The sequence below is a fragment of the Hyalella azteca genome, unplaced genomic scaffold (genome assembly GCF_000764305.2).
Source record: "Hyalella azteca isolate HAZT.00-mixed unplaced genomic scaffold, Hazt_2.0.2 contig3725, whole genome shotgun sequence".
NCBI lineage: Eukaryota > Metazoa > Arthropoda > Malacostraca > Amphipoda > Hyalellidae > Hyalella > Hyalella azteca.
The window spans coordinates 81,756-225,934 of NW_025933965.1; the positions used below are offsets into that span (position 1 = coordinate 81,756).

General features: G+C 38.2%; 9 protein-coding genes across 12 annotated transcripts in view; 4 read left to right on the forward strand and 5 right to left on the reverse strand.

Annotated features, from left to right (window-relative positions):
- The window catches only part of LOC108677685 (signal transducing adapter molecule 1), a 16,713-nt gene extending 16,196 nt beyond the window's left edge, over positions 1 to 517 (forward strand). Inside the window, exon 12 of the mRNA XM_018165945.2 lies at positions 1 to 517. This exon is cut by the window's left edge and continues 1,894 nt beyond it. The gene's annotated coding sequence lies outside the window, so the exon portion shown is untranslated.
- A 514-nt stretch (positions 518 to 1,031) lies between these two features.
- Positions 1,032 to 5,596, reverse strand: LOC108677686 (phosphate carrier protein, mitochondrial). Its single transcript, XM_018165946.2, has 6 exons — positions 5,514 to 5,596; positions 4,422 to 4,570; positions 3,284 to 3,444; positions 2,676 to 2,912; positions 1,985 to 2,351; positions 1,032 to 1,755 (listed from the first exon to the last, which is right to left on the reverse strand). The coding sequence occupies exons 2-6, from the start codon at positions 4,558 to 4,560 to the stop codon at positions 1,592 to 1,594; spliced, it is 1,068 nt and encodes a 355-aa protein (XP_018021435.1). The 5' UTR covers positions 4,561 to 4,570; positions 5,514 to 5,596; the 3' UTR covers positions 1,032 to 1,591.
- A 2,039-nt stretch (positions 5,597 to 7,635) lies between these two features.
- Positions 7,636 to 16,311, forward strand: LOC108677691 (translocating chain-associated membrane protein 1). 2 transcript variants are annotated; one of them, XM_018165953.2, is made up of 9 exons: positions 7,636 to 7,861; positions 9,441 to 9,626; positions 10,193 to 10,308; positions 10,610 to 10,751; positions 11,057 to 11,136; positions 11,940 to 12,049; positions 13,516 to 13,660; positions 14,935 to 15,083; positions 15,562 to 16,311. In XM_018165953.2, exons 1-9 carry the CDS (start codon positions 7,736 to 7,738, stop codon positions 15,636 to 15,638), a joined length of 1,131 nt encoding a protein of 376 aa, XP_018021442.1. In that variant the 5' UTR covers positions 7,636 to 7,735; the 3' UTR covers positions 15,639 to 16,311. The 2 variants fall into 2 exon arrangements, with proteins under 2 accessions (XP_018021442.1, XP_018021443.1); XM_018165954.2 differs by having other exon boundaries at positions 15,565 to 16,311.
- On the reverse strand, positions 16,302 to 22,329 carry LOC108677692 (pseudouridine-5'-phosphatase). 3 transcript variants are annotated; one of them, XM_018165956.2, is made up of 5 exons: positions 22,051 to 22,329; positions 19,594 to 19,812; positions 18,325 to 18,427; positions 17,431 to 17,560; positions 16,302 to 17,043 (listed from the first exon to the last, which is right to left on the reverse strand). In XM_018165956.2, the coding sequence occupies exons 1-5, from the start codon at positions 22,106 to 22,108 to the stop codon at positions 16,864 to 16,866; spliced, it is 690 nt and encodes a 229-aa protein (XP_018021445.1). In that variant the 5' UTR covers positions 22,109 to 22,329; the 3' UTR covers positions 16,302 to 16,863. The 3 variants fall into 3 exon arrangements, with proteins under 3 accessions (XP_018021445.1, XP_018021444.1, XP_018021446.1); XM_018165955.2 differs by lacking the exon at positions 19,594 to 19,812 and adding an exon at positions 21,192 to 21,410 and having other exon boundaries at positions 22,051 to 22,324; XM_018165957.2 differs by lacking the exon at positions 19,594 to 19,812 and having other exon boundaries at positions 22,051 to 22,326.
- Positions 22,330 to 23,445: 1,116 nt separating this feature from the next.
- Positions 23,446 to 25,767, reverse strand: LOC108677690 (39S ribosomal protein L43, mitochondrial-like). The gene is made up of 4 exons (XM_018165952.2): positions 25,552 to 25,767; positions 24,936 to 25,042; positions 24,345 to 24,547; positions 23,446 to 24,129 (listed from the first exon to the last, which is right to left on the reverse strand). The coding sequence occupies exons 1-4, from the start codon at positions 25,692 to 25,694 to the stop codon at positions 24,040 to 24,042; spliced, it is 543 nt and encodes a 180-aa protein (XP_018021441.1). The 5' UTR covers positions 25,695 to 25,767; the 3' UTR covers positions 23,446 to 24,039.
- Positions 25,768 to 26,496: 729 nt separating this feature from the next.
- LOC108677688 (anaphase-promoting complex subunit 1-like) lies at positions 26,497 to 56,981 on the reverse strand. The gene is made up of 19 exons (XM_018165948.2): positions 56,976 to 56,981; positions 56,400 to 56,487; positions 55,265 to 55,435; positions 54,848 to 54,942; positions 54,444 to 54,582; positions 53,143 to 53,288; positions 51,685 to 52,205; positions 47,784 to 51,251; positions 47,284 to 47,460; positions 46,834 to 46,993; positions 45,979 to 46,076; positions 45,406 to 45,537; positions 44,555 to 44,768; positions 29,975 to 30,083; positions 29,436 to 29,560; positions 28,740 to 28,975; positions 27,758 to 28,254; positions 27,416 to 27,535; positions 26,497 to 27,085 (listed from the first exon to the last, which is right to left on the reverse strand). The coding sequence occupies exons 1-19, from the start codon at positions 56,979 to 56,981 to the stop codon at positions 26,976 to 26,978; spliced, it is 6,612 nt and encodes a 2,203-aa protein (XP_018021437.2). The 3' UTR covers positions 26,497 to 26,975.
- LOC108677689 (leucine-rich repeats and immunoglobulin-like domains protein 2) lies at positions 39,363 to 42,979 on the forward strand. The gene is made up of 4 exons (XM_018165951.2): positions 39,363 to 40,647; positions 40,890 to 41,051; positions 41,651 to 41,791; positions 42,709 to 42,979. The coding sequence occupies exons 1-4, from the start codon at positions 39,864 to 39,866 to the stop codon at positions 42,849 to 42,851; spliced, it is 1,230 nt and encodes a 409-aa protein (XP_018021440.1). The 5' UTR covers positions 39,363 to 39,863; the 3' UTR covers positions 42,852 to 42,979.
- An 8,267-nt stretch (positions 56,982 to 65,248) lies between the features above and the next one.
- LOC108677698 (zinc finger protein 431) lies at positions 65,249 to 73,404 on the reverse strand. The gene is made up of 4 exons (XM_018165964.2): positions 73,251 to 73,404; positions 68,318 to 68,422; positions 67,801 to 67,953; positions 65,249 to 67,436 (listed from the first exon to the last, which is right to left on the reverse strand). The coding sequence occupies exons 2-4, from the start codon at positions 68,405 to 68,407 to the stop codon at positions 65,541 to 65,543; spliced, it is 2,139 nt and encodes a 712-aa protein (XP_018021453.1). The 5' UTR covers positions 68,408 to 68,422; positions 73,251 to 73,404; the 3' UTR covers positions 65,249 to 65,540.
- A 5,760-nt stretch (positions 73,405 to 79,164) lies between these two features.
- On the forward strand, positions 79,165 to 95,088 carry LOC108677696. The gene is made up of 2 exons (XM_018165961.2): positions 79,165 to 79,472; positions 87,350 to 95,088. Exon 2 carries the CDS (start codon positions 87,365 to 87,367, stop codon positions 92,387 to 92,389), a length of 5,025 nt encoding a protein of 1,674 aa, XP_018021450.1. The 5' UTR covers positions 79,165 to 79,472; positions 87,350 to 87,364; the 3' UTR covers positions 92,390 to 95,088.
- Positions 95,089 to 144,179: the final 49,091 nt, after the last annotated feature.

Genomic DNA, 144,179 nt, shown 5'->3' on the forward strand with positions numbered 1-144,179 from the left:
TGCTCACTGATTCTGGAAATAGGAAATGTATATAATTGCTATTCATCTTCTGTGTCTGTCACCTAACTGGTGTCTAGGAAGCAATATTTTTCTCGGAAATCTCCATTTGAATTTTGGATGCTCTTGTTTCCTGGTTAATTCTAAACTTTTTTTTTTAAACCTTGTGAATGGTAAAAATCAATGGTGGGTCTGGTCTCCTTTTTTGTGAATCTATAATAAATATTATATTCCCTAATAATTTTATGTAATCTATAATAGTACTTTATCTGTAATATAAGCCTACTGCTGTAAGTAGTTAATGTATAATAACAGCCTGCTAGCTGCTCATTGTTTGTACCTAATGAGCTCACCTAGACTGAATGTCCTGCACCTTCGCACTTAGAGTGTGAGGCCCCCGAATGTTATTATTACATAACCTTTACAATGAATAGTGAAAGGTTGATGTATGCTGGTCTGTAATCATTTCTGTAGCTCGTAAGATGTACTTATACTCGCTTAACTTTTTTGGATTTCGAGACGGTGGCTTTCATTTTTCTCCCTCTCGGGCACGAAATTTATAGAATCTCGAAAGAAAATTTAACATTTCGCTTGGAATAAAGGTACATTACCATGGTGATAACTGATCACCACGATGCAGTTTCATGGTTGAGTAGTGATCAGCTTGCACGGCCTACAGGAGTTCTGTGTTAAACGAATCTTTAAACCAAGCTTTCGATGCTCATTCATTACCATAACTTGCTGAATTTGAACAACCGATTAAAAAAATATTCATTTGCATGCACGTAACATCTCGTTACTCGTTCAGAATGGGCTGCGTTATTACAGGGTCGAAATTATCTACTAGATTCATATCCTTGCTTCATGGCGACGTTGCTTGTGTAAACCAGCTCGAGTTTCACGATTGCTTTTTGAATCAAGAATACTCTAATGTAATTTTCATTGATCCTATTACTGAGGTTAGTGATAATACTGAATTAGTTCAGTATTTCAAGCGAGTTTGAGTGAAGTCTGAAGGATATGGAACGTTGTTATAATAATTGATTTTTTATTCGATAGGTAGTATCCATAAATTCTGTTTCATGAGCGAAACTCTGAAATTTACACAGGGCGATTGTTGTTTATGTACAAAATGAAGGCATTGCATTGGGATACTAAAAAATTACTGATAAAAAATAATTTGTAAACATGAAAATGGTCGCTGCAAGAACCGGTTGAGGGTAAGTCATAGTAAATACGATAATGAACTGAATTCTCAGTATTAATGGTTTCCAGCGAAATATCATCTGAAACTATACTTTAGCCGGAAGGAAAATTAAAGTTATTTTTCTTGCATGAAGTATTGTTGTGAATGCAGAACTTAAACATGCGACCAATCTGTAGTAATTTGCGTGAGCGGAATATACCCTGAAAGTAGGTTTCTCGAGGGTAAATTTTCAGCAGGGTTGTAAGACGTTCCCACTTGTAAGAAAAAAATGTTTCACGGATAAAAGAAAAGAAAGCGATATTAATTAATCGGAAATTATCTCATTTGGACTACCCGCCGCTAATAAGCTGGACAGTCCGAAACCAGTCAGCCTGCTGCTGAAAATACTTAAGCCTGCTTAGCTTCAAGTTTTAACCTAAGTGACTCCGGCATCACGGGTGGCGGGGGTCGAGGCAGGTGAAGAGCCACTTTGACGGCGTCATAGATGAACCATTGTGCTGCCGTCAGCGTACCGATCATGATGATACGCGCGAACAGTCCCTTCCACAGTCCTGGTAATGTCAGAAATTTAATTAATGTGTTCCAGTCGTATTTAATAAACTAAATTCATCTTACCTTAGAGCTGGAAGAGATGAGTGATGAAAGAATTGTCGATATGAATTTCTGCAACAATGGAGAGCTAAATTTTATAAAATTCCTAAAGTTGGACCAGACAACGATCAAGAAATAGAGAAGTATGAATTGTCTATACTATAGCATGATATGCGCTCCCATGCTTACCCATGAATCCAAGCTGCTTGGCAACACCCACAGCAGAAGATCCCTTAGCCTGGTTCAGTTTCGAGACGATGGTATCGGCAGGATGCGACACGATGGCACAGAAGACACCGGCGATGTAACCTGCAGCAAAGGTCACGACCAACTGCTCGCCCTTGGTGCAGTCGTCTCTTGGCTTAGGCACCACGTAGCGGTAAAGGAGCTCGACGGTCTTCTCGAAGCAGGCAAACTTCATCATCGTGTAGGGGATCTGCCGGCACCACAAAGGCACAAGGCCTTTGTAGAAGCCCCACAGACCCTCCTCCCTGTAGATGATGGGAGCCCCAGCGCGGAGAGTGCTCACGAAGCCAGGCTTAGTTTGGATGCGCACCTGTAATGTACAATGCATGAAAAATCTGATTAAAAAACAAGCCAATAAATAGCTTGCTTTGAAATCGTTCAATTGCAAATCTGATCTGCTTTGTAAATCATTAGGGCTTGTCCGTTGAGGATCAAATGTGCAGGAGCTCATCATAAGTAATATGCAACAACTGTAAAAATTATGTTACAGATTTAGTTCAGGAACGAACTTTCGAAATTGCGTCGTGAAGCTCAACTGTCAGCTTGAAGAACTTAACTAATGAGAATAGAGGAATTAAGCTCACGCTAACTTCTTACGGTTTTCATATATTGTAGTCCCTGAAATTAATCTCACCTTAACAGCCTCCATGGGTGACAAGGCAATATCAGCAAAGAACTCGGCTGAAGCGGACGCAGCCAGGTAAAGGGAAGTTCTGTAGATGTAAGCATTCTCTTCACCAAGAATGTTGGCGTACATGTTCTTGAAGACTTCATAGAAGCCAAACTTGCAGACGCCTTGCATGGAGTAGCCAATCAGAGTGGGCGCCCATCCTTTGGCCAAGCCTCGGGCGCCGTCTTCGGCGATTGTCACCTTAAAACATTTCTATGATTAGCCTCCATGAACTATAGTTAATCAAGTTTTACACCATGATCTCTATTGTACTCTGATATATCGTTATAACTAAAATGACTAATAACTCAACGTTATATTATTCAACTGATTTTTGTTAAAGGGACATTCTGTGGAACAATCTCTCGTTATTATGAATATGTCACATGAACCTACGGTTCAAGTGAATCAACATGATCAAAAAATCTCATTGACTTGATTCCTGCTTGAAGCTGAATAAATATTGTAGGAGCTGGCAAGTAACATGCAAATAAATCAAGGTCATTGCACAAAAATGCACGAAAGGAGTATAAAATTAGCTACTTTATTTTATCAAGTAAGCAATGCCGTACCTTGAAGCCATTGAAGATGCCTTTGTACTTGGCAGGATCGACCTGAATGCGGCACTTAACAAGATCCAAGGGTACAATGCCGGTGTGAGTGACACCGCAACTCAGGAGACCTCCAAAGCCACACAAAACGAAATATTTGGTTGAACCAAACTCAACCTCATCTGTTGAGGAAAACTGTACATCAAACATTGCATAAATATTGACTATGAGATAAACCGTACATTATACCCTGCATAATTCGGTGCCCTGTGTTCTGTGTGTTGCTCCCTGATTCAGTTTGTTCATTTGACGAATCAAATTCTGGTTCAAATTTTTTTCTTAACTCAGACTGAATCTCAAAATGGGTTTGTGATAAAAAGAATACAAATTCTGCTGAGTAAGCGAGTGTATATTATAAATATGAGAAGTCTCTTCATATATACATTATTAAATGGACAATCACAAATTTGAGAATTTGGGGAGTGGGGGGTGGGGGTTTACTTTGTAAACTATTTGTTTACCAAGTAAAATATCTCAATAAAATCATTGCAATATAATTTTCAAGTCTCAACAATAAGCTTTAATAAATATAAAAGAATGTCAGTAAATGCAAGCACTGCAAATTTGCTAAAGAACTTGAATGATTACCAAATGAGCAAATGCAAATATATATATATAGCGTAACTATCTTGACTGAAATTGTATCTAATATGATGTTAATCAAGTTCATCATTGGTACATGTGAGAACAAATAATAAAAATTTGGGATGGATGGCAGGACGAGGCACGTGAATTTTAAGGATAATAATTATGCTTGGAAATTGACCAATGAATTTTCAGAATATAACAAAATTCATTACTATTTGGCCAAGTTATCAGGTAAAGATGCAGTTTTCAAAGGCACTAGTTTACGTGAGGCCGAAAGTCATTGGGAAATTGTTTAATTAGTTAAAACGTTAAAGTTGAAAGGATGGGCGTTAAAACTATGTTCAATAGTATGACTGAGCACTGGCCACTGAGTGAGATATTATTGACCAGTGACAACCAGAGAATAATTATACTCATTAAATGATGAAATTTATCAAATTTATACAAAAAATTCAGCCAGACATTGCACAATTACAAATTTTGATTTCAACCAAGACTCTGAACACAAAACCTGGAGTTGCAGCAGCTGCAATGTTGCGTCCACTGACAAGTTGTCTGCTACTTTTGGCTTCATTTTCTGCCTTGAGTGTAGTGCACACAGCTCCACCAAAAGGAGACTTCTTGGATGTGTCCCAAAATCCACTAAACATTTTAATTTGTCTGAAAAGTATGAGGAAGTAAATAAAAAGTAACAGATTCAAGAATTCCGTGACCATTAGGAAATTTATTTGTATGACAGTGGCCTAAAATGCTAGATATTATAGCTGAAAAAATTGTAACAAATATTATGTCCTCATACTTATATAACCTAAATAAACAATAAACAGTCTCTGTCTCACTATCAAATTACCTTTGTCCAGAACCATGAAAAGTTTAAACACATTCCTCATTTGACAATTGACAGTTGACAGGATTCCTAATATCACTTCTCCAAAATTTCAAACAAAAGTGATGTAACATTATACTTTAAATGATTTAGAATAGGGCTATAATGATCAGGAATGATTGATGAGTCATGAGCCCTCGACAGCTCAACTTCTCAAGCATTGAGCAAATTATCAGAACTTAGATTAAAAGAAAAATTCTTCACTAAAATTTCCATGAGTACTAGAGTAGAGATCATATGATAATCATCATCATTAACTCAATGAAGTTGAAGTGAGTGGCGGCAAATAAATGAACTCTTCTATAGCTGTATGGCACTCAAGAGTCAAGACGACCACGGTCATTACCTACTGTCCTGAACTTTAAAAACTTTTAGAGATGAAACTTAATTTAGGTAAAAGCCAATTTTAAAGAAGTAGGTATCAAGTGCAGAAAATTAAATTCAGTACTTTTCTTCAACATTCATCATATTCACCTAGATGGTTAGGAGTTAGGTAGGACAGTCCAACAGTATTTCATAACTCATAAGTAAATGAGAATTGCCTGTGATTAGGTACATTCATTAACACTGCTCCGCACGATCATTGAACTATCGATTTCCATGTATATTTCCGATAAAATAGGCATCAAGATGGACATAAAATATTTCATTAAACACAAAATTTACTTCAAATAGGGGGAAATGAAAGTATTTAAGTATATTCATCTAATAACTCACAATATGGCGCAGGCCAACCGGCTAAAGAGACAGCACTCGAAGGTCTGCTATTACCAAGTTTCGTAAGGCGCTCTTGAAAGTACCCTAAATTGAACAGAACGATCATACATGTCTCATATCTACTGATGTATCCAGAATATTCCCTACTTTTATCTTCTCATGATTTTGATGAAAAATCTATTCCAATTGAATTGAATAAAATTTTGTGGACTTATATCATCTAAATAATTTCCTTCATAAAAATTATACAGCTTTTTATTCGCTAGCAGTCTGATCATATTAGACTTATTCAACATTCAAATAGATACATGCTTATTTCAACAAAATTGTTTAAACTTGAAACAATATTTAGAAAGTAATTAATATTATCACCAAGTCAACAATTACCGGAATAATCTTCCAGTTAATATTTTAGATTGTTGAGTTAAAAATACGTTATTTCCTTAAAAATGGAAGCCGTGATGAGTAAACGAACTTGGCATTAGAGATGAAATAATAAAAAAAAATCAGATCCACAACACATGACTGACATGATATCAGGCTATCTGATACCAAATTTTATCTAATCAGCGTTCGTCACACAATAAATGCGAGCAATCAAATGTTATTTCATGCATTACTCAAATTATTATATGCTATATTTCTACAGTTTATATCAAATTATTTTATTTTTTATTTAAAAACAAATGCGATAATATTAATATATTTTAATAATACTAATGATCGCTCACACGTGGCGGATAAGTGATCGCTTGCCCGTGGCGAATAATTAATCGTATGTGATGGCGAATAATTAATCGTGTGCATGTAGCGAATAAGTGATCGGTTGCATGTGACGAACAAAATGATCGATCGCATGTGGCGAATATGTGATCATTTTCTTGTGACGAAAAAATTTTCTGTATACGATTGATATAGCCTGCATGTGACTGATTGTTTGCATCTGGTGAATGTCGTGTATGTGAGACTCCGCTAATTTTGTTTATGGAGACCCAATCTAAATGCTGTGGGCGACGTCTGAGTTGCCCATCATTTGGTGCGGAATTAAGATTCGGAGTCACCATCAAAATGAGGGCACCATCACATGAGGGCAAAGAGTGCTCCTTTCTTAACATGAATTTAGAACACATTTTAAAAATCAGTATAGCACATCCAATCGTTTTAATCAACGTGGAAACTATTTAGCCCTCTTTTCGATCAACATTTAGGTAAAGCATTTGGATGAAAATGTATTCTATGTTTTATCTATCCGAAAATCAGTCTACGGCCTTCTACAAAAAAAAAAAATCCGAGCTGAGAATTAGACTTTCCTCAGTCGGACTCACAGAGCATTAATTATTGTTCCTCACACCTCTACCTGCTCACTTCTTTCGCCTCTCCAGCTTTTGCAGCCATTGATGTGTAAAATTCACTCAGTTTGAGGAGCGAGAGTCCTGGCAACGTGAGTAGGCAGACCAGACTTAACTAAAAAATTCCTAATTTAGAGGTGGCTATGGTCCTCCGGGTAGTTTAAGCAGTGCGATACTAGTAGGGTCTGTCTTGGTCTTTCGTTTCGAGGCTTGTTTATGACTACAGGCTAACGTAAGAGGTAAATATGTCAGTTAATTCACGATATAATTTCATAATATACAGAATTATATGTTGATCCGTATTTGATACACTTCATATAGAAAATAAAGATTTTTTGTTGCGAATAGTGCAACCATGTATATTGAGAATTCATATTTATTTATTGTCTGCCGACCCAATTTTTATAGTCTGCGGCCAGCAACAGCTACACTTCTTTCTTTTTCCATAACCTTCGCTTCCTCTTTCTTCTCAATTTTGAGCCTAATATATTAAATTGAAAATTGATTTGACGAATTGAATTGTATGTAAATTGAATAAAAGGAAGCATCGTCGCAAACTATCTTTAAGAAATAGCGATAACCGACACAATTGCGGACCCCACTGATAAGGTTATTGTTCGATATACTAACGACTTTTTTTAAAGGAGACAGATTCAATTTCTCAATTTATTAGTATGGAATCCCTTAGTAATCATAAATTTATATTTTACCATAAAATATAAATTTCATCTTGACATGAAGACTTCGGAACACGTCATTGAAACGCTACTCCACAGCGGCACTTGAGTCACTTCAATTGAGCCGTGAAAGTGAGTAGGTTGACGATTCACTGCTTGTATCGCTTCCCTGGTGGTCGGTTACTGTTTTGTCGCGATGGTTATTAAGCCTCCAAGAAAGAATAAAAATCCTCCGTTCTTGAGTAATGAGTTCATCATACAGAACCATGGCGATATCGTTTCGTGCGTGGCCATGGTCTTTGTGTTGGGCTTGATGTTTCAAGTGAGTGCCCTTACACATACGGTCAAGGCGTTCAATTCATAACTGTAAATTGAAATGGTTAAATAGTGTTAGTAAGTTAGGTATAGCTAGTCTTAAATTGGTGATATTTCAAATTAAGATTGGAAAAATCATACATTTTACTGAAATATTGTCACTACAAAGAAACATAGGTATTTGGGTAGATTTTGTAGGTAGCCTAAATTTTGAGGCGTTCAAATTAGCTAGGCTAGGTACCTAGTACCTGTAACTTGTAAGGCTCAGAGGCTGTAGGGCTGTAGCTAGGTTAGCTATAAATTTCATTAGGAAACTGGTATTTGGAACAATTTATTTTATGAATAAAACTGGATAATGACTTTATATTATAATCCAATCTGGAATATCTGAGTGAATTTTCCAAGAAATTGCAGGTACACTACAGACTAAAATTTGATAGCTAGGCAATTTTTTAGGCATTACACAAGTACTAACTCGGCCCTGGTATTACCTACTTCAGATTAGGTGCATAAAAAAGGGTGTTTTTTTAATTAGAGTAAACGCGGTACATTCCGACATTGTAGGTAATTCCGTCACCTCTCCAGATTTTGAAACATATCTGTCTCTGAGATACCTTTTGTATGTACTAAGGTCATTTCCAAACTTCAATTTTAACCATTGTAAATAACTCTTCAATTACTTGATAATGAGTATTGCAAATGCACCTTAGAAACATAGTAAATTCTAATGAAATATCAGGAATTTAAAAGCAAAGAAAACAGCTAGAATATTAAGCATTTCTTAAGAATGAAAACGTTTCGGAGTCCAGCTCCATCGTCAGTTCAAAAGTTCAAAACCTATAAGAAAATAAGACCTATATTATATAACCTATATTATAGGTTTTGAACTTTTGAACTGACAATGGAGCTGGACTCCGAAACGTTTTCATTCTTAAGAAATGGTCAATATTCTGGCTGTTTTCTTTGCTTTTAAATTCCTGGTAAACTTGCGACTTAAGCAATCTAGTAATTTTTGGGCTAATGAAATATCTAGCGGAAACCTTATATTTGAACTTTATGATCTCACAAAAGGCCTGATTTGCCAATTAGAGAAAAGCTGTAAGAAAATCATCAATAAGATATAATCTCTGGTCTTTCTAAGGAATATGTATTAAATTACAACTTCTGCCTAACTACACAAACTCATACAGATTTATACACATTTTGAAATGCCAGTTATGCTTAAAATTTCCTTATAATTTAACTTCTCTACATAATTGCTTTCTTTATTTGTAACATGATAATCTGTTTCATGGTATAGGATTATGGTGTTTTGAACAAGTTCATATCACGTAAGGATGGTGCCGTAGTTGTCTTTCATGTGGGTTTTGGGTCCTCTGCAAGCCTAGTTAGTCATGTGGATAGGGCTGTGGTAGTCATGCCAATATACATGCATTTTCATTTTTTTCATTGTTGATATTACTGCATCTTCTTGTGAAGTTAAATAATTTTCCATTTACGGTTCAATTCAACAGCTTACTAGATTGATATAGTTTTCAATGAAGCTTCATAATCGATACAGCTTTAATACTTTGGTTTATTCACAGGCAACGTCTCCAATTGCTTCAGTCTTCATTATACTACAGCATGCCATCACTACTGCAGAAAGTGATCAGAAGAAGGCTGACTATGTGGTGCAGTACACAAATGGTGCCCTAGATTGGGCTGCCATTTTTTTCTACAGTCTTATTGCCATTGTTGTACACGTCATCCTTCAGGAATATGCCCTGGATGTGAGTTAGGTCATCTGTGTGTTATTTGCTACTCATCAATGTGCATTACAAACTTTGGTTTGGAGAAGTTTTCCTTAAGGCATTAATAAATTATTACATTCAGGGTTCTTACTATATTTGGTTATTGAATTAACTCAATTAAAAAAAAATAAAGTAGAATTCTATTAGGTAATCAAATTGACTCATTTACATGTAGTACATTTGTATGTGTCCTACTGCTAATATTTGCAGGATTAATCCCTGCAAAGAGTGTTTATCCCCTATTTGTTCATCCCCTTCAGACGATCCTTTTATCAGTTGCTAATACAAGTGTACTTGGCACAAATTAGCAAAGGGTTTTGTGATAGTCTTAATTTTTATGGTGCTTATTGAATTGTTATTATTTTCCGGATTTTGATTTCTTACAAATTATCCACCTATTTTTGTTTCATTTTTTTTTTCAAACTGCAATAAGTCAATTTTGGAAGCCTTGCTTTACCTCACCCAAATCTGAAATATTCTTTTGTTATCATTGAGCAAACAAATTGTGACCTTTCTTCAAATAATTCCTATTGTTGCCATTTCAGAAAGCCAACCGTAAGCTGCATCTGAGCAAAACGCGTAACAGCAAATTCAATGAATATGGGCAACTGCTCCTGTTTGCACTGTTCTCTGTTGCTTGGGGCCTGCACATTTTGTTCAGGTATGTTTATGTGACACAATATGTGTGTGTAGAAATATTTAAAGGACATTTTGGGCAGTTGTAGGAAAATTTTATTCCAAATTTTCTGTAGTATTGGACATTAGCATTTAACAAGGAAGCTTTTCCCCTTAAAAATTTAATTTAATCTGATTCATAAACATTTCATCAGTGTTACAAACCTTGAGTATCAAAATATTTCTAATTTCTTAGTATATCATTTGTGTTTAAAGTAAATTTTGCCAGTATACTAACGACCTCCAAGCATGTTTATTCAATGCATACCTTGTCTCATGACTTGCAGGGATGATAGCTTCACTGGACTTAGTTCTCTGTGGGCCAACTATCCAGAAGACCATACCAAGCTCTCCTTCAGACTCAAGTTCTATTTCATCATCCAGATAGCTTATTGGCTCCATACTTTCCCTGAACTCTACTTCCAGAAGGTTGGTCATGAAAATAAATACAACATTAAAGTTCTGTTGGTATCATTGCTGTCTGCAAGTTCAGTAGAAGTTTTTACTTCTATACATTGCACAATGTATTATTTTGTATACCAAACTACTTTTTGTGTTCTTTTAACATTATTTGTGGAACTCCTCATTTTGAAATGTGTGTCACAATTTCAAGCTTTAATAAATTTTTATTGCTTTCTTTGTGTATTCTCACTTCTCAAGCTCAGAAATAAATGATAGTGAACTTTATTATTACCTAAAATATTAATTGCCATGGTTTGACAATGGATGCACAGGTCAAGCGGGAGGAGATGCCTGCACGCATTACATACGCTTGCATCCATCTTGTCTACATCACTGCTGCCTATCTGCTCAGGTAAGTTCCTTGAATTTTACAGTTACACTTTATTATTATTTTTTTCTTATTTCTTGTGGTATTTATTTCAACGAGCTTGTTCTCTATACTTCCTTAATACTTTACTGGATATATACCGTACTTCTGGCAAGATATTAAGATATTACAACCAGCTGATAAAATGTGTTGAAATTTGTGTTGATATAGTATATTTCTCTTGAACTCAAACTATTGTAACATTTAAATCAAATATTATTAATTCTCTTATAAGCTCTGCAAAATATTTTGAATAAGTTTGTTTTTGAAATATTCCTGGTAAATTTTATGTTAGCTGTAAAACCTCTCCCGTGTGAGTAAAGTAAGACCCGCAAGTTCTGGTGCAAAGGAATTAAATTAGTTTACCAGTATCAGTAAACTAATTTGTTTAAGTATGCAAAGAAAAAGCTTCTTCAAAAATATTTTTCTTAAGATGTACAATCATCGTAAAGAATTATCCTCTTTTTAGCGCATTTTCTTATAGAAAAAATGCACTATTATGCTTGCCATGTCCGTCTGTCTGTCTGACCGACCATGACTTCACGTTTTCGTCGACAAGAAAATGTGCTTGCTGTCACTCACTGCAGTTAGTACTGAGTTATATTTTTTCCCTTACTGCTGCTCTTGATTTTCAACGTATGACTCGATAGGAGATGCAGTTCTTTTAAGAGTTTCCTCACAGTGCTGTGCTACTCGTATTCATTTGATGTGCTGCTTGTGTTCATTTGATGTGCTACTCATATTCATTTGATGTGCTACTTGTATTCATTTGAGGACTCACTTTTCAGCTTGACCCGCCTTGGCTTGGTGCTGCTGGTGCTGCATTACCTGAGCGAGGGCACCCTGCATGCCAGTCGCCTGCTGCACTTTGCTGAACTCACCAAGCAGTCGCAACAAGGTTGCTTTTCAAGCTTGTCATTATTCCTAATATTATAATATTATTGATCTTTATAATTTTTTTCTACAAAGTGATTATCATGACGTCTTGTACAACAGAAATTTGAGGGCACATTACACATTTAGGTAGCAAAGAATAAATTTTGAAGTGAGCAAAGAAAAAGCTTCTTCCTTGCTTTGGCAATGTACTAATGTACGGTACATTATGTACAAGTGCTATGTAGGTATGTTTATAATCATCCATGCTCTTATGCTATCATACGATAATAACTCCGGAAGGATATGCCATGTCTTTTCGGTTTTATTTGTTTACAGTACGTATTAGTTTATAATATAATATGTTACGTATTAAAATAATATCGGTACTAAACATATACACTACTAAAGTAATGATGGTTTATTTAACAATGTACTTGTTATGTTACCATACGTTATGGTACTGCTATGAAACACTTCAGCCGCACAGCGAACATATACTTTGAGACGAGTGAAGGAGCTCTATTTCCAGAGGCTACATTAACATAGTGTACTTTACAAAACTTTTATAAGAGAAGCGATTTAGCGTTATAGATAGGATTGTGTCAACTGTACGCTAGAATATCTCCTTATGGTCATGCTATTGAGCTTCTCCGTATTACAACAATATTCAAGGGTGTGTGTTACTTTACAAATATTCATTTTTAAAATGCCTGTAGGGATCTAGATAAGCGTTTTTACTCACTATTGCAACAGCCACTGAAAAGATTTCTTGAATATTTTCTCTCGGTGATTTCAATGCAAGCCATATTGACATTGGTCCCGTTACATCTTGATCTTAGCTGCAATATTGAGAGGACGTTGCAGCAAATACGGTATTTTTAATGCATAATTTCGTGTATTTTGCACCGCATCAATGTTTCTTGTGTAGCAGCACTTGGTTGGCACCAGCAGTAAAATGTTCAGTGTGCACTCGTTAGTCTAGTTATATTCATGCGAGTGTTAATTATAATATATTGACGGATTGGTCGTCTACTGATGAATTTTACACACGTCTTTCGTATCTGACGCACGTGTATCGTATCTCACGCACCTACGTCGTATCTCACGCAAGAGTGTATAATTCTATTAACTATTTACTAATATATATTCAATGCTGGATTTTGTCTTTTCCTAAGAGAAATTCTGACCATGTATTTTGTAAACGCCGGTTCATTTAATTGATTGTGAATTGAGCTATAAGTAGTATAACTTATTTCATGTGTAATTTCAGTTACGCTCATTATTATTATCATCGTGTGTCCAGCATTAGGGATTGTAATCTCTTCTTGCAACGTTTATTTTCATTATTTTATATCACCGGTCATTGCCTTTCGAATAAAGTTGTGTACCTGCGACAAGTACGGTAATTCGCGCGCATTGTTTTGCGAAACTTTCTGTTCTCTGCGTGTTTGAAGTAAATGAAAAAAAACTTTAAATGTATTTCTTCAGGTTTCAAGACTTACAACATCATGTTCGTGGGTCTTCGTCTCGTTTCTCTCATCATCGCCATCATCACACTCGTGTTTGGCTTCGGCTCCCTGCCAGCCCAGGGCATCGACATCGCCACTGGCAATTTCAACTCCGCAATTGTCAGGTGGGCGGCTGTGGCGGGTTAAAGCTAATGTTGAAACTTCACGCGCTGATTATACATCAACTTAACGCGCCGATTATACGATTATTTTACGCCGATTATTTGATGCAATTAGTGAAATTGTATCAAAATTTAATCAATATCCGCTACCAAACTAGCATCTATACTGAAACTATACTACCTGATTAATTTGCAATTTACAATAATCGTGATTGATTACTTACTGCCGATAGCACAAAAAGTTATGACAAGCTGTCAACTACCGGATTAGAAAAAATATCCTTAGTTCGTTTTTTTTGCCATGAAAAACCGCGGCTATTGTTTTGTATCTGGAGTTCTAGGGTAAGTAAGGCTTGGTTTACACCATACCGCCGGACACATGACAGTCTCAGTCCGTTCCCTGCCATGTGCATTCACACGGTCAGTCCGGTCACGGGCCGTCCTCGCTTCAGTTCCTTTCGTATCACGTGCCATGCCTGTCACGCAACTTTGCCAACTGATTCATTTCCATTCCAGATTCAAGAAACCTGGTATGTTCAGATGGTGTCTGGTAGTCATGTTTCTGATCAGCTATATTTGATAAAATCTTATACGACCGTAAATTGATCGCGACTGAACCGTGCCTGGCAGGCTGGTGTGAATGCTTCTAAAAAATGCACTAAAGAATATTGGACTGGCACGTGTCCGTTAGTATGGTGTGAACCAAGCCTAACGGAAGTAACACTACAATCAAGCCACAGTATTGGATACGCTTTCATAATTTAACTATATGCACTACCAATGTGCAAGGATTTGGAGTTGCCATATTTAGCGTGAGAAGGTGTTTCTAAAAATATTGACAATTCAACAGGGGATTTGGTCTACATTAATGGAAAAGAATTCCATTCTATTTTTGTTGACAGGAGAATTTTCAAATTTATTTAGATCAATATATGTACAGAATACGATGAAATGCGGAACTTGTGATGTTAGTTTAATCGATTTTTGTACGTCGTCATTTTGGCCCGTATCTGGAGATGTTCTCGGGAGTCGTATTATGGGATTTTGATTTGCAAGGCGGGCTTACTTGCACCACTGCACACAATTATCTTTATCAATTCTGTTTCTAGTCTGTTCCATATAAACTTGTTTAAGTACACATATAGGCCGATTTTCCCCCTTCATTTAGAGTCTCGCCATTATGGCGATTTCTTGCCTTTCTCGTTAGCTTGAAAAAACATCAGCGATTGACTGACAGAGTAACGAAATATTAACTATCTGTAAAAATGCGGCCTCAGGTACGCTTGCCTCGTTGCCGTGTGCGCCCTGCAGGCCTACATGATGTGGAACTTCCTGACCTTCCATCTGCGCAAGCGACGGGAGCGCCGAGCCGAGATTGCAGCCGCGCAGAAAAAGAAACAACAGCTCGCTAAGGCTGCCAAGAAAGGTGAGGTTATTTTAAACCTAATGGACATTCATATGGCATTTGTAGCCAGGGTTCGAAATTGTTACCAGTCGTGCCTTTTAAGCCGTCCCTAACATGCATCTGAGTTTATTTGAATGTGAAAGCGTTGGCTGGTCGTATCTAATTGATGTTATAAATGTCGTATGGTATCAAGAGTTTCGCCCATATGTTGGTGTCAAGGTAAAGGATGTCCATCCTATTTTCATCAATTGTACAGAAATATTTAGGTTTATGAAAGCAATGGCTGTTCATGTATATTGTAAAACGTCTTATTTTGTTACTATTTACGACGTTCAATACAGTCTTCAGCTGGATATGCCTGTTGTGGAGGATTTGAACACATGAATTGTGTGTATCATTTTCGGAGCGTTTGGTTAACAACATTAAGAAGAAAGTTCATTATTTTTACCATGAACTATATACCAGATAGAATAAAATAGAACAAATATTCATGCTGCAGCAGCTGCCAAGAAAGGATCAGATGATGAAGTCGCCCTGCTCCCAGAAGTTGACCAGAACACGCGTCGCCGTCGCTGAGTGTCCCGGATGATGCCAGGAGAAGAATGGAGGGGGAGCTGTTAGCTCCCAACTGCCGGTCTCGGGAGCCGAAGAGGAATCTATATTGGATTCTATAGGCACTTGTTGCTGATAGTATAAATACTAATGTGGCTAGTCGCCACAGGGAGTGAAGATGTGACGTATTCCGTGTGAAAAGTTGACTCGCTTTACTTTGAACAAACGGACAAAATGGATGTCAACTGTTCAGTTGAGAATATATTTGTTTTCAATTCTTCGATTTTGTTTGCGCCAAGTATGCAGTACAAGGCGTAGATGTGTTCGCAATTTCATGATGGAACGTACATATGTTCAGATGATTATCCGCACGTGTTTTAACAGTATTGCTGAGCATTTTACCTCATTCCGTGATTATGTATAAGCGCAAAGTCGGTCGCACAATTGTTAATTTTGATAATATAAATATGTATATGGATTAAACTTACGATGAAGTTGAGTGTTCGTACGAAATATTGCTGTCATTGGCATATTAACTGCTCTAAAAATATATATATTGAAATTGGTGAGTTAATAAGTGCAAATTGTAATGGGTAGGTAAAACCGGTACATTCATTGCACGATAACGTTGCGGAACATTAAAGCCTAATTGTTGTAAGGTTTATATTATTTGAAATAAAATATTCGCAAATTTAAAGTCAGTTTTTCTTCCATCAATGTATGTGTACAATAAATATACCCAGATTTTATTACTTACATTTAATGTGTATCAACAATATGTCCACTGGTCCCTCCGCTGATCAACAATATGTCAACTGGTCCCTCCGCTGTGTCGAGGCGGGTATTTACTATATCACAAGCCTCCTTTGCGAAATCATTTGAAATGTCTGTAATGTGTCTGAATAGCTGCCAATCTATAACCATTATTAATTTTTAGTAAAAAATAATGAAGGTGCAGTACCTGTTAACTTTACGTTATTTGTAAGTCGTTTACTTCAATTATATAGAACCGGGTTTTTACCCACAAAATAATTATCACATAAAAGCTGCTAAGTATTATCTGGAAAGAATCCCGATAGGTTCTTGCCCAGAGTTTGGCGGTAGATCGACATGCTCGGGCACGACTTTTTCGAGACTTGGTAGCATCAACATATAACAAAGGTAGTAATACCTGGATCATAACAATACTAGTAATACCTGGATCAATCACCTGCAAAGCTAAGCGAATTACAACAAGATGATGGTAATGTTAAGAGTTGAAAGGCGGTAGACCGAAAAGCTCAGGCTTGAAGTCTTCGAGGGACTCTAGGACAAGCGTGGCTTCCTCAGTGAGGCTCTTGTCGGTGCGGGGATCAGGCACCATCACGCACTGCATGCCCGCCGCCGCTGCCGCCTTCACCCCCAGAGGCGCATCTTCAAATACTAGGCACTGCACAAAATTATATTAGTCTTTTAGACTATAGTAAAATTGACATGGCAATGACGTGCAATTCTGTAATGTTCAGAACAAGGCACGAAAAGGAAAAGAATCGGCGACAGGCCACATCAGGCCTACACTTCAGCGCCGAGATCAATATGTTATGTTATGTTATTAAACTTTATTTTTTCACACTACAGTGGGGTTATTAAAAACTCAGCTGGCTTGCTTATTGAAAGGTGAAGTTGAAACCTCCTCCTTCAAATCGTTCAGTATCGTGTACCACAGCGATATTTTCTCATTAACAGGTTCTAACAAACCTGATATACGTTCTACCAACTCAAGAAGATGATTTTGAGCCCGTTTCATTTAAATCCCACACACCACTTTTTTCCTCACCTTGCTAGAGTGAGGCTTGTCTGGGAATCTCCCGGCACACACTAGGAACACGTCTGGTGCAGGCTTTCCCGCTTTGACTTCTGGGTCACTTGAAGACAATACGACCGGATTGAAGAGTTTCATGAGCTCTCTGTGCATAAATAACGTAATTGGATGATTATATCACCACTCATTTCATTCAGTGGCAATACAAAGCGCACAGAAGTGTAAGTCTAAGGATATCTGTAATATTTTACTGCAATGTCTAAACCTTCCAGAATTATCTCAGTGAACATGAATATGCATTCTATTTTAAATCTTTTTGTATTACATTCTACAGCCTTCATATACTCAGCAGATTCCCATCCACTGGCCTGCAACTTGAACATAATGATGACGCTGTAATAGATACCTCATTTTATGCTGGCATCACTAAGAAATGCATTTCATTTACTTGTACTTAGCAGAACCAGAGTTCTTATGGATTTTTAACAGAAGCCCCTGTAGTTTGAGAAACAAGTTATAATTTGACACAAAACCTTATTACTTGGCAGAGAGAAGTGCTAATTCGAAACAATACCACCAGAAATTTAATAGGGAGTATTTCTACTATGGGGCAAACAAACCAACAATTTTTAAGAGATGAGTGCTAGTTAAGTACATTAGCACTGGCGATTTAGGAGAGAAAAATGCTCATTTAAATCTATAGAACCGACAATCAACAAGATAGAAATGTTCATTAGAGGCAAAAAAAAACCCCGGCAATTCTTGAGAGATTGTTAATTTGGACCAAAGAACTGGCAATTTACAAAAGAAAAATACTAATTAGGGGCAATAGAAGCAAGTATTTAAGATGAGTAAAGTACAATTTGTGGCCGAAAAAAGGCATTTGTTCGAGAGAAGTTCTGCGTTCACCTGTGGCTGGTGGTCTTGAGATCGAAGCTGGTCTGTGAGCTGCCTGAGGCTATAGCAATGGGCACGCCATGCTTGTGCAGGTGCCGTACAAGTCGTTCAGCGCCTGTTGCACAGCACGCCAATGTTATATCACAAATAAGTATATGCGCTCATAAGTATTATTACTTCACATACTAAAAAGTAGCGTTTTCGTATTTAGTTATCTTCAGTTCATTATAAAAAGTTAGCGTTTTCGTATTTAGTTATCTTCAGTTCATTATAATTCAAGTGTTCAGCATAACTATTATTTAAATAAATACTAACTAAATGTAATGAAATTTTTAACATCATATCAAATGAGTATATTTTTTACAAAAGTAAGATTAACGAATGTCAAGTGTAATCAAGCACTCAGGGTTCTTTTTTACAGCTAAATTCGCAGGTATAGCAAGAATCTTCAAGTGAAGTGACAGGAATCAAGGAATTCATCTAGCAAAAATATTATTAATTCTGCATAGATCTCCTGTGCAATTAGAACCTCAGATGTTGGAAAATAATTAGTTAAAGCTTATAAAATTTTACAGTAAGTAAATACATTGAAGCATTTTCCGCTAGTTTTTTAAGAAAAATCAGCGGATCAAGCGAGCATAACGTAAGCTCTGTTCAATCAAGAAAATAAATGAACGGAGCAGACAAGATAAGCTGGAAGGCCAGAGGAACGCTGAGAAGACGGTGTTGCAAGCGTGAACTTCAAGGCTCACAATTTCTTGACCCAAGAAGCTTTTTGTTTACCCAACAGAAAAGTAATGCTCAATGTGTGCTCATGTAATTTATAAAATGCAATCTAAGTACAAATATTTTTTACATTCACTAAAGAATTATCAATGTTATTAAGCATCAAAATTGCAAAAATACAGAACTAAAGACAAACATTACGGGCTGCATGCATCAATGGTGAAGGAAGGCAGACAAATGTTAGAACGAAATCAAGCGAAATGCCCAGTTTAGAAGATTCATAAAACCAAATACGCCCGTGCATTGGAAAAGCAGTTTAGCCGAAGCTCGCACATATACACATTGTCTAGGAAGCGAAAGAATCGGGTAACTATCGAAACGGACAAAAGTAAAGCATGTTGAGGCCGCTAAACCCCAAGCAAACTATTTTACATGAAGCTAATCGAGAGCGGTGTTGTGGTGGAGTCAGGTGTTAAATGCCAAAAGAAATGGATAAAAGTCCTGTGAGATAGTGAACGCCAATAGCTCTTTGGTGTACTTACAAGCCAACCCCACCTCTCATTAGCCCTATTTTAGGGAACATGCTAAATTGCAGAGCTGCCACTTTATCTTGGTAGATCTCAGGATCAACGGGTACGGATTTTAGTCGGCAAATTTCTTGTGCTGTTTCTAAAGCGGTGTGTCCCATCACTTGTATGAGGTCGTACCACGTACAAGTCTGTCCGTATTCTGCCAGCAGTGATTGGTGGATCGCTAAGTGTGGTCCGACAGTGTCTGTAAGAAAATGGTCGCAGCGTTTCTACTCACGATCAATGTGGTTGAAGTACAATTTAATGAGGTTCACTTGTATGGAAATGAAAATAAGTAGATAGCTGAGGAGAAGAATTCGATGTATCAAAATCGTTATCAAGTGATGCAGCCCATACGAATGAGAAGGAAGTGGTGTGGAATAAAAAATAAAATTACTGGAATGGAAGCACTGCGATTCCGTTATAACAAGTCACAGAAAACAAATTACCGTGGGAGTGGTAAAAATATTGGAATTACCAATACAGTAAAAAAACGGACCAATTTTTGTTGCCCAAGGATACAATATTACGTAGGAACGAATACAAATGGAAGTTCGAGCGAATAGTTTTGGCAAGTCTAAAAATAAAAAAACAACTCAGGCTCCCCCCCAAAAAAATCAAAATAAAATGAAAAACAGTTCGTTCATACAAAATTAATTATTTTAGCTAATCTTATGAGCATTTCAAATAACTAGTCTAGGCAATATTAGAGTAGAAAGTGTTAGAATTTTACATGTCAATAAGTAAAAGACAACAAAATCGAGCTTTCCTCAATGAAGACTACTCTGTAAGTCTAATCCACAAACTTGAAATAACAGGTCATGTTTGGTCGAACCTTAGTACTTGTTAGCCTTGGTGTAACGTCTACCGTCTCTTACGCCCAAAGTCACAAAAAGAAACTCATAAATTTCAGTCCCGTGAAGGTCTGTCGTGATTTTAATGGACGATGAGGCCATGGCATCTTGTGAAAGGACTAGGGAAAAGAATTTTTATAATAACATTAACTTGTATCTAGCAAGCCGCATGTGTGCTACGAAAATTATACCTGTCCTTTGAAATAAACACATTTCATTTCATCACAACATTCGATATCCGAACAAAACTGGCCTACATACATATATAGTGTAGAAATCAAAGTGAATCACGGTTGTCGACGGACAATATCGTTAAAATCACCAAAATTTTTCCATTAAAATCGTCGAAGTTCTCTATTTAAAAACGCAATAAACACGTATTTTGATTGGATGATGCCTTTCCAAAGTGTCATATGTTGTTGTGTATTGATTGATCAACTCGAAATTGTTACGCAAAAAAGCCTCCATAATAAAGATAGTCTATTTAAGAGATTGTCAAAAGATTGACAATCTCTTCAAAAAAGATTGTCTAGATTGCGTCAAAAGATTGTCTAGCAATACATCACCAAATGAAATACAAGAACTACTTGCAAATAAAATAACAATCTCTTCACAACACCGCTCTCAGTTGCATTCACTCTTACGTTTAATGTTTGATTTGGAACCCAAAAACGTGGTCAAAAAAATCGCAAAAAGCAATCACGAAAAAGACGGAGACAAATTCTGGTACCTGGAAGCAGCACGGCCTGTGGGAACAGTTCCTTATATTTAAGGTCAATTTTTTCCAAGTATTCAGGAACAGTGAGAGGCAATTCTAGCGAGTCGATGATAAGTTTGGCAGAAGCGTCACCTTTCATACCCATACACTGGACCTTCAATTCCCATGGGTAGGCTTTTCCGTACTCTTCGGTCAGCTCGCTTATGGCAACCGTGTACAGACGCTCTGTGTCTGTTGAGGCATGTAACAACGAAATACGGCGATATACATGTCATATGTTGTCGGCGACATCGCAGTCATATACATGTTGTCCACACAGAATATCACGATCATGCCCTGTTTCATAGACGTTGCTAGCGGGTGAATAACAATACATTTATATATCATGGCTAGCTGCGACTGTTGATTATTAATTTTGATGCAAGTTTCATAAAATTGAAATTATTCAAACCACACCTATCTGCTTTAAGTTTTTGGTAAATGGAATGACCGCATTTCCATATACCTCGCTGCTATGCAAATATTCACATGCTAATAGAATTATTGAAAATATCGTTAGAAATTAATTATTTTAATCAATAATAACGTTATAAGTAAAGGCATTGTATGGCAAGACTGTGAAGTAATTTTACTTAGTATATTTATATTAATATATATTTAACAGAAACTTTACGTTTAAATTAAATTCATTATTTTTATTCATAAATGAAAAACCACTTTCCACCATTCACAAATCTTCAAACGTGAAAGTTTGTGTGATTCATACAAATACAACGTGACAAATGATTCATATAAATATGGGTCCGGGAGCGAAATTACTCCTCAGGAACAAAAAGAATACGATTATTAAGCTCGTAAGAACGGAACTTACCTAACAAAAGGCCGTCCATGTCGAAAATGACGTGCGTTACAGGCTTGTACGCAGGCATGGTGATAGTAACTACAATACAATACTTAGATAACAAGGAGTTCACTCAGTAAATTTCTCTCTTAACTCTGCATTTGGAAAATAACGAATGAATTAAATGACGCATCCTAAACTTTTGTGAAGAACTAAATACTGCAAACAATCACCACCACCACCAAAGGAACAGAGGTAACAAGTACCAGAAAAAAACATAGAAGCTTAGAATAAAAAATTATGATGATAATTATAATAGCGGTTTCAGCGTTTATTAGGCCGTAGGCCTGTCGCTGATTCTAAACATCACAGAACATTCACAGCACTTTGCGGTCTCGAACTCGCAACTCACTGCTACAATTCTGCTGTGCTTAACCGCCCGGCCTCCTTGCCGATTCTGACCAGAAACTGACGCACAGAGCTGGGATCGAACCCGCGCCTCTCTGCGTCAATCTTGGTACTCTGAACTTTAAACACTGGGCCACCATGATGACGTCAGTATTTCGGAAGCCCATGGCAAGTTCAATAAATATATTTAGAAACAGGATTCTCGTAGTAAAGCTTCGAGCAAACTTTTTGCAAAAGACACTAGCATGACATGATTGAAAAAATTCAAGGATTGTTCATGGAAACCGTCCATCTTAGAAAGCGTAATAGACTGAAGGTTTAATAACGCATCAGTTATGAAGTCATTGTGCAGTGAAGGTAATAAAATATTATGCAAAAGAAAGTCACTAAGCAAAGATTGCCAACATGGCGGGAGGTTTCGATTATCATAGGCTTTTCAAATAAAAAATGCTAAGGCAAAGGTGAACGGTAACAGAAATGAATATATTTACTTAAACTGTCCTTACAAGATGTCACTTTAACGCGGTATAGAAAAGCACCTTTAGGAGATCCTGCCTAAAGAACTTAAGGACTGACTTGCCTATATCTTAACTTGAATCCGCACCACCGAGACTAGTAGCCAGACACCACGAGTACAGAACTCAAGTCAAATGGAAGTACTGACAAGGAAAGACACGTGGCAGGAGTTCCTCTTCAAGTGTAGGACTAGGCTGAAATAAAATGGTAGCTCTGGTATTAAGGGGCGCAAGTCCCTTTCGCTCTTCTCCGTAGTAAACTCTTTGTGGAGTTACTTCTGAGGAATTATTCGTAAAAATCTGTCCCGGACACATTCATTTTTACGAGAGCTGAAGTTTACAATAAATGAAAACTTGTAGAATCGAATGAGTTTATCATGAAGAAGAGCGCCATAAAAGGAGCGGTGATCGCTGAGGTGAGGAAAGGAAGATATGATATGGATTGAATGACCTAAGAATACTTGATAATTGTGATAATTAGGAATAGTTAATAATGCTGATAATAAAAACCGACTCATTTAATGAGGAAAAATTTACGAGATGTTGAGCGCATCTGCACACCTCAATGGAGGACGAGCCAGAGTAAAATTCTGGCATTATTCGGTATATTAATATTATTCTGGCATATTACCTGTAAGAAGTTCAAATTTTCTTTTCGGGATTAACAATAATTGTCTAGGGCAGGTTCTTTGAAATTATCAGTATATGAACCAGTTTCTTGGTCTTATAATTCAAGCTCATCACAACACTCCATTGAAGTCAATACCATTTTATTCAAAATTCCCAAAATACTCCAGGATTGAAGTTTTCATTTTCCATGAAATCGACTTCATTGCAGTTATGTACATAGAAGGAGTCACGATAGCATGCACACTGGCGCAGATGAAAAAAAATATTTCTAACCTGAAATTAGTCTAAATCCCAAAAATTCAACAGAGATCATTCAGTGCACAAAAGTGAACATTTTCCTAATATATATTTAGAAAATATTTACATTAATGAACGCTGTATCAAGTTGACATTTATTCCTGTCAATGATTTGTAGACATTAGCAAACAGAAATTACATGCACATCCTTGTTTGGTTTGGTCTTAAATCAATTTTCGCCGATTGACAATCGCTCAGCAATCTCTCTTAGCTCATCAGTGGCGGTTTTCTCAATCTTCTCGGCTTGACTCGCCTCTTCCTGCAAAATAAAATAATTGTTATTTAATGAATTAATGAGTGAAGTAGTGAATGAAGTCATATGCACTATTTAATATTCCCGGAAAGGCATATATATGTAGTTTAATCAATGCTTTTTTTGGACCTGAGATATATAGACTTGATGCTTTCTTTGGCCCATGCAAGTAAATTCAATGAATAAATTTGCCCCAAGATAAGTGCACGTTCATGACTCACGTCAGGATAAGTGCGGGTGAAGGTGTCAGGGTGTCGATGGGTCCACGGGGTCCAGACGCCTTGTATGGAGAGGTGGTGGGTGTGGTGGGTCTTCATGAGACGCGCTGTGGGTTGCCCGCTCCGCGTTGTGTAGTGGTCAACCCACCGCACTATTTCTTCCCGAGGTCTCTTCGCCAAATATAAGTATTCCTCTTCACCATTAACTGCAAGGTTACAATTTTTATCAATGAAATTTTTTAGGTTGTTTTTATATCGCATGAAAACAAAACGCACTTGGCTGTGTATAGCACTCATTTGTTGAAACAAAATTATAAGTTTATTTGAAGTGTACTAATCTTCCCTCCAAATTATACGTCAATGAGAAGGAATTGACTTCTCAGGAGAATAATTCAGTGTTGGTTGTACATGTAACTCGTGAAGTAGATCAGGTACAAGCCTTAAATAAAGTTTGATTTTATAATAAAAATGATGCATGAATTTGGGCCTTTGTCGCGATGAGCACTGTAGCAACAACGCACATTATGTACTATATAATATAAATAATATGATATATATTATATGTAGCTTAAATTTCTCACACTATAAACGTACGATATTCAGCTTTCAAGACGGGGCCTCTGTGTCGTCGAGGTTTGAGGTACACCACAACGCCGGGGTTGCTGCGCGCGTAGTGGATGAGATCTTTCTCGATGAAGTCTCTGAAATTAGGAATCCTTTACAAAACAACATCCAGTACATACATCATGAAACTGACCATATTTTTATTAGAATTGAGATGAAGCGATCAGAAATATTGATCAGAAAATGATTTAACGAAGAGAAATGTTACATAAGGTTATCAAAATCTATTTAGAACCTACATACTGACAAGCAAAGGAAGTTTCATGAAATGCATCTGTCATCGAAAACAGTGAGTATGTATTACAGAAATTGAATAATTTTTTCGGCGAGTGAATTATTACGAATCAAATTTAACCAAGTCTATGAAGATAAAATGTACGTGATTCCGAGGCATGGGACGAGAAGTTTTCAAAACTTGGGAAGGTGGACACGGGAATGTGCCGTATTTTTTCGAATTAATTAAGAACGATGTACAAGACACAAGCGGATCTTGCCATCATATTTGATACGGTTTTGTATTAGAGTTATAACATTACTAGAGTTATAAATTACTCTCAAAACTTCCGTACGACTTTTCCACCCTCACCTGACTCCTTTAGAAGCACCGGAACTTTTACAAAACTTAAAAGTTATTCTTTGAAGCTGCTGAGTGAACCTGCCGATGCCGTTGTAGTGAGGAGTCCGAGCGATAGTTGTACCCCAGAAGTGGTTCCATACCGACGCGGTCATGTTTAATATTATTATTAAGGTCAAATACCCTAATATTGAAATGCAAATGCACGGACCAACAATGGATTGAAAGTCTGTAAAACGAAGTCTTAGGGTACAAGGCAAAGAGCTCAATAATTTTGATTTGCACGAATATTCGTGCAAATATTTGATGTTTATAATTCCAACATCAACTTGTGCGAAACAAATGCACGTAAAACAATGTTTAAATAAGTAGCGAAGATAAAGGAAAAATTTTGAAATAATCTGCAATAATTGTTATTATTTTTGAGACGAGGTCACTCAGGAGGCGAGGTTCGTGTAGCCTCTCAACCAATTCCATAGTTCCTCTACATCAGTTAATAGAACTAGTCAAAAGTAATTAAGAATGACTATCAGAATACGTGCTGCAGATCTATCACATCGTCAAACCGTCAACACCCGCATTATACATTGAAACGATTTTCAAGTGTGAATTACAACAAACGTAACAAACTTTATATCAGATATTCTGACTGAAGTGAACGAGTCGAGATATTCCTTCAAAATTTGGAATTAGAATATCAGGAGCAACAATTATTCTTTCGATGCTATTTTGTATTGATGAAAAAATAATTTGCTGGAGTAACTCTAGAAATTTTCACATAAGTTTACCAATAAAAAACGAACGAGGAACTGGTTGCCTTAACCGTTAGAAAAACCCGCGCATAGTAAAAACTTGTTGATAATGAAAGCAAAAATTATGTTTCATCTGTAAGCCGTTTAAGAGATCATTTCAAAACGAATGCTGAAGACTAGGTAACTAAAACTTATAACTATGCATAACATGAATTAACGCTAGACAGCTGACTTAGTGCATACTGAAAATCACAACTTTTGGTATCTACATTATTGATATAATTTCATTATTAATAGATGTTCATTCGTGCATTGTTTATAGCTGTACAGAAAAAAAAGGTAAGCTCGCGCTTACTTTTGTAAGCGTTGCTAAGACCATTAATGTGGCGTTCCATACAACACGAGATCGTCAATAGCAGAATAGTTAGGCATGGATAGTAATCGAAATTATAGTGATTCAAAGGCACGGATTAGAGCATACTTGATTGACGCCTGATTCGAATTCTCAGCATTTAGTACACCGAAGAAGTAGTTGAGAATAGAAGGCCGAAAATAAGACCAAACAAATCTTATTTAATGATGAACGATGGTACGGTAACGGCACTAAACTCAAGTTTTTACAATGAAGTTTTAATTGAGCAATCTTCTGAAGTGGACAGTTTACACGTCCTCTAGGAGTTCGGATCAATATTCCTGTTGAGCTGCAATGACGGCTTGTATGATGGCCGGCGACACGCCCAGGCGATGAAGGCTTCTGGCCACCGCCAGCTTACTGCCAGACTTCGCCCTCAGCACTGAAAACCATACACAATTTTTATCAACAGAGCAGCACTAGACATGATACTTCTGGGATAGTTGAGCAAAAATTCATATAATGAGGTGACGAATCTGATGACGGTCAACATATGCAGCAACGAAAAATTGAGCAAAAAATTATCAACTATGGCTATTTATTTAAATACAGCAGAGCATCTAAGTGTAAATTTGGAGGTTTAAATGATAAAAATCATGTTGCAATAACAAATGCAATATAAAATGACGATGTAAACAATCGTCAAAGGTGTAAATTTTTCAATTAGAAACGATAAATAGAGCAATAAACTTTCAAAAAATTAGTCACAAACCAGGCGTAAGGGCAGCTGGAGGTGGCACGTCGTATAAGAGGAAGGTGAGGGCGGCCTTAGCAGAGTATGGCGCACCTCGTTGTTGCTGCTGCAGGTACTGCAGTAATTGCGGCGCCACGTCTGCAATACAAATAAAACAATAACAGAACTACAGGCATGCAATAAAGTCCTTACTAAATACTTATGATTGCTAAGAAGAGAGAATAGCCAATTTATTACTCACATTCACATGGGAAGTATAATCTACAGTATGTGTAATTCGCAATTTATGCAGTTGTTGAGTGAACACACCACACCCAAAAATATGATTGATTAATGCATCTTACTTTACTCGCGCCTCACCACCAGCCCACGTGTCGAACAGCTCAGCGAGACGACACCGCAAAGAGATCGCTTGATGAGGCGAGACCAGCTGTCGCGGGGTCGGAGAGACCAGCTGTGCAGGTGGTGTACTGGAAGCAGGTGGTACCTGAGCCATTTCATGGTCCAGCGCACCAGGATCTGAGAAATTTCGCACTGTTGCACTGCACGACGCCCTGGGGTCGGGAGAAACTGGCATATTTGTACCGAGCGACGCGCTGAATCCGGGCACTGCATGCACCGTTCGAAGGCATGAATTACTTGAACCGGGTAAGCCAGTGACAGAAATATGGGGTGTTGCCTGAGAGTTATTCTCGTAATTATGCAGGACTTCCTTCTTATTGACGTCTGGAGGAGCACAAACAACGCCGTAAGAACCATCAGCATTAGACGACTGCGACGCCAGAGTTGCGAGATTTGAGTTGAAAACTGAGGCGCCAGCGATGCTGACGTTGGCGGCTGTCACGGAGTCAGCAACGCTGGGAAGAGACCAATTGTGCGAGATTTACGAATTAAGATTTAAATTTCTCATATCACTTAGTTCAGCTATTTTTAAGGGTCACTAATAAATGAAAATCAGATGCAAACAAACAAACCTGCTCGTATGTTATTCAAATTAGGACATTAATATATAATATAGGAAGGGACATTAATGGTAATAAAAATACAGTAAATGGAAATAAATTCCAAAATTAGTAGAAATTTTGAAAAAAGAGTAAAGTTGAACAGCGAATCAGAATACTCCGATAACAATCATAATAAAGACCATAGGTGTAGTACTTGCCGACCGTATCATAACCGTTAAGGTTAAAAATAAATCTTAGATTACTGATTTATGATTTGTTTTCAAATCCAAGATGCCTTCGTGTTGAAACGAGCGACATGTGTAGCAAAATATTCACAATAGGTAGCGAAAAGCGAATCAAAATAAGAATTATATTAATTTCCACGAAAAATAACTCACCTCAATTTAACCTCATCGTCCACGTGAGTCTCAACGACGACACTACGGGGGCAGAGCGCCCTCTGGACTCGTTCACTCCTGTAGGAAGGCGCACTCGCACCGCAGGCAACGCCAAACTTGCGGCCGGCTTCCCGTTTGTTAAGAAGCACCAAGAAATTGGCGACCGTGTGTATGAGTTTTACTTGCCACACAAGCAACCCACAGTTCTGGCTTAGCTGCGCGATCTTCTTTACACCCTGAACCAGAAAAAATGTTGAATTCCGATACAAATTTTCAAACTAATTACAACACGTGATACAGTTCTTACCTTCGTAATTGTTCTTCATAGTTGATAGCATATGAAAAATTACAATTTCACTCCAACTGCAAAAAATTCAAACACCCGAATTGAAATTTTGTCGCCTGCAAAAATTTTAAATCCAGAGTATAATGATTGAAGTCCTAAGAAAAAAATTGAAATAATAATTTTGAACAGTACAAAATGTTTATTCATGTTTGAAACTTGAAATTTGCTGCCTAGTTGTAATGGGCCACGATGAATTCATTGTATCTATGCGATAATAATACATACCTTGAAACATGTATTGTTCGGTGTCGGTTTGGTACAAGACGCAACGAATTTCAGGTCTAAGGTTACACTGAGCATGGGAATTTCAGTATTTGCCTCACATCGCGGATTATTTCGTTTAATATTACCTGAATAACTGTGATCCAGCTGGCTATGGCTTCCGGCTTGCCGAGAGCCAGATGGTCGTACACGATCGTAGTTCGGAGCTGGTGCAGAGCCTGTTCGCAAGGCCATCTGGGGGCCTTGGTACGGTCTGTCGCGTAGAACATTATCATCAATAAATGTTGAATATATGAAGACAATATATACATGTTGAATACACAGTGAGGCCATTAGCGTTTGTCATGTTACGTAAGTATAGAAGATTTCAGAAATTGTCGAAACATTCAAAAAATCGCTTGGAGACGTCATTCAGATACGAATAAATAATTTCTATCTTTTGAAATGTGTTATTTCTATGAATATTTGAATTATCTTTTTACTGGGTCTATTTCCAACAATCACTATAAAGCAGAACAAATCAGTTAAACTAGTATTCCACTAATTTCAGTTTAAATGGACAGTAGAAAAAATCAATAGAACTTAATGTACAAATTGTATTGTAGATAGAGTAGATAGAAAGTGAGTTTCACGGGTTCAAAACTTGGACCACGCATGACACGCTTACCTTTATTGCCCGACGTGTCAGAGGTGTCGGTATCATCGTTTCCTGATCCAAGAAGAACCCTCAGAAGTTGAGAGGCGCGATCCCCCTCAATCCCAATCAACTCCCGACTCTGGAAGCAGCAGATCCTCAGTTTTATGAGTGGTCATGAATAGTAACAATATATAGTAGTTCAAATTAGGTCCATTATCTCAAATAAATGCTTAAAGGACGCGAGAAAAATTATGCAAAACCCAGTATTTTTATGATAGGTAACTGGTATTATGCGACGAAGATTCAACGTAAAATAAATTGGTTCACTAACACAGAGATTGTTTGAGAATTATGATGAGCAAAAAGGCAATGAATTTATTTCTTCAAACCAAGCCTTCTTTACCTAGATCACGAGAAAAAACAAACCATCAAAACCAGGGGAATTCAGGTAGAGAATTTTAGTAAAACTTTCTCCTTCACGAAATCTCAATTTTGTCAACATCACTATATTACAATACAGATATGACGTAATATGTAGCCACGAAATGCATGAAACTCAATCGAGAAACACAAATGAAACATTCGAAATTTCTCAGACATATTTTCCATGAAAAATATAAACCAACTCACAACAACTGAACTAATTTGATGTCGTATAAAAAATTCACATCTCTTACGAATTGGGTTTAGAGAGAAATAGCGAAGTCTTTTATGCGGAGCAAGTAAAAAATGCAAGGTATGCATGTTAGCGATGACCATTACCACAAATCAGTCAAAGCAGATAAGAGGTGGCACATAGCAGACGCGGTACAGCGGAGCAGCTACAAGATAACGAGGCGGTTTACAACGCTTTAGCGCGCACCTTCTTATCGAGGATTTGTTCACGACGTTTACTTATCGAGACTTTTAATGGAAAGCTTTAGAGCATTGCTTCATAACCTCTAAAGCACTCACGACAATTCTATTAAGATAAAACTCGTCCAAGATTGTGGCTTGTGCTCGTGTGCATGAAGAAAGTTCGCTCATATATTGAGAGCCTTGAGTGGCGCCGATAGGTAATTAAAAAACCTATACTTAATAGAGTGATAAATTAACGAGCACCAGCTTGACAGGAATTAAAGTACATGCACCCAACATATTTTTTCGAGGCCGTAAATCAGATAAGTTGTCGACAAGCTAAGCCACAAAAATTCGACTATATAAGTTTCAGGTTTCAGAAAAATATTGTGAAGGAATTGATTGAAGTTAGAAATTCGTATGTAAATTTTGGTAATGCAAACGAATGATTTCAAATAGAATTTTGGAAAACTAAATCTAAAGAGTGCAGAATAGACCAATAAAGTCTCTAAACAGCATTTCACCCAAATGAGTCATTACATGCGAAAGTATCAAGAATGTCACATTTAGTTAAAAAACAAATCTTTTACGTGCTTGTAACGAAACGCATTCTATTTTACAACTTGAATAAGACATCAAAATTGTTTCCGATATTTTCAGATAACGGAAGATAAAATAGAGGTTCTGAGAGCCACACAAGAAAGCATATATTATTCCGAGGATACTCAGGATTCTCGCCTCGGTACCTCCGTTCGAGTAGAACAGTGGTTCCCAAAGTGAGCGATATCGCCCCCTTAGGGGCGGTGGAAATATTTTGGGGGGCGGTGAAGAAGAAGAGAGCGGTAGGAGGGCGATAGGGGGGCCCAGAAGTCAAAGTCAGAAGTTCAAATGTTTAACGATTTGTACACAACACGTGCAGCACATGACTCCCAGCGATGGTTTCGTCACCCAGATCTGTTTTTTTTAACCTCTCCTGGGTTTACGTCTCGGACAAATTAACGGCTGGACTCGCGGGGTCTCACGGCCAATTTCCAAATTCAACGATCAAGGAATATCTCTAAAACTAATGAACTTAACTCGATGAAACTTAGTACACGTATTCATTAGGACCTAACGATGATTTTAGGTCGTGAAAATTGTTTGAATTTTGCCATCGTTTTTTTGCCATAGTTATATGGCAATACGAGCTGAAATTCACAGTGATCAAGTAATTTCTTCCAAACTATTGAACAGATCCGAACGAAATTTTGAATTTGCAGTCCTAACTACCGAACGGTAATGTTTAGCTCGTAAAAATTTTTTTCGATTGTGCCTTCGTTCGCGAGTTTTTTGTTTCTCATTTCACCTTCATTCCTGATTTAAACAACAATACGTGTTTAAATTCGCAGTAATCAAGAAATTTTTTCCAAACCGCTGAACAGATTTAAACGAAACTTAGTATTTAAATACCTAACCTCAGCAACTGTGATGTTCAGCTCGTTACAATTTTTTCGTTTTGCCTTCGTTTGCGAGTTATACGGCTATACCGACCGGTAGAAAAGCCGGTCGTTCCTCCTATATCTGTTAACTCGCGAACGAAGGCAAAATAAAAAAATTGTCACGAGCTGAACATCACTGTTGAGAGGTTAGGTAATTATATACAAGTTTCGTTGAAATCTGTTTTGTATTTTAGAAGAAATTTCTTGATCGCCGCGAATTTAAGTGACAAATTACCCGGCGATACGGGCCGAATATAAGGAAGTGTGAAATCAAGAATGACGGTGAAATGAAAAAAATTCGCAAACGAAGGTAAAATCGAAAATAAAAATTTATAAGCTAAGAAATCACCGTTTGGTAGATAGGAATGTATATTCAAAATTTCTTTCAAATCTGTTCAATAGTTTGGAAGAAATTCTTTGATCACAGCGAATTTCGGCCTGTTTCACAATATACGCGTACCTCATGAATCAAGGTGAAATTAAAAAAAATTACGAGCTAATCATCACCGTTAGGTTCTGATGAATGCATGTTCCAAGTTTCACAGACTGCGTTCATTAGTTTCGGAGATATTACTTGATAATTGAATTTGGATATTGGTCGTGAGACCGGCCACGAGTCCGGCCGTAAACTCGCCCGAGACGTCTATAGGTTTCTAGTGCTGAAACAGTTAAAATAGCTAAAAAAACATATTGGTTCACTTAATGAGGTTCTGTTTGTGAAATACACATTTGTGTTTAACCCTTCTCTTATAAAATTGCAGCGTACTAAATTTCAAGAAAGGGGCTTATGTCTGTGCATGGGGGGCGCTAGAAATTCACCATGGAGCCAAAGGGAGCGCCAGCCTGAAAAAGTTTGGGAACCACTGGAGTAGAAGAAGAAAAGCTGTTTGTTGATAGAGCCCGCGACTCAACTCGCAACTGCAGTTATCAGACTTTTAGGTAGCAATATTATTGACAATAATAACTGCAAATAAAGACGGAGAATTAACCCTACTCTACTGACGAAAGATCTCATCATTAGGTCTTTAGGTAGGAACAGCATTGGCGATTAATAAAATCAGAGACAGAGACCTCTGCCTGCAGCCGACAAATCTCGTTAACAAGCTTCTAGGTACGAATAGCATAAATGCAAGAGGCAGGTTAGCTTCACTCGCTCGACAACAGTGTAAAATTTCTCCGCTTGATCGCATCAAGCAGATTAAAGGAGCAGGGAGCGCAGATTAAAATAATTCTCTCATCAGATTTAAGCTAATTTTCTTAACTTAATGACAGGCACAAAGTATACACAATCACACAAATATCAAAAGAATGCACTCGTGCTCATAGTCTGAAATGTTGCCCTCGAACTATGAGGAATTAAGGTACAAATAAAACTATAGTATATCCAGAACTTTCAAGACTCGTTGAAAGAGGTAAAACTGGCCGTAATGCAACAAATATTGCTTAATTTTAAAATGTCGGGCAACAATTTGGTGTTTTAATGCATTGCAAAAGTAGAACTTTCTTAATAATATATTTTTGCAGTCCGAAGCAATTGATAAAAGACCGAAATTTCAGGATTCGGGCCGAAAAAAAACATTTGGCAAACTTAGCCTGAGTTTAAGGGCGCGTTATTGACGCTGCCAAGTGCCAGTCTCACTTTGCTGAGCTGTCCAACAAACTGAGGTCGTGCGCTGATATACAAAGCCTATACAAGCCGATGAAAATGCCGGGATAAAATTGTAAGGCTTAAAATCTACTTTCAGAAACCAAGCTTCAAATAAAAAAATATAACTCAGTACTCACTGCAGTGAGTGACAGAGAGCGCATTTTCTCGTCGACGAAAACGGACGAAACGAGAAAAACTTTTGTCCGTCTGTCACGGACGGACAGACGGACGGACATGGCGAGCACAATAGTGCATTTTTTCCATAAATGAGAAAATGCGCTAGAAAGGAGGAAACACATCATTTCCATTAATTTGTTCAGCGCCATAAGTGGAAATTATCAGTTGCTCGATTCTCGGATGAGAATTTTGACCCATCTCTTCCAACAGTTGGAAAAGCAACGACAGGTATTGACCAGTTGGGCGTAGTAATGTTGAGTCTTTATAATATTAGATAAGTTCATAGCATATTGTCAACGGATTAACGTTAAACGTTTCTGTTAGCTTAACCTAGATAGGTTCTTATCTAGATAGATAAGAACCTAGATAGGTTCTTCTCTGTTTATCTTTCCTCTTTCTGACCACTCTGGGCCACCTCTTGCTTTTTCCTCACTTTCCTAGTGCCACCAAAACACACTTTTATAAAACAGTACTTGGTTGATATTCCCGTGTCTTTTGTAATTTTTCGTATTGATCATATATTCAATAGAACCAACCTGAAATAGAAAAGACGTAAAATCAAAATGTCTGATGCAGATGATTCATGATAGAATTTGAATACAAGCAATCGTTCCTAGAAAAAACATCTTCCAACAGCAGAATGTACGTTGTTTGTGTTACAACCAATTTTCACCATCTACCAGCGTAAATAATAACGTGGTAACGATAAGAATTGAAGTTCAAATCTGCAAATCAATGGATGCACGGCAAGCAGAGCAGGATTAAGATTACAATTTAATTTAAGCCTTTCTTACAATGAATATGCGGCAGACACAACATGGATAACATTACAAAATAAGATCAAACCATTAATGAATCTGCAAGAGCCCATAGCGAGTGTACAATACTGCAAATATTACAATTTCAGTTCAAATCTTTGATTCAATGACTGCACGGCAAGGACAGCATTGCTAATATTGCAATTTAATTTCAAACCTTTGATTCAGTCAACGCGCGGCAAAGACAACTACATGATTAATTAAGATTGCAATTTAAGTTCAAACATTAATTCAACGAAGGCGCGGCCTGCCAGTCTCTCAATACGAGCCCTGGCGCAAGCTGCAGCGCATGCATGGTATCCTGTTTACGCCCGCCTTGCTCTGGCGCCAGACTTGATCTCAAGCCTACATGGAGGGTGGGTCAAGCCAGGGCCTGTCTCTTATACACATCTAGATGTGTATAAGAGACAGCGTGGATGCACTGAGGTGCGCGTGGATGCACTGAGGTGCGCGTGGATGCACTGAGGTGCGCGTGGATGCACTGAGGTGCGCGTGGATGCACTGAGGNCTGTCTCAGGGAGTTTATACATGCGTATTCTTGCTCTTTCTAAAGGCAATGCAAAAGCTTATTCCTTGGATATTATCTTGCAGAAAGAATGCATGGTGCCAACCTGCAGGTTTTAAAAATATTTTTCGTCCATTGGTTGAGTGTTTACGCCGAGTGTGTGCAAGCGAACTTTATGATCTTAAATTCTTGCAGGATTAGCTTTGCAGCCATTGCCAGAGCCGGCATCCGAAGCAGCGATCGCTATAGAGCCACCAAAAGATCGCAACCAAACGCCCAATTTACGATCGCCGAGTGACTTGCGCTCTCATTGTACATCGTTGGCGATCTTTACCTGTTCCATTGCTTAACAGACGCAAGTTGCTTAAAGCTTAACCAAGACGACACTCAACAAGCTGCATGCGTGTGTTTTCTGGCAATTCAATAGCAAACTGCGGGTGCAAGGGCTCACAAACATCGCAGAATCTTGTGTCGAAGGCAACGCACTATCATGAATAACAAGAATCGTTTTTCGTTAACTTGCTCGGCCGATAGCCAGACTCGTGCAAAGAGGACAGTTGAGCATTCCAGAAAAGAAATTTCTTTTTCAAAAAGTTTCGAGTCAGTTTGAGGTTATGCAACTAAGTAGGATCTAGCTATTGCGATGGAACATAAATAAAACGCCGAACGACATCAAATAAAAGGATCGAGATCCCATATGGAAGTATATCAACACTTTTCATTCATTAAATTTTTGTCTTGTGCAGGACTGCACCTACAAAAATAAGCTCGTTGAGGAACCCATTTTCTAGAACTATTGACGATGGAAAATTATTCCATTCAACGAGGTAAGAATAATTCTCTTCAGAATAAGTTCTGTTTTAAAAGTTACGGATTTTTTGGGAAACGAGTTTTCATTAGGGTTTATGCAATTATTTTGTGTTGGTTTGCAATTAGAGAAAATTCAATTACATCAGATGCACAGTTGACAAAGATGTCGAAATGGCTGCCATCTACTGCGCCTGTCAACCAATCATACGTCAGAGATGAGACAGAATGTTGAGAATGGTGGCAATGTCAGCTGTAATTAAACACGTTGGTTGTCTGCCAATTCCAAGTACTAAACAAACGTATTTCTACCGATTATACGTTTATTTACAAGCACTGTGAAATGAGCATCAAACACTGTGGGAAAACATAAAAGCTTTATATATAGTCGGCGCAACAATGATCAGGTCAGGTGTCATCATCATGTCCAAAAATGAAAAAAAATTCTATTTGTAGAAACATTAAAGTGATCATCACCTGTTGAAACTGTATAGGCAACCCTGCCAACGGCAATAAGCAAATATCAAGTAATGTACATTATGTGGAGACATGTGCATATGGATTTATCAGAGCAAGTTCCGGGCAGAGGTCATTGCTGTGATTATAATAGATATTATTGTGTATCCGGACTCTTGAGCAGAGAGGGTAAGCTCTGCATAGCTATCTTCCTTGGCGCCAAACTCCTGAAGAGAAAAGATACGAGGCTGACCTCGAGGTGAGGCAGATGTTGGTTGCACACGCGTCCATGCGATCTCACACGAAGATTTCTGCATGGACAGTATTCCTATGCGGACCTTCACTTGGGGATACATTTGTTGCCTAAAATTGACGATTAACGCTTTATTACAGCCTCACGGTTGCTCAGTATAGTTTTATTTGATTTTAAACAATAAAAAAAAATTGTAAAGTTATTAACCTAACAAAACCTTTTTTAGCAACCTCATGATTCATCTGCTCATAATCACGTATAAAAAGCGGCAACTAGCAAAAATTGAGGCGTAAAAATTCGAGCTTAAGTAAAAAAAGGTAGGTAGAAAATTCAGACCTAATCCTGACTTTAAACTTCAAAATTTTAAATTTTTAAATTATACAGAATAAGGACCAGTAAGCTAATACGCGATGATATTCCTGGAGATATACGCAGGCCTTAGTTACAGCTTGAGGTCGATGAGCAAAGAACGACAGAAAATAAAGCAGCAAAATTGGAAGTGAAGTGCAAAAATCTGCACCTTATGCGAGATGCATTTCTCAGGCGCTCTTGAGCTTGCCTTATCGTGCAGATGACAACCCCTAATGCGCCTTATCAGCGCCAGGGCTGTAAATGAGCAAGAAACTTGCACCAAGTGAACAAATTATCGAGCACTCTCACTCCAGGAATGCAGTTTTTGACGAACAGTTAAGTACCACGAAGCGCGAGCATCTTGCAACGAAACATGCAGGATTGCCGGGAATTTTTTTAAGAACAAGCAAGGCAATCACGAATTTTTATTTAAATTATGGAATGAAAGGTTCGCCAAGGTGACGCAACCATCTCAGCGCTCGGGTCGTGTGGGTACTAACGTTTACGCAAGGCATTTCCAGCTTGCAGTCCAGCTGCTGGTAACACATCCGGAACCGCTGGTTCGAAACTAACTTTCAGCCGCGCAAACCGCTGATTTGCGGTAGCGTGAGTCTACGGCAACTGCGAAGCCCAAAATAAATTCAAGGTGCAAGAGTGTTATTATCAAATTAACACAGCAAACCGAAAAATTACATGTTAATTTATAATTTTATATCATCAGTGTAAAAAACAACAATATTGCACGCACGAAAATTTATAACATCCGTATAGCAAACAACAATAATGCTCGTACGTACACTTCTACTATTCGAATAACAAATAACAATATTGCGCGTATGAACATTAATGCCGTTAGCATAGCTAACAGAAGAATTTTAGGCGAGTAAATTCGAGCAATTGAGCATTCATCATCGTAAACCATTTGCGAATACGTGCGTCAACAACATTCTCACAGCGAACCACAATCAAAAGTGCTTTCGTAAATGTTTATATAGTATTGCTGCGAATTAATGTGTCACTGCTTGTATTTATCATTCAAACATCGAAGTCGAAATTGAAGTAGAGCACCGAACATTATAATGTTTGTCGAGCACTCTAAGATTCGCTCGTGTCAAATGAAAAATACACTAATCTGAGGGGCAAAATAGTACACGAAGGCGCGCTACTTTAATTGACTCAACAAATTAAACGTGAAAGCAAGCAGACGAGATGTTCGGATGCATGTTAAGCGACACTTAATACCAGATTCGAAGATTTCGCTATGTGCATGAACCGCGTATGTGCATTCATCGTTCACGAACGCGTAATTCTTCCATAAAAACCGGAATGTTAGCCAAACAATTCCACTTACGACGTTTGTCACGGCATACGGGATAAGTTCTGGAATTTCCTCTCTCATTAGGAGTTAATTCTCCCAATAAAAGTAATAAAACAAATGATTCTAGGTTAAACTGGAGATAATTCTCCGCGGAGTTAATATTATTTTCAACGTTTGTAAAAGCAACGAGGATTCCAGTGATTCTTTACTAAAACTATTGCTTCCGAATTCAATAAATTTTTAGAAAAATCACAACCTACGAAATTAAACAATTTCAGTCGTAAACACAATGGATAATTTCAAGATTTATGCTTAAAAAAAAATCTGTACGAATTCCAATCCAATCCATAAATTTAGTAGTTTGAAAAATATCCGGAAATTATAAATGCACTTAATTTATGACAGCAATAAGCGACAGACATTCTTGTATCACGAATCACTTGATCAAGTTTGTTTCCACTTACATCAGCAAAGCGTAACTCCGCGACTATAATAAAGCAAATTAAACCTGACATTTAGAATGAGCAGAATTAAAAGGAATCATTGCCTTACAGTGAGTGCGTAACAAATAATCTCTATGACACTCGACAAGTGCATGCTTACATTTGCGATTGGCCTGCTCTCAAAGCACGCCCATCTTGAAGCATGGAGGTCTGCGAGCGATGTGCATGCCAAGCCCACAGATTTGCACTTTTTTGCGTCGCCTTTAATCTTTATAAAGGATGAGAATAGAGAACAAAGTTGAGCCCAACAACCCCCCGCGACGAGAAGAGCTCATCAGAGTTCGCAGGCAACAGTGCGTGTAGGACCTCTGACAGCAGAGCATCTGTCGGCCACAGCAACGTGATCCAAGCCACTCGAGTGTCATCCAGCAACTAATTTTAATACCTCAATAAGTAATGCTTCGATAAGCCAATAAAAAAATCAATGAATTTACCATGGACTAAGACGTTATTGTGCTTCAACTGCAAATGAAAAGCTTTGTTGTTTACAAAAGGCAAAATAATTCGATCTGCGTAACCGGAAGCGCAAAAATTCGTAACCAGAAAAAAAGCGCAAGAATTTCAAGCCAATACTTTACACAGTGAAACTAGCGGATATTTGCCAAGCATGATTATTCCACTTCCAAAACAATTCGTAGAAAATAAAGAGTTCTTGGAAACCGAATTTGACTCAAAAAAATTCTGGTAGTACATAAAATCCCCGAGAAATAAAGTCTTCCTAGAGGCAGCGATTTCCGACTTAGAAAACTTTACCGCACTACCGAAACAATGGAATTTAAAAAATTATCCTGCCACATAACAATAGCATTCATTTGCTTGGTGGGAACGAGCAGATCGCATGCTCACGAGGCGAAATTAGGATGCCCGGACACAACTACCGTACTTCTGCCAGGCACGGAAATTGACACACTTGGGTGGACACTAAGCGACGCTACAGCCGCCAGAGGGTCGAGGTCAGCGGCTAAATGCGACGACGAATGTTCATGCGAAACCAACAAAGAAGGTTTATTCCTCATTGATTGTTCGAGAGCCATAAACCCAGACGTCCTACGGGAAGGTTGGAGTGACGCAGAACCAGGAACAAGCGAAGTACGGCTGGTAATCATGGGTTCTGAACTGACAGCTCTCAATTCACTGGGCAACATCAGTATCACGAGAGCCCACTTCAAATACAATCCAAGCTTGAGTTTCATTGCAGAAACAGCGCTCTTGTCTTCAGCAGAGTCTCTGCTTGTGTTGGACCTACGCAATAACAATCTGACCAGCCCTCTTAATATCGAAGGAGATTTCATGAACCTCCAATTTTTGTCGCTGGATGGTAACATATTAGAGACTGTGCCTGAATGGGTGAACGGATGCAAAAGTTTGCTTCATTTGAGTTTGGCGAACAACTTGATAACTCACGTCGCTCCAGGAACATTAAATAACTTGCCTAACCTGCAATTCCTTAACTTGCACAAGAATATGCTAACATCGCCACCAGGAAACCTGAAGCTTCCTTCCCTTCGGTCGCTCGTGCTCCAAGCCAATCCTATAACTGAGATGACCCCCGGTAAGAACAATGATTTCGAGCTAGGAGGATGAGAATAAATTAGGTGTCATTTAGACGAACAGATTTTCGCAGCTTAAGCGAGCTGAAGATTATGCAGGAATTCAATAACCGGTTGCATATTACATGCATCTTTAACTTGATTATGCTAGATTCGTTCTTTTCAAGGGACATGACAGTAGCCTATACAGACATGCCGAAATTAAAAAGACATGCTGAAATTAAAACACAGTCGTTACCGGCAGGCGCATGGCATGACTTGAAGTCACTGGAGTACGTGGACCTGAGTTACAGCGAACTGTCGACGCTACAAGAGGGCAGCCTGAGCGTCGCTACAGAGCGGCCTTGGCTCATCTCCCTCGCACACACTCCCCTCACTCACCTACCGCAACACGCCTGGCTTGGCGGTAAGTTATGTAAGATCACAGAGTGAGCAAAAATTTAACAGAGTCATATCTGCAGAATATCAAATCAATTTTTTCCCGTGGTTTTATGACAGAGCTTAGGCTATCTATTTTCTTGTTGTTGTTCACTGTTTTTTTTCACAGAATATTTATGAATTTATACTTATAAGCAGAAAAGCTATTCAAAAACCAATGTACAGTTCATGGAATTTTCCACAGCATGAATTAAAATACGCCATGCTTTTTCCTGTATAAATAAATTCCTTTGATAAGTTTGAACTCAACCTTTGGTCTGCTACCATTAGAAGAAGAGACACAGGCGTATTTCATAGCAAGTGAGTGGAATGAACTAAATTTGTCAGCTCCTATTCAAGTTGAGTTGAAATTTTATTCCACGAGTAGCAGTCCAAGTAACCGGACCCACAGAGACGAATAAAAAATATGGCCGTAAATGAGTCCGTAGCCAGACACTTCTGGCACGGGTCATTCATATACAATGCTTGTCGACCGTCATTGTACAAACGCAACTTTCACCAATAGATAATAATGAAGAGTAGTGTGGTATATGAATGCTTTAAGTCAGCATGCTTGGTGTGTCCCAGGGGTGCTGGCTCACTGGGTAGACCTGCGCGGCACGCACATCACGACGCTCGACGAGCGCGACTTCCGACCGCTGCTCAGCAGCATGGCGCTCAAAACTGTCGTCCACGCAGACTGGGGACGCCCGCAGATTTGGTTTCATAGTACGTATCTACTAACATTAAAGTGTATCGTTATTTGATTCCGTAATATTAAATTAGGAAGTTATTGTTATTGACAGGGTACCAAAAGTCGGGTTAGCATATCGAGGACGTCGGTAACTCGTTATTAAAAATACGAGTGCTACGTAGTCATTGTACGTCAGAGCTCGCATTTAATCTCGAATTATTTAGCTTCGACACACAAAACTGTGAGTATTATTAAATTTTTAATGTTAGAATAAGTTACCGAAATATTAGGGTCACTCAGGACCATATCCTGAAGCTCATCTCCTCAAATACATTACCGGGTTAATATGGAAACAAATGAGAAATACATCAAGTCGGCGTACAAATCCTAACATAAAGGTCGTGAAATTGCAGCCAAGATCAATACGAAAGCAATTGAATAAGGTTGTAATGCACCGTGATATCCACAGTAACGCTTCAATAAATACTTTCAATAAATAAATACCTTGAGTAAATGCAGCAGAAATAGTGGCTGACGAAAGCCGCATGGGCAACGCTCCACTGAAGTTAGTGAGCTACCAGCTTTATTTACCCGACAGTGCGCAGATTATGCACGTTTAAATTGGACGTGAGCTAAAAAATTCATGACAATTTTGTAAAATACTAAATTTATTTGGCATAAATCAAGACAGCTGAAATACTAGTGATCCAAGACCATAAAAAGATCGCAGTTCGCAAGACCATACTTAGACGCTGCGATTCCACTTAAAGCTATTCTAATTCAGGGACATTTATCCCCTACACCAGACGATGAGGAAACACATAATTTCGTTGTTAATTCAACTAATCCTTAATCAAATTTAACACCAGATGATGTGGATAGCACATAATTTCGTTGTTAATTCAACTAATTTTTTAATAAATTTGACTGCTAATCTTGTGAACATGAGCAGATGATGTCTTGTCGTGCGATTGTGACGCTAAGTGGCTGGCTACCAACGCAACGCTACTGCGCCACGCATCAGGCAGATGCAACGACAAGAACATTCAACTCCGCTTCCTCGATCCCGATTACTTCAACGTCTTCTGCTTCTGAAACTTTCACATGCTATCCAATAGACTGCATACATTACCATTTACCGTTAAAAACACTTTAAGGAGTTTAATAGCCTGTAATACGATTATGATGGCATATATTTAGTCCTTGTAGGAATAGTCTGTTAAATTCAAATCTTTCATTTTCAGTTTATTCAGTAGATAGGAGCAAATAAAAATGAAGGGCTCAGTAATAAACATTCATAATTAAAAATTTTGTACCAATAGATCCCATATTTTAATCAAATAAATTGAGCAATTTATTTTTCTTTGAAGATTTTGATCAATGTCGTGTCAAACTTTAAAAGTCATTGCATCGTTTCTTTCCATTGACAGGGATCCCACCAATAGACATGAACCACCAATAGACATGAATATTCCAATAGACAGGAACAAAATATCGCTTCTAATAAACTTCACGTAATCGATTTTTTAAACTATATCAATAAAAACGCAAATCATAATAAAATCTCATAATGGTATAAGTGAGACTTGATTGAAAATTTGAAATTACTATAATCCTAACCTTATTAGAACTAGACCTCAGAGAAGAACTGAAAGATGATTAATATATCGATTTACCTCCAGACCCTCTCATTCAGCGGTACTTTAAATGCTTCTTCATTCAGCTGAGAAGCTGTAACTACCCAGACGGTATCTACATCGAATATCGTACACTTACGGATATAGCAGCTCAGGGTCACGTAATCAGTGAAATGAACGCTGTATTTAATTACTCATCACTCTTTCTATTTCTTTGATATAATTGTTTAGAATTGAAAATACCAGCCGTATTTCATGAAAGCACTGGATCATTTTTAGCGCATTTTCTCATTTATGGAAAAAATGCCCTATTGTACTCATCATGTCCGTCCGTCCGTCTGTCTGTCTGTCCGTCCGTGACTTCACGCTTTCGTCGACGATAGAATGCGCTTTCTTTCACTCACTGCAGTGAGTCCTGAGTTATATTTTTTCAAAGCTTGACGAGGATCGATGTACCGCAGTTAATGAAATAATTCCAATGATTCCACAGCGATTGCGAGTATTGCCATACCGCGGGATGGGGCACAGCGATTGACAGCTGGTTCCTAATGCATGAACTACAGCACAAACCTTGGTAATCACAAGACCGACTCATGTAGCCATAAATTCCCATCTTGAGATGAAACTCTTACTCTAAGGAAGCATGCCAGCAGTTTCTTTCGACTCTTTTAAATGCACTAAATTCACCCAATTGACACCCAGTAAATGTCACCAGGCTGTTTTTTTTAGCAGGACCCTCACCTTTCTACACGAGTAATGATAAATAGCTGTCATCAATCCACGTCTCTTCTTCCCATGTCATCATCTACCTTCATCTCATTATATTAAGAAGCCTGCGTATATTACAGACCAGCGTAGCGGAAAACGCGCCTAAATCTCTATAGGATCAATAAAATTACATAAATTTCATATGGTTCACCATATGAAACACCAAGCAACTCGGTGGCAGTTACCAAATCATCGATCAAATCACGCAGGAGAAACAATGGATTGGGCACGGATAAGGGAGTCCCGGTGTCCGTGATAAGAGAATAGATCATAGTAGTGAGTTGCAGATTCGAAACCCTAGCAAGCAGTAAGAAATCTGCAATGTCAAGAATTGGTAACATGCCAAATGTGGCATATTCAACACTAATATTACTATTAGAAAAATAGCAATACCTGGGCAATCCAGGGCACAGGCTGGTCTCTGAGCAGGAAGCACTTGTCAGGCTTGAGGAGAGCCATGTCCCCCACACGTGGCTGGTCCTCAAGGTTTGTGCCGCACGTCCCAGGCGTGTACGGGGCCTCGCCCTCCCGTAGTTTAAGTGACACGCCGTACCCGCCTCGTATGAGAGCTTCTAGCACTGACCATGTGTGGCTCTCACGGGTGAACCTTTGCAATAAGAAGAAATGTCATCAGGATTAATATGGAAACTAATGAGAAATTCATCAGGTCGGCGTACAAATCCAAACATGAAGGTCGTGAAAATGCAGTCAAGATCAATACGAAAAAAATAAAAAAATTTATAAAGTCGCAGCTCAAAGATAAATATAAAGGTCGTGATAGTGCAGTTGGTGTGATGAGAATAAAAACGGTTCCTCACTTTACTAATATGTTATACCTCATAAAATCTAGAGAGCAACGCAGGAAATTTGGATCAGTAATTCTTCCGAGCAAACTGTTGGAGTAACTGAGATAGAAAATCTTGGATTTATGAAGATTTAATTTAGATCAATTTAGTAAAAAGTTTAGAGTTGCAGACTAAAGCAGGATAAGTAGATTAATACTTAGCATGAAAATTGTTAGGAGCGGGTTATTGTGTTGCACGAAAATTGTTACATTGTCTAAAGTTAAGCGAATATTCCAATAGACATGATTTCAATTTTTGAAAATAATTCAAAGTTAATCTGAAAATAATTCCAGCAAGCAGTAACAATGAATGATAGGATTTAGTTTATAATGAAACTTTCGCGAAGAGTCTCTAAAACTCATAAATGAGGTTGTAGTATTGGTAGTACTGAGTGGTCACCTCAGCGGCCAGAAGCGGCTGTTGGCAGAGTTATTTTCTATGACGACCTCAGACAGCTTGGAGAGCGGCGGCAGCATCAGCGGCGCTGTGTCGTCGTACGAGAACTCCTCGTAATTTGCACACCCCCTCATCCTGTGAGAAGCATACGTGAATTCAAAAAATGGCAAACAATTCTTCATTTATCTCTAAAAGAAATACCATTTCGTGGTCCAGCTCCATGATAAATTCGACAAACCTATATTACAAACAATTAGTAAACTAAAATTCACATTGCAGAAATTACAGCTTTAATTGCAAAAACATGTATCCACGACAGTAAGCACGTAATTATCGATGCATTGATAGAGCAACCAAGTGCGTGATCTCCCTCATACGTTGATATAAACGACATAATCAATTATAGAAATCAAAAATCAATCGATCAGAATGACGAAGTATGAAAAATATGAGAGCACAAATAAATACGCTAGATATATTTATTAATATAAATATATTCTGCTTTCCCAATGAATAGATTTTAATATAGAAATGAAATATTAGAAAAGAGTAAGCTCATCACTGGATATGACTCACTTGAGGGTGACGTTAGCCAGACACAGTCGACCGGAGTTAATGTCAATGGGCATGAGGAGACGCGGCTCACAGGCGAGCATGTACAGGTGACGGAAAGCCTGCAGGAAGAACCACTGAATAATTACGAAACTGAATATGATAATATGAACATAATTACGACTATGAACATGATAATTATGAAACTTAATATGATAATATGAACATAATTACGAATATACCTAAACATGATAATTACGAAACTGAATACATTCTTGGCGGCATTTTGGGCGTGACTCTTATTAAATCACCGATGGATTTGTGGTTCACAGTTTACAACGACTAGAAGATTAAAGTCTTAAATGAAGTCCAGTTAAAGTACAAATAAAACTTACAAATAAAGTCCCGTAAGCCCAACAGTTAATATATTTTCATAGATATCACCTCCAGCGAGCATTAAATCTAATGCGTAGATTTAGAGAATGGTCATTCCAAATACTATGCTAGTTATACAAAGAGACAAGCCATTGATATCATAATGATGAAAGTGATAGGGTACAATTTCCACTGTTGAATTGACGTGATGTATTGTGTACTGAGATTGTTTTATTTACCTATATGAACATTTCATGATATACAAGCAAAAAGTGTTCGTAAAAGAGCACTGCTATATGACTTTCACTTTTATAGTTTTAATACCACTGTATCCTGGTATCTTCGTTATTAATACCGCTATTTCCATCAAAACCACCTAAGCACACAACTACGCTTAGATTAACACAAGCATTAAGCCTAGAGCTGAGCGGTTGCAATAGGATTGATACGTATCAAACTATGACCTGATATTTAACCTCGCAGGGCGACATGGAAGGTTCGCACCTGCAGATGGTATCGATTGTCCCAGGAATGCTGGGGCAGTTTAGGGTAGCAGGCAATGAGCAGCGCCGCGACGCTCATGTTGTCCGAGGCGACGCAGAAGCGACCGCCGCCCAGGAACAGGAAGCCTAGCGCCATGTGCACCGCCAAGTGCGACCCGTACCTGGATATTCATGCCGAAAGTGTCATAATTTATAATAAATATATTTTCACAAGAATGTTTTAAATTTGAATAACTTGTTTCATCAAGGCGTAACTTAATTAAAAAATTTGTCACCGATGCATTTATGATAAGGAATCCCTGTGTGATGCGTGGAATTAAGAGCTCAATCCTGGCTTATAACATGTAATTGCATATTAACGAAAAAATAATAATGGCGCTAAACTGTACAAATAAAAAAGTGGCTGCATTAAAAGTAAATAAATCGTTGCAAAATCCTAGTGACGACTGACTCGACGCTGGCATTGATATGCGGGCCGACCCTCTCCCGGAGCAGCTTGATGAGACGCAGCACCTCGAGGTCCCCGGTACCGGCCATCAGGAGAGACAGGGACAGCAGGCAGCAGCACAGGCAGCTCTCCACGCTGCTTTTCCCTGAGATGATGGCTATTGTGTTGTTCTTCGAGTACCTGCAGTCACAAAATCCAGTGGGTAATTAGCATCAACAGCTCAGGCGCATGTAGATTTTCCACTGCAAACAGTTATTTTAGCAAGAATATGAAACACACACGAACTTTTGCTAAACTTGTGTAACAGATGGGAATGGATTGGACATTAAAACAAGTTACTTGCTCATGTTTTGAATGAAATACTTGACTATGTCAAAAACTTAGCGCTCAAAGTTTCACAACACAAACAAATACAAAGTTTTATTACTGTATTTAAATTAGAGAAACCAATATAAAACATGTATGGGATACAATATGAGAATTATGTGCTAAGAACAACTTGCCTGATAAGAAGCGTAGTGTATTTGTAGAGCACTTGAAAAGCTGCGTCGTTGGCCGTGCCCGCAAACTTGAGCCCAAGCACGAAACAAGACCCCGCAATAAGATTAAAGAAAGCTTGGTACATCGTCTCGTAGTCGACCTGGGGATCTTCCACGTGATTTTCTTCAAGAGCAGCTATGCGTTTCAGAACGAGATTGGGAATGTTGCTCTCAACCCATTCAACCGACGGAACAACTTGTCGCCACATGATCAGGCCCCAAGAGACTATCCTCAACAAGAGGAAGTCAGGCCTGATTTGTTCCAACAAAAAATTGGTTCCTGGAGCTTGCATCCACTGAGCCACCGCTTGATTTCCGCTAGCAAAATAGATCATGCCTAGAGCGAGCGTCGCTCCGGGCGAAGTCACGTCGATGTTTACTCGTTTACCTTCTTTAATTTGGTAACATGGAGATTTGTACTTGTCTCGAGTTGGACCGGACATGGGTTTCTGGTAGCCTCCCTCAATGTAGTGATAGAGCTGACCAGCAATATCGAGGTCAGCAAACTGGTTGGGTTCAGCTCCTTTGCCGAACATCACAAGCCCGAGACCCAAGCCAGCGGCCAATGAATATGACTCGCGGTCATTGGAATTCTCCATCTCTGGCCCAGGAGGTCGGCCGATTTCGCGCAACAAGACCTCCGCCATGTGGCGATGACCGCTCCCCTGGTATAGAATACCTATGCCCATGATTGCTGCCACTTGCACAGTGTGGTGGATGTCGAGTTCAGTGCAAGTGGGAGGAAGAAGGCATTCCAGATGGATGCTCAGTAGCTTGGTAGTTGCAGCGTGGCAAGATCCACGTCTTGAGGCGGCGAGGCCAAGAAGAAGGCCAACGCTGGTTAGTTCATGGGCTCGACTGAGGTATTCATGGAGTCCTACGGTGCTCAAGTTGCGTATGTGCCCGCATAGACCCAATCCCAACAGAAAACCAGCATGTTCAGTGGCGTCAGTTCCGGTCTTTGGACGGTTGAACAAAATCCAAGATGTGTCAATGCCTTCGCTACTCGGATGAATCTTTAAAGCCGCGGCGACGCCGTTGTGGAACAAAGGCCACAAGTTCATATTCGGAGGCACTTCGGCGTTAGAAAGATCAATTGTTGCACCACGTGGAGGAGCCTTACCCGTGAGACACAGAGGAGGGATGACCAGAGTTTCTGTAATGATGGGCGTGTGAGTGGAAAGCGTAAACATACCCCGACCGATTGGAAGTGCCATGGTGCGTACGCTGAGGCTGATGAGATACCTTTCCTGTTCTTCCTGAAATTCATGATCTGACACTTCCAGACGCTGCTTGATATCAATCAGCACAGGCGTAGCAGAGTTGAGCATATGACGAACGTCTTTGACACGTTTATCGGCGGGCCAACGTAGCCGTAGCACGGCCCAATCCAAGGAATCCATGCCATCAAGTTTGTAGCTTTCTTCAACCTCCTTCGAATCAAGAGACGTGTCGTTACCGAGAGGGCTTTTGAAGCCATCAAATTGTGCAGGTGCTGCGTACGCGTCCTGGGAGAGCTTGAACAAAAACTCATTGTGATCGGCTGCCTGCTGATCATGAAGTACCATGTCAGGACGGTTGATTAGACGGTAGGTAGAACCATTCCAGGAAATAGGAGGATTAGCGCGACATTGATGCTGAGAATTGATAAGTAACAGCGACAGTCCCGGTGCAAGCAGTTGGATGTCCAGATTTGATAGGCCAAGGTTATCAGTTAGGAGTACGATTTTCTCGTGAATGGTCATAGAATTCCGGGATAATTCGAATGACAAATAACGATGAGGGTCAAAGCTGTTCCTACTCGAAGGGAAAATTTTACGCAGGTACTTATCTAGTGAAAATTTGTCGCGCTGACAGCCATCAGCTGATACACAGTAAATTAGTAGAACACTTCTGATTAACGGGCAAATTTCTGGAATGTATGGAAAGGGTTCAACGTGTTCACCTTTCATGATTTTCATCACGTGCGCCAAAAAGCTGGGAGGCGTCTCTGAGAAGTATGAGGGAACAGGCAACAAAGTGCGACTTTTCTCAGAAAGGTGGAGTGACGGACCTTCAGGACAACAAATAGTTGGGAAATCCCGCCAATAGTGATAGAGGTAAGACGATGCTCGAAGGTCAGCAGCCAACTGCGACAAGCATGGTAGCAGGAGAGCGCAAAGCTCCCAATACAGCATGCAGCATTTGAGTTCCTCGTAGAGTAAATGCAAAGCAAAAAATATCGCCGGCATGTGTGAGAAGAGAGGACTTGAAATATTCAAGCCATTGTTGTCCATAGTGCATGCATCATCAGGGATGGATCCCACCCAGCCGAGATTTAATACTTCACTCATATTGGCGCTGTTTTGTCGATGGTACTGAGACGACAGCAGATGCTCCCAGTCTTTATCGCAGCCGTTCTCAGTAGTCTTGACTTTCTTCTGGACAGCCGTAGGGCTATGGCAGCCTGGAGGTTCAAGTGGCCACGATGCTTGCAGCTTGTCCGTGTCATAACCAATGAGTGAAAGAAGAGTCCTAGAAAATAACGACCACTCGCCCTGAGCAGAAAAATCTCCAGACCCTGGGCTATTGCGCGTGGAATACCAACGAGCTATGAGCAGTAACGACATGTCTCGAGGAAGCACGTGCTTGAAAGCCTGGAGAACGCGGCTCACCAAGGACGAGGAGAACAAATCTGGCAGAGTAATGCGATGCATTAAACCGTTTGAGAGCTTAATTGTGACGCGATGCAGAGCAGGATCTTGTAGACTGACCACAAGTGAATTACTAATTGAAGTTCCTGTAGGTTCACAGTCAAAAAACCTCACAGAAGGTTTATCGGAGACAACTGGAGAGAAGGTTAATTTTTCCAGTAGCGGCGCCGTACGTTTAGATGGAAGCAAACTGGATCGTCGGAGCGGCGTGGCAGCAGGACTGATCAGCTGAGAGGACGATATGTTGAGTGACGAAAAGTCTTTAAATAAGGTCGTGTTCAGAGGCAAGCTCGACTGCGTGACGTTAATTCTGCACACGTGTACAGTACCGGAATACAGGCACAGGTAATCAGCATCATCAATAACAAGGATCATGCTCAGAGATATTATCGGCGTGGCATCTTTGGCGGTGATAGACGAACAACTACCAAATACAAGGCTGGTGAGATCGTTTGTGTGTTCGTACTTGATAACACGCAGTGAGTCTTTCAATAGAAGACACAAGTATCGCTGCCCCACACAGTCCTCTGACAAGAACGCTGAGCGTGGTTTGACTGCAGTCTGGTCCGTCCAGAGCAGCTCGAAACACAGGTCTGGTATGAGGGGGTCCATCTCACCCATCGACTCGTTCAGCGCGGATGGGTTGGGCGCGCATGACAAGGTTGAGCGTGGAGTCCGAGGTGAAGGTGTTGGACCCAAGCGAGCGTGCTGACTCAGGTAAGATGGAGATGAAGTTCGCCTGGGAAAAATAAATCAATGGCTTTGATTATAAACAGTACCACGATTGTGAGTACAAGAATAGGAATATACCGGTACCGGAATTATTATGGTTTAACATGAGTATCAAACAAGAAAATTCTGGCGACTATGAGACATCGGCATAAAAGATAGAGGAATGGGCTTCTGATTACGCGACTTGAAAAAACATAAAAATTCACAAAATATACGATCGTTTATTACGAATTTTTACGAGTATTAATTAATGATCGTTTGTTAATGGCTCAAGTTGAGAATAAATGCTCTCATTAAGAAAAAAAATTTTTAACTACACATACAAAAAAGGAGCCTAAGCGTGAGAAGTCTGCTTGTTGATTGATCGTTATTCTTGCTAAATACACAGTTGTAGTCGTCTCGGAAGTAGTAGTATTTTCAATTAATATAAGAAGACTCACGCTAAGAGCGACTTGTGCTGTTTAGGCGTAAGATGATCGGCAGCCGTGAAGACAGAGCGGAGACGCGCGTTGACAGGAGTTTTTACTGTGCCGTACAAGGGAGATGGCCGGGCTAAGGGAGTGATGGCAGGTGAAGATAGGAGGGGGAGGCATCTGTGGGAGCTGTTGTGAGGGTGACATCGGTAAGAACTGTTGTGAGGTGACAGAGCCCTCGGCGTAAAGTGTAGGGCTGCTGCAGGGGTGAAATGTGACGATGTGAACTGCGTCGGTGTGAAATGTGAAGAGGGGAATTGTGAAGGAGTGAAATTCGATTGCGATTGCTGCAGAGGCGTAAAGTTTAAGCTAGTGTGATTGAGAGTAAATGAGCGGGAAGGGGTGAAGTGCAGAAGAGGAGCTGGAGACATCCCTACATTAGACATAATTGGGATGGGAAGCCCACCCTTTACGTATGGGGTGTTGCTCTGGTCTTGACCGGACTTGTCTTCTGTGAAGCTGCAGTTGTGCACCATGGCTGCGTTTTCCTTCACAGTAAACCAGAGTAACGAGTTAAAATCATTCACTATTTATATCAGCTTGAAATGAATAGTTACATAGAAAAAGAAACATTAATTTGCAACACATTATGGAAAAAATGCAGGGAGCTAATTTCTTGGTATAGTAAGTGGCGTGAAAAAAAAAACAATTATTTTACTGCCTCATGTCTATCATAAAGAAATAAAGCAACTGAACACATATTCAGAGCCTCAGTCCATGCAGCTGCAGATGGCTGCACATTCAACTGAAATTTCAACCTCCATATTGCAGCGTCGCGCGCGCCAGACAGACACGCTGTTGTGCTTCCCGCTGTGCGTGATCGCTATGGACGGATGGATGGAAGTCAGGATGATGCTTTGTTGAACGTCAGTGCCGTAGCTCGGCAGCTGCGAATTGCTCAAACCTGCAAATTACAATGGGTTTTCTTTGTTTTTCTTATGGATGGTAATTGAGTATACGTTCATGCTGGTGTTATGGGCTGTCACTCTTACTGCTCGAGAGTGGTGGTAACCTTGATCCCACTTGGGGAAGTAACGCTCCCCAAGTTCCGAGTTATAGGTAAATTATTTTGAATCTTGAAATTCATGGTGAACATTACATATTTTTGTTTATCAGTGCTCTCCATCTCATTCTCTTTGCCCTTTTTGCAGACCATTATTTCATGTGTCAGTGGTGATTAAAATTACAAATCTCCTATCAGCCATTACTGTATACTCACTACTACCTCTTCTTGGTGAGTAGTAGTTGCCAAAATATACTTTTTAGAGCATTTTTGCATTTATGGAAAAAATGCACTATTGTGCTCGCCATATCCGTCTGTCTGTCTGTCCGTCCGTCTGTCCGTGACCTCAAGTTTTCGTCGACGAGAAAATGCGCTCTCTGTCACTCACTGCAGTGAGTACTGAATTCAACTGAAATTTCAACCTCCATATTGCAGCGTCGCGCGCGCCAGACAGACACGCTGTTGTGCTTCCCGCTGTGCGTGATCGCTATGGACGGATGGATGGAAGTCAGGATGATGCTTTGTTGAACGTCAGTGCCGTAGCTCGGCAGCTGCGAATTGCTCAAACCTGCAAATTACAATGGGTTTTCTTTGTTTTTCTTATGGATGGTAATTGAGTATACGTTCATGCTGGTGTTATGGGCTGTCACTCTTACTGCTCGAGAGTGGTGGTAACCTTGATCCCACTTGGGGAAGTAACGCTCCCCAAGTTCCGAGTTATAGGTAAATTATTTTGAATCTTGAAATTCATGGTGAACATTACATATTTTTGTTTATCAGTGCTCTCCATCTCATTCTCTTTGCCCTTTTTGCAGACCATTATTTCATGTGTCAGTGGTGATTAAAATTACAAATCTCCTATCAGCCATTACTGTATACTCACTACTACCTCTTCTTGGTGAGTAGTAGTTGCCAAAATATACTTTTTAGAGCATTTTTTCATTTATGGAAAAAATGCACTATTGTGCTCGCCATATCCGTCTGTCTGTCTGTCTGTCCGTCCGTCCGTGACCTCAAGTTTTTATCGACGAGAAAATGCGCTCTCTGTCACTCACTGCAGTGAGTACTGAGTTATATTTTTTAAATCACTGCTCATATATTCATTGATAAAGATTTAAATGTCGTGTTTGTGATAATACTGTTATAGATGAGAAATATATTTATCTGTTATCCTGCTTGATATCCACCCAGTTTCCCAGTTAATGGTTTTCCAGTTACCCAGTTATTTGGCTAGGTTTTTTTGATTTAGGGTTCCCTATCAGGTTTAAATTTCAAGTCCCTTTATAATGAAGTTTTGTATCAGAATAAAATAAAGTTGAACAAAAAAGAGAAAAAACACCTGGTGGGCAGGGATATGGGGAGTTGGGAGGCCATCTTTTATTTAACCCCTACGGTAGTATTTTTAAGAGCCTTTAATACCTTCCATCATTTATTCAATAAAGACGACCCATTACACTGGCATATCAGAGATGTTTGTCACATCTGCATCAACAGTTCCACACACAAAAAAATTGGGTGCTTCTAATTGGTACTCCTTGGCATAGGCCCGGACATTTAATCAATTGACTTTTTGCATGCTGATTAGTGGCAAAAGCCAGTTGAAATGCTATACTCAAAAGCCAGTTGAAATGCTACATCCACAAAAAATATGATTCAATTGAGCAAGAATAATGAATCTTGGATTATGTTTAGTCTGGCAGAGAACATAAGGTGGCCGCCTCACCAGTTTTTTGGTTGATTGGAGTTATCTCTTCAAGAGGATGCATTAAAGAGAAAATCAATGGGTGTGGAGGATCCGGCTCTGAAGAACCTATTTTGCGCTGCAGTAGCAATCCATACCATATGCTCCATATCTTCTCAACCTAAAATAAAAAATTACCAAATTTCAAATCAAAGGATTGTCATTATAATTTCTATAAATATCAGATTGGCATGCCTTACTAGTCCAGCATGTAGCCATAGGTATAATATACCTACCATAAGAATGACTGAATAATTAATAAAACAGACCTATTAAAAGAGCACAGGGAAAAAATTATTAATATAATCTTCCAGATGCATATAATGGAATTTCACTAATAAAATCAACAGAACACCAAATTTCAGTGATGTACAATTTAGACTCACCGCAAAGGGTAGAGAAATGGTGAATTCCTCCCCAGCCTCTGTGTAGATGGTTAAATACTCCTGCTCCAGCACACACAGGCTGTAGATTGAAGAGCCTGCAATGTTTGACATGGTAGCTACTATTATGCATATGCAAGCTACATATGGTGAATGAGTGATGTTATTAGAACAAAAGCATGAGGACAATCAGTTAAATTGACCAATAACATTCGTTGAATAGGTATTTCTATTTGCTATTCTTTTCCTGATTCATCCAATATTTGCTGGCATTGTTCACACTAGTTGCAGAGGTAGCAAGTTTATCACCTTTCAATAAGTAATGTGAGAGGTGGCAGAAATATACCTACATATATATATTTAAATAATAGAATGTATAGTGTACATAATATTTATATAAGAAAGCAGGGGAAAAATCACCTGTTGGGTGATCAATGACAGGTTCTCCCAGCATGGCAGGCTGGTCCGGAAATGTGTAAAAGGTTGTGAAGAGAGCTTGTTTGATTTTACTCTCAACAGTGAGAGTGCACACCACAGATCTGCCTCCATCTCCTTCCACCTCTCCATCAACATTATTAGAACTGCTTTCAGCTGCAATAGGAAATTCAATTCAGACAACATACAAAAGGCATCCACAAACAATTTTAACACTAGAAGCTCGACAGTCATACACAACCTTGAAACACAGTGTGCGAGGTCATTTTGGCCTCGTGCAATAAAAATGGTTGAATAACCATTTACCTCCTTTATTTTATTTACCTCTTTTACTTCAGAATCCCATTTGATGTATGAAATAACATTTTAATTGCTAATTTCACTAATTTTTAGCTAAAAATTTTCTAATTTGAGCATCGGTAAGCAACTCCCGCAACATGTTGTTACTAGCCTTACTAGGCGAAAAGAAGCAAGTACTCTTCATTCAATCATGCTGCCAAAGTGTTAGACATGAAACGTTCTGAAAATTTTTTCTGACAAGTCTGAACACAACACTACTAATGGGTACAATTTTGTACCACATAATTAAAACATTCTTTGCAGCTGTATGATGTTCTGCATTAATAAATCAAAGGGAATCCATTGTCAGGTCATAAGGACCACATTGTGCATGAAGGTAGAGCATCAATGGACTGACTACAATTGATGTATCAAATTGCTATTACCTAATTAGACATACAATGATGAGAAAAAATAAGTTATAAAATTTTGTGGCCATCAAATGAACCATTTACATTCTATGCCTATTTTAAGATACAATATGAGGTCATTTTGACCTCACCATGCTTAATTGAAATAACATTTTTTGATGGTATATTGCAGAAAGTACTAACTGTTGTCAATGCATCACATAGAAAAAATACATGTAAAAAATGTGTTTACCAGATCACTTTGAAGACAGTTGTATTGAATTTGAAATATCTTTTATAATGAGCATAGCATTTGATCAGTGAATAATTGAAGCTAAATTATCAATTATACGGAACCATATTCAATTCTAATGTTGATGTGACAGTATTTTCAAAAAAATCAGTCACATAAAAAAAGTTGATAACAATACCTGGCTGCCCTCTGGACCACACCACAGTGTGATGACAGATATAAAGCTCTTCTTCTCTGCCCTCGTGCTCCACCACAGTCCACCACTCCTAATAAATATGATGCATGTGAGCATTGAATAATTATTGTTTATTCTGATTGCAGTAAAGACTTTTGTACCTGCTTATGGGCAAGTGATAATATAGGCTTTATAAAACTGTCCAGCTAAAAAGGTTTGTGTTTGCAACTATATTAGTATGGCTAGGGCTATCTTTTAATATGTAGCATTGTTATGTAAATGCAACATTCCCAAAGAACACTCAAAAATTATAATGTGTATCTTTTGAATAAAATTTCTTTATTCAAAAATAATAAATTTCATAGATAATTTATATTTGCTTAAATGAATTGTGCATTTGCTTAATGAAGTGCAATTTGCTTTTTGAATATAAAAAATATACACTGTAGCAATAATGTTGATTTATTCATTAATTGAAATTTAGACCTTTGATATCAAAATGTTGATGATAGCCCTAAAGTATATTTTAGGATTGTTATAATTTTAGTTATAGCAACCAAAATTGAAATTTTACTTCACTTCCATGTCTGCTATGAAAATGGTTAAAGTTGAAACTGTGAAGATGCACTGATGATAGAAAATAATTTCATATGTACTCCTGAAATTAGTCATAACTCATAACACACAATGCACCTAAACCCAAATGAACATTTATATATACATGAATGATAAATTTTCCTTAGAAAAAGCCATGACTAGAAGGATATATCAAGAAAGTTACAATGCAACCTAAAATGTAATTAAAGTAATAAAAGAATTAAACTGAAAAGAATATTCCAACCAACATTTTCAAGATTATTTTATAGGAAAAAATGTTAGTCAAAGTAACATGAGAAAGATTTTTGTTCCCATTACTGGTTCCTAATCATTACATACGTATGTAATTGAGCAAAACTTCAAGTTGATGGGTGCTAACAAAAATAAACCCATGCAAAAAATTAGCATCATAACTTTAATTTTTAATTTTTCAATGCATAAATAATAATATGCTTATCTGTATACTGCGCAAAATTAACAGAGGTCCGTCTTTATTATTAATATTTAGACTTTACCATTGTAAAAGATTTACATAATCAGGGCAGTTTATTTAAAAGTAAAAATTCACATTCCAGTTACACTGGCAAAAAATTGCCCCTATTTATAGAAGCCAATGGAAGCAATTATTAGCAAAACCCCTTAACAACTCCAATTATCAAATAATAATTTCAAATGGCAAATAACATTTAGTCACATTAGTCAACTGAATTACTAATCTAATCAGTGACACTAATGGCATAAAACCTAATGCAAGGCAAGGGACCTGTAAGAAGTGATAGATATAAAGATAACATATATATATATATATATATCATATATATAAAGCTATATTTCCACTTTACAGGACTTTACTTAATTTTTTTCTCTAAATTGCAAAAAATATATAAAAAAACTTGACCTGGCTGGACCTAACCTCAGTATAATGGTCTCTAGCAACCTAAAGAAGGGTTTTAGACACACCTAGCCCTAACTTTAACCCTAACCTAACGAGGTTGGCATTTTTTTGGGACCGGTAATGTAGTTCATTTATTTTCGTGTCCGGTTTTTAAACTTCATCAGTTAGTCCAGGGTGTTTCTTCAACACCTCCCTACCATGGGGGGTGTACAGCTTGCCATCTTCACAGCATATCATGATCAAAATCAAGTTCCTAAATTTAAATTAATAAAACAAATCTTAACAGTTCTGCACATCATAACTACTGAAAATATGTTTAGGCACATGAGCAAAATAATCAGAACAAAATGAAAAGAAGCCACAGATTCTATGATAAATATACGGTGAATTAATATTTTTGGCAACACAAAATTATCCAGTTCTCAAGCAAAGAAATTGCTAATTGTTTGTATAAACCTAAAAACTGTAATGACATTAAAATAAATTAAGCTACAAGCCTACAATAGCAATACCAATAGCTTTTTTTAGTCTTTTGGACAATATTTTCAAGCCCAAAATATTGTCAGCAATATTCAGGATGCATTGCTGCATTGCCAGCAGTACCGTCAACTGGGGCTACTCGGGACGATTTTGAACGTTTTTCATTCATAACTTCTTACCATGAAACATTTCATAAACAAGTTTAGGCTCATTTCAAAGCTCTTTGCAAGGGCTATCACATGGCTTCTCCAAAAAAATTCTATATGCTATTCATAAGGTGCCAGAAGCAAAAAAATATAACTCAGTACACACTGCAGTGAGTCACAGAGAGCGCATTTTCTCGTCGACGAAAACTTGAGGTCACGGACAGACGGACGGATGGACAGACGGACGGACATGGTGAGCACAATAGTGCATTTTTTCCATAAATGAGAAAATGTGCTAAAAAGAGTGTCCTGAGTAGCCCCATCAAACGGGGCTACTCGGGACACTTGGAATAAAACTTAATTTTAAAACATTTGAAGCATGCAGAGTGTACTCATCATCTCATCCATTACTAACAGTACTCTGAAATCCTCCTCTTTCATTGTAGATGATGTAGAGGTAGGATAAATGACATTTTCTGTGATTTTTTCTTGTTTTTCTTCTTTATTGATATGATATTACCATATATATTAATTACCATATTACTGATGCGATATTACCGTATTATTGATGCGATATTACTGTATCCATGAACATGCCATTGAGCATTTACAACAACCTTGTCCACTGCAAGCTTCATATCAGCAGCCTTATATACAGACCTTAGCAGAAGTAACTTTTCAAAATATTGTTTTTCACCATTTTTTCAGGAATTTTTTAAAGCTAGTAAATATAGTATTTTTGAACTTCCTTTCTACAACATAGATAGGAAAAATGTCGACGTTTACGCCACTATATTTAGTTTTGCAATATTCCAATTAATTTTGCTACTAAAACAGTCTTACGCCGTGTTGGAGGACTGTCCCGAGTTACCCCGCTCGTCCCGAGTAGCCCCAGTTAACAGTATTCAGCTTTCATAGCCTATAATGCAGTTACTGCATGTATGTACCGCTTAGAGATGCACCCTTCTTCCACAATCTGCAACTTTATTATTCCTCTAGATAAAACCCCCAAAAATCTCGAAGTTACCTGGGACACCAATACACATTTTCACCTCAAATCAGAGCCAAAGCCACTTAAGGGCAGGGTGACCCAGTGGTTAAAATTTATGAGCACCATGATTGACGCAGAGAGGTGCAGGTTTGATCACAGCTCTGTGCAACAGTTTTTGGTCAGAATTGGCAAGGAGGCTTGGCAGTTAGGCAAAGCATTATTGTAGCAGTGAGTTGCAAGTTCGAGACCACAAAATGCTGTGAATGTTCTGCGATGTTAAGAATCAGCAACAGGCCTATGGCCTAATAAAATCTGAAACCGCTATTATTATTAAAGCAACGGGCTCCCTACTCAACTTAGAAACCCTGGCTGGCACTAAGTGGGGCTTCTCTAAGGAGGACATAATTGACATCTATGTGATAATCACCCATTCAATCCTAAATTAGGCTGCCCCCATGTGGTACTCTGTTGCCTCTCACACCATGGTGGTGAGCCTCCAAACTATCCAAAACACAGCTTTGAGATTGGTCACTGGCTGCCTCAAGATGGCCCCAATTGCTCATCTCCACTATTAGACACCCCTTCCCTTACCTGATCATCTGGACCTGGTTTGGGCTCAGTTCCACATCAACATCCTCCAGTCTACCCACACCTCATTTCCCACTGTCTCTGCTCCTCCCAGGGCTCATCCCATATAAGCCTCCTTTATGTCAAGATTCAGTCACTTCATTAAGCCCTGGTGAATGGCATCATACCAACCGATGCCTATATAGAAGTTAAGTGTTCCCTCGCAGGGAGATTGATTCTTGTGTTGCAGCAGCTGCCAAAAACCATGCTGTTCTTGCAACTCCTCCCCTACCAATTGTGCCAGAAGATGCCTTGCTACCTCCTTCCTGCCAATTGGCCCTATCTTAGCTCCATTTGAGCTACTACAGCTACCTGCCATCCTCCTATTACACTCTCCCTAGCCCAGCCTCAAGTCCTGTAAGTAGACAACTAACAAGCAAAGTATCATGGATAGGATAAACGCGGCATATTCCGACATCATGGGTAATTCTGACAATTCTTGACTTTTTTCCTTTATATTATGCTTTCTCTTAGTTCCATGCATTCGTTGATGGTTGAAATAGTGACGTCATACTTTTGCCAAAACACTAGGTCTGGGCCATCTGGCAGGAAAATGTTGAGATCCAAAGAGAGACTGTGCACGTCACCCAGTGAGAACATCGAAAAATGTGTCAAAGTTGATAGTTGACCTTGCTCTACCAAATAGTGATTAACTGTTGTGTAGAAAGAATATTATGGTTTGAGACTTTTAAATACATCTGTGGATATATTAGGAATCCTTTAAGTATACTTGTATAATTGTATTTGCTGATTTCAAGTGGTAAAAAAATTAATAGATGATAAAGTTAAGAGACGGTTTTAGACACATAAAAACTAATTCCAACACAGCTTGGGATTAGACACACACAGCTCGTTCCAAGCTGTCAGGCTGTCAGGCTGAGTGTCAGCTGTGTGCAAAAATTAAAATTTTCTTAATTAAAAGATTAATAGCTCTTAATTAAAAGCCTAATTAAGTAGTGTTCAATATTCAATAGTGTTCTAATTCCAAGCTGTGTTATAATCCAATACAGCTCATACAGTGATCGGAATTTGAACACAAGAGTGTTGGCATTACGTATTAGTAGAGTTTGAAGCACGGCCGGAATTAGTCTCACTGCTCACAAAATGCCAAATTTAGTCACACACAGTGTCGGGATATATGGACTTGGTAGGCTTGCATTCTAAAGGCTTTTAAATAAATATGGCAACATTTTGTGACATTTCATTGTTGCTGGCACNTTGAATCGCTGCATGCATTCAAATTCAAATTAGGTCCACCCACACCCCACAGCCAGTGCAGCTGTCAGCTCACCTTCTTCAGAAGTGTGAAAGCTTTTGCCGGTGAAGGTGTGTTTTACGATCGGTCCATAAAGAAGTGTTGATCGGTTCAAAATGACATAAGAACAGGTTCTTTTGAATAACCTATGGATTGGCACCATGAGTGGCATCCATCTCGGTGTCTTTGGTGCATGAAATTGGCGTCCTCAACCTATGTTGTGCCATGCTCTACAGTCTGGAAGCAGATGGCAGAGTATTTTTTAGACTCTTCCTCAAAGTTCAATTCAATAGGTTTAGACTTAAGATAGACCAACAAAGTGATGAAAGTATCATGGATAGGCTACTGGCTAGTTAGTGGCTACCAGTCTACCACTACCAGCAAAAGCAGCAATATCATATAGAAGATTTTGGTTAAGATCTTGAGTAGGCCTAAGTGAGGAAATTAAAAATGAACCCATTCTAAAAAATCTCTGGTTTGTCACTATGCCTGAGCAATGCAGTAAGTAGGCTAGCCTACCTACCTATCAGTATCAGCTACCACCATAGTGGCAAAGCAGAGAGTTTTTTAGACTCTCCCTCAAGTTCATTTTTGAGTCCTATAAGTAGACCAGTAAAGTATCCTGGATACCAGCATCATCATACATAAGAAATTGGTTTAAATCTTGAGTAAATGAGGAAATTAAAAATGAACTGATTCTAAAAAATCTCTGGTTTGTCACTATGGCTACCACCAATCCTATAATTGCACCATGCCCCATGCCCCATGGGACGTTGGGTGCATTGGACAGTGGTGGTGAAAATTAGTTAACTTAAAACTTGCAATCATAGGTAGTTCTCACTTTGACTTCACCCTCTTCTGGAGTAGTGGAGTTCAGGTATATATATGATGCTGTTGATGCGAATCATTCAATAGCATTCTATGGCAAAATAAAAGCCATTAATAGGTGTATCGATCATTTACTATGATTGATACACCTCTATTTGATCATTTACTCCTTTTAAGCGGGTGAGCTTACTGAGCTATATTAGTTAGCCTGGCGTGCCCGCCGTGCCGCTGCCGGCTGGGGCTGGGCCCCCGGCTGGCAAAGGCGGCCTCTAAGCTTCAGCTCATACACTCGACTCGACTAACGTTTGCCGCTCACGTACATAGTCTACAGACGTGCTCTGCGACGACTGCGAGGAGTGCGTGCAGACATGGTGACGGTGGCGACTTGAGTCGTGACGTACCTACGTACGGTTGGTTGGGTTGAACACCGGTAGGCGGTAAGCTCAATTGACCACATGGGCGATGGGCCTCAAATGGCAGACGATGCCGAGCGAGTTTCAAAAGAACCCTTCACATCATCATGTCAGCAATGAATTGGTGCTGTGATTTATCCGGAAATTTTTTGCAGGGCTGCAAGCCTGCAAGAGACAAGAAATTCTACGCTGTACCATCGGGCATCGCCCACTGCCCAGACCACATTTTTTTTAAATGTGATCAGCAAAATTCGAAGTAAGCGGACCGATGCTCGATTGCACACCTCCTCCTGTTGCTAGGCGGAGATGAAACCATTCGATGGTCCATTTTTCTTGTAAGGTGAAATGTAAATTTTTGGCCTATGCTGAAACAAGAAAATCTTGAAAAAAATACATAGCTTCAGCTGTGGACAAAAAGTTTATTATCTGGCGCGTCGTTTCTAACACGTCGGACAGCCGATGTCATTGAACTGGTAGTAATTTTTTGTCATGAATTTTTGTGTCTTATCCGTTGCAGCAATTTCGAAGATCTTTTTTGCAGTAATAATTTTAGTTGATAAACCATTAGTGCAAATTGGAGTCGCCAAGCACTTCTACAGAATTTAAAAATGAGTCAAAAGTCTATGGGAATAATAGTACGCGTTTCTCTAGCCCTTGATAAGGAATAGAATTCTCCCGTTTATCCTCATATACATTCCCATCTGCAAACAATCAAAAATGGTAACGAATCGCCCTTCGCCGTTACGATAACAGCGATTTTGACAATATACATTTTCAATTCAATAGAGCAACACAGACTAACAGGATAGGCTAATTGCCGGATTGATATAATGAAACAAGGTTTCCTTTGCCTAATAATTAGTTCTAGTAGTTAGTATGAACTTATTTCGCATCACATAACTGCTAAAAAATTGGTTTGCTACCGTTGGACTTGTTGGATGCTGTGATTCCTGCTGTCGGAGACAAAACATTAATCTGTCGATGCTGCTAACCGCTGAGGCTTGCGTCCAAGAGGCCCAGGCTTCATTCCCGGCATGAGAAATTCCCGTATCAACATGGTGCCCGAGTGGTTTTGGCTAAAAATACCAATACTGGATAGGTGAGTTGCGGGTACGATCCTAGCTTTCAGCAGAACAGCATGCTCGGCGTAGCGAGTTGCGGGTTCGAACCCAGCAGAACAGTGTGACTGACATAGTCAGTTGCGGGTTCAATCACAGCTTCTAGTGACAGTTCCGGTCAAAATCGGTGAGTTGGTCGGGAGCTAAAATTCAAGATTGGAGCAGCGAGTTTCAAAGCCACAACCAGATATAATTAATCTGAAAAGAATAGCATTTGCGATACGTCCGATTTAGCCTAATGAACGCAGACGCCACACTTAATATTTGACGTCCTGAAATTGTCAAGATAACACCGAAAATTTTGGCTGATTTCTCTAGTAATTGCCTGTGCGGATCTTGGAAGCATTTATGGAACGTGCAGTGATAACAGCACTATGCAGGCTGTACAAAGCAAATACATTCTTCTGAAGCAGCAATGTCCCGGACGTTCAGTCTGCACTGGTAGCATTTGTTAGAGAGTGATTTTCTCATAGCCTAGTTGTGACCGCCTTTCAAAACGTTGTTCAATGTTGTAGTTAAGGAGATCTCTAACTCTTTTACATATCACTTCACGCGACGGTGCTCCTTGTATGACACCTCTAGCGTGCGAAGGCCCTCATGGTACGGCTGGTGATCAACGGTGTAGTAGTGCGAATACGGCTGGTGATTAACGGTGTAGTAGTGCGAATACGACTGGTGATTAACGGTGTAGTAGTGCAAATACGGCTTGTGATTAACGGTGTAGTAGTGCGAATACGACTGGTGATTAACGGTGTAGTAGTGCAAATACGGCTGGTGATTAACGGTGTACCGCGAATAATAACTCAGCCGCGTTAGAGCCTTAGGCCGGGTTCACACCATGCTGCTGGGCACGTGCCAGTCACGGTCCCGTCCAATATTCTTTAATTAATATCTATAGAGGCATTCACACCAAGGGTCTGGCACGGGTGGTGTGAATGCTTTTATATAAATGAATCAAAGAATATAGGACTGGCACGTGCTCGGCAGTATGGTGTGACGGCCTTACGTATCTAACGCGGCTAAAACCCCCAAGCGCTTAAACGCCCAAGGTTGTTTTCACGTGGCCGCAATTATCACTATCGACAAATAATTAATAATAATGTTGAAAAAGATGCATAGAACAGAAAAAATCGTGTTCTTCGTCACTTCCCACAGGCCATGTCCCCTCTACGTGAACGAACTAGTGGGACGCGTACTAGTTTGTGAATCACAGTTCAAGCAATAGTACCCACCAACCCGATTTATATTCTAGATTTAAATCTCACTGTGATATAAAGCGATAAATTCAATAATTGAAGGCAGTGGAAGTAACATGAATAGGTAGCAGTGATAGATTTATGAGGATAAATACCTACAAATCAAATTGGCGTAGACGATAAATAAGAACGTAATAATAACTAAATGGTTAAAACTTTAATTTCAATGCAAATACGATTCAACATGAATTTGTCAGATTTTATTTCACTTTTTACCAAAATTACTGGGTAATAAAATCTTCTTGCATGGAGTCAAAACTAGCATTTTTCTTCGCCAATTTGTTGGAAGAACCCAACTGGTACAATAATACTAATAGGCATTTCGCACTCAGCAGTAATATCCTTAGGTTATTAATAATAATAATATAATATTTAACAAGAATATTTTTGTACTCGAGCAACGCGTAGCATTCAGAGAATATTCATGCGACCGTTGGTGGGCAACTAGTCGTTAAGATTGTTAGTACAGGGAGGTCATAAAAGCAATTTCATTTGGTGGTTATTAATTACAATTATATACTATTATTTTTGCGTAATTCTAATACAATATGTCTCCCTTACTTTTCGGTAAAATAGCCCCATCTGCAACTGTTCGGTAGAGTAAAGTTCTAGAGGAAGATTTACCACAGGCTCGCTCAGTTTCTTGAAGGTGTGTAAGGAGATGAGCTTGTAACGCCCTTTTAGAAGCTGAAGAAAAATCACACTTTTTACAGTGAAACATTTGAAACGAGATTTGATTAACATGGTCACTGCTCTCACTGGAGTCATCGGTGCTGTGACTCTCAATATAATTGATATCAATGGGAGGGTTTGCGCCAGTAGGAGATGTAGGCTTGGAATGGTCTATCAACAAATGTTGGTTAAAGAGCTCAGCATCGGGAGATGAAAAAGTGCATAAAGTACACGTAAATTCTTCTTCAGGTAGATGGGTTTTGACATGCATTTTAAACTCGGCTTCTCCAAGGGACTTGAATGAGCAGAGATCGCAAAGGAAGTACTCTCCAGCCTCTTCGTGTACCGACATGTGAACTTTGAGCGATTTCCGCCATATAGTTTTGAACGTGCAGGCCGGGCAAGAAAATACCTCACTATTTGCTCGATTGTGTCTAGATTCCAAGTGGTCGTTGATTCTACATTTTCTGGCTGCTGTATATGGACAGTGTGGACACTTGTAGACGTTATTGGCAGTAGTGACTTTGTTCACTCCAATTCTGTGCAAGCTTCTTTCATGCCTTATGACTTGAGCCTTTACAGGTGACGAATACGAGCATCTTGAGCACTGAAAAACATCACCTGTGTGCATTTTCTGGTGAACTTTGAGATAACTTTTCCACAGCGTAGAGAACTCACATTTGTCGCACTTGTGTAGGGCCTTTTTCTCTGGGTAGTGACGATTTGAAACGTGCTCGTTCAGACGAGTCTGTCTCGTAGCCCGATACGAGCAGTGAGGGCAAGCGAAACTACGCTCGGACATGTCCAAATGCGTCATTTCGTGTTCGTTGAGTCTGGTGCGAGTGATCGTAGCGAAATCACACTTGCTGCATCTAAATAGATCGCCAGTATGAACGCGACGATGTCCCTTGATGAGCCGCTTCCATTTTGTCTTGTAGTCACAATCTGGACATGAATATAGGAGCACCTTCTGGGCTCCATGTCGCTTATGAACATGATCATCTAACTGGTATTGCTGGTCGGTGACGTAAGGGCAGTCAGGACATGAATATTCTTTCCGCTCCATATGGTGTACCCTAATTTCGTGATCAGTGAGCTGCTCTCTGTTAACTGCAACGAACATACATTGAGAGCAATTGTGGCCTTCACCATTATGAGACTTTAGATGTTTCTTAAGAGCACGTACCCAGTTGGTCTTGAAAGAACACTGCTCGCATTCATAAATTTCCCTACGCGCATTGTGGAGCACTTCCATGTGTTCTTTCAAAGTCATTTTACGCGCAGCTGCATAGGGACAGTGGGGACATTTAAAAGGGCGGTCTTTTTGATGAGTTTTCATATGATTCTGTAAACTACTTTTTGAATGTGTGCTATAGGAGCACTCGGCGCATGACTGATATTCGCTAAGGTTATGACTTTTCAAGTGATAGTTTAAGCTCGCCTTGGTGTAGGTGTAGAAAGGACACTGATCACACTGGAACTTGACCTCATTGGTGTGTCGGTTGTTGATATGCACCTTCAGGTTGTAGGCTGTGCTGGCCCAGTAATCACAGTGATTGCATTTGTGAGCCTTGTTCGAAGTGCTCACCACTCTTTCTTGAGCTGAACAGCCATAATATCTTAAGGGCTGTTGACTGTCCTGTTCTGAATGATGCTGTTGCTGCAGCTCACTAAGAGGAGACCCAAGGATTGACTTCACAGCTTGAGCTGATTCTTCACTCAGGCTTGATAATGGTCCATGATCTGAACTGATATCTTCATTCTGCAGCATATAGGAATAAAAATTACTATAAAATACACTAAGTTTATGAAGAAATGCTACTGCAATTTTTTCCAAATGTGGCATGTAAAAAGGTGAAATCTGAAATCTGAATTAACCACTCCTCAACAACAATAAACCTCAAGCTTTAGTATGAAAGATTACTAATACTTCTCTAATGCCCTATATAGGAAAAATTCCAGCAGCTATAGAACAAATTTGTTTAAATATAACTCAAGTTATTATGCAGAGTATGAAAAAGCCCAACATCAGGACACTAAAGGATAAAATAGGGTTTGCTTAAGATGCAAAGAGGGGTTTAGAATATACTTATTCTGTCATCAGTACAGACAATAGGTGTATTCACCTTGAAAATTGCACCAGGTTGAGAAGTTGGAACACCTTTAAATGCCTGGTACACTCTGATGCTTTGCTTGACAGCAGTGTTTGTACCAGCAGTATCATCAGCATCAGTGATGACTCCCTGCATGTCTTCTGAGAAGAGCTCCAGAGGCTGTGTCTGCAGAAATACAGGTGACGCATTACTGGTTTGGCCAATATCTCCCAACTTACAATGGCTGATACAACAGAAAAATTATTCCCCCTATGAAGAAAAAATTAAAATACTTTCTAGTAACAAGGACTAAATAGAGAAGAATATACTTTGATAAAAAAATTACTGAAAAATAACTTTAAATAATATTTTGAATAATAACTTTATAGAAAAATATTTTATACATTTCTTTTTACATATAAGATCTTTAAATAAAATTCATACATCATGAAGTCAAAGATTCCCACAAAACCTCTTCGAGGTAGTGTAAGTTGCAAGTAGAAACTAGACAAATTGAAATAAGCTCTAAATTTTTTTAATGCACACACACCTCAACATTATCATCAATGATGACATTGTACATGGAGCCCGACACCAGCAGTTCAACATACTCAGGAGCTGAATTGGTGTTTTCAGTCATCTTGTGTAGTTGATCCTGGGAAAATTATGGAATAGAAGAAACGGTACATATGATGGATTTTTCTTGAAAATAATAATTCAAGTATATGATTATCAATATTCCTAGCACCGTACATAAATTTTCACAGCAATAATTACAAGCAATTCATTAGTATGATTGGGATGGTAATTATGTTCTAATAAGCTATAAATATATTTGAAAAAAGTTAAACCTAAGTGTTAAATTGCTAGCAAGTCTAGAACTATTACTTTCATTTAAAAAGTAACCAATATCTATTATTCCATCACTACACAAACTATATGTTTATACTTTGGGAGATATCAGCAATGCAGCTCTAAAAGCTGCCACTATCACAGTCATTGTTGTCAGAACTACTAGCCAATACTATATGTTTATGCAGAATGTTAAGCAGTGATTTTACATCAAGCAAGTGATTGATTTCTTGTCATTTTATCACTTTGTACTTACTGCCTTCAGCAGCCTTCTTATAAACATCAATAGATATAATAGATGAAACCCTAAAACCTCATATAGAGTTAGGTACCGGTATATTATTTAGAGAGCTGGGCAGTGCTACTTTGGAATGTAGTGGTCACTACTGCTACCATTATATGCTCTAAATGTAGCAGGCACTACCACTACCGCTACAACCATTAGATTGTAGCAAGCGCTACCGCTACCACTACCATAAAATGTAGCGCAGCTACATTAGCTGCTACAATGGCCAAAATTATTGGAAATATCTAAATATTTATTGCTCTGCTATTGGGATTTACTCATAAACATTTAATGATAATAAAACATTTTCAAAACATATCAATGCAACTTTATTGCAATTACCCTAATCGAACTAGTACGGGTTAGATACAGTAAATAAAAGTTACAGTTATTTTTAGGTTTGACTGTCTACTTTATGAGATGTCTACTTTAAGCTACCAATCTCAAAAATTATCCACATACCTATACACATAAAAAACCAGTCTTTTATTTGTATATATATATATGTGGATTATTTTTGAGATTGGTAGATTAAAGTAGACATCCATGTAGGGAAGGTCAAACATAAAAATAACTGTGTAAAAATAACTGACAAGTTAAGGCTCATTTTATAGCTCTTTGCGAGGGCTATCAAATGGCATCTTCAAAAAAATTCCATATGCTATTTGTAAGGTGCCAGACGCAAAATAAAACAGTCGCAAATTACCCCTGTGATTGGGGTAATCCGGGACACTCGAAATAAAACTCCATTACTAACAGTAATCTGAAGTCTTCCTCTTTCATTTTAGATGATGTAGATGTAGAATAAATGACATTTTCTGTGTCTTTTACTTGTTTATCCTTTGTTGATATGATATCACCATATTCATTCATTGGTACCTTATTGATGTGATATTACCATATCCATAAACATGCCATTGAGCATTTACAAATGACCTTGTCCACTGCAATCTTCATATCAGCAGCCATATAGTACTTCATCTGTAAGCTTACAGGACAGCTTGTAATTTCACACCATTTTAATTGGGTTAAGTGAATTCACTAAAAGAAAAGATTGCAAAAAAACATAACCTGAAACAGAAAGGAATGTTTTAGTAACAACCATCATATGTTTTGGACAAATAAATAGTTTAGGTTAATTACTTTCCATTCTATGATGCCCATGATATTCTGTGCACAATTTTGTGATGACCAATGATGCATTAATTTTTTGACAAGTAAAATTTTTTGCTGAGCAAGGTAAATGTATTCAAAATTCTTTGTTGTTAATCAATTTTTTTGTTGACTGGAGCCTTTGCTAACTGGGGTTAAACTGTAATTGCGTTTTTAGGGGTGTCCCTTATTACCATGGGGCCTGGGAGGGGGGGTGTCCCTTATTACCCCGTTGCGCAGAAATGGCTGTCATTTTTTTGGAATGAGATAGGAAAATTCCGTCAATCATAGTGGCAAAGCAGAGAGTTTTTTAGACTCTCCCTCAAGTTCATTTTTAAGTCCTATATGTAGACCAGTAAAGTATCCTGGATACCTGCATGATCATATATAAATAATGTGATTTAAATCATGTAAAGCGGTCGGCAGCACCCTTTCCCATTGATGGTCGGCCAAGTGATAATTTCTCAGTGAAAGTTGGACCGATTTCCAAATAATTCCGTTATACCTCTCGCACTGCGCGTTGCCTGTACTACCTATGATAAGGAGTTGTACGACTTGTAGCTACTCCTTTCTGCGAAAGGTTAATCTTTGAGTTCTGATGACATGAACAAAGAACCTCTGTCTGAATGAATGTAATTAGGCATGCCACAGAGCATGGTGACAAACCAGAGATTTTTTAGAATCAGTTCATTTTTAATCTTGTCATTTACAAAAGATTTAAACCAATTTCTGAATTTCTTATGTATGATAATGCTGGTATCCATGATACTTTGCTTGTCTACTTTACTTATAGGACTCAAGAATGAACTTGAGGGAGTCTAAAAAACTCTCTGCTTTGCCACTATGCCACAGAGGGTAAAGACGGTTTTGAGGCATTTGATCACCGTGGAACACTGCATATTTGGGCATGGGAAAGCGAACAGAAAACGAGAATATTCATCAACTATTGTGAGGATGTACGTATTTTTCGTAGCCGATGGGATAGGTCCCTGGAAGTCAATACTGAGGTGCTCCATTGACTGCGTGGCTTTAATGAGGGCCCCTTCTTCGGCCCTGAAGAACCGAGGCTTCAATTCTGCGCATATTCGACAAGAGGCACACGTCCGTTTGACATCTACGGTTGAGAATGGGAGATTCTTTGTTCTAACGAAGTGCAGCATTCTTCTGACTCCCGGATGACACAGTCCATTATGAATTTCTACAAGTGTGGAGGACCGGAAGGATGAACAGCACAAGGCTGTCAGCGCATCTGCAGTGACGTTATCCTTCCCTGGACGATATTTGATCGAGTAGCTGAATGATGCCAGCTCTAACCTCCATAGATGTATTTTGTTGTTTTTTATCTTTGTCCTCTTCTTTCTGTCCAGCATAAAAGCCACTGACCATTGATCCGTGATCAAAGTGAAAGGGCGTCTGGCCAGAAGATGGTTCCATTTACGCATTGCTCCTATGATGGCCATTGCTTCCTTCTCAACCGCAGGGTAATGCAATTCGCTCCCATGTAGAGTTCTTGACATAAAGGCAACTGGACGTCCACCCTGGTTCAAGACTGCTGACACTGCCATGTCTGAAGCATCACATTCTACAACAAAAGGCAATTCCTTGTCGATGGACATTAGAGTTGCACTGGCCAGTTGTGACTTGAGAGTTTTGAAAGCCGACAAAGCGTTTTGATTGAGTGGAAAGGATTTTGTGTTGACTAGCAGGTGAATCTTGTCCGAGAAATTCTCAATCCACTTCGCATAGTAGGTACGCAAACATACCAAGGGGCCTAGGGCTCTCAGCAAGGAAGACTTATTTGTGGTAGGTGGAAGCTCTTGAAGGGGACGAAGTCTCTCCGAGTCAGGCTTAATGACCCCATTTCCCTCACAATATCCCAGAATATTGAAACTGGGCACGGATTTTATGGTTTTAGAGTCATTGAGCGTTATGTTTTGCTGCATGATTGCAGCCATGAATTTTTCAAGATTGATATCATGGTCTGCTTTGTCTCTGCCAGCCACCGTAATGTTGTCAAGATATGGGAATGTGCTCTTCAAGTTTTCTTCCTCTACCATTTTATCCATGGCGCGTTGGAACACGGCTACACCATTGGTGACACCGAAAGGGATCCTGGTATATTGATACAGCCTTCCATTTGCTTCAAAAGCTGTAGGTATACTTCTTGTCCTCACGAATGTTTATCTGGTGATACGCGCTCTTCAGGTCAAATGTTGAGAATATTTTATATCCAGCAAGCTTGTTCACCATTTCATCAATTCTGGGCAATGGGTAGGCATCTAGTTCTGTAAACTGGTTGATGGTTTGAGAATAATCTACACACATTTGCTTTTTATGCCGGTTTGTAGATCCAATTTGCTATGTTTACCAGTTAATATATTACCCCTCTGGATTTCCACACTTGGAGAAACTTACAATTCCACAAATCAGTGATTCGAAGCAAGGAGAAATTTTGTCGCGTGGAGAAGTTGCAGCACAGTTTTTTTAGTTTATAGCCGTGGCCCCTGGGCCCTGGTGTTGGTTCTTGTTTCAAATTCTAGTGATCATTCGGGGACCTTGTATAAACCATGAGTATACTTGTACAAGTTGTATACTTCAATGAGGTCCCCACGTAGACCAGACGTCAATAACTGAGGCTCGGAAGCTTCATAATCTTCAATCTTTCTTCATAGGACTTGCTTTGGTAACTTCTGTCCATTTTCTAGTTTGATACCTACCTAAGTTTTGTTCCTGTTTTTTTTAAGGAGCCATACAATTTTTGCTCAACAAATCATGTCCATCACTTATCACTCTATCTTATTGTTTGAAACGCAGGAAAATCCAAAATAGAGCTACAATATTTCATAACTACCTCTCCTCACCTATGTAATTTTTGTACTTTAGTGTCAGTATGTCAGTATTCAGTAAGAATTGTGGATTTTTTATCTTGCACAGCAGGCATTGGCAATCTGCATCATCACAAACTACACCATTCACTATTATATTTCAGTCAGTCTGAGTCAGACAGTCTACACCGCCCACCGGTACACCGCACCACTCGTCTCAGAATCAGTCTGAAACGTTTACACTTTACACAACTAAGTTTGAACTAACGTATATTCAAACTTTCCAAATTGTATTTTACAATTAGAACAGCACACAAATGAGTTTAAGATACATTTTTAACAAGGTAATGGATGAATAAAATTCTTACCAGCGACCAACGGCAATCGTGTTTACTGGAATTTGGGTCCAAACAACGCCCTCGAACAGTCCAAATGGTCCTCCAACTAACTGTCCAACAGTCCAAGTGCCAAGTGGGACTAGGGCGGAGGGCCTAGATGCCTGTCTCACTCCCAAACATAAGATTTGTGATCATCCGCAATAAGAAATGGTACTGAAATCATTGACTTTGCATAAGAACGCACATGGTTGAGAACGCAAACCAAACTAGCGGTAGCTTTTTTTCTCTCTAGAAACAAATTTTGTAATCAAAAATTGCAGTTTTAAGAAGCTTCTCAGTATCAGAATGCTCCAATATGTCTTATATGAACTTTTGAGCAAATTTGTAAAGAATTCTGTTTTAGATACACGCTTTTTGTTGATCCGAATTCTGCGGATTCAAATAAGCACACTTGTGTAGAAAAGTCTTTAAAAACACTTCAGAGCATTTTAAGTTAAAAAGGCCTCTCGAACACTTCTCCGGCCGGTCTTGCCGCCGGTCTCCAAGGTGCAATGAGCATGAAATATCTACCATAGTGACCATACTAATGAACGCAGAACGATGAAACTTGTCAAGTATTAATTAGGACATAACAGTGATATTTAAGACGTCTCGGACAAATTTACGGCCGGACCCGCGGCCGGACTCGCGGCCGCCGGACTCCAAACATAGAAAAAACCTAGCCAATCAACGAAAACCTCGCAGGCTAGGTCCAGTTAGGAACAGGTTCCATTTAAAACTCTAAAAACCTAGAAAACCCCATAAAAACACCAAGAGAACCTTCCGGCCGCGAGACCGGCAGCGGGTCCGGTCGTAAATTTGTCCGAGACCTATATTTAAGCTGGTACTATTTTTTAGATTTCAACTCAGTTTGCGAGTTATATGGTAATACGGGCCAAAATTCATAGCGAGCATAACATGTATTATATCCATCTGAACGAATTTGTACAAAATTTTTTTTCTAACCTCCTAACAGCGATGTTTAGTCGTAAACATTTTTTTCTATTTCGCCTTCGTTCGCGAGTTATACACCTAAACAGAGAATCGACTGGATTTCCTGTGGCTGATGGTCAAGTTTGCATTGAGCTTAAAACATCTTTCAAAATAAATAACGTAGCTCGATGCAACTTTGTACATGAATTTATTAGGACATAAAGGTGATGTTATGTGATCTTTTCAATTTCGCTTTCGTTCGCAGTTATACGACTAAATTGACAAACGACCGGCATTTCTGCGACTGATTTTGCAGTCAGTTTTTAGCACATTTTCTCATTTATGGAAAAAAGGCGCTATTGTGCTCGTAATGTCCGTCCGTCTGTCTGTCCGTCCGTACGTGACCACGTTTTCGTCGACGAGAAAATGCCCTCTCGATCTGTCACTCACTGCAGTGAATACTGTGTTATATTTTTAGATTTTCATTGGGCCTAAAATATCTGCCGAACTAATGATCGCAACTCGATAAAACTTGGCCTATGCATTGATTTGGACCAAACGGTGAGGTTTAGGCCTTGACAATTTTATCGATTTTGGATTCGTTCGCGACTTATAATGTTATACGCCGAATCCACCATGCATATTAGCGTGTCTGTACACATTTTTATAAATCATTGAAACTTTAACGCAGTAATTTGTCTGCATATTATTGTATTCGAGATCAGCACCTCTCAACAATCTAACAATTGCAATAACATGAAGAAAATTGTAAATTTTTACTAATAAAATTTTTTTGCAAGTTTCATCGAGCTGCGTTCATCAGTTTGGGAGATATTTTAGGCTCACTGAACCTTGCAAACTATATAGTCAGAGATTAAATTTCGGAGAGGTGTAAAAACACTTCGAAATCGAATCGTGTACGTAGCCTAAAGACTGGTAAACAAAAATGGCTGTTTTTGATGAAAAGTATTTTCAGAAACTGTGAATTATCTTGTCTCTCTAACTGACAATTACAATAGTTGAACATTCGAACTCGAACATCATAGGAAAGTGTTAAAGCCAAAAGTTTATGAATTGTAACTAACAGCTCGAACTGATAAAATTTCATGAATAGTTCACCTCATAAGAAAAGCATATGTTGGATGGTTTACCACTTCATCACTAGATATGTCGCGCGTGACATGTGCATGTGTTCAGCAGCAGGGTTTAACACTTGACGAATATAGTTAACCGCATAACATTGGCATGCATTGTGCTTGCTATAAGGTTTTCCGCACCGCTAATGTTTTTATTCGAGTAAAAGGTACGAACGCCTTTTAATTTTTAATTAGGGATTTCTCAAGGATGGGATTAATTGGAGTAAGTCATAATTAGTAATCAACATATAGAATTAACGAGTAATTGTTGACGATGAAAAATATTGCCGATAAATTTAAATAGATTTCATTTTATTATCAACGAATTTGAGAATGTAAGTAAAAAGCACGAGTTGAATTAATGAAATAAATCACCTGTATGAAAGAAACATTATACACACCGGATCGTTGTAGATTGTGAATGAGTTTTTCTACGAAGTAGATCGGGGGAGAAAATTTGGGTACTTGCATGAATGGGAATAATTTCGGAGAAATGTCGTGCAGTTTTTCTTACTATTATATACGCATGCTTGACGCGTGGTACGTGTCATCTGGCAGAGATGAAGAATTCTGCAATTTGAAAATTCCATTATCCTGCATCCGGCCATCATGAATTCTGTCATTCAGAATACTATAATTTCGAGTCAACAATCCAGTAAAAAATTACCAAAGGAACGTAAATGAAAAGAATGCCTGGTTTCAGTCGAGATTCACCTTGGATCGAACTCCCATTTAGCTCACGTATACTGTTTGAAATTCATATAAGCAGTTTTAACTTTTTATAATTCAATCCAATAAAATTTACGAAAATAAGAATTGAATTTCAATTTAACAATTCAACCATGTCATGAAGTACCTACCTTATATAATATAAAAGAATAGAACTTCAGGTCCTGCAGCAGTACAATATCCCGACACGGAGAGTATATAATAACGTATATAATAATAATAACATTATATATAATATACGATCACGGCATCACGTTTCAAACATATATACAAACCCGATAGCACACAATAGTTTACAATTTTATATAAGAAATTCGTCACTTATATTTACAAAAATTAAAGAAATAATGAGAGGTTCGATCTGCCATAATCAAAATTAACGACGTTATTTATCAGTGTTAATTATTTACAAGTTCATTGATTTGTATGCTGATGCCTGCAGATATCGATCATCGTAAGCTTCGTGCACAACGGAAACAATTGAATTACGCTCGCTTAGTTTTTTTATGTTGGTGCAATTAATTAGCACGAACGGATAGTCGTCCAAATTTAACAGTGCACAAGTAACAAAGTATATACGTGCAGAGCCGTAATTGCTACGTGTTATTAAATAGGTGTGTATTAAGAGATGAGCCTTTTGTGCCAAGTTTTGCGCTAATGTATGTTTTGGACCAGCTATTATTATTCAATTCACTTTTTATTCTACACTTCCTATATAGAGCAGGTATACTTTTTTAAAACATATATACACCTTCATAAAATATTACTTAATTATTTCTTTCCAGTACAAGATAGAATATTGCATGAGGTTGTGCATTTTGTGCCAATTGAACATGGCGGCTATATAAAATAGCCGTCAGCGATCGAGCGTGCATGAATGTGTGTTAAGTATAGATTGACTAAGACATTTAATGAAATAAATGGTTGCTTCAGCTCTTAATTGGCATATTTTTTTAATATTTGGCTCTATGAAAATACGTGCACAACGGAAACAAATTCAACACATTCACGCTCGCTTAGTTTTTTTATGTTGGTGCAATTAATTAGCACGAACGGATAGTCGTCCAAATTTAACAATGCACAAGAAACAAAGTGCGTGCAATTTTAATAAGCCGTCATTGCTACGTGTTATTAAATAGGTGTAAATTAAGAGATGAGCCTTTTGTGCCAAGTTTTGCGCTAATGCATGTTTGGACCAGATATTATTATATTTAATTCACTTTTTATTCTACACTTCCTATATAGAGCAGGTATACTTTTTTAAAACATATATACACCTTCATAAAATATTACTTAATTCTTTCCAGTACAAGATAGAAAATTGCATGAGGTTGTGCATTTTGTGCCAATTCAACATGGCGGCTATATATAAAATAGCCGTCAGTGATCGAGCGTGAATGTGCGTTAAGTATAGATTGACTAAGACATTTAATGAAATAAATGGTTGCTTCAGCTCTTAATTTGCATATTTTTTAATATTTGGCTCTATGAAAATTATTGATGGGGGGAAGAAACATTTTAACTTAGAAAGAGGGAAGAAAATATAATTATTTTTAAAAATTCATGCAGTTTGCTTCTCTTTTAATTATAAGCAAAGCATAAATTGACCAGAAATCCAAGAAACTTTTCACACATGACGTATTAAAAAGGCTGATATGAGTTTTAAACGAATCCGTGTATAGCTCTCGTAAGTTTGTGAAATGCATGATGAATTGACAGCTCCAACGAACTGCGTATATAGTCGGGAGCTGATAGAATAGAATGTAGAAGCGTCGGCATTGAAGAAATAGGCCCATATGGCCCGTTGCCGATTCTTGAATTTTTCGTGACTTGATTCTCAAGGGATCCGGCCTTTGGAACCCGATCTTTCAATAACTGACGATTGATTGAGATAGCTGCTGGACTTATTGCCTGGGTCGTAATTTGCTAGGCATTTTAAGACTGAACATGCAATAAATGAGTATTATGCAATAAAAAGTATTATCATATTTAGTCAGTCATTTAGGAGTAGGTATGTCATGGAGTTCAATCATCTATATAGGTAGAGAGCAATTAAAGAGGCTCGAGATTAATTGAGAGACACATCTCGATTAGGAGTACGACGCAGAAAAGATTATAAATAAAAAAAGAACAAATAGAATTACATTTTAATTGGATTTTGATCGTAAGGTTGGCAGGAGGTATTCCTGGAAAATTTTAACAAAGAGGAATTAAAAAAATGAGCTATAGGTCGTTTAATTTTTGTTAAATACAATCCATTATAATTTAATAAAAACGGCCTCTTAATTTCCAAATGTAATTATTAATTTTGGAAATCATAATTAAAATTAGGCTGACATCAAGATAATAAGCGCAAGCGAGTCTCGTAGAGTCGGTGTGGGTATCAGCGTCCGTGTCACGTAGAGCGGACGCACGCGCCACCGACGAGCATGCATGTGGTCCCGGAACTGCAAGAGTCCCAAACTTCACTCCGTCTATCGATCTCTTGACTTGATTGTATAATAATCGTGCGCAGGTACATCACTCGGGCATACGCGATCAAACGCATGCACTCATGCACCTACTGAAGGCAAATGCCTTTTATCCCATGGCCATCTTCATTTAAGTTTCCATCGCTCATATCTTGCAAATAATAAAAGATGAAACGATAATGAAAAAAATGGGCATGAAAAATTCCAGGGATATGATAAATAAAACGCTCCAATTTGCGAATGCCAAATTGCCAAGTACTTCCGTTTGCGCAACGTACCCTCTGGGGCATCCTTGGTGCCATGGACGTCTTCGTGTGGCATCCTAAGACCCGCCTTCCGAACACTTGGATTCTCCTTAAGAATTCTTTAAAATCAGAGCCTCCATTTTAAAACTTGATCGGTTTTAAAGTTAACCCGTTCAGTGGTGCCTTGCAAAGCGTTCTTAAAACCACGCCGCCCTCGTCAAGTCAGCATCCAATAGTGAGGGTAGCGAGGGCAACTCAAAAAAAGGGTCGTGGGGCGGAGTGAACGTCACTCGGAGACCATTGGATCTCTGGCGCACGGAACTCCGCCTCTCGCGATAGAGCCTGCGAGGCGCCTGCTTAGCTGAGTTGTGTAGTAGCGCGCGATGCCGCTGCTGGTACAACCACAATCACGACGTCTGCTCAGTAGTGATCGAGCCAGTGCCCTTGTTGGATGTGTGGCGCAGGTCATCCCTGTCAGTCAGACCCTCTTTTTTCCTCCTCCTCCTCCCGAATCTCATCGGCGCTCTGCAGCATCGATCCTAGCTCCTGAGTCCCACGTGCGCTTCTTGCCTCGCTTGAGATTCTGCCACTAGATGGTGCCAGCGCCCCCATTACCAACTCCGTGCAGTTGCTAAAACGAGTTCATCACCGAAAGCCGTTCAAACTTCCACAAGAGTGATTTCACATGAATCCCTACAGGTGAGTGTTGGTCAGTTACCTCAATTACCGAGTGAATGCTAAGATGCTTCTCATATCAGTGAATTTTTCCTGAGGTGGTCCAGGTTTTGCCAAGAATTTCGAGGATGTCTCGCAAGATGCGATTAGGCCGGCGTCGTCGGTCCGACAGACGCTGCGGCGCATGGCCAGCGAGGAGCGAGCTAAAATTTAGCGTCGGTCGCGCGCACCTGTTGGCGTTGAACCGAGAATCGTCATTTTCTAAAGTCTGAAGCAGCTCGCTCGCCTTGACCTTGAAAACTCCTAAATAAAGAGGGGCATCTCGGCTGGAAGCTGAGCTGCCGCTTTAAAGCTCGCACTGGGTCAAATTTACAGACTTATTTTGCGCGTTTCCTGCATCGTTAAGTTTAGTATTAGATTTATGTGGAATATTTGTTGCAATACTTGGAGTCTGTGTAGATTGGCGTATCTTTTTCGAGTTAGGTGTTTTGAATTTCTTAGGTTCGGAAAACAATTTTTGTTATTGAATGAAAAGCTGCATCAGGGAAAATGTTTACTGGTAAATTATAAAGTAATGAATACAAGCAGGTGATCTCAAATTTAATCCATATTTATAAGAAGTTTGAACGTATTATGGAGAACTGAAGTATCGTATAAAACTTTGACACATATTAGGAACAACTTATAAAAGTAGATATCATAGAAACGTTTGGCGTGAAGTTAATTGCATTGCCGCGATGAAGGTCTAAGAAGTTGGTGATTAAATTCATGAGCGCGCAAAGACTTTATATTGATTAATCAAGAGCGTTTTAATGGAAGATCGTGGTTGGAAATTTCTATCTTATACTCATCCTAGCTGCTATATATTTTTTCAGTTGAATGTTCGTGATATTCTTTACATTAAATTCCGGCGTGCATTGATAAAATGATGTGTTTAACCGGTAATAAGCACACTTTTTTGCATCGAAGAATAGAATTGAACTTGAATTAGGATCATCCTCAGTTTGCTTGTGCAGTTAAAAGTGTGAAGGAAAATAATAATATTGAAGTCTATAAACTAGGATAACAATATTGTATCGAAAATAACAATATCGATGTCTATAAGTGATCATTGATCATTACGAATGAAGAGAAGCTGAAAATGTACTCTATAATATGGAAAGGACTTCTCAATCTTATTGTTCGCTATAAGGTTAAATGAAATTTTCAAAGTATATATTTTTGTCCATTAAAGTGGAAGAGAGTTTTCTACAAATTTCCTTCTAAGATTCTAATTAAATTATGAAGCCAGAACTTGCACGTTCTTTAGCACGCTCAAAATTCTTTTAGATACTTTTTCCTCCTGCCCTCCTAATAAATTAGTCTTGCAAAAAAATGTTAGCCGCTTCTGAAAATGTCGGCTCGCGAGTCACGTTCGGGATGCTTTTCCATTGATGCACGGATTGACGCGCAACGGTCTAAACCCGGAGCTTCTTTTGAACTGAGTAATTTTTATAAGAGTATTGGCATGGATATTTGGCTCCAATTTATCCACTGGTCAGCGTGACTTGGCAGTTTCCACGTATCGAGTATAAGAGCGGAATTTGTCTCAAATGAACTTTGATGTTTATGGAACGCTTGCTGATGGCTGAAACAATACCAGCTTTGGATGACTTTGCATATAACAATACTTGGTTCAGCGTTGCTCATTTCACGTAAAGTGTTTACTAAATATTTGATGACATTAATTTAATTAAAATTTTAACTCCAAATAAATATGTTGATTATTTGAGGCAGACATAAAAAATCACTGTATCAATGGAACATTCAAACGCGTTTAGTCCCAGATGTAGTGTCTCAGGCCTTCAACGCCCATCTTAACTAATTTGCACAGGAATCCCACCAATATATTAAATAATATTTCGATCTTAATTGCAACTCAGAAAAGTGCTTGATTTCTGTTTATAATTATTGCCTAAAAGCATTTAAATGTTCGTGCGTTTTTCTAGCAGAATAGAACATCAATGACCGACATTGCAGAAACTATAAGCACGAGTTGCAGGAGTCAATCGGTGATAAAATGCAACATTCGATCGGTTGTTTGTTCAACTATCACGCGATCATGCACCGTCCGATTGATTAACATTAATAACGTCTTCACCACTTCCAATTCATAAAAGACTCGGACCGCTTCACGCACGTGCTACAGCTAGAATTGTCTGTACGTCACGCGTTTATAAATCTATTGAAGAGGCGCAGCTGCTTTATAGCACGCGCTGATAGCCGTTTAACGAGTTTCAGTTAACGATGCGTTAGTGAATGTAATAGGAGATTCAGATAGTGGTCTCTTATATAGTACTTTTTTTGATGGCTTATCCTTCACAACTAACGTTTTAAATTTATATAAATTATCAATTTTTGGAGTTCAGTGGAAAGATTTGAATTATTCTTAATAGTTTCTTCATTAAATTAATGTAAGATAAAAATGCTTATTATACCAAATAAAGGAATAGTTAACATTAGTTTAAAGGAAATTTATATCTATATTTATGTATTTGATATAAAAAATTTACATTTATATATTGGAGTATTACAGTTCATTAAATTAATGTAAGATAAAAATGCTTATTATACCAAATAAAGGAATAGTTAACATTAGTTTAAAGGAAATTTATATCTATATTTATGTATTTGATATAAAAAATTTACATTTATATATTGGAGTATTACAGTATATTTATATAATGTAATATATTTATACATTATATATTATACAAAAATTATTTATATCAAGACATATATGAATACAATATTAGTCTCCCGTAGTCCAACATTTTCCCAGCTATATTAACAAAAGTTAAATACTCTGAATAACTCGATCTTGAGAACATTTCATTTTATTTCTGAAATATTTCATCCTTTCCTGTCAGAATTGAAGCAGGATATAAACACTTTACCAGTCATTCTAATCCAACTCTGTGTAATCCTCAGCAACTCTTCAGTCGATCGTACTCGGTTTATAGGTATAGAAAAAACTCTTTCTTCTTATAGAGTCCCCAAGTTTTTTGTTGTGAACATAAAGGCCAGCTTGGTTGAGGCTTCAAGCTCAAATGTCTTCGCTCGACAACTCGATCTATTCGACTGTCTTTAAAACACTGGCCACTCTAGAACTTTTCTCAAGCCACTTATTGGAATCTCAATCGGCAGTGACATATAGAATGTATTGTCGGCAAATTATAAAAGTCGTCTCCTTTCATCATTCTCATATCAACAAGAGATTTGAGATCATATACCTATAGACAAGCTCGCAATTTTATTTACATATTATAAAAGACTCCTTAATCTAAATATTTGATACATATATATATAACTATTTCATCGTTCTCGTAAAAAACGATTTTTGATCATATTTTGCAGATTTTTTTTCGCAGCAGCAGTTCCCTAGCTTATTGTCCCGATAAGATGTTCTGCAACGGTAGCATTTGTTTGATACTGATCCGAACCTGTCAGGGGAAATTCTGTCGGTCAGCGATGAGAATTAATTAAAACGTCATTCAATAACTGATGCCAGAAGACAAAAAAATTGTACATCAATTATTGCCCCTAATTTTGCACCCGCGTTGACATTCAAACTGTCCGCTAAGTCTATATATACGCAAATGGAACCTTTCATAGAACACTTAGCAATTAGTTAAGAGGTGCCTACATTCAATAATAAAGATTTACTTAATTTGTAATAGTTTTTCATTATAAGAATTCAATGAAAAATGCTATGGCTCCAGTATAATTTAAACATACGAGTATAATAAAAGAGAAAATCAATTTCAACGAATCACTGTATTTTCATTTTAATACTGCGCAAATATAGCTTTAGAAAAATGTTTTTTTTTAATTCATGTGCCTTCCTATATACGGAAGATTTTTGTTTTCAAATTCACGACAATAGTTCGAACGGCAAGCAAATGACGTCATCGCATAACATCATACTATAATTAGTTAAGCTTTACGTAACATTTCAATTAATGAAAACTCGGTCCTACCACACGCGGCTCGCATGCGATGACGTTAGAACGAAACGGCAGAATGAATGAGCATTAGTGTGGAGATTTCGTCCATTCGCTCATCTCATTACCGGTACTTGACATATGTCATGGAAAAACTAGGCCACAGAACGTATGTCATGGATGCCCTGCCTAGATGCATGACACTGAACGGTTAAATCAAGTTCATGCCACACCCGTTCCACATGTATAATAGCTGAAACCATGTAGCATACAATCTGATCTCGATGCTAATGTTTGCAGGACATATCAGTCAAGCCAATGATAAAATATAATAAAAATGAACGTGTACAGTACGGTGCATGGAAATTAATGACGCAAGCTTAAATTTTCCTATACGTGCATGCAAATGAGGACTTATATTAAAATAACCTAATGGGAATTGATGAAGGCATATAATTGAGAACACTATATATACATAGCTGTCTATAATCGATCAGAATTATTTGTGAATATACAACGAAGGACTGCAATTTTACAGTTAATAAACAGTTATTTCACGTTATTAGAGATGTTAGTCAAAATATAAGTTAACGGCATTTAAACGCGTAATTTGAACGTTTTTAGAAATAAATAAAAATTTAAAATTTTTTACACCGTTTGCCACTTTTCAAGTAGGTTTTTGTCGACATTCACGATTCAGATGCACTGTGGTTCGACCAGTTTCAAAAATTCTTCGTGACACCAAAAAATTATAAAGATAAATTGGTTCTTATGAATTTAATGACAAGATGAAAATGCAATTGAAGCGTTGACTGCCAAAAATATTTGAATTCAACGTAGAGTTTGAATGCAAAATAGTCTTTCATGGATCAGTACATAAAGAAGAATAGTAAAAAATATCGAATCTAGGTCGTGCATACGCCAGCACGCATTGTTAACATTGTAAAAATGAAGCGCCAAACCAAAAAATTGTAAAAAGACAATAGAGACCGAATATCGTTTGTTGAAATTATCAGAGGCCGGATATGAAACAATTCACCGACGTGGAAGACATTACTGAGCGATCGAAGGTGAGGACATCGATAGCAATTATGGATTAAAAGTAAAACGCGAACTCAGCGAGGGTTCTATTCCCTCATTTATTACAGAGACAGGTGAGGGCGAGTATAATTGCAGCCGTCCGGACTCGTAACTCTCTTTAATAACGAGTAAAAACTCTAAAGAACTCCCGCATTTGGCTTGAACCGGATGCTGAGATGCGAGGCTCGTGGCCACGTATCTATGATTGCACCCAACAGCTCGGTTACACAGATCGGTACCGATGAGAACTTGAATTGTGAGGTGTTTATGTAACATCATTTATTAATACAAATTTCAACAATAATTTTGATCGATCACGAATTATTGAACTTTCATTTTTTAAAGCTGCTGGGTTTTCGTACAAGTGACAAAAGAGCTTAAATATTAAAACTGAAATTTTACGATGAATCTAATCGAATGAGCTCAAGATACCGTAATCACTTGTACATGTGGTTTGTAATTCATTAAATGAATGAATGTATTATTAGATGAAACTATGCACTTGCAAATTCGTAAATTTAATCCATATTACGTTCCAATAAATTCAATTATTCAGGTTGAAAGCACGAAGTACAATAAAGTATAACGAATTTATTTGGAATACCGGAAGGCTGAATTATGTATTTCCGCTAAATTACTATTTACCGTTTAAAAAATTTGTTATCGATCTAACGAAACTTAGACTTCGATAGAGAACTTGCTTTTTAGTGGGAAATGATGCACAGCTAAAAATGTAGCTTATCCACCAAAGTTATAATTTCGACTCCGGATGTAATTGAGTTTTTAATTTCCTTTAGAGCACTAACTGCAAATTGGGCGATTTGCCGCTCCAGGCCCGGTGGGCATGAGCATTTCATGGACACTTTCCGCTGCCGAAAGTAAAATTTTAAATCGAAGTTGCATATGTTTATTTTGGCAACTTTTATTAAGCTAGCGAATGGTAAAACGATTTAAACAATTCCCTAAGTTTCTGGAGACAATTTAGATTTTAATTAAAATTATTTGTCGCAACCGTATGATGTTGACCGACGATTGAAAGCCAACGTTTCTAAATGATTCAAAATATTGAGGAACCTTGAGGAAATCCTGATATATTTTTAAACATCGGTATAAATTTAGGCAATAGTTAGCCTAAGATTACATAAATGATAAAAAAAAACAATAAGAACCTGGCTGCCATTAGTATTGAAAAAGTTCAGCTGGATCAAAGAAGTGCGTTATGAAAAAAAAATTAGAGTTGATAGGCATATTTAAAAACAAAGCATGAAACCGCGACAACATCGTCGTATAAATTCAATTGAAGCTGCCAGTCTGAAACTAAGTCTCCAAAGCCAGTCTGAAATTAAGTACGAAAGTTTTTACATTACAATACATGTTTAATTATTTATAATGATCACCTAGTGGAGTTGTACTCTGTGGCTGACAAAACGAATTCCGTCCCTAGATATGGATTAGCTAGACTTGGATTAGCTGGCAGATTTACGATACCACAATATATTTTTTCGTGAATGCGGTAGCATAACCGTTAGGGCGCCTCACGCTCGTCCACCGGATGTGACCGCGATAATCAAGTTCGCTTCGACGGCCCTCGCCGGCGTGAGCCCTGCCAGCGACTCTCACTTGGTACCTCGCGGCTGTACAAGCGAGGAAAACAATAATAAACTAAATAAATAAAATGGTCATTTACTCTTATAGTCGTTAGTATATAAGAAAGCTGATATTCGTGAAGCGCTTTACTCACTTTGCAGAGAAAAACTCCAATATGTGTGGCACGAAATAAAATGTAAAAGAAATATGAAAGTGATTACAAGTGTTCAATGTCAAATGAAATTTTGTATATTAAATTTATTAATATGCACTAATTTAAAGTATAATTAAGTTTGTATGACTAATGTGTAGGGGGAATAGTTCGCTAAATTATGCTCCCATTTCTGCCATGCCATGGTAAACTTTGATTTCCTGTTTCAAACGCTCAAAAGATATTGATATTACACCAGATCGAATGTCCAGAAAAGTTGAAGCTTATTTTTTGTGCGATCATAAGGACAGTCGAGTGCGCGATGTTAGCGAGATGACAAAGCGGGGCGCAGCGAAGGCACCGGCGAGCGACATCCAGATGGCGGATGGGGCGAGCAATTAACAGAAGCATAACTAGAGATAACAATCAAAGAGGGGGATTACGAGAATAATTTTAAACTGGCTTGCACGACCTAATGCAACAATCATTTGATTCTGTGGGATCCCGTTCTATTACGTCCAACGTAATTTGTACGGAAAACTTACAACCAAAAAAGTTGGATACAGGGAAACAGATATGGTTGCTTTTAAACAAAAACTTATCTACCTATATAGTTTTTTGCGTTGCTTGCTGCGTTGTTAATGAACCTATACATTTTTATCATTTGCAAAAAGTTTCTTGCATGTCTTGTTGATTAGTTCGAAGTAAATGACGGTTCAAATTGCAGAGAAATAAATTTTTGTCTCGGATATATATATTTTTTCATGCAAGTGTTTATTACATTGCAATACTATATGAGTGAGACCAAGATTACTATTTGAGAGACCATGATTACTACATTGAAATTCGTATGATGAATTGAAATAACAATAGGCTATAGTTTTTATACTGTTTCTGACAGGAATAACAGTGGTTTTCCATCTGATAGATCGCTGCGCATCGATTATTTAACCCTCTGTCTCCAGACACATTGAACTGGTAACTAGAATACCTTAACTTTATTAGCTTAAATACAGGATAGTAGGCAATATTTTTTTGTAACCATCGTTCACTAATATTGTGCAACCAAGTTGATAACGCAGATTTATTTTGACTTGCAGATCGCATAGTACAAGATGGCATCGACCGCGCTGAACTCGAGGTCCATAGAAGCCATGGTGACGTCGCGCCCAGAGACCAGCAACGCAACGTCTCCAATGAATGGCCAAGACGTGCCCTCGTCGTACCTGGCTCAGTACACCGCTACTCTTGAGGATTTTGCCCGTAGAAATGCCGAAAACTTGATGAATGCGTCGTCAGTGATAAGAAGCGGGTCCCCTCAGGGCGATGAAGTGACTACTGAAGACGAGGATGGAAGTGGTGACGACAACAGCTCTGGAGGACACAAGAGTTCCATTGCCTCGCCTCTCGACTCGGCCAAAAAGCGCCGCAAACAAAGCAAGCCTAGTAAAATTGGAGGATCCGATGGAGGCAGCGTTAAAAGTGAAGAAGTGGACAAGGAAGAACTTGACAAAATGCGTGATAATATTCTATATGCTTCCCCAAGAAATGCCAACGATGAAATTCGTGGAAACAATATCGAAGAAGGGGGTTCAACTTTAAAGTGCCCGCATTGTCAAGTGGCGGTGCATACCCACGAGGCTTTACGTAATCACATAATTGAAGAACACATTGGTCGGATGCTTACGGAAGATGAAATACTCATGCGTCATGCTCAGATGACCAATCAGAAAATACTGCAGGAACAACAGCAACAGCAATTTCAGCGCTACCAACAACACGTCTTAGCTGAAACTCTTCGAATACAGAATGAACAGAATGAAAAACGAAGAGAAAAGGAACATATTAAAGAAAAGCAACAGCAACAACAACAGCAGCAACAACAGCAGCAACAACAACAACAGCAGCAAGATCCTCAAACAAGCATACACAATCAGAATGAGAGAATGCCACTGAATCATCATATGCTCTCACACCCGCTGCACCTGCAGCATCAACAGCGCCAGCAGCAGTCAGAACAGCAGCACAGTGTATACGAAAGAGAAGAAGGAGAAACTGGCCCGTTGAACCTTAGCAGTACTCGATGGGATAACAGATCTAATCCTACCCAAGATCCACAACGAAGTCCGGTCACACCTCTGCCCGCGTCTATTCCAATGCCCCCTTCGTTCGTTGATGCCCGTTTCAACCTACCCGGCCTTTTACCTTTCGGACCTCCCCCGTTCCTGCTACCCTTCATGCAGCAAGCCGATAGAGAAAATCCTCTAGTTAGTCCGGGGCAAACCGGTTTCCACCCAGGACAGTCACGAATTTTTAATCAAGAAGCGTTCTGTGACCTCTGCAACAAAGAATTCTGTAACAAGTATTTCTTGAAAACTCACAAAGCTAACAAACATGGTATTTTTACTCCAGAACCAAGCTGCTCGCCTATGCCACCGACACCTCCAAACCCAATTGGGCAGTCAACTCCTCTGAACTCCAACGCATCCCTTATGGCACCCCTTGTTCATTCCCCAATGACCCCAACGTCAATGGGGGGATCACCTTATGCAGGAGCCTTTTTTACCGCAAATTTGGGGAATCTCGCTGCTCTACGTCCTCCTCTTCCAATTCAGATTCCTCTAACTCCAAAATCACAGTCTTCTTCTTCAAAAAATGATTCTTCTTCGATCTCAAAATCTGGTGTTATCAACTTAGATGCGTATTGCGAATTGTGCCAAAAGGAGTTTTGTAACAAATATTTTCTGAAACGTCATAAGCTAAAGATACATGGCGTCAATATTGAAGTAACTATCAAAGCCCCGAAAACTAATCCAAATCTTGATCGACCTGAGGGTTGGTGTGACGCGTGTCGACGAAACATCGGATCGAGGTCGGCTTTGAATGCTCACAAACTCCACGTACACGGGCCGCATATAGTTAATCATATGCCGCCGGCCACAGACGCGACCATTCGACATCCTTTGGATTTTAGGCCTCATGACACTCTGCCTGCCAAGCCTCGGAAACTTGAAAGGGAGTCGAAGGATAATTTCAGTCCGTGGGATACCATGATGAGAGATCGAGAAGCTCTCGACGAACGACTGATCTGGAACAAAAAACCTAAATCATTTGATGGTACCTCTCCTCGAAATGAAGAAGTCAACGGCGCAAATGAAGGAAAAGCTCTTCCAGAAAATATTTCTTTCGACAGAAAAGCAAACTCTCATTTTTCATCTCCAGCTTCATCGGAGTCTTTCTTCAAGAGTGCGAACCCCAGAATGCTTATTAACGATCATATGTTTTCACAATTCAATGAAATACGCAAGATAAAATTGCCCCAAACCAATGGCGAAACGGAGATTATTCCGAGCGAGCTTGAAGTTAAAGTGGAAGCTCAGTCAGTCGACAATAATCAATCGCCGCCGAAAGAACGAGTAGATTCCGAATGTGACCCTCCCATGCCAGTGTTGAAACCACAGAACGGAAACGAGAGGGAGATGGATACATCGCTCGAGACCAACGAATTTGAAGACAGGGCACCCCCAGTTTTAAAAGAACAGGCTGTTCCGCTTAATAGAACTCAGGATGAAGAAATGCAGGAGCCTGGGCAGCTAACCACGGAACCGCCAAGAACCCCAGGTGGTGTAAGTAACTCCACGGATGACAGTTCCAGGGAAGCGGGAATCATAGCGCGTGTGGGACAACCGGCCATTGTACAAGCGCCTCCAGGAACAAAATTTACCACAGAACAGCTTCGTCAACTGGGGGTAATCAATCCTGATGCATTTTGTGAACTATGCTGCAAAGAGTTTTGTAATAAATATTTCCTTCGCACGCATAGATTGAAGAAACATAATATATATACGCCAGAATATTCCGAGCGCTCAAAACAACATTACAAGCTAGAAAATCCTACTAATCTTTCCCGGATTTTCGACAGGCAATCGTTTGATTTCCGACCTCCAAATATAAATGGCATGGATTCAGAAACCGAATGTAATATATGCAGACGCCCTTTCCCAAGCCCTTATCTCCTGCATATGCACAAATTTTATTTTCATAAGCCAGGTTCAGAAGCCATGCAAGGTGAAAATATTCCAATGCCTGAGCATTTACTATCTCAGGAACAACTGCGACAAATCGCTATTCAGGCCCATCATCAAAAAATACATGAACATCATCAGTTTTTGATGCGCCAGCAAAAGCACAATGAAACTCAAATGCAAATGGAACAGCCAAAGTGCGAAGAGAAATCACCAACTCGCGATAATATACCAACTTTTTCTTCGGGCCTTCCAGAGGAAAATTCCAAAATTCAGGAGCAAATCTCAGCAAATGCTTCTTCCAATGAAACTTTTGACAAATCTCCAGTCGTGAACACTTGCTCTCTTGAAAATAAACCTATCGAAGGATTAAGGCTGATGAAAACTCCAGATGAGCTAAGAGACCACACTAGTCACTCACTAAGTGGTGAAGCAGATACAAGTCAAGAACTACGTAAGCTTCAATCAATGATCCTAGAACTCAATCGTCACGGCGACGAAGGAATCGTTTGTAAAGTGTGCCAGAAAGAAATCGGAAACAAGTATTTTCTACGGGCTCATATGATGACTGAACACGGAATCTTGCTTCAAGATGACCACGTTAGGAGTGAGTCGGCGCAAACTCCAAAAACTCCTTTTGATGTCGGTGGGAGAATTCCATCCCCTCTGAGCTCTCCTTCAACCGAAAGTCAAGCTTATTGTGACATCTGCAAAAAAGATTTTTTCTCCAGGTATATTCTACAACAGCACATGCTCAGCACTCACGGGGTTTTCACACAACATCCGGGTCACACACTTTTCTTTGATCGAATCAAGGCCGAAATAGAAGGGAAAGAAGAACGAAAACCTCAATCGGTTTCACGCTCATATTGCGATATCTGCAACAAAGAACTTTGTAATAAATACTTTATGAAAACACATATGTTAAAAATGCACGGAATTAATGTTGAAAATGGAACAGCAGGTGGCGTGACTTGTGATTTATGCAATAAAGAACTATGCAGTAAATATTTTTTGAAAGTTCACCGCCAAAACACGCATGGCCTGGTCGAAGACATGAGAGACGGCAAAGACTTGAAGGATTTATCGTTCAAAGACTGCAGAGAAAGTGATGAGAATCCAGAAGACCCAACCGCAATTGAAATTTGTCCTCTATGCAATAGGAAATTCAAAAACATCAAATGGCTGCGCACCCACTTAACGCAAGACCACGGCGAAGAGGGCAAAACCAAATGGGAGGAAATGGAACCTAACTTACCCCCAATTGACAATCTGAATCAGAACTGCCCCAACTGCAATATATGCGGTCAGTCTTTGCCAGACCTAGTTAGTTTACAACTCCATATCATAAAGCATCATGGTGGCGAACAGAATGAAGACATGTCGGACGATGAATCCAGTATAAATATTCATTGCTCAACATGTTCTTTCGCCTGCCGCAGCCCGACTTTACTTGCAGCGCATGAACGGAGTCACAGCCCGGGACAGTCACTTAAGAGTAGCCTTTCAAATTCTGGAAGCATGTTCCAGTGTGATATTTGTTCTCAAATGCTCCCAAACATAGAAATGCTTCAACAACATTTGATCGGACATCGACTTCAAGGGTTATTTGAGCCTCTATTGACTAAGGAAGTCTCTAAGGAGGAAAATGACTTTATGCGATCTGTTTTCAACTCACGGAAAAAAATCTGCAAGCGCTGGAAGTGCAAAAAATGTGCAATAAGCTTCAAAAATCGCAGTAGTTGCTTGGTACACGTGTTCAGTAAGCATTCCAATCGACCTAACCGTCACTCCGTCATGACGAAGACCCTGTGGGGAAAGAAGGCCTTCAAGTGCCGCAAGTGCGGAGTTTCACGGCGGCGGCTAGGAAGCCTACTTAAACATTTCCGCATACACTGTAAAAATATCAAACAGCCAGTTAGTTTACCAATAACACAAGCACAGCCCTACGACACGAATGACTCTAATCACGAGTTTTTGATGCAATCATTCTTGATGAATAGGGGCCACAGCGGGGACGCCGAAGAGCCTTTTGTTCCATCTCTGGTGAGACTCCCAGTTTCTAGGCGGGTACATCAGCCTCTTACTGTGTCATTCACGTTGACACCCGCTTAAAAAACTGGCTTCTGAAGAAGCTACAACTGCGTTAACTTTGGAAGAACTTATCATATAGTGACCGACCACTGTTTTATGGGAATAAAAACTGACGTATGTATATTGTCAATTATATATACTTTTGGTGACACTTTGATGAGAAGAAGCTCTCGATGTTCCGTGAAGATCAGAACTCATTTTGACATATCATAGCTGATTGAGAAGCTCACCTACATTTGACATTCACAACTATTAAGTGACATGTTTTTTGGCATTTCGTCCAGGTGTGTTGATATTTGTTCCCGGAAACGTCTATGTATATAGGTAAAGCTTTCGCTACTACATCTGTGTGACTGTAAGGTTTTTTGGTGATGTCTGAGCTACATGCTTGTAGTGGCATCATATTATTACTAAATATAGACGGTAGCTAGAAATGCTGAGCGTTGTGTGGGGTATTATTAAACTTCCTGGCGTGGAAAATGAGTTCCTGGTAGGTATAAGACAACTTATAATGGTACTAGTACTGTACATTAAATTCCATGTCGGTAGAAATTTGAGTGGCGTGTTGATAAGAAGAATTAATCTCTAAACTAATTGAGAAGGCGTTCAACGTACAAGCAAGCACGATACGCCTCTCAAAATTCAGCGTTGCTTCGGCGGCAGTGATTCTGATGAGGAAAATTGCTGGTTGTTTCAATTTAATGTTCATATTCTAGTCAGAGTTGAGGTGCTTCTTCGAAAATAACCTAGATTAATAAGTATGTATTTTCTATAATTTAGACGAGTTTCTGGCTGAAATTTTTACAGAGAGTAAAATCAGGACCACCCCGAAATTTTATCCAACTTAACTTTCGACAAAAAATTCGATCATTTATTGTGTTGGCTTTTGTTAAAAAATGAAATTTAAATTCTCTTTATTGTAGTTATTCCTGAAATAGGTTAGGTACATTGCTCCATGCATTTCCAAATAAAATTATTTCTATGTTACGTATAAATGATGTAGAGACCTCAAGAATTCCACATCTATCTAGTCATACAAACAAGGTATATGTATAGTGAAGTAGTTGTATATGTTTGAAAAGTGACTTGCAAGAAGTAACCTAATTATCATCTAGATATTATTGTTGTTTGAGAAAACCATTACCACGTATTCTTCCAAAGCCTAAGAAGTTTTGTTGAAGTTCTCTGCCTTGTTATTTTCAAGATTGTTTAGATTTGGAAGTTCAAATGCAACCTTGTGTTTAGTGAAGGTTGTGAAAAATGTGACTATCTTAGATACGTGACATTCTAAATTACTATTCCCTACGGGAATAACCTAACCATATGGCTTTTTATAGTCATCCTTATTTACAATTACGTGGTTCGTGCATGAAGATGTAATTAACTTTAGATTTTAGGTTTCTTCTGATTAAATCTCCGAAAATTCTTTGGCATTCAATTTGTTGACCTCTAATTTTCTAAGTCAAAGTTTTAATTTGACATATGAAATGTTTACTTTTAATTTCCTTAAATATTTACCGTGAAATTATGTAGTGGCTGAAATGCTAGCTTCAAATAAATATTGTTTTGTTATGAAATTAATTTGTTGTTTTCTAACGAGAAACAGAATTCAGTAGCATACATTCAGTCGAGGAGATTCATGACATAATGGCCGGGAAGAATTATTTTTTTAATCAATATCGCATTGCGACGATCTGTGTCAAGTCCCATGGTTTGATAAAAGTCGATTTATTGATGCCGTTGATAGATGTGACAACATGTAAAAAGGTAGCTCATAATTAACATGCAGATCTTGAGATTCGTGAATGGAGCATTCGTGTCATAAATCTCAAACCGTTACAACTAACGTTTGTTTGTAAAATAATTTCGTGCTTTGTTTGGGTTTTCCTCATATCTTGCAGATTTCCTCATATCTTTCAGTCGGTGTTATTTGCAAGATAAATTAGAATACGAACAGCTTTTCTTTGGTAAATAATTAATTCTAACTGCAATTATATTTTTCCACGCATATTGTGACGACGATTCGATCGACTTGTGGCAGGATAACAAGCGTAAAGAATAAAAATATGCACTAGAAACAAAAGGGCGTATGAAATTTATCCATGAGAAATTACGGTTTCCTGCAGCGACTGTCATTATTCAGCACATTCCAGCCTCCACTATATACTCGCTCTACAGAAAATGTCTAACTTCAAGCGGTCTAAGGAAACGCTATTAGTCTTATAACAGTAAAGTTATATCGTAAATATTGCTTTTGAGGCCTACTCGTATACATCTGAAGGTTTTATTTAAAAAATTAAGCCGATAAAATGTGTTTTTCAATCTACTCAGTTTAAAACTATATATTTCCACCGTTTTACTGCTGGAAAATCATTAGCCTTAGCATTCGTTCTATGACATTCAATGGCCAGCCCGACATACATAACATTCCAAATACGTTAATTAAACTGATTACTCATTGCCAGTAATATTTATAACAAGCAATTGCTAAAGGGATAATTATGCAGCATTTCTCATCTCTTCAATCACGACCTCGTGCTGTTTCTTGCTCATAAATTTCAGCCAGACATGGATGCGCAACGTGAAATAGATGTTCGTAACTGCAATTTGTGTCATATGTCTTTTGTTTAATGAAGATCTGTTTAAGCTATTAATATTATGTAATTTATACTTTATTGTTAAAATGTGTCTAAAGCGATACGTACATAAAAGTCATAATGATATACTAACATTGTATTCTTATCCCGCTTATCTATCAGAATTTTGAGGTACTCATATATTTACTCGGTATTATGAGCAAGACATCCGTGTCTTCTCTGCGCACTCTATGCCTGTCGAATATTGTGATAGGTTCGATGAGGGGCCTCCGTGAAAATAAAATAATATGGAAAAAATATGCGAAACCTTGTTCAATTGCGGGTTCAGTTAAAACCTATAGGCATACGTTTCAATTGTCACTCGCTCTATTCATTAATACAGACTGCAGTATCAGTCTGCATACAGACTGTTATACAATGTTTCATCAATAATACCTAAAAATTCGACTCTCGAGTTACGAAAAAGTTTTTATATTTGAGTTGCATTTTTAACAAGTAACTTTGAAAACTCAAGCTGGCTTAAAATAAAATTTATTCATATTGAAATCGACCTTGAATGACTTATTTTCAAAATTCCATTGAGAGCTACAGGACGGAGGTCAGTATACAGTGCAAAACATCTCAATGAGGCGGTCTCTTATCAAATGAGTTGTATGTGCGGTATCTGTGCCGCACTTATCTCTATTACCTACATTACTCGGTCATCATCATGATAATGGCTTACCGTGCATGTCAGCAATATACTTCAAGATTATCATGCGATTTGTTTGGCGGTGTTTTTGATGGAGGGTTTCGAAACATGATTGATTCGAGAAAAAATAAGAGGTTTGATGTAGTTATGAGAAAAAATTTGAGTGTTTTATAAACATATTTGATGATTAGATATTATCGAAGATGCTATCAAATATATATTGGGATATTTCCATAAAAAATGGCAACGAAAAATATCAGGCATGAGGAAAGGCTGAAAAAGGGATTTTTTTCATGAATTATTCGGTAGAGAGAATTAATCAAGAGAAGGAATTACATCAAAAATCTATTAAAAGGTAAAAAACCATGCAAAACCATAAAAGGAAACACTTGTTTTCATTCATGTGCGTTAAAAATGACTCGCATTTCTTAAACTGAATAAAAACAATGATTCAACTAAAATTCCCTCCTAAATTATAAAATTAAATAATTATAATAATTTTACATAATATTGGCAATAATTCCCATAAATTATTACCTTGCATTGACCACGATGTGATTACAAATTAATATAATAAATATAGTTTTCAGGGACTGCCGAAGCCAAGTATTTCCTTAGGCTTTTATAAGAGGCGGTGGGAGCGCAGCAATAGCGCGGGCCAGATTTGAGGCTATGGCCTCTTTAAAAGGGAGAACTGCTCCCGGGAGACTCCCCGGCGTGATTTTCAACGCTCGCTTCAACCACCAAGGAAGGCGCCAACTTCCTCAATATTGTCCAAAAGTTAACTTATTTACAACGGAAATTACACGAATCTTTGTAAATTAGTTTCGTAAAACACCTTCACTAAGAGATGAGGAAAAATGACAAACAGCCGTAACGAGCAATACATTTTTAACAGTAGTTAGAAATTTATTTTATTGAATCATATCTCACTTTTTTATTTGTTTGGTACAAAATAACATTAAAAATGGTTTTAGTTTCAGAATGCTCAGTAGAAAGATATTGCACATGTGCAACACTGTAATGAAATAATTAAATGCTTGTAATTAGTCAGAAATGATTCAGAGCTCCACACAGTACATTGGTGATAAGCGCTGGCTAAAAGATGAGACCAAAAATCAATTATTATATCCACGAAAATTTAAGTTTAAATTTTAATTTAAGTTTACTTCAACTAATCAATAACGTTAACACAGATGTATTTAAAAATCTTAATATAGATGAGAACTAAAAAAAATATTCACAGGCAAGACTGCTACACGCATGAATTATCCAAATCACCCGATGATATCAAGTTACTACGTGGAAATGGAAATTTCAACATTAATTACCATGTGCAATATCTCCTCAGCCACTACCAGCTCCCCCCTGCATACATTATATAACGGCGTCACGTATGCAAGATGGCGGAGGCTGAGCGGCATCATCTAAACTATTTTTATCGAAAAGTGTAAGAGGAGTTAGTGTAACCATTATTGTGGAATATTGCCCAGTAAAAGTGGGGCTGTAATCGTAACTTCCTGTATTATGATGCATTATTCTCCACGATTATAGCCACTTGGCCGGCATCTCTAGAACAGTCATAATTCAGACCATCTTCCTTCAGTAACGGCGCGTGACTTGCGCTATCAACTCCTGCTCGCCTTGATTGACCAGGCATCACTGTGCATCAACGTGCATCACTGACCATCAACGTGCATCACTGAGCATCAACAAGCATCACTGTGCATCAACGAGCATCACTGCGCATCAACATGCATCACTGAGCATCAGCGTGCATCACTGAGAATCAACGTGCATCACTGCGCATCAGCGTGCATCACTGCGCATCAACGTGCATCACTGAGCATCAACGTGCATCACTGCGCATCAACGTGCATCACTGACCATCAACGTGCATCACTGTGCATCAACGAGCATCACTGTGCATCAACATGCATCACTGAGCATCAACGTGCATCACTGAGCATCAACGTGCATCACTGTGTATCAACGAGCATCACTGAGCATCAACGTGCATTCCTGTGCATCAACATGCATTCCTGTGCATCAACGTGCATCACTATGCATCAACGTGCATCACTGTATATCAACGTGCATCACTGTGCATCAACGAGCATCACTGTGCATCAACATGCATTCCTGTGCATCAACGTGCATCACTGAGCATCAACGTGCATCACTGTGCATCAACGTGCATCACTGTGCATCAACTAGCATCACTGTGCATCAACATGCATTCCTGTGCATCAACGTGCATCACTGTGCATCAACGTGCATCACTGAGCATCAACGTGCATCACTGTGCATCAACGTGCATCACTGAGCATCACTGAGAATCAACGTGCATCATTGAGAATTCACATTCATCAACGTGGCGTCACCACACCGAGCATCAACGTGGCATCACCACATTGAGCATCAAAGCGACATCACTGCACTGCGCATCAACTAATGCGACGCTGAGGTGTCCAAAATTTCTAGTTGGAAGTAGTTCATAGTTCAGAAGGTAGCGTCAAGACTCACTTTGCTCAGTTAGTGAGCATAATAATTTTCAGTTATAGTTTGCGCAATAATTTGTCATTTTGTGAGCAAAATAATCTGTTAGTGAACGCAATAATTTGTCAGATAGTGAGCAAAATAATTGGTTAGTAAGCGCAAAAATCTTTCAATAATTATCTAGTGCAATAATTAGTCACTTGCGTACAATAATATCACGTATCGCAAGTATGTGATAGTGGGACATTAAGCTTCCAGCGCAATTTGTAGGGCATGCGTTTATGCAGTCTTGAACTACATAAACGCGCTTGCGAATTAAATATTGTACACATCTTCGACATTTTCTTCGCTTCCTTCTGTTTGTTTTGACATTTAAGCTTTGATTTATCCATATTAGGAATTATTGGAAGGAGTTATTTTGTTCTCTGAGCACAATGCTCTCATCGCTGTCTCGCTGCAATCCAGTTATACTGGATTTTGTATCAATAATTTTTCACGTAATTAAATAAATCTCACGGTAGAAGATCTCTGAATTTAATACGCCATATTTAATCAAAACGTATAACTTGCATTCTGTTTAGTGGGGAGAATATCGGTGTCAAACGAACTTCATTTAAAATGAGTTAACGTATAAAATTGATATGAACTTACTTATTTTCATTCAGACCTAATGAAAAAGCTGGCCGAATAAATTAATAATGAATGTGGAACTGTCATTGAAAATCCAGATTCAAAATTACGAAGTGTTCGTAGATTGTGAGAAGTTTCATTGTGAGTTCTCACTTCTTGAAAAAAATTTGTTTACGAACATTTTCTTATCTATTTCAATCTGATCAACTATTATGATTGTTAATCACACAATCATATCGTCGTCCAAAACTCCAACTAGTAATAGAAAAGACTTGAAATTTTTTGTTGGTTCAGCACCGACACTTTTTGACCCAAAATAATGCGCAAAAAGCCTCGAGATTTCCACTCAACTAAACTTCACGTATCGCCTTTCTCTAGCAGACCTTACAATGGCGATCATTTTTTATGAATATTTCTCCGTTGTGGATATTGGCACAAAAAAAGTTCCCTGAAAATGGGTGGAAATGTTAAACGAGTGAAAACGGAGTTGTGATTGCCGCCGGGGCAGGCAAGCGCGTGCGTGCAGTAGGTCTTTTTTAACATGACCAGCAGTGCTGAGTTTCCAAAAAAGAGCTTGAATTTCCTATGGAGGGGTGACGACTTCACTGCCCTTAGGTACGAACGAACACTGCACATCGGGAGACAGCTGCACGTCGACGCCTATGCCGCTCGCTTCCTCTTCACGACCGAAGCTTCAACTTGAGCTCTTAACTCCATGAAATCGAGTAAACTTTGTATTGATGCAGGACAAAAATTGATCTGATATATAATAATATTCTCCTTATAGCACCAATAAAAATATTTGACCGATGAGAATTGTATAAGTTTCAAACGTAACAGTATTAATGTTTTGATATTATACAGGAGATCATTGAAAACTGAGCAAAATAAGATAATTCGACTTGATTTCAATGTATTAGGATTTTTTCACGTTTTCATTACGTGGAAATTCTACATTTGATTTTCAAAAGCAACGCACCTATTTAACAGTAGAGTGAGAACACGCGTGTCACAATCCGATTAAAGTTAAAACGTTAATCACATTTTGTGAGCAAACGCTGAAATAGATTTTCCGAGGTATTGTTGTTCATGAATAAAACACCATATTAAAACATCAGATAAAATTTGAATAACTGTTCAACACGCAGCAGCTAAAAGGCCCATTTTAGTTGCGGACTGCAAGGCCTGCTAGATATTATCAAATCTTTGGGCAGAAAATCGGGCGCCAGTTTTCACACCTCGCTCTAGATGCATTGTGGCCGAGGCCACAATTAACCGGGAGGATCGGGCCGAGTTCAATCTGTAGGAGCTTCCTCGGGACCAAACCTACAATTTACGGCAGGAGCGCAACAATGGGCGTCCTTTTTAGGAGGTTTCACTCAAATGTGGATTTTCAGTGTCGTTTGTATTTTCCCGCGGCTATTATCATTTGGGGCTTTTTTGTATTGTGTAGAAGCTGGAGGGTCCGCACGACGTGGGCACCATGCAGCCTGGGCCGGGCACGTGTCTTTACCATAACATTGTCGCAGCCCTGCTGAGATATTTCCTCCTAAGATTTCTACGATGCACGTTATGAAGTGGCACGTAATAGTTTTTGTTCCGGCAATTACTGTAAGTTTTGAGGTCTCTGGTGTGCCGTGATATTTTTTGACTAAAACTACAGATTTCAGATTTATAAGTTACCAGGAAAAAAGCCTAAAAATTCTTATTGATTGTTTCAGCAAAGATTGAGCTTTGCGTTCAAAAATGATATGTATTCTATAAATTCGGTTTTGATTAAAAGCTGGTCATGAGAACGAAATGAGAACGGTCATGTAAATGAAATGCCAAAACGATAATTTATCAACTTGAACTTATATATACGAGTTAAAAATTTAAATTATAATACATACCGCGTTGTTTTAAGGCAAGAAAATAACTGAAAAATTAACTATAGTTTAATGAAAGTTTCGTACATCTCTACATAGTCGATTCAAGGTGAACTGAATATTGTATCGCCCAGCTCCTACTCAAACAGCCGACTAATTTTATAACACATTTTCTGTGACAACAGACACGATATACAAACTGTGTAGCGTCACCCACAAAGACAGCTCTCCATTGAACTATAGTGCCTCACTAACGAGAGTCCCAGCGGGTGAAAACGACTCTTTTATTTACATGCACTTCATCAAAATCTGAGCCGGAGGCTGCATGGATTTCGCGGTAAGATTTTCTCACGCGCCAACAAAAGTGAAGTTAAGTATGAAAGCTTCTTTTGAGCGGCGCCAGCTAGTGAGGCACTCTGAGCCTGCTAATTTACCGTCACTGTATTCTCCTTCTCACCTTATTCACTAGCATCCGTGGGTTCTTTAGAGCCTGCAAGGATGAGCTACGTACGGCCGTCTACGCTGTGACATGCGCGAGTCAAACTCACGGACGAGTGACACCAGCACAGACGAGTGCTGCGTCAAGACCGAAATGTAGCGTCTCTGTCTGACAGTTGCATTCATTTGAGGAACTATCGGTATTATCAGGACTTCATGTAATCTAACTTTTTTCCATAGTGAGAAATATTTTCAATATATCTGTGAGTGAGAAATATTTTCAATATTTCTCAGGTTTAGTGCATGAATGGCTACACACTAGTTTTAGGAAAATGTAGTTCAAGAAACATTTAGGGATTGAATTTGAAAGAGAATCAAGAAATTGACAAAAAAGCTCTCAAGTACACAGTATGAAAACAAAAACGTATATGAGGATTGATTTTCAGTTCACCTAAATATTCAATAATTGTTATAAATTCAAAATACGTTAAAATAATATGTAACAAAGACATTCCAGCAAAATTTGCCAACGTTATAGCCACTCATTTTGGGCAGTTTTTCAATCTGTCATAGTGAAATTCTCGTAGAGAAACTCAGCCAGCCTCATTCCCGATGGACTCCCTGGTTGAGCGTCAGCGTCAACTGATATATTCATATCAGGTCAGATCTGGTGCAAGACTTAAATCAGATAAACAAAACTCAGACCTAAATATAGTTCAATCAACTACTTCGACTTAGACCTAACTTTGACATCTGCTACCAGACTTCAATCTGACTTTATTAAAACATATGAAGCATGTGAAATAAATCGAGGAGCCAACCAGCAACCTCCAGCGAGTTCTTCTGCGATGGTGTGCAGTTTTCCGTGGACTTTTTGGCTCTTCCAGCAGCGGGGCAGGTGGCGGCTAGGAGCCTTCCTTCCATGCCTGCTACTTTTTGCGTCAATAACTTCCAGTTTTTCGGAAAACACGCGCTATTTTTTGCGCGTATTTACTCCCTATGAATTGAAGGACACCACCTGGGCGGCAGCGATTTTTTCGCCACCGTTTGCAAAAATTGACAATTCAGAAGGGTCCGTAATTTCAGTGTGGGTCGAATGAATTTAATCGTTTGCTGTGTCATGAATGTGAATGAATAAGAACCATGTGAATAAATAACAAGATGATATTAAGATATAAATCGGATCAGTGATAAGTCAGCACGATTTTAAATAGACAAAGGAAGCAAGTAGAAACCCGAGCATGTGCTTCATTATAATGCATTATTTTTAAATCTGTTAAAATTGTTTCCTACAAAAACTCAAATTTCTATGTACTAGTTTATGATGTAACCAAACATTTTCGACGTCACGTACAGTATGATAAAATTTCAGGCTATATTCACAATAAACTTCTTCCTAATGAATGTAACAATGTCTCAGCAACTGTTTCAATGTATGTTTTCTACAAATTCAAGCAGCATTCATGTAGACCGAAACTCCATAATTCTCTTGAAAGGTGTCGTGTTTTCTGCAGAGAGCTGCAGGGCTGGAAGGCCTATAAGCTTTTGTAGCCTCAATGCCAGGGCCGCTTCCGCCGGAATGGCTCCAGCTTTTTGCGCGCGTCCGATTTCAGATCATTTCCTGCTTAAATCATCGTGAATCTCCTCAATATTTGTTCATCTAATGAGCTTTTGTTTGTCCGTTTCCGTTTTAAACGTAAAAATGAATGAAAATAAGGACTCCATGAACGACGAAATTTGATAAGTGCATTCCCTGTTGATATTCAATGAAACTTTCAGGGGCAAGAAAATGTTGAATTTTTTTCTGGGAAAATAATGGGTGACATAAAGACGGCCAGTTAATATTCGACGATAGGAAAGGAGGTTGCTGAATAGGCTCTAATTTTTAAAAGGGGTTAGGAGATAAAGTTTTTTTCTTTTAAATTTGAATTGGCATTTGAAATTTTGTTCAAATTCACCAAAATGATAATTTGCGATCGAGAAATTTCATCGGCATGAGAAAAATATTTATGTAATCAAGCTCAAACCTCACAAAACCTGGACGTTGCAGCCATCTGCAAAACCTGGACCATGCATGAGTATGACCACGCAGCAGAAGTTATGCAATTTTCTCAAAGCAATTACGGAAATAGGCAAATGGCAATGAAATGATAAAAAGATAAAAAGTTTACATTAACCAATGATTCTAATTTTTTTACAATTTATTTATAAATTTTCAACTCGTTAGCATGCTCATCACTGCAGTCAATGCTACACCTGCTGCATGACAAGACAATGATTTTCATCAGCATCATACACGAGTATCGATTCCAGCAGGACGAGCTGAGAGACACTTGAGCAAGTTTACAAATTTTTCTCATTAAAGCGCAGAGATTGCAGGACAGACTGAAGTATCGGGTATTGTAGGTCAGAGTTCACGTAGAGAAAGCGTGTGTGGTCGACGGTTGACGCGCCAGAGTCTCACACTCATCGGCAGCTATCGTCCGTCAAATGCTAATCGCCGCTAGCAGCATTCCGGTGCTTCCATACCGCACGGTCCGGCGTCTCGGCTGGTGTGGCTTCAGGATATTGTACACCTAAAAACTCAAGTTTCTAAGGAAAAATTCAAGTTTCTTGGTTTATAATATTGACAAAATTAAATAAAAGCTAGAGCTTTTTGCTAATATTAATTAATTTAATTGATTTTTCGATGATATCAAGTTTCAAAGAAAAAGTTTCTTGGTATATAATATTGAAAAAAAAAAGAAATAAAACCTAAAGCTTTTTGCTAATATTAATTAATTCAATTATGCTTTTCGAGGATGGCTTGCAAATTTCCTAACTGCAACTTTTTTCTTAGTAGCAAGGAAATGGCGATTGCGAATACATTTCAAATTTCATAATTGAACGAATTATGTTCAGAAAAAAAATTAATTTGGAAGCTGCTATGCAATATTATGTGCATTTTCTTGGACCTGAAACTGGTGATTCTTTCCTTACATGAAGGTATTTAAATGATAAATAAAATGATGGTTTACGCGTAAATGTTGCGCGTGAATAACATTTATTTTAAGATTTAACGATCTATATTCTAAAGTTATTATTATTGTAATTGAGTTGATTCGATCAATTAAATCTTAAATAATAAAATTAAATTTTACGCAGGACGAGGTCCGCATCAATAAATCCTTATGCCCTCAATATCGGTTTATACCGCCCTACATGACCCTATTTAGGTACGAATGACAACAGAAGTGATGAAGAAAATTACAAATGAGTAATGATGAAGGCAGCAATGCACGTAACGCCTCCATTGACTGGCACATTTCTAACAAAATAGTGACACCCATGCTTTATTATCGCATTACTAGAAAACTAATGTTTTTACTATTATTTAAATAAGAATTTAGATAAACGGTTCGGGTGCAGTAGATTTCTTGGGAAAAGCTTAATCAAATTTTGGAAATTTAAAATATAGATTAAACAAAATGCTAAGAAGAATGAAATGTTTTAAAATGGAGAAAAAATTGTAAAATTCACTTACAGGCAGTCTTGTGCACTTTAAAATCTACTTCATTTTAAACCTGAGAGAGTGTACAGTTTTTATACAAAAATGCGATTTTCGGGCCATTGAATGCTGCGGTGCATGTAAATAATGTGTTCCGTAACTAATCACTTCTAAACAATGAAAAGGGGCTATAATCTCGAACAGTTCAGACATTTGAATAGAGATATGAGGTGGAAACTTCTGTGCATTTCAAACAGTTTGGTGCACCTGGAGAAGAGGCTTTCACTGACCTGGGATGGGGTGTGAAAAAACACTGGGTTTGCGGAGAAGCATTGTGTGAATCAACTGGTTCAACCCAATTCTTTTAAAAATAATGGGCTCGTACAGGAACATTGTTTGATTAATGAAATGCACGACGGAATTCAGATCAGAAGTCATCACAAAACATAGTTTTCAATGCCTAAATTAAAAAGTACACAAAAATAAGAAATGGATCAATACAAATTTGCGATGGTTAATTTTGTTTGTGCTGAACAACGTGGTATGGAAAATATATAATGTGATATAAATTTTTCGTGGTAAATTTAAGAAATGGTATAAATTCGCGAATACGCTACACAAAATTCGGCTCTTGGGATGGCCCAAGAATTTTATGTGATGAATACGAGTAGATTTCCCCAACCTTATCACTTGGCCCGTTCATTTTTGGCAGATTTATAGCCTTATTCTTAATATTAAACTTTAATATAGAAGCAAACTCTCTTCCATTCATCCGTACACGGCTGAAAGAAACATGTATCCAATGTGCAAAAGCGTTAACATATGTACATTTTTAGTTACCAAATCAACCTGCATTAAGGACATGAATTGCAGGAAAAGGATTTATTTTGCAATTTTGCGTTTAGTTCGTTAATTAAGCGATAAATCTAAAGTAGATTATCGGAGATATTTAAAACAGATTTTTTAAGGCAGCTTTACTTAGATTGAAGACAAATAGCTTAGAGCAAACGGCCGGCAGAGCCCTGATGGAAGTGCAGGCGTGCGCCGCTTCTTAGCACGGATTGTCAGCCTTGAACTTGAGACGAGGCTCGGCCGTCTTTGAATATTTCTGATTGTCTTGCGCACGCATTTCCAGATTAGCGTAGGAGCTGCGCAGTACGAAAATGTAGCGTTTGGTGTAGCCTGGTTCAGTGGGATACACCAAGCGCTACATTTGGTGTATCCCACTGAACCAGGCTGCACCAAACGCTACATTTGGTGTAGGAGGTGCGCAATACGAAAATGTAGCGTTTGGTGTAGCCTGGTTCAGTGGGATACACCAAACGCTACATTTGGTGTATCCCACTACACCAAACGCTACATTTGGTGTAGGAGCTGCGCAGTACGAAAATGTAGCGTTTGGTGTAGCCTGGTTCAGTGGGATAATGCTTTGATAAATTAAGAATCGAGGTTAGATAAAAATATCACAGTCGTGCGATACACATTGATCCCTCATGGCTTCAAATGCCTGCAGATGAATGTACCATTTTGCAAAAATTCTTATTTGGTTCCCTGTGACTCTTCAATAAATTTATTTACTTATTATGTTTTACAGAATTTCAATAAACCAGTTATATCACTAATGGTGCAAAATCAGCTATTTACGGATAACGAGCAAAATTAAACGTACGTTTATCAAGCATGAATATAAATGAAATGAACAAGTCAACAAAACCTACTCGCATTCGCAGCATTCCACTTCATTTACAGGTGATGTAGCTTTCAACTCTTGAGAAGTGATTTTTCAAGCACAAAGCGAGCGCTGGAATATACAAAGCACTGGGAGATGTCCTATCACTATTTCCTGTGGCAAAATGAAGCGCGCGTCCTAAGAACAGCTAACCGGACCGCCTTTTCTTCTTTCCAAAAAGAGTGTATAGCTCTATTGTTCCTATTCAAATGCGCGGGTGAGCTGCGCGATTTTTATTCTCTCGCCAGATTAGAAGAGACAGATTAAATTTTCCGACGACTCAGATTAATGGAGGGCTCTTGAAACTCTTCGTATAATATTAGATTAGACTTCGCGGAAAATCCTGCGATGTTTGCAAAGGACGGCCCTCGTGCACCAGAGGCCATTTGTGACTGTGCATTTAGAGAAAGACGGTAATTTGTATCCATTTAAGTGTGTCCATGTAAAATCAGTCGCACAATGCCTTACCGATATGGCGCAGATATGCTACTCCACATTAACATTCAGATCTTATTCACTTCTTAATGAAACTCGATGTTCGCTCGAGCTATGCCATTAATCTTCGCAGTACGAACTCCGCAGAATTCAACCATTACATTTTAGAACATCGTTTTAAAGTCAGAGTGAGCGTTATGAATGGGTTCACTATACACGGAATTAAATTTAAATTTAGCATTAATTGGTGGAATTTTATTTTTAAATTCCAGCTGTACAACAGGATTATATATAAATTTAGCATGTAATCTCATGCATTAATTCCCCTAAACAATCAAGTGCTGTTTACAAAGAATGGCTGTGTGAAAGAAACTGATCATTAAGAAGACAAATCTAACATTTTTGAATAGAATTATTCCGCGTTCAGTCTTCGCAATTAACTATATAATGGCTACACTGTCGGAGTTTGCGACACAGTTTTTTAGAAGAATGGTTTCCTTGAAAGCGTTCATAAGTTGCTAAAAAATAAATTAATGGTAACGTAAAATAGTTTAATCAGGAATGTAGGCAGGTACAAAGAGGTTTGGGTTAATTGATGAGTCCAACGTGAAAATAGAAGAGAATATTTTGCGTCGATATTACGGGCATTGTAAAACTCTACACTGAATTTTACGAGCCATAATATCTAGGGTTGTTCAAGTAAAGTTTCAAAGCCAAATTTAGTACCAAGTGTAAATCAAATTGGTAAATAATTGTAGAAGTATTCTGACGACAATGCGCATTTCGCTTGGAGCGCATGGGATCGTGCGCTGCGACGGATCGCACGAAATTATGGAAGTAGCCATGCGGCGATCGATAAGTTCTTACTTTCATTTGTCTGGCCCTCCACTTTTGGCAGTTTTAGGGAATTTATTTCTTTGTATCAACGAATAGATTTGGCAGCGGCACAAAGAAAGACTTGGCCACGGAGCTCCCAAAGGCTGGACCTTTTGCTGGGCAAACATATGATCGGCCTTTCATTCGGATGAATATTTGGAATAATATTCAATCGAATAGAACTGAAAATGTACTAGTTAATGTGATACAAAAATTATTCACTCAAGCAAAATAGTCCAAGAATGCAACTCAGTATGTAAAACTCTTATGAGCTTTTACTGCCACGCAGCTGGACAGGAACGTTTTATATATGAGGATATGAGGCATTTATTTATAAGAACCCACAGGCTCTCTTACATAAATATTTTGACAGCAACGGAGGACATGCGAAATTGTTTATGTCCGAAATAAATTTCTTCATAAGCTGGAATTAAGGAATGAAGTGAAACCCGGTGATATGGAAAAGTATTTATCACTTGACCGTCAAAAAGTTGCAGAAATTAAAATAGATATTTATTTAACTGTGAATACGTCCGCGCTAACTGCATCCATCTATTTAACCGCCATTAAATTTCATGGAATAAAATTTTTCTAAAAGAATGGTCATCTAGTATTTCCCGAAGATACATAAAATACGGACGAAACTAATAACCATTAATAACCAACACAAATAATGTTAAAAAATCCACTGTAATTCAAAGAATTTGAAATTCTGAAGGAGACCGAATTAAAAGTAATGTGGATGTATCACAATATTTGTTCGACAGAACCAAGCGTACCTCACGACCCATAAATTCAACATGTATACTTAGAAGATGACGACAATCGCTGCCTCAGTAATATGGTGCCGTCGCATCAAGCAACTGAATCGAATGCGAGACATTGGCCAACTCATTGTTATATTGAAGATGAGGGGAGGAGGTGTTTTGCATTATACTCTTATTTTGCTGCCTACGTAATGAGAACACAGGAGGCATCGACGGAAATGTGATCAGAATGTAGTATAAATTAAACACAACCGAACTGCCGAATAGATAAATTATTTTGTTGAAGAAAGCAAAAAAATACTTGTAAAATATAATCCTAAATTTTTATTGTATGTTTAATCTGTGCTGTTTTAATCTTGACTGAAAGTAAGTTAACGTCAGAAGAAATAAAAATGTTAAAACTCATGTGAAACAGGGCATTCAAATAGAGTTTTCCCCTTCGAAAACGTTGGACAAAACTATTCTATTTTGCAGTGGAATGTCGCGTACAGAAGTAGAGCATAAGCGTGACACGCGTGCGCCTCAGAACCCGGTCGATATCAGTCACAAAACCTCCCAAAAATCGAAAATAAACATCGCTTTCATCCGCCTGAATTTCGGTGGAATTGGACAGTTGGACACGCGGTGCGGCGCGAGGGAAGCTGGACGCGAGGGGAGACTCAAAGGCGTGGCGATTACATGAAAACTTCGGCGATGTGTGCGTCTTAAATGGAATAACTCAAGCTGCCTTTCTTTTTTGTATACAAGATAATAGGATAAAGGCAAGAAAATACTCTTCAAATGAAAGTAAACTAAAAACTAAAATGATAAAATTTTTACAAAATTTGCAGCTTGTAAATTCACAATCGCGAAAAAATATCAACATGCAAAACTAAACAAATTTCTGATGAGACTTAATTATTGAGTAAACATGGTATTAAATACCAAGATGTTTATAAATGGTAAAATTTGTTCTATGAAATCTGATCATTCATTAGCCTCAGGCACAAACCTAATTACCACAACACAGATTAGCACAGCATCTATATAGGCTATATATATATACTGTAATGTATATACCAATGTAGGCTATACATACATATATACTCGTACTCAGAGACGACTAATATATTGTGGAAGAGATTCCTTCACATCCACACTAGCGGCGTGCGTGAAGCGCGCTCTCAGAGAAATGTGTGAGACTATCTTTAAATAGCACTGAACTTTTTTGCCCTTGTGTATGTGTGTGTGTGTGTGTGTGTGTGTGTCATCCAGACCAAATTTGGCCCGGAAAAAAGTCGTATCAATGCTACGAGTAGGAAGTGTGCCACTATTTTCACACTGTGACCCATTCATTGTCATGAGTGGGCGAGCGGGCGGTAAATACAAGCGTCGTGGCCGTGGAGTGTCGTGCCGAGATTTTAAGGTCGTTCATTTTAAGAGGACAGAATCAACAGGTGGTCGAGGTCGCCGTCCCGAGCCCTCGAGAGGGAAAAACTTCGCGGCTTAGAGATGCCGACGTCGTCATTTTAGAAGCGCCTAATCGAGCGACGCGCAGGGTGGAAAAGGCGAAGGAAATCATCTGGCAGCTTCTGAACTCGAAGCATTTTAGCTATTGTATTAAAAATTGAAGTTACGATTATAACTAAGAGCATGACTTGGAAATACACGATATTTATTTATTATTGCTGAAATTATTCACAGAGAAGCTCCTCGTGTGTTTAGTAAAATTTGTACAGTATCAGGTCTAAACAATATTCAATATTTTACAAAAGAAAATCGCTTTCTTATCAGTGTTCATATTCTTCAAATAGAGGCGAAAAAATTTCAATGAATGTCCGATATGATATATATGTTTTGCGTAACGGGCTTGAGTCGTTGCAAAATAATACAATAGAGCGCTTCTGGTTCACGATCACAGTCTGTTCTCGATCTAGTGTGGTTAAGTACCGAGTAAATTTATCCTTTGAGAATTAAAAATAAAAGAATTATTAATTCCTTGGCTCAAGAAATATTGATAATAAATATTATTAGCTTTGTTCACTTATAATGATAAATAATGATCAATTTAGATATCGGTTGGCGTGAACAAACTTATCAGCTGCTTCTGGGTTTAAACTAGCTTCAGTCAGTTAAAACCCTCAGTTACATGAGGATTGATTCCTTGATAGTAAAGTTATTTCAATTGATTTTAATTTACGTGAGAAACGAACGATGTTTCGTTTGCCTGGAAACTGGAATGTTTGCGGCGCAGGATGATATAGGTCTTCGCGCTGGAGTAACGATGGTATTGGCAATTCATGAAACTACATAAGTGTAAAGCGACTCTAAATTACCCCAAAGACTGAATTGTATTGAAAGCTCCAATGAGCACACACTCAGCTTTCTCTACCAGCGGTCACCTGAACACATGAAAACCAATCAAAAGCCCCGAAGACGGAAAGGAGGTTCACTCCCACAGTCCAAGTAGGTAATATTCTAAAATGCAAAAAAATTGCACAGAAAGATTGTACTTCACTTTAAAAATTCCGAATGGCAGCAAAATTTGACCACGTATAAGACAATTTTCATAGTGAGAACGGTAGTTCCTCAGTTCTCAAGTTAATACGTATGTGATTACCGTTAGTCGGAGTGAATATAATTTAATGGCAGGCAAAGGATCAAGCGACCGGCATGTTATGCCGTAAGCAACGATTGTTCCACTCTTCATGCCATGACATGAGAAAAATTAGTGTATGATTCTCGATTAACTTATGATAAAATGTATCGAATATATAATTCATAAAACTATAATATTTGCACTAATACGACTTTTGTGTGTCCTCCTCCATGCGATGGTTACGACCTGAGACGTCAATAAGTCAGGAAAAAAATGTGACTTACCAACTAAGTTTTGGTAGTGAACTATTTTGCACTCAAATTACGCTTTAGAAATTCAATGAGGAATCGCAGTTAAAATACAGAAAAATATTAACTATATAAACAATGGTAACAATTTTAGTAGGTGAAAATTACGACGGTGAACTAATTCCTCATATAAGATGCACAAAATCAGAATGAAGTGAAGCACCGTTATAGAGCAATGACGTGATAGGCTTCCTGAGCGAGGCCATTCTCTCGCTCCCTCAAACATTTCCCCTCAAATTACCCCCGAAGAAAACCCTCTCTTGCCCCAGACCAGATGTTACCTTCCGCCCGGATATCGAAAACTAGAAAAACAGCCCCAAATCCAATAATTTACATTTTACCACCATTTGCTAGGGTTATGAAAAACTGACCCGACCCTCCTATCACCCGCCCTCACTGCCGGCAGCGCGTCTGCCTCTCGATAACTCTTACTCCTTCTTTATAGAGGTCCCGAAAAGGAGCGCTTTAGAAGATCTATAGTGTATTGAGTGCCGGCACTCATGTGAAATACTACCAGTATATGAAAGCTCTGTTCATCTTCGCCCAACTAGGCGTAGAAGTGTGAAGAACTCCAAAATTAGCAAGATACAAATTTGAATGCGTGATAATGATGATGTATTGAACATATGACGTGTCATATTGAATCTAACGTACATATTGCGCCGGTAAAATAAAGAATCAAAATAATGGTTATCAGTTTTATTCACTAAAACTTCATGACCCAAAGTTGAATAAATCATTAATGGAAGAGGTATAGAATTTTCATTACAATTCATCATTTCAAGCTAAAGTTTTTCCAAAAATGAAATTCAGAAATTGAAATTTGAATTTTTAATGGGAGCCTGTCACGGTTTATGTTCAGTATGGAGAATATTCTTCAATGCACAAGTTGAAGAAAGATTGAAAAACTTGTATTTTAAGAGCTTCAATTCCTTTATTTGATCAAAAATAATTATGATTTTTTCGGTTTTCAAGTTTTTGTTTATTATTATGAATACAGAACATGTATACTTTTCCTATTGAATACCGGAAATCAAAGGTGTAGCTGTTTTTATAATAAACCATTTAAATGAAGCATTTTGTGCCTCAATAAATAGTCATGATTATCGATTAATATCCAAATGCCCATGCTTATACACTTGAAACCCAACAAATACAATCAATATATTTATGCTAGATGATCTTTGTTATATATTTTTAAGAATATGGGAATTATTATAAGAGCTGAAAATGGGGCTGACTAATCCAACAAAAAGAAACTAATTAATCTAATTCATTTCAAAACTGATTGCTTGCAGCATAAAGTAAATGGCAAAGATAATCCACGGATCGACTCCTGAATTAATACCCTACAAAAAGAATAAGAAGCCTCCCCCATCTCCCGTCCTTGGAGAACTATGAGGTCGCTGAATAGGAAGACTCCTACGACAGAAATATCGAGTGCAAGTCGACCGAAGTTCGAGAAATTGATCACTCCTGAAATCGACCATAAGTCCCTTACTGGTGACAGACGCCAAATCTCAAATTAATCTCTCGGCGTAAGGCTTTACAAGAGTTGCAAGTCCTCACAAAAGTTCGTGTTCATCTAGTCGCATCGGTGCCTTTCGTTCAGCTTCTCCAGATCACTCATTCAAGCGACGTATTTTTCATAAACATAAAAAGACATCTAATTAAATGCAGTTTAGTTAACTGATTATTTAGCATATATCCCCCAATGTTTTAATGATGATAGAATAAAAACTTAATTGAAGTTCTCTCGTAAATTGAAACTCCGTGAATCACTATGTAAGAATCGGACGAAAAGTTGTGGTAAATGCGGTATAAAGCTGAACGAACAGCGCGTCCCTGAGCTGCCTCTCAGGTCCTGATCAAAAGGTGGTGGCGACCGTCATATTTTGCCAAAGAATTCAATTTGTCGCCCAGGATGAGTGGCGGTGGCGCCGATGAAGTGGAGAACACGAACACACTTGCAAGGACGCAGCGTACGCACCGACGCAGTGCCACCCGCCAATGTGGCTCTACTTCTCTCACGTCAGCCACAGCAGGGAAAACTGTAAGCTGCGTTTTGAAAAGCGAGAAATATTTCTCTACGAAAATGAGTTCAGCCGTCGGTGGCAATTGGGCTCGAGGTTCTGGTGTGGACAGCAATCAGCTCTTGGCTTCCAACCTCTCGCTGCCTCTCCCCACCCGAATTTCCAAGACGATGTGAGAGGCGGGCTCGACAAGAAGGAAGGAGTTCCTTGGGGCTTTCACAGAAGGGTTGTGCTTCGGTAATTGCATTGTGAGCTCAGTTCAGCACTCTATTAAATTACCGCACAATTTCACGCCATGTTCAGCCTCGCTGCCTGAACATATGATCAATCTAAGGGGGGATAAATCAAGAATGGGGTACAAAGAGTTTGTGAAAACAAAATAATAAATTTTTGTTTTAGAAAGGGGGTCAAAGCTGCCATACATTTCCTAAAAATGTAATATTTTACATGCGTTGAAGCTCATTCTCATCATTATTTCCTGCATAATGATTCTCATTTTATGATCACCTTCTACACACACACATACGCAAAAATACTGCCTAGAAACAGTCCACAGAAATTCAGCGAATTTGAAACGTATCAAATTAAGTGTGCAAAGCTCACAGTGTCTTAATAATTGAGGCTTGCCTTCCTGAGGAATGAAACACGATTGTGTTCAAGGCAGTTCTTTAATGCCACGTAAGAATGACATTCCTTGAGCAAATTATAGGTTCTTTTGTCATGCCTACTCAGGGACAAAATTGACACTGCGAACGGCTGGTGCCAAATGACAGGACAGCGCGCTTCATGGCTTCAAGGAAGACATATTTGTGGACAGGTGTCGTGATGTCTTCGTATTGTAAGCCTTATATTTGATTCACAAGGAGCATGGCTTCAATGGAGACATGTTCACGTACAGATGTCATCGACGTCTTCGTATTGTATGCCTTTTATTTAATTCTAAAAGAAAGCCGTAAACCAGGAGCTAAATTTCATGACACGGCGGTATTATATAGGCGAGGGACACTGTCAAACATTCAGTGATTAAATATGCAGAAAAAATTATTTCTATTGCATGAGAAATTAATTCTATTGCATGAGAACATACAAGATATTATGAGGTTTTGTTTCGGTTTACAAAAATTCGAACTGAAGTTTCGATGACAATTCTGAACATTTAATTAATCTGCATTAGCCGAGGCAAGTTAAAGCTGTGTTGCTATAGCGCATTTTAAAATGAATTAATTTAAAAATCAATTAAAAATGATTAAAAGCTAATGAGAAGCATTTCAAATGTTCTATTTTAAAATGCAAGAAGAAATGAAAACAATCATGATGTGAATACTCTACGTAAAAATTCCAAGTTGAATGTGATAAACATTAAATACATTTATTATTCATTATTAACTTAATGGAGGAGGTAGGAACACCGCAGTGATTTATTGTCGGCTGCGGTGTTGGTCATGTTCTAATAAGTGAAAAAATACAAATTACATCAACTATTCTATCTCTAAAATATGATAAATAGCAATAAAATAAATGTCGATAGTGGTGAGCCCGCATTCGAAGCAAATTTTCCGTTGTCATTACGGTATGACATTAGCCATCGCGCTGAGGATGTTTCAGTTCTGTAGACATTATTCAGAAGGTATCAGTTAGCATGCTTATAGAGATCGATAGCTGATGCGTATGCAGGAGAAACTTTAGGAAGCAGCATCTGTGCCGCTTATAGCTGATCCGTTGCCAGGGTAACCAATATTTGCGTACATCCCAACGGCCAAATGGATGCTCGATCATCCATTTTGCTTTTATTCACCGCATGTTTGTCTGTCTGTCTTCTTGCTTGCGTAGATGCACTGAACACTTATATTTTCTGATAAACGAGCTGATGTAAGTATAGAGACTCAACTATAATGGACTTGCGAGAGCACGGTCTAGAAATTCCCCATTTACAATAAATCTCTACAAAATGATAATTTTAGATAATGTGCAGCTTTGACTCAGATCCAGTCAATGATCGTGACATGATTACAAAACAAAATTTTATGACAGTATTAGAGATTTAGCATTTTTTGCAAGTTAGCAAAAATTAAAAAAAGTTAGCATGCAAAATTTTAATGCTGATACGACTAATTTCATGGCGTTGTTTAATATATTAAAGACCAATGACATACTTTTAAGCTTAGACGTCACGTCCGATTAACTTAAACGTTAGTCAGCTGACCTGACGTAGATATACGATTGTTTGCCATTGGAAACGGTTTAATTGAAGGTAAATGTGACACAACAACGCTTCGCTCAATTCTAATTCCGGACACGTGGAACAATATACCGAACGCATGCAAGTCACAGTGACGTAACGTTCGAATTTGACAGTACCGTAAATAGTCCATTGAATGCATGTAGCGTCACACTGTATTTCAGTTTATTAAACACTAAACATGCAATTGAAAGTAAATGAGGCCTATTTGACGTCACGAAGCCTAAACTATTCATACACATAATTTAACTCACGTGTAACACCTGGTGGTAGACCACCGTTAATTTAGACACAACCGTTTGCTGGGCAATTATTAAGGATCTGCACGTCTTATAATCATAATCTATAAGTACGAGCTGAAGCTTGTTTCTATCTGTGCTGGGCCGCCGTGTTAGAATGACTGGGTTACGATCTACGTATCAACGTCGTAACTACCGGTACCTCAGCTTTATGTTTTATGCAATGTATAGTCCTTTGAAGTTATGTTTTATGCAATGTATGGTCGTTTTAAGTTATGTTTTACACAGTGTATGGTTGTTTGAACTGCTTGTAGTAAAATTGTCTTGGAAGATATCTGTCTAAATTGGCATTGTGTAGAGAAACACTTGAAATTATATTCAAATGTAAGCAGAGATCCATTTGGAGGACAGACATTGGTAAATTTCGAGCGATGACTGCATAAGTTTAGCATAAACCAGTATAAATTATCTGCGATGTTAGTATAAAAAATTCGATAATTTTTGCGATGCGGACTGAAAATTGAAGGTTTTTTCTTTAGATCTCTCGTCAAGCCAGAGATAATGCATAGAAAGAAGATTTAATTCAAGTAAATAGCAAAATTTTAATTTTTTTATATAAGTGGTCATTTTAGCTTCGATCTCATTAACGTACGTTCCCTTTAATTTGCCCCAATTCCCAAACGGAAGAAAGCATCATAATTCAGTGAAAGGTTAATGGGTGACGAGAGCGTGAGCATTAATGCAAACTAAAGACACCGGCAGTCTGCTGTAGCATTATTCGACAGTAACGAGAGGAATGCCATCACAGTCTACCACGTGACCGAATACCTCACGATGAATATTGTTTTGCTTTGAATATTCTGCCGAAGGGTGGCTGTCTTGCAGAAGAGCTGTTTGCATATGCGTCATTGAAGCGAAACTTGCGGCAATGCTGAGAAAAAGCTAAAGTTAGCCCCTTTATTTGCAAATGACGTGAAGCAACGTCGCAAATATTGCTCCCGCAAATCCTCGCTTCTATGAAGTGCGTCATTGCCTGTCCAACTCGAACTTGTGAAGCAAGTCTAGCTCTGAATAATGGAATGAGATTCTCTGTTGTTTTTCTTGAACGTTCTCGACTCGAAGCATCTTTTGCGAGGGTGAAGGACGAGCTGCTTAATTCGCGCCTTCAATCTGCCAAGCAACTCAAGCTGCCGTGATCATTTTTTGCAATAGTTGACTCGGAGCATCGTCATTTTCAAGGTGATGGGACCAGAGGATATTGTATGAAGCATCTATTCTATATGACTATGAAAGGATCGGAAGTGTAACAATTGAGAAACCTAAATTTTTATCTCAACATTCGAGACAATTTCAATAAATAAATCCAGCCTCCAACACTGATTAATCTTTTAAAAAATTAAGTTCCGAAAACATGAAATTCCTTGTACTAAATAGAGCACAATTGGCATTATTTCCAACAAAAATTTCCTGCACTCAATGAGCAGAGCATGCAGGCGATATAGAGGAATCAAGGCTTGCCTAATATACATTGTTTTTGCGATTGCTGATACTGACCTTTTCCTCTTTAGAGTCTGATATCGGCCCACCAATAATTCTTCGCTGAATTTAGCTAACATACACAGCATGACGTCAAACATGATCAATCTTCCTCTTTCTATTGTATATGTAGCATGAATTGCACCCGTTTGGGTATGAGATGGCAAATGCGATTGGACAAGATGAAGGTGATGTATAATAGCGTAAACTGGATATTATATTCCAAGTATTCTGTCACCCAGCGACCGATTATACGTCAAAGTGAATGTCCACTAATAAACACGTGGGCGTATACAAGTGTGTATGAAGAGGTAGCTTACGTAAAGCATCATGTTTACGGCAGTGAGGCGTTATCACCCTAATGGGCAGGGTCATCATAATGCGTGTTGGAATAGGCCTAGAAAAGCTGGGATGTCTTTGCACAACTTGGGTCGCTGCGCCTAATGTGATGAACCTCTGACACTTCCCTGTAAGCTCTTAACCGTTAATTCCGCAATGACTTATTATAGAACTAGGCTGGATTTGCATCAGGTGCAAAGTCCAACACTAAACTTATTACATTTTAATGATCGGACAGACGTTTAGACGCTTATTGCGTCGGACTTGATAATGAATTTACTGTTACATTTGCCTCATTCAATAGCAAAATTATTCCAGAGTTTCGGGCATAAATGATTGTAATTTTATTGGCCAGAAAAATCAATTATAGTGTTCCTACCAAGTCTTCATCAAGAAAAATCTACCATTTAAGCAATTTAATGACTGGCCCTTGGCTGGAACCGGAAGAGAAAACAATGTTAATGAACAAAATAAATGCATCATACTGTTCATACATAAAAAAGAGAACTATATTAATGCAGTGCAAGGCCACATATTTTATGATAAACATTCAGTGAATTTATTCTGTTTTATTGTTTCCTGTGCAGTTTTGCCTTAGTGCATTAATTTTTTTAATGTTTTCATTTGGTGTCGTGGATTTGTACTTTACCGACCCAGCACAGCACAAGAAAATCTCACCCTATAAATGAGTAGGTAAATATAAGTTGAAAGTTAGTGCGTTGGATGAGCAGAGAAAGAAAGGGGTGCGTCGCAAGTAAAGGGGTCTGTCCTCATAGCCCTTTGAGAGACAAGAGGGGAGATTGCCAGACTGAAAGAAAGAAAGAGTGCCTGTGGGCTGAATAATTGAACAGAAAGGAATTGAGTGCTTGGAGGAAATTCTTGGGATGAAGCGGCGAAATATGAGTCGTGCTGGAGACCGGGGCGTAAACAAGAGGGAAGCTCTTGGCTGATCGAGGGAGGGTCCCTTGCCTTATTGTGTTCCCTATTTAATGAGTAATGAACGAAAGGCTTAGTGCCGCCGCACTCACTCCTGACTCCGGGCGAGAGCCTCACTCGTGACTGGCAGCATAGGTCTACGAACTTTGAGAATTTTCAAAGAGTTACAGAACGATTGAACGAATTTTTTTGTGACCTGTCCTGAAGATTGTGGGAACGCAATGGCACGACATATATACGCTGTTGTGTCCATGGGGTAGTTTTAGCTATTCGTCAAATGCATCAGTTGTTCAGGTTTGTACAGATAGGACGATTTTTTCAGAAATAGTTTGTAGTTTGGAAATTGGAATGTTCTTCGCCGTTTTCATTAATCTCGTGGACTCGTATACATTAACAATAAAAGAAATATCGGGACTTAAAAAGATTCGTAATAACTTATACATTGTGAATGTCGCATTTTCAGTGGAGTTCAGCACATAGAAAATTACTTGCAAACTGGGTGCAACAGATTCATCATTATTGAATGACAACGAATAGCAAAAGCCTCTTGCCAATATAGACAAAGAAGAAAATCGTATTCATCCCTAACATTTATTTACAGGTTTAATATTATTTCTAAGTCTGTCAAAATTATTTCTTTATAAATGCGAGTACCATTATGAAAAAGATTTTTGATGGGCGAGCTGAGAAAAGGTTGATGGAAATGGACTGCGTGACAAAAGCATATCGGGTACAGAATCTGCATATAATAATTCGGGTCAGGTTTTCCTCTCAGCGCAGAATGATATCACCGAACATAATTTCCTCCGCATATCTTGCAGCGCATTTGACGGAAATGCAAATCAAAGAGAAAATAGTGAGTCGGAATTGCGTGGGTGCTGCAGAGGCCGAAAATTCATGTTTTTCAAAGCAAGTGAAAAAAATTGTCTTTAAATTAATATATATTTTTTAATTATCATGCATGGATAAAATTGCACGGTCCATTGTATGAGCTGATGCAGTTCATATCTAGTACGTATCACACTCTGAGTGAGGTTGAGCCTAATTTTTTTCATATATTCATATCAATTAAGAATATCTTCTGAACTTCCAAGTTATTTACTTCTCAATTTCTATGCAATTTTTAGCAATATTTCAGGCAGCACAGTGTACATTCATTTAAGTCTTATCTAGTCTGTTACTGGACAATGAATTTGTTCAATATTAATTTTCGCGATAAGGAAGGTGCAAGATCTTCTCATATGTTTCGACTCTCGATGGCTGAGATTGGAAGTCGGTAGCGCAATCTACAGCCTCGATCGCCAGCTCAAACTAACTCGCCCTAATTCGGGAAAATTTTTTAATTGAGTTATCCTTCGCCGAACAATATTAAAAAAGTCCTCGAGTTCGAGGAGCAATTCTTCCTCGGAACAAAACCCAACAAACGGAGCGAAGAAAAAGCTACTAGTGTTATTAAAGAGATTTCTGTTGCTTTTGGAAGTTTAGTGGACGAGTTTTCAAGTTTAAGAAGCAGCTCTGTTAGTTGCGGCCCAATTCCGGGTTAAAATCTTGGCCGAATTTGGGCCTGCTTCCAACTGGTTGCGGCCGGCTGACGATACCACGATGAATTTTTTTACTTAGTTGGCCAAAAACCTGGCTCACGAGACTTTGAACAGGAAAGATGGAATGAAGTGAACTCCCGTTTACAGGCATAGAGATATTGATTGAAGAGTTAATTTGATCGATGGAATTGAGAAATGATGGACATTTAGCCATTTTCTGTTTTTTTTAAAGTTAGGAAACGGTTAAGATCGAATTAAGGACTAAATCTGATGATAGTTTGATTAAAGCATTTTGATATATCAAGAAACTGCATCACCTTACAGCTGCCAAGTATATACGAAACAAATTCGAATTTCCGACAAATCATTTCGTTACCACTTGTTAATTTGTTTATGGATTGTTTGTGAAAGAACAAGCACGTCACTCGATCTTGTGATTCAGATAAGATCCTGCATATATTCATGAATTCCTGTTCAGTGAAATTGTTGATATCACAAATCAGCAATTCTGGCATAAGTAAAGGCCAATATATTTGGAGGATTTTTGTTCCGTAGCTAATCATTATTTTTCGGTAAGTATGAAATATATCAATAAAACTGCGGGATTTCTTTAGAGCGATGCCTCTTTACTGTCTATGTGAAATAACCGACGTCGAGGGTTCGCCAAGTGGCTGTGAATGCAATCCTGGAAGCCACGACCATCTGAGCTGTGGAGGCGCGCAAGTTTGGACCACCGGCCATTCTGCGATGATGTGCGAGCGCCAGCAACTCGTCGGATATAATTGGAAATGGAAATATTGTTGTTCCTGAGTGGAAGTGTCCTTCGTGAAGCCATCATGGGTACAATGACGCCTGCAATGGCGTTCCTAATGTACAGTTATCGCCTGCACAATTGCCTCTTTTACTCTTTCCTTAATTTTCGGTCACCTCGCCGAAGACTCGGCCGTGCGCGAGTGTATGGGAGGAAAACTCGGTTCTTTTGAAGCTAGAGGTTATTTCCCCGAGCCGATTGTTGCGTGACAAATACCAGCTACCAAACTAAAGTATTTTAATGCTTCTGGAAGCTTTCTTTCGCTTGGCTCATCAGTCATCGCTGTATATAACGCCCAACAAAAGCAACCCACGTAAATATATCCACATTATAAATCTAGGACGTGGCTAGCTGAAGTCTGCAAAATGCACTCCTCTATATCAACAAACAGCTGATAAAAACAACGCAAGCTCTAATCATCATCGGCGTGATGACTCAGGGTCGTGTATATACAAGTTCTTAGGTTTGTTCAGAAGCAAGAACCTATTTCCAGTGACGGCGACACGAATAGCGGCACGAATAAGGCAAGGTCTGGGATCCTTGAAGATGTTTTGTGGGATGAAAAGTGACAGATCACAGGAGCAGTTTAATGCTTTGATGTTCAGAACACTAAGTTACGGAGTTACGGCTGAGAGAAAACTGACTCCAATCCCTAAAATAACTAGAGAAAATTTCAAATTTTTATTATAAATTTCGCTTGAACGACTTTGTTTTTTTTTTTAAATCTGAGTCAAAATTTTCGTTTTTTATAAGTATCTTAATTTGTGCTTTCATTTCTTCGTTCAATCTAGTTCCGAAAGAGGTTGGAACTTTCAAATGTTAGGAAGAAATGGGATTTTATTCAAATCGAACGCAAGCCTAGATATGTGATTGCTGGATTACGGATGAGTTTATGCACTATATAGATTGACTTTCGACTGTAAAGAAAACAGGATCCAGTTCACCCATACATTTGATCTTAAGTGAGATAATCTTGTAATTAAGCTCAACAGGGATAATTCTATCATTACAATTCATGCTAAGAAATTCTTGCACATCGAAACAAGATGCCCTCATCTAATTATTTGAGCTTAGGAGGCACAAATGCCCTCATGGCGATCCCTACACTCAGAGAAATCAGTAGACTTTGTCCAAATAACGATGCATTTTTTGGCCCTTTGTGGGTCATCCTTACCAAGTTTGGCCTGGTAAAAGGGAGTATCAATGCTACGTACAAGAAGTGTGTCACTATTTAGACATTACGACCCATTCATTTTTCTCAGTGTATATGAGCTCATCAGAAGGCCTATATACGCCGAAGAGGTTGTCGCTCGCACATGTCATTATAGGCGCTAGTCATCCGCCGTCGCATTTCTGCTCCAAACTTGGAGAATTGAGCAAACCTGTAGGGAGCACCGCGCCCCTCGCCGGCATCCTGGTATAATAATGACAAGTCAGACAATGAGTCATTAGTTATTGATGAAATTTCCCCCGAATTTTCTAGCAAGTATAGAGACGGTGGTGATCAGGAAAAGTTCCTGCTGTGTCGAAAGAATCTGCCATGTTAGTGAAATAGAGGTTGTGTAAACCATTATAATAATCGAGATATTGCAGGTCTTTAAACTAGGAATGACTTAACTCCAAAGATGGGAATATGGTAGCTCGACTAAATTGTCATGATAGAATTTACAATAGCAGTACAAATTTTTTTAGTCTACCATCCGTGAGCGCTTAACCCGTTCATTTGTTCTGTTTGACACACAGTGTTTAGCTGTCATTTCGACTAGATTAAAATTATTTGATCCTCAATTCAAACAGTTTAAACTTTGTCGACAGAACTCAAGTGGTAACGCGAAAATTTTACTCAAAATTTAAAAAGGAGCAGTGCTGCGCATGCACACTGAAATGAACATAAGCACGACGACGTGAAATTTTACGAGGGTGCACAGAAGAGCGCTGGATTTATTTGGCCATTGCTGAGATGGAAGGCGGCAGCGAGTAGGCAAAGCGACCGCGGACCGTGCATCGCTTTATGCTCAAAGAGACCTATAAACCACAACGTCCCTTTAAATCTTCCCTGTTTTGCATGTTTACATCCGAAATTTATGCGGGAATATCGAGTATCGAGGAGTCGTATAGCGCGGACAAAATGTCAAGAGGCAGATAGTAAATTTTTGGTGGGGCGTTTTGGAGTAGCGATTGCTAGGGAGGGACAAGTCGACGATATTGAACTGTACATAAACCATGACCCCTTCAGCCAAGTGCTCCATCTGCAAGGCTGCTCAGACTCCGTACAGAATCTGAGGGTCACATGGAAGGCAGGCACGAGCGAGTGAGGAGTCTTTTGTTGTCCGAGTGACGAGGAGGCAATCAATGCATGCAGTTAAAGGCAGACATCACCACGCTTCGCATCAACACTCTGCACTTGATTAAATAATTAGTAGTAGAAACAAGTAGTCACGTAGCAGGATCTGTACAATATTAATTTAATCAGAGAGAGTACTCCTTTTGACGTATGCAGGCATCACTTTGCTGCACACACTGTGTTTAATTAGGCATATTATTAAACAATGTATATTTGTACGTGACTAGCATAAAATGCTACATAAATATTAAACTTCTTGAGAATTCCACACATTTTAACAATAACAAATCACTAAGACTCTACTTGATTTCTCAAGCACTTGAGCAGAATATTATAACAGCGCTCTGAAAAATAGTATTAAGATTCATTTGTAATGCTAATAAAAAAAACTTCAGCCGTGTATAGCTTGCACTACCTACATGACGTATTTCTTAATTTTTGTCGAGACCATTACATTTTAAATGATTAGTATTTCAACAGGCTTATGCGTACTTTCGCCTTTGGCATCAATTTTCTAGCGTAAAAACAAGAAAAATAATTGAATCTTGATTATCGATTATCGTTAACGTATGAAAGTAACCTATAATGAGACATACTGCATTCAGGGTAGCAGGGTTGTGATGATAAAATACAATAGAATAATTTTATTGTACGATGCTACTAAATGCATGCTGAAAGCCTTAATTGAGATATAACATTGACTGGAAAACATTGCCATATTCTCGCTGAATTTGCCCAGACTCCTTATTAAAATGAAGGTTGTTGCATTGCGGTTCGTCTTGTAAAAAGAAATGATCTTGCAATGTTCACTTTAATTTATAAATGTGCTTTGAATGTGAAATTTGCATTCGAAAATTCATCTTGGTGTCTAATGTTCCCTATGAATTCTTGCATACTTATTAATCTTGCTTGTATAATAATGTCCAGTTACGAGCTAATCTGCCGGCAATCAACCAGAAGAGCCATTTTAGGTAAACTCTAAAACAGTTATGCCTACACAGCTCTCATTTTACGCAAGACTCTTCAGTTATGCCGATGCCTCATAAAGAGCTCGAGTATAGCGCTTCCTCACACCCCTTAACTCGGCAGTCATCCATAAAAACTGACGCCAGCGACCATTTCAGTTTTATTCGATGGCATTTACTCGGCGGAAGATCCTTTAAAAGTGCGCCTATGGAGAGCTGACCCTCGGCAACTTATCGGTTTCAAGAAGAACGAGTCACATAATGCGTGAGCGCTATAGATACGGTCGGCCACACACCTACCGGTGTCTATATAGACAATTTATGATACGCGTTTACACGTGCACTTACATGACGAACTTTTCGCGGTCAAGTTATGGTATGATCACTTTGGTTTTTGACGGAATTATAACTTAACGCTATTTGATGCGTTCAAACGCACACTTACTTGACGAACTGCTCGCGGTCAAGTTATGGTATGATCGCTTTGGATTTTTGATGGAATTATTGTTCAACACTTTTCTAGTTAACATTTGCATTAACAACGTATATATACTATATAGGTTTTCGTTTCGAATAATGAATTTGTAAATGTAATTATGTACTTTGATGTGTAAAAAGAGATTTTAAATTTAATGAATCGAGATTGGTGCACTGTTTAGAATTTTTGAGCGAAGAGAAAATATCAATGCATGGAAAGGAAGACTTATCCCAAAAGGAAATGACAGACATTTTAGAGAACATATTAAATAAAATTATTGGATAAGTATAATTAATTATCTTTTTTAATTAAATAAGTTGTTTCATTGAAGGTAATTCCGCATAACTTGCATCACGAAGACCACAGTTTCTTTTACAAGTGATCACATATTTAGCGCATTTTCTCATTTATGAAAAAAATGCACTATTGTGCTCGCCATTTCCGTCTGTACGGCTGTCCGCCCGTCTGTCTGTCCGTCCGTGACTTCGTGTTTTCGTCGACGAGAAAATGCGCTCTCTGTCACTCACTGCAGTGAGTACTGAGTTATACTTTTTTATTCTAGTCAATGGTTTCATATCAATTATGCAAACTTTTTAACAACTTTATTATGCAAAGTAAACATTAGTCTTAGTGAGATAATTTAACTATTTATTTCTTCGAGTAGATATTTTTTACCACAGAACAGCAAAGCAAATTTAGGCCTTCAATGAATAAATGACAAGAGAAGATCTGGGGAATAAAGGAGCACTAGGCGCGTACCAACGCTATTCTCAGGGCTGATCTCAGTCTATTTTTCTAGATTTTTTGAGACTTGGAGCCGCGCAACGGAGCCCCAGAAGAATATCCGATCAGGCGATTCCAGCGTCGAGATGTTTTTGTATTCAGAGCGCCGAGATTATACATATAAACGTCATTTTAGAGGATTTCTTCGGTTCTTCAGCCAAACATGGGAATGGTGTTTTGATAAGCTTGTCGACAGCGAGACTGAACACACACATATACAGGAGCGCATGAAGTCAGCCTGCAGCACAAGCACTTTTTACTTAAGGTCTCATGTGCGGAAGTGCAGCGCTGACAATGGGATCGAGCATCGGTGAATAAGTTAATCATGTCTCTATCGAAAATGAATGGGCATTTGGATCGGATATGAAGTGACGGTTTTTCTTCATTTGCATAATAAGCCGGAGTTGACGAATTGCTTTTATCTCCAATACCAATATTCATCTATCATTGAAGGCCAATATAAATGACACACGTTGAAAAACAATCAAGCGGACAATGCAAACCGTTTAACTGTAAACCGTCAGAAAATAAAAAATGGAAAACAATGTGGGTGACAAAATTGAAAAGAAGTTAAGGTACAGCAATCCGTTGCCAGTACCACAAGAAATATATTTTACGTAAATTCATAAATGACCCAGCGTAATCTGCCTTCTAATAAAACATCTAACCTCGCGTCACTTCAATCCCTGAAAACCTGATGTAGATAATATGCATTAATATGGAACTAGTGATGTAGGAAATATGCATTAATAAGAAACTAGTGCTGTAGGAAATGTGCATTAATAAGAAACTAGAATCAACTGCTGCGCCCTCCTTAATTGTACGGCATTTGGAATAAGCTCCTGGAGAAGCATCAGTTAGTAAATGCCATGAAAGCTTCCGCTCCGCGTCTTCATAGCCTAGTAAAATGTTCAGCGTGCGGAATCAATGGATTTCCAGCAAATGCTAAAAGAAGGCCTTCAAAAAATCCACGGGAGGCTTTTTAGTGGGACTGGGCGCCGCTTCTGTGGCTCTAGCACTCAATAAAAAGTCCTTTATAAGCTGTTAGCATCGAATTTGACTGGCCAAACGATCCCAGTGAATGCAAAAGGCCTACAGCAAATGAACTCTTCATCAAGTTTAATGCGAGTCCCAGTGCCAGGGCTGGCCGAGCCCTTGCACTTCACTGACTTCGCTGGTGATCGCAACATGGCTGGTCATCCTATTATGTACAGATGGTGTGCACTAGCGCACTTTAAATCACTGTTTTGGGTTTGAATATATTTACATATACTTGTGTAAGTATTGATTATTATACTCGGAAGTGTGATTAGGCTATTATACAAGCCGATATCATGATTCGGTTAAATAAATTTTGGTTATTATTGATTTAGGCGAAGAAATTAATCCGAAGCTCAGTCTAAATTTATTTTCTTCTCGTGTACCATGTTCGACTGAAAAATATTGTAGATGATTCCTTTCAGTTCAATGTTTCAGTACAATTTGTTTCAAAATATGGTATTTCATTTGAATTCGGCATTTTATTTGGAACTGACAAAAGGTCAACCTTTAAAAATGATGATTTATTTGTGGATTCCTGTTGCTCATTTCAGATATTCGGCTTTTGTCTGAAATCGTCAAATTGTGTTCCTAGCTCTGGCGGCCTAAAATTGTGCAACGATTAAGGACATGACAGCGCTACAGAAGCGTAGTACCGAGCATCCGGCATCCTGGGGGGCAAAGCTAATATTCTTATAAAGTGGCTCTTCAAAAGAGACGAATGTCGGCCTCATCAAAAGCGTCTTAAGTTTTGCGATGTTGTGGCTTCAGCTTCAGTTGGGCTATCACTCTTCCTGGTCATCGTGCATTTCAGGGTCCTCTAAAATTTTTTTTATTATTAGAGGATATTTATTAAATTTATTTTTATTAATAAACATTTTTCATTTATTAGAGTACCATTTCAGGCTCCTCTATAATAAATATCACCAGACCTGGCCGAGTGAGTGGCTATTACTTTGGACACAATTAAGCATAAATTACATGACTTCGTTTATTGTTGATAAATGCAATGACTCATCGCTGTTTCCTTTGTGTTTACTTCTCTCCAGTAATTAAATTTTTCAGAATTACTGGAACATGATGAGATTCAGTCCAATAGTAATTACTACATAAATAGAAGCAACCGAACTACATGTAGCAAGTTTCTTTAAAAAAGGTTGTAATACGAAATACACAAATAATTAAGAAAATAAATAAATTAGAATGATGCTTACGTTCTTCTGTCAAAAGATGATATTTATACTTTTTATATTTGCCACCAGTATTCAGCTAAAGAAAAAGATAGTATCATGGAACCAATATTACAGTACGGCTTAACAGGCACGAATGTAATTATGTCAATTGCCCTAATGAATAATTTAACGATAACGCGCCTTTACTGCAGAAGCTCAGAATTGAAGAACACGTGTACATGAATCACTGCCTCGAGTTCAGCTCATTATACCAAGCAGGTATTGAAGAAAACTTTAGCCCTCCCTCATTAAGTATTCGCAAACCACTCACACTGGGGAAGTTTTGGCGCACTCCATAAAACGAGAATTTCAGATAATCGTTGGACAGCGACTTGCTTTCACTAGTAAACTGCGTATAAAACTTTGCTGCTGAACACAGATTAAAGCTTTCACTCGATTGCCAATGGCCAGCTAATTCACCTCGCCAGCTTGGATTCTAAAGTTGAGCCGGCGGTCGACATAATTACCTTCTTTGCATTGATTTCGAACGTTGCGCTGGCGACAGAAGGCGACTACCTTATTGAAAATCATAGCCAATTGATAGATGATCATTCTTGTAATATGAACAACATGGTTAACAGGGATAGCCTTATACATGTCATGTCAACCTACATCTTAGGACAGAATAAACATCAGCAAGCAGTTAAATAATAATGGATATCAAAAAAATCCGTTCATCTTAGAGCGTTTGAAATTTCGTGAAATCGTTTAACGCGAACGAAATCTTTTATATTTTTGAGAAAATGTGTTTGTGAGTTGTAAGCCTGACACCTTATGTATACAAAAGCTACTAAAATGCTCATCCACTCTTGTTCTTGTGGGAAAACTGGGAGGGCTGGTGTAGGCTGAACATTGAAATTGAAATGCGATTTTCTTAATTTGATTCTTTTAAATTTCATTCCATACTACAAAAATTAAAGTTTTCTTCAAATTTAAAGCTGGGAAGTAAATGGTGTAATAAATGTTGGTTGGAACGGAATATATTTTAGATAACGTGCGGTAAATCCGAAACTGGATAGCAAATATCGGGATTTCGAATAAAACATTTCCAAGTTACAGAGAACTATATGCATATAAAAGGCTTTGGAAACTCAAGATTAAGGAAGAAATTATATTTCATTAACAGTTCAATCTGAACCTATTACTTCATGAAATGATCGCGTATTATGACGTTAGATTTATCAGCTCTTTTACAGAAACCATAAGAACAACAATAAATAATCATAATTTCCCTTCCGGCTCTCTCGAAAACAACGACTAAAATGCATTTTTTTCATGAAACGGGCCTTATTTTATGACAAACATTATCGATCGATTGGATGGCGCGGCATCGGTCGTGAGAGACGCGCCAAAGGAAAACATCGCTGGCTGTTTTGTTAGCGACGCTGCAGTCAGAATGGATATCGATTCCCAGTTTTCAGGAAAATACAGATAACGTAGCAGTTGGGAGTGAAATCAGTTATAGGTGTTCTCAAGGAGACTGCGATACAGTATTTGAATTCGAGCTTAGGTACTGGCCTGGAGTCAAATGTCTATAATAGTAACCTAGAGTGTAAATAAATTCATGCTTCAGAATTGAAGTTACTGGGTGAAAACTGACTATCATTTTAATGCATTATAAAAACTGATTTAAATCAATAAGTAAAGAAAGTGGAACGCATTTAATTATAATTATTACGTAAAGAAATGCCCTGGTGAAAAATTCATCGATGATATTAAAATGCTTATAAGTTTATAAAAATGTCCCTCAGAATATTTAATTTAACTTCAAATTGTTTTGCACACAACATCAGGCACCTTGAATGAAGGGAAAAACTTTGTAATTATTACGGGGAAAATTGCTTCGAAAACACCGGAAATTGAACAGGGCTCGGCCATTCCTCTGACTGTCACGAACGAAAACATGACACCAACAGAAGATGTGTCTGTTAAACAACAACAGTAATTCATTAGATTTATACTTCGGAAAAGGATGTCAAATACCATGTTTTAAATGACCGAAACATGGATCGATGTAACCAATCAATTTTCTTATATGCAATGAATAAAATTTTAAATATTTAGACTATCCTAGTAAATAGATAGGTATATGAATAACTTTGAAGTGAATCTACTTTAATAATTTCTTCGTGGCCTTTTTTACATTTCCTCCGTTTCATGCTTAGTCTCATTTATCATGTGTACTTCCTTCACGAAAGTGAGTCTCTATATATGTAAAAAAATTATTCGATTGTAATTTCAACTCAAGTTTTTAGCGTGGTTTTGGAAGCGCATTACACATCAGCATTTTTTCAGAATTTCGCGGCTTGGGAACAAAAAACCGAGAAGATATTGGGCGCAGTTACATACGGGCAATTTCATCCCCTTCGAATAGACTGGAGTTTTCCCTCGTATGAAGGATTAGGGCGATCGATAAAACTGAGGGGTGACTTCGAGGGAGACTAACTCAATTGCTCTCCAATTGTCAGTGGTCATTAGTTTATTTTACATTTCAGTAGATGTTATCTACAAATTCCTTCATTCAATGCATCTGTCACACAATGTAAATATTTTGAAAGTAATTTCTATGAGTAAACAAGCGTTTATGTGAGACTGAAGAGTTTCAAGGGCAGAGTTTAGGCGTCCGTCTGCGAGCGCCAGTTTCTGTAGGCCTTTTCCGCCCACGCGTTGTAGTCCCAATGCACTTGGCGGCAGCACCCGACACGACCCGACTTCGCTGCTCCTGGCAATACAACCTCACCAATAAACTTGGCCAACCAATGTACAAATTTGTACTTCAAACAACTCTAGGTTGTGATTTTGCGGTTAATCAAACTCAGGCAATTAAACACACACAATGGGGTTTTGCTCGAAATGAACATATTTTGAAAAAATACATCAAAATTTCACAAACATTGCTAGGAATAATGAGAAAGTGAATGATTTCTAATTTAACCTAATGTTTCTCTTAATCTGTTAGAAATGCCTATGTTACATTTGTTCTTAATATTATAAGCGAAATGAAGAAAAATTTGAAGAAATGCAATTTTGTTGCCATCAGTGATAGTTGCTCATCGGGGTGAAAATTTTAGCCCTTCTAATGGTTATATTTCAAAAATGCTATAAATTAAAAGCCATTTGGAAATACAAAGAAAATGTCATCAAAAGGCCTTTCTTTCTCACAAATTACTTTCTTTCTCACAAATTCTCAATAAAACAATATTTTCTATGTTCCGAGGAAGCTGAGAAAAATGAGTACAAAAATTTCCAAGCCAATAACTGGTAATTATCTGTAGAATAAAATGTTAACGTTTCCTCGCCTACAATGAAGCTGAACAACCTTTAGCTTCTGTTTAATACTTTCTTTTTCCGCTTTCACCAAGTTTCAATAGCACTTTCTTCACTTTCATCAAGTTTCAATAGAACTTTATTCATTTTTCCCACGTTTCAGTAGCACTTTCTTCGCTTTCACCACGTTCCAGTAACATTTTCTTCACTTTCGCTAAGTTTCAGTAGTACTTTCTTCACTTTCACCAAGTTTCAGTGGCACTCTATACATCTTTGCTAAATTTCAGTAAAACTTTTTTCACTTTTACCAAGTTTAAATAGCACTTTCTTATATCAGTTTCACCGAATTTCAGTAACACTTTCTTCGATTTCACGAAGTTTCAGCAGTACTTTCTTCATTTTCACCAAGTTTCAAGTAGCACTTTCTTATATCACTTTCACCACGTTTCAGTAACACATTATTCACTTTCGCTAAGTTTCAGTAGTACTTTATACACCTTCGCTGAGTTTGAGTAGAATTTTCTTCACTTATACCGAGTTTCAGTAAAACTTTCCTCACTTACACCAAGTTTCAGTAGCACTTTCTTCAATTTCATCAAGTTTCAGTAGCGCTTTAATCCCTTTCACCAAGCACTTTCTTTATTTAACCTACTTTCATTAGTACCTTCACCTACTTTCAGTAGCACTTTCGTGACTTTCACATAGTTTCATTAGCACTTTCTTCATTTTCACTTACTTTCACCTACATGCTAGTGGAACTCTAAAAACCTTACTTGTAACTACACAGCATCAGACCTCCGTTGGAAGTTGCTCATCTAATCCTGATGTTGCCTTGGACACATAAGTGAGATTGATGAATACCGTTATTTAGAATTCAGTAGCATAAAGTCTTCTCATAATCACCAGTTACAAAATAAATTTTCAGCTGTCGTCTCGAGACTAATAAAATTTTAAGGATTGTTTTCTTTAATTAACTCTATAAAATTTCAGCAAAATGCACATTTTAATTTCAACTTTACCGTACATTACTTTTCTGTTATGTTATGCTTCTTCGTTTCACCACTGAAAATAAAAAAAAAATGAACGCGACGCACAAAAAATTGTAGATACTCACTCGTATTGTTCCGGTTATATGTACGATGCTACGTTCTAAGCATGCATACAAACAAACAAACAAGCAGACTCACGAATTTTACGAACTGCAAGTATATTATCTACTAACATACACTATGACGACCATTAAATGCATATTATTTCTTTCTTTTAATTAAAGTGCGTAATGTAAAAATTCAGTGTCTGTTTTGTTAACAGCGCAGCAGTCATTACGAGAATACTCTCGTATATACAATTGCGTTTCAAGTAGAAGAGAACCTTTAGCCCCCAAAAAATCCTGAATTACTTAGAATTTATTACCGTACAAAATGAAACTCATTGGTCTTCAGATTTGAGACCTGCGGAAATCATAAATAGTGGAGCGCATAAAACTCCAGTTTAACGTAACATAATAATAGTAGAATCCGATATTCCCACGATAAAATTTTTCCACTTCAATAAAAGATTCACTAATTACTATTTCATCGATTCCATAAAAGACAAATAAATTCCAATGGATAGAAAAATCCGGAATCAGATGATCGAGCTGTAGGCCGGCAGATTTTTTAGGCGGTAGCCCACGTGTACCTGATTGTCTGGATAATATATTCAACGCACGGGTTATAAAAAACTCTGGATTGTATTGAAGGGCTAAGGCACATTGTGAAGCACTGATGGAACATGGGTGGCTTTGAAGCGGCCAGTGGATGGCCGCCGGTGACTCGGCGATGACTTGTGGATGGGGTGGACGAGGCAGCTACAACCCGATACTGCGGCACGCGCGAGACACGCGTGAGACGCTCTTTAGAACTGACTTGCGGCTTCACAGGCTTCCCTAAAACAATCATTACAGCTTCGTCCCTGTGATCTTGTTTTTTTTAAATAATGCCATGTTGATTCTTAAGACTTTATAATTACTGATAATTTTTGTTTTAAATTCATGACATTACGAAATTTTCTGTTTGATTAGGGCAAGTTTGAGAAATTTTTTATTACTAGTTGTTGAGTATAATCATAACTGAATAAATAAGTCGTTACATTACGTTACTCATGCTAATTACTCTAGCGGAATAGTATCAACTTAATTATTGATGATAAAATAAGATGTTCCAAACTATTATATAGTTCATCTATTGTTGAATGGTTGTGTCTGGAAAATAGGAATTAAAGACTACTGTCAAGAATGGCAGTGGCAGTGCACCGCAATATCTCGCAGCAGCGCCTGCACAATACATGACATTTTGCAAATGCTCTCCTTTGAAGAGACTGACCTTTTTGAGGTGCCCGCGGCGTCCCTTATTGTGGTAGGTGTCGGTGAGGTGAAGGCACCTGCCTATTGTAAATCTGAAAAGGTTCAACGCAATGCTGTTGGTGGCAGATGATTGGCCGTCCTTAATTCGTCCATAATTGGTGATGAGGAATAGTTGTGCTCTGCCCACTGAGGTTTCAATCCTGTGAGTTTTTGCAGCTTAATAAAGATAAATGCCCACGCCTCGCCATGTGTGGTTTCTATTTTTTGTATTTTTTTCGTTTTAACTGGAGCAGAAAAAATTGCCGGGGTAAAAAGTAACGTACCACTTCTTTGACTTCATATACTTATAATAATTCGGTAGTAGTGCCAGAAAATTGCACTCCTCAAAAGCCTATATGTACTTTTACCTCAATGCTATTTTCAGTAATACAATATGTCTTCAGTTCGAGCATATACACTCCTCCAGAATTATGAATTACGAGAGCAATTTCTTCCAAGCAGAATATTTCAGAATAGCAGGGAATATCACTCATGGTAGTTGAGGAAACAACTTGTCTGTTTAATAATCTGAGTCATGCCCATACATCGTCAATGGGATCTAGAATGTGATTTTGTTCGTTCCACCGAACCTAAATCAATTCAACACCTAAAATCATTTCAAACAAAAAATGCCGAAAGTTGATTAATTTCAAAGTGAACTCAATTTGGAACGCTCGTTCGGCCAAATGAACATAGAACCGCTTTCTAACGTAACACATAATTTAAATGAATACTAATTTTGGATTGATGCGGCCTCAAAAATGTCATGCAGAAAAGCGAGTCAATACTTGAGGTATATATCTCGTCTGGCAATAATTGGATGCTGGAGGCAGCGCACAACACATATACTGGTACCGCTAGATGCTCTCCACCCCCACTTACTATATTAAACATGCGCACTGCAGGCCTCACTCACATCACGGTCGATATTCACGATGTAGTTGAAAAAAGACACATTTCACAGTCATTTCTAGGAATAACGTGAAAGTATAATTGTTAATTCTGCAATGGAGTCTTTTCTCTCAATCTGTTTGAAATGTCCAAGTTACGTTAGCTCTAATTATAAGCGAATAAAGTGAAAAAATATATCATTTTGTTGCCTCCTTCTTTGAAGGAACACATACGATCAGTAATCCTCATCACAAGTTTCAATGCACGATGGCGCATCAGAAATAAATGTGCCTAGAGTAATGCGATTTTTATATGTTGGAAAGATATTGAATATTGCAACATTAATAATATTTGATACTTTAAAAACTTTGCCAAAAATCAAGCATTAGGAATGAATAGTTTAATTTCAAGCTTACATACTGGAGACAAATTCCCCTTCTATGTTGGTCATTAAAAATTTAAAAGCAAATTATTATTATTATTATTATTCCACGAAGAGATTGTCGTGGCGTCTCGTTCAGATCGAACTTCGAGGGCACGTTACAAGCGGCAAGTAACGTTAAAGCTTTTTGCCGCTAACGGCACGTTACAAGCGGCAAATAAATCTTCATCACAAATATTACAACAACTCTAGAGAAAGAGGATCATAATTGTCCAGCATCGAAAGTTACACAAGGTTTATGGTCCATAACTCTAACATGGAGATATACCTTGTAGCGTATTGACCTTCAGAGTAAAAAAACGGGATATTTTTAACCCAGAGGGTAAATTTAAGGCCATGAAATTATTGTGTAACAAGATAAATGAAAGCATGGGAATTATTGTTAAACAAGCAAACCTTAAATAAGTTCACTCTGTCAACAAATTAGAATGTGGAATTAAATTCCACGGGTTCGTTGAATTAAATTGCCCGGGAAAGAATGAAAGATGTGAAGTAATTTGAAACGGAAAATTAGGAGAATTAAACTTTATTATTTGTTCATCACGTGAATAGACAAGAACAAAGAGAACTAAACGGATAAGCTAAGATATGTGTATAGAGAAGATGGCACCCGCATGCATGTTAATTTGAAATGAGATGCTATCCTGCAATTGCTCCTCTCAATTGATCGGCAAGTTCCATTTATTACAGAACATCTGTCGAAACAGCTTATATTTTCTCGGTATCAGTCCGTTGACAGGAATCATAACAAATTCATATTGCTGCGTCTAATTTGTGTATCATGATAGAACTTATCGCGGCACTTCTACCGTTTGTACTCACATCAAATGAACGTTCAAAAACCTATTGCATGTGAACAAATTAAAAACTCATCCCTTGACGCTCAAGCTTTCTACCTCCCGGATGCGAAGCAACAGTTCACACTCTGCTACAGTTAAAATTTTCTCGATTTTTACATTTTTTTTACTTTGGTCCTTTGTGATATTTTGCTATAAAGATAATTTCGTGCACTGAATATTTCTACATAACAATTACAATTAAACAATTAAAATGTCACAAAATGTTTTTTGATGACAAAATGAGGAAATTAAACGACCGAGCTCAACGATTACATATATTGATTTGTTATAAATAGATCTTCCTTATCCTGTACACACTCGTATGATGCTCTTGCTATGCCCACATGTATTCATATCGAATTTTATCAAGTCAAACAGGATTCTTTCTTAGCAAATACCAGCAAATTTTTGAAAATAATTAATCCTACGACCATTTCACTCTAAAAAGCCTCAACACCACTTGCAATACTTCAACAGGTCTAACCGTACAGCCGCCCACAAGCGGTTAAGGTTGCCTCGGTTGAGCGGTGAATTCAACCAACCGAGGTGACGACCCCAATCTTATTCGAGGGAAAAGATCGCTGGTTATTGTGGCATTTGGGGCATGAAGTTTTACAACTTCAGGTGGTTTATCGATCGCTGCAGTTACCGTGGCAAACCGACGGCAGCAGCAGCTGCGTGTGATCATGTTTGGGCTAATGAATGACTTAGAGAATGTTACTTAAAACACCGGGGCAGCAACAGAATGCTACTTACAACAGCGGAGCAGCAACAGAATGCTACTTACAACAGCGGAACAGCAACAGAATGCTACTTACAAATAAACCTCATTGACTCCAATTTTTACAGTCTTTCGTCATGACAAAAACCACTTGCTTGAGATCACCTTAACAAATCATTTGCATGAGAATGTTGCTAAAAATTTGATTTCTTTTAGATTAAGCAAATAGAAGTTTCGACTGCAATCAGACTCTGCAAGGCATAGTTTATCATTGTTGCCAAAACTTAACAAAAACGAGAAGAATTTAGATGTCTAAAATATTCAATTAAATAACCTTTCAATCCCGCCTGACACATTAAGATCTACAAAGCATCATGCAATATACAAGGTATTTTACTTATAGCAGAAAAAAAAACATTTACATTGGATCCATTTATACCCCAAATACACTGCAAGCGTAAAATTTTACCCATAATCAATTTGCGGCTAAGCAATTTCATGCGTCGTGGTTCTTAGTAATTCATTACGAAGTGTTTCCCACGACATGATTTACGAGCGCACTTTTGAGGGCCTAATGCGTGGTGCTGCTGTGCCTCTTTGCAAAGTACGTGTGTTTTCAATGCTCTTTCAGAAATCAAAATGAGTAATGCTACGTAAATTGTATCACGATACACAGTAAGTCTAGTGATAATGTTTGTCTAAACCTTCTTAGAATACAAACATGCCATGGTTGAGGGCAAAAATTAATAGAAGCTAATCAAATTGCATGGATAGCAAACATTTTATTCAAAAGAATCTAGTGAAAATTGATAAGGCCATTAGATCCTAATTTATTGAATTACTTCATTATGAATAATAATAAACGATATTAGGCAAATTTCTTCCGTAAGTAAAGGTATGTATCATGACAAGAATCCCTAAAATTCCGAGTCCAGAAAGATGTAATGTGAATCAGATAAATGATGGCATTTAATCTCATCTCGTATGCTTGGTATAAACGACGAAAAGTTCATAAAACAGCGTGTTATTGAAATGTTATAATATCAACACAATTTATAGGAAATGTACTAACGTCACAGACATAACTTATAACTTAACTTATATAACTTAACTACTTATATATACTACTATATAGTACTAGCAGTAGATACTTATATATACTACTATATATACTACTACTTATGTACTTAACTTAACATAACTTAAATATAACTTAACATAACACAGACATAACTTAACGACACAGACGTCGAACACGTACGTTGCGCGCAAAAGCTCAGTCGTTGCAGATTACCTGGCAAAACCTGGACATGCTCTGCCCCAGCTCAATCGATATTAAATGAAGGCAAACTGTCAGTCGCAAGATAGCAGCAATGGAACGGAACGGGCAAAACGTAATTTCTTCCGGTCATTATGAATTTTCTGATCATTTCGTTGACGGCGGGTATATCGACGTTCTCGGGCACACGTGCTCTGCATGCCTGCAGCTCACGAGTGCAGGGTGGCGTGTAGGATGAGGACAATCATTGACGATGCAACTTGAATTGTAACCTAGGAATAATATAGCACTTGATAAATCAAATTGGGGTGAAACATAAAAACAATGAATGCATTTTAATCCAAGTTAATTTCTGTAATTGATGCAGCATTGGACAGTCCAACTTAAAGTTATAAGAAATTAGTTGCGACACAAGCCCCTAGGAATCTTATCGTCTCGTGCAGTCAGTGCAGAGGCGTAGGTAATTGTGCTCTTATGGATAAGAAAGATCCATTCTAACATAAATCCAGATGATAAATTTATCAGAGTAGAAAATTACTCTAAACTTCGAATAAATTAACAGTAACACATTTAACTAATTGATCAACATATATCAGCAACAAACCAAGAAATGAGAATGATAATATTCTAATATTCACAGTCGTAACAACTATGTATGAACATATATAACTATATATTCATATCCCCGCATCCAACTGCCTACACTGACAGAAATAAAATAAGAGTATCCAGTAAATACATTAATTCTTCTCAGTTGGAGCCCGTGCGATGCAAATCTATCCATGAAAACCATCGTTTTTTCACTGCAAACTACCTAAAGTGGTTAAGAATAAGAATGAAAGCAAACGCTAAGCTTCCCACAAAGATACTTGATGAGCGTCCCGTTCACAGTATAATTCGCATCTCCGTCATTGTCACACCGAACGATAGCAGGCGTTAAATTCTGCGCTGTTGTCCTGAGCGGTCCACATAACGGCATTTTTCAGCGTTCAACTATGCTTATCGAACGCCAACACCGAACGATAGCAGGCGTTAAATTCTTCGCTGTTGTCCTGAGCGGTCCACATAACGGCATTTTTCAGCGTTCAACTATGCTTATCGAACGCCTGGGCGACTCCATTTGAAGATAGAGACAAATCTTCGGCGGGCGGCGGTTGGCCATTCTTAACGCCCCCGCGATCCGGGCTAGAGGCGCACTAAGCTTAAAAGCCTGATGCGTTGCTTAGGCCGTTAATTCTTTATCAAACGACTTTAAAATAACGATGAAAGAATAACGTCAAAATCCATTGGTATAAGAAACACCATCTCTTAATTCATGCTAAATTAATTTACACAATCCTACGCATTGTGAGGTGTATAATTAGAAGAAAGTATGGTATTCCGAATTAGGTTTACTCGATTATCACAAGCCATAGTTTCAGGAAACATCCTGAACAATTTCAGCGTTTTCGACCACCAATAATCAATCGGTTTTTAAATATAAAGGGTTTGTGAGAAATTCTATTTCCGACGTTAAAAACCATTCTTCTGAAATCACCTGCTCTTCTAACCCAGTGTTCCGTTGAAATTCAGACAATCCTTCAAGCATAACGAATGTCGTTAAACCGCAGAAACCTGTTTCATTAAAAAATTTACGCACGGTCCGAAGTATCCTTGAAATGTTTTCATCTTTTTACATTCATTTTATCGCTATATCACGACGCGAACAGTGTAATTGAATGTGATTATTCTACGTAAATAAAAGATTTGACACCCAATCTAATTGCTGACGCCAACCAAGCCAAGTCAAAGCCCATTGAGCTATCACTGAATCACCTTGTCCATAATTCATCAACATAAATGACCGAAAGAGCGCCAGACATGCATTTATTCAGAACCATAATTAGCTTAATAAGATTCACGACTGGACGTGAATTCTTTATTCGGAGCTTGCAATTTAACGTAATGCCTCATCGGAACGGTGCATCAATCGTACGACGTTGGGTGCCTTGATTCCAACGCCTGGCGAGTTCCATGACTCCAAGTGATTAACGTCACAACCAATATTAATAATAATGCCTTAAGAAAGTTTAGAGTAATACGAACGATCGAGTTATTTTATTCAATGTTATTCGTAAACGGTGAAATATGAGGCCCAGCAGTCATCGATTGGCGATTCTTCTGAAGCCGCAGGAGCGACAGTTGTACCAATGCATTCCATTGCAAGTATTAAACAAATTAGGAGCGGTCTTTTGGAGGCCATTCATGTTCCGTCTATATTTTTGTATAGAATATGGACCCGTGGACCCGCAATACGTACAATCGATGACTGTGAATTAAATATATCTATTTCGTGATGCTAAACTGTCAAGGAATATTTCTTGAGTACTGATGTGTTCAATTATTTCCTTGGTATGATTAACATACGAGAAATTGTATAGCTCCCGCATTGTATGCATTCACAAAGCGAATTGCATGAATAAAAAAGAAATATTATAGGCATATCACTCGATTCTTACACAGAAATGTTCGAATTTACCGAGGAAAAATATGTGACGTAATTACAAGACAATTTTGTAATGTATTTACGAAGGCTTGTTGTGCGGGCTTGCACTTTATCGACACGGAGGTCAAGTATGTGTGGTAGAGAATACACTCAATTATCTCAGAAAACACATTAATAATTCTGGAAACACAAGAGTTTATGCTCAACGTATGAAAAACAAAAGTTTATATAAAACGCTTTTCAACATGGATAAAATCAAGAAAGTTTTTGCTTACCGTAGATTGAGGTGAAACAAAATTTGTGTGCAAGATACAGTACCTGTATTATTAAGGAATAGGTTTTACAAAATGTGATCTCACGCAAAACACAATAGTTATATTCGTAGACGATTCCTTTAAGCCACAATAAAATATTATTTATAAAAATTTTAATGGTATAATCGGTAGGATGTATAAGGTTGGCAGGCAGAGGGCTTGTTTACAAGAAGCAGCACCGAGGCGTCACGTGTTGGAGCTCACGCGGAGTCGCGTCGGCATGAGAGCGGCCAGGCCTTAGGCCTACCATGCTTAATTGGAGACCGACTTCACCCTTTCTGGTAAAGGCTCTCGAGATATACGAAATTCGGGGGCTTTTCTGAGCCCGGCGATATTGAATTTCTGCGCCCGAGAGATACGACAAAGATCTCCAGACAATGACGTGACCGAAGGCGTGCCGATTGGCGATCACCGACTGCATTAATTTCCTCTCATATTGACGTATTATTAGATGAAACGTAATAGGATCATGCTATTAATATTCATACAGAAGAATTTAACAATTATTATCCCTCATAAAACACGAGGAAAAACGATCAAAAGGATACAGCGGTGTTCACGTAATAATTTTCAAACTGGTAGTTCTGAGTTGAGAGTTGAATTCAATAATATACATTGTTCCAGTTGAAATGAGGAAAAAATTGCATGAAGAGGCTGAGTGAAGAGTGATGAGTGAACTTGAAGCTTGAAAACGTAATAAGTTAATATGATTATTAAAAGTTAATTAATAAAAGTTTCATTTGTAATTTAATACGGGATAAATTTTTTTCGGTAAAATATACGGAACAGACATTGAAGTTTACTGCTTGTGAAACCAATTCATAATAATACAATGAATCCGCAAATTGTTGTTTATAATTACATTTTTCAGATAACAAGCCGTCATGGGGCAATCATAGCTCAATGGCATACAAATAAATGCTATTAAAAGGAGTATTCAACGTTAATTTTACAATTTTCCTTCGAGATCCATTTTTGGGGGAAATAGTCTGTGGCAGCGCGCATGATCAAAGGAAGTGGTGTCAAATTTAAAGGGAACCTGAGATCGCAGCCTTAATTCCGTACTTCGAATTGAGCGGCCCAGTCAATTTCCGAGTTAGCCAACGTCGTTATTTTCCCGTTTTATTTTTTGGGCCGGCGCTTTGTTTGTCTTGTGCTAAATATCTTCCAAAAAGGAGGAAATTTGGGCCGCAGTTGTTTATTCAATCGATCAGACCTGTGTCCAGTTACTGAGCAAAGTAAGCGCCGGACTCGGCTCGTCAGATCGCTCCTTCCAATGGCTCCATCTAACTCAACCAGGGTCTCCCGCATTATCTTACCAAAAGTCAATAACCAAATAGTTTAACCCTTTTCAAGTTATGTTATGGATTCCTCTCACAATTTGTTGATTCAGAGAATGAATTATTTATATTTTCTGAAAATTTTATTTCTAGTAGTTTCATACAAGGTCTAAATACTGAAGGAAATGAGAAGTGAGCAACTACATAAATCGGGCATAAAATTTTCCACGATCTCAATTTCTCAGGGAGCGCTTCCTTACCTCCACTGTTATGCGCACCATAACTGCACTTACAAACACTCATTTTAAAGCCATAAAATTGTTTGATTTCGGCGCATGAGAGAATAAGTTTCTATGCGGCAAAAAAACGATAAAATAAATATAATGCAATGTTATTAGCTATATTATAAGCGAAAACATACAAATTATTCATTTTTACAAATTATCAAAACTGTGGCTTGACGTGAAGCTTTTAAATTTTGTCGCATTTTCCTTATCACCCTTGATAAGGCCTTCGGTGAGATAGTAGAAAATACAGTTGTACGTCCAAGAATTTTTCCCAACTGAAAGTCAACTAGCAATTTCAGCACACATTTAGAGAGCTTAGACAACCCAATTTAAAGTATTGCGGGAATGACTGGTAGAAAACGCAATAGTGGAGCAGGCTCTTCAACTCTCACAGCCTCAATGGTGGGTGTGAGTAATTCAGAGACGCCTAGTGTAGGCCTACAGATGCTGCGGGTGCTGGTCGAGCTTCAGGTCTTCAATACTCCCACAGTCCTACAATGATACAAATGTCAAAAACTTGATGAGGCATGTGAGACTAATAGTGTGTAGTTATTTCTCTATGCATGCAAATCTTGACGAATATCATAATTCGAAAGATATTTTTAGGTACGATACAAATTCAATAGAAACAAAAGTGGAGACGACGTAACCTTTCAACGGTCAGAAGATGCATATGGCCATCATTACATATAGGTCTCAGTATTGGGTGGCACGTCTAGAGCAAATCAGAAGGAGCCCATGTCTTTGCCTCGATATATTTGGCTTTGCTTAGTCTTAGTGCCTGCAGGGAAACTAATTGTAGTTGCGGATCTTCTCAGCCAGGATCCTCTTGATATGCATCATCGCAAGTGGCCAGATATTAATGATGGACCATAATCCGTGTGTATGTAATATATAAATAAGAAATACAGCTGGCCAAATCACAACATGAAGTAACTATAAAATTCTTTTGATTGCAGCCTGAACAAAGCATGTCTCATCCATGCACGAAAGCAAATTTTTGGTTGGTAGGAGAATGAGCGCAAAGAATGACATTCATTTTGCACGCGCAATCCTACTGTTGGTTTCAGTTAGTTACTCAGAACTCGCATGTCTACGAAATATACAGTATTGCTGTTTGTAGTTAGAATTTATATCATATTTATAGTTTATCGTTATTTTGATTGCTGGTGGTCAGCTTCATGCAAATAGACATGTGGAAAACAACATCACAGCTGAATGAAAGCATTAATAAGTAACAAGATGTTTCTGAAGTATAAAAACCATTCAAAATTACGTTCAAATTTAAAAAAATGGCAGCGCCGCGTAAAATTTAATAGATAACGGTATTAGCTGCAATGTTATTCGAATATAACGCATGATTTTCAAAATCATATAAAAAATAAATAAGGAGATATCCGTGTAATGATGTTTCTTATATTTCAGAACATGCTGGGGCTTGAACAGCATTGATAAAATACATAAAAGAACAGCTCGTAAATTATAGTTCGACGGCGGTGTACGTTGCTCAAGTATTCGTGACCAAATACAATTACAGTCCAAATTATAACTCGAGTATTCTTCCTCGGGCTCGTCTTTGAACAATGACACCATTCAAGTACCATTATATTCATATATTTTATTATCTGCTATACAATAATGATGAATAATGTAGCGTATCACTTGCCAGCATGCAAGATTACTTCGAAGACTGTGCTAGTGATCCATATCAAAATGTCAAAGCAATGTTAATCGTAACTCCGAAAATGAAAGAGCATGACAGTATTTGGTATTCGTCTAGTACTTGGTAAATATTCAATGTGCTCTTGTATCGTCAGCAACATGAGATAAGTATTTGTCTGATAAAATGTACTGAAGAATTATTCTAGGCAATATTGGATCGTTTCAGCTGAAATTATTTTTTCAATAGTTTTGAATAACAAAGCACATATAGCATAAGACATGTAAGGATTCATACTAAGTGAACTCTTAGCATCCCGGACACTCAGGCTGTTATTTATATATAGTATAGTTTTTCTATAAATAGCTTCTATTGCACAGGTATTAATTAGATCTGAAACAACGAGATACATCGAACATAAGTTTGTTAGCAGGTCAAAATACTAATTCGCTGCGCATATCTTAATTTTATATCGATACCGATTTATAACACGTGTCTGATGTGGATTCAGATATGCGTGGAAAGTCCTTGAATAAAAACACTGAT

Excerpts from the sequence above, each read along its gene's own strand:
- LOC108677698 (XM_018165964.2), bottom strand. The coding sequence starts at position 68,407 with ATGACTGAAAACACCAATTCAGCTCCTGAGTATGTTGAACTGCTGGTG. Across the intron at positions 67,954-68,317 it reads TCATTGATGATAATGTTGAG|ACACAGCCTCTGGAGCTCTT; the intron begins GTGTGTGTGCAT and ends GTATTTCTGCAG. Across the intron at positions 67,437-67,800 it reads AACCTGGTGCAATTTTCAAG|AATGAAGATATCAGTTCAGA; the intron begins GTGAATACACCT and ends TATATGCTGCAG.
- LOC108677696 (XM_018165961.2), top strand. The coding sequence starts at position 87,365 with ATGGCATCGACCGCGCTGAACTCGAGGTCCATAGAAGCCATGGTGACG.
- LOC108677686 (XM_018165946.2), bottom strand. The coding sequence starts at position 4,560 with ATGTTTAGTGGATTTTGGGACACATCCAAGAAGTCTCCTTTTGGTGGA. Across the intron at positions 2,352-2,675 it reads CACCCATGGAGGCTGTTAAG|GTGCGCATCCAAACTAAGCC; the intron begins GTGAGATTAATT and ends TGTACATTACAG. Across the intron at positions 1,756-1,984 it reads CAAGCAGCTTGGATTCATGG|GACTGTGGAAGGGACTGTTC; the intron begins GTAAGCATGGGA and ends TGACATTACCAG.
- LOC108677692 (XM_018165956.2), bottom strand. The coding sequence starts at position 22,108 with ATGCCTGCGTACAAGCCTGTAACGCACGTCATTTTCGACATGGACGGC. Across the intron at positions 18,428-19,593 it reads TAAAATAGGGCTAATGAGAG|GCGCTGAACGACTTGTACGG; the intron begins GTGGGGTTGGCT and ends GCTGTGCAACAG. Across the intron at positions 17,044-17,430 it reads ACAAGCCTCACTCTAGCAAG|TGCCTAGTATTTGAAGATGC; the intron begins GTGAGGAAAAAA and ends AATTTTGTGCAG.
- LOC108677690 (XM_018165952.2), bottom strand. The coding sequence starts at position 25,694 with ATGACCGCGTCGGTATGGAACCACTTCTGGGGTACAACTATCGCTCGG. Across the intron at positions 24,548-24,935 it reads CGTCTTGAAAGCTGAATATC|TTAATGGTGAAGAGGAATAC; the intron begins GTACGTTTATAG and ends GTAACCTTGCAG. Across the intron at positions 24,130-24,344 it reads TCACCCGCACTTATCCTGAC|GAAGAGGCGAGTCAAGCCGA; the intron begins GTGAGTCATGAA and ends TTTATTTTGCAG.
- LOC108677689 (XM_018165951.2), top strand. The coding sequence starts at position 39,864 with ATGGAATTTAAAAAATTATCCTGCCACATAACAATAGCATTCATTTGC. Across the intron at positions 40,648-40,889 it reads TATAACTGAGATGACCCCCG|GCGCATGGCATGACTTGAAG; the intron begins GTAAGAACAATG and ends CGTTACCGGCAG. Across the intron at positions 41,052-41,650 it reads GCAACACGCCTGGCTTGGCG|GGGTGCTGGCTCACTGGGTA; the intron begins GTAAGTTATGTA and ends GGTGTGTCCCAG.
- LOC108677691 (XM_018165953.2), top strand. The coding sequence starts at position 7,736 with ATGGTTATTAAGCCTCCAAGAAAGAATAAAAATCCTCCGTTCTTGAGT. Across the intron at positions 12,050-13,515 it reads CACCAAGCAGTCGCAACAAG|GTTTCAAGACTTACAACATC; the intron begins GTTGCTTTTCAA and ends GTATTTCTTCAG. Across the intron at positions 15,084-15,561 it reads CGCTAAGGCTGCCAAGAAAG|CAGCTGCCAAGAAAGGATCA; the intron begins GTGAGGTTATTT and ends TTCATGCTGCAG.
- LOC108677688 (XM_018165948.2), bottom strand. Across the intron at positions 52,206-53,142 it reads CGCGACGCTGCAATATGGAG|GAAAACGCAGCCATGGTGCA; the intron begins GTTGAAATTTCA and ends TTTACTGTGAAG. Across the intron at positions 51,252-51,684 it reads CAGCACAAGTCGCTCTTAGC|GCGAACTTCATCTCCATCTT; the intron begins GTGAGTCTTCTT and ends TATTTTTCCCAG.